The 101284-nt window shown below is 37.4% G+C and overlaps 1 protein-coding gene, 1 non-coding gene and 1 pseudogene across 10 annotated transcripts; 2 read left to right on the top strand and 1 right to left on the bottom strand.

Moving 5' to 3' along the window:
• The window catches only part of LOC102992851 (thiamine transporter 2-like), a 50316-nt pseudogene extending 45770 nt beyond the window's left edge, over positions 1 to 4546 (top strand).
• On the top strand, positions 995 to 1098 carry LOC112065143 (U6 spliceosomal RNA). The gene has a single exon (XR_002891868.1). It is a non-coding gene; the product is annotated as a U6 spliceosomal RNA (small nuclear RNA).
• Positions 4547 to 29778: 25232 nt separating the features above from the next.
• Positions 29779 to 98712, bottom strand: AGFG1 (ArfGAP with FG repeats 1). 9 transcript variants are annotated; one of them, XM_028482330.2, is made up of 15 exons: positions 98337 to 98588; positions 80924 to 81017; positions 56677 to 56792; positions 53162 to 53324; positions 51970 to 52123; positions 45826 to 45945; positions 45094 to 45165; positions 43556 to 43765; positions 42410 to 42590; positions 39906 to 39985; positions 39597 to 39689; positions 34497 to 34544; positions 32182 to 32340; positions 31211 to 31302; positions 29779 to 30466 (listed from the first exon to the last, which is right to left on the bottom strand). In XM_028482330.2, the coding sequence occupies exons 1-15, from the start codon at positions 98501 to 98503 to the stop codon at positions 30407 to 30409; spliced, it is 1809 nt and encodes a 602-aa protein (XP_028338131.1). In that variant the 5' UTR covers positions 98504 to 98588; the 3' UTR covers positions 29779 to 30406. The 9 variants fall into 9 exon arrangements, with proteins under 9 accessions (XP_028338131.1, XP_028338133.1, XP_023980435.1 ...); XM_028482332.2 differs by lacking the exon at positions 34497 to 34544; XM_024124667.3 differs by lacking the exon at positions 45094 to 45165.
• Between the last annotated feature and the right edge of the window lie 2572 nt (positions 98713 to 101284).

The following is a 101284-nucleotide window of genomic DNA, read 5'->3' as shown; positions in this document are numbered from 1 at the left end:
GCAAGAGGGAAGAGATATGGGAACATATGTATATGTATAACTGATTCACTTTGTTATAAAGCAGAAACTAACACACTATTGTAAAGCAATTATACTCCAATAAAGATGTTAAAAAAAAAAAGACATTGTCAGTTCTATAAAGTCAATTTCATCTGAAATGAATTCACGTCCTAAGTTTTATTTCATTGTTCTTTCTCAACATTAGATGTTTTCAAATGTGCATTAGTTATTTATTACTGCATATAGCAAATTACTACAACACTTTACGACTTAAAAAGCACACGTTGGTTATCTCACCGTTTCTGAGTCAGGAATCTGGGTACAGCTTAACTGGGTCCTCTGCTTCAGAGTCCCTTACAGGCTGCAGTCGAGGTATTGACTGGGCTGTGGTCCTCTCAAGGCTTGCCTGGGGCAGGATCCACTGCAAGTTCATGTGGCTGTTGGCATAATTCAGTTCTTTGTGGGCCATTGAGCCGAGGCCTTCAAGTCTTTGCTGGCTGTTGACTGAAGACCATCCTCAATTCTGTGCCATGTGGGTCTCTGCAACACGGCAGCTTGCTTCATCACAGTGTACAAGCCAAGGAATCAAGAGTCAGCTTGAAGATGGAAGTTACAGACTTTATGACCTAATCAAGGAAGTGACATCCTACGATTTGTGTGGCATTGTGGTCATTAGCCATTAGATCCAACCAATACTCAAGAGAAGGTGATTTCACAAGTGTGTCAACACCAGGAGGCAAGGATCACTGGGCGCCATCTTAGAGGCTCCTACTACAGAGTGTTTGAAACTTGTTTGCAGACTTACTTAAAGTGAGAGGTGTTTTGGTTTTGTTTTCATTTCTTTCTCTTCTCACCCCAACTCCCCATGCCCTGCTTCTTCCTGTCTAGAAGTTTTGCAGTTATCTTTCCTGCCCCACCCCCAGGCCCCATCCCATAGTAGTCATGGGATATCACAGATTATCCTCAAACCACAGATGATTTAAGTCAATCTGTGGTCTCAGATGTGGCATATATACTAAAACTAGAATGATACAGAGATGATTGGCATGGCCCCTGTGCAAGGGTGACAAGCAAAGTCATGGAACATTTCATATTTAAAAGAATAAGAAAGAGGGGGAAGGGGAGGGGAGAGGAAGAGGAGGAGGAGAAGCAGGAGGAAAAGATTTGTGGTCTCAGGACTGTGTCCGTCCCCCAGTCTCTCTGGTGGACAATAGTTTAGAAGCCATAGCCCCAGGCAGCAAAGAGCAGTAGATATTTTTCAAGACCCAGGAGGACCCACCCTGGCACCTAACCTTGAAAGTGAGTGTGGCTCTGGTCTCCCATCTCATGTGGGATATCTAGTCTCTGCTATCATATCCCCAGTCTCTTAATAGCCCATTTTCAGGCCCAGAACCCAGCAGGGCCACGGCTACAGCCTTGCATTCTGCATTCTCATTCTGTGTCTTCTCCATGGGGATATTTATCTTGATTTTGAGTCCAGCTATACTATTAACTTTTTTAATTTGTTATCCACACTAGATCTTTTTTCGCTTTTTTGAACACAGAGGTTGCATCCATGTGAAAATACTGAACCATTGCTATCCAAAATCTCCTCAGCCTACGATCTCTACTCCTTATAAAACAGCAAAATCTCCACAACTGGAGAAAGTTGTAGAGAATAACCAGAAAAAGAAAAAAGGAAAGGAAAAGGAGGGGAAAGAAGAGGAGAGGGAAAGAAGGGAATAGAAAGGTAAGGAAAAAGAAAAGAAGAGGTTACCCTGTTGCTTTTAATTAAATTGAAAGAGTGGAGAAAAGACTTCCTCCTGGAAAAAAATGCATTGAAAACCCCCTTTCCCCTTGGCTTCCTTTCATCAGGCCTTCATTTCACTTATTACTTTTGCTAAAGATAGCTGAGAAGACAGAGGCATTGGGAGAGTTTGTGGCAATCTAATGTGTTTTATTTTAAAATGTTTCAATATCTTTTATTGAATGTTGCAGTGTACTGAAAAAATTGAAAAGAAAACTTCATACACAAAGAACAGGAAGAGGTGAAGAAAAAGATTGACTATGTCAGTAAAAGAAACCCGTCAAAAGCCCAAGTGGTCTTAGTCCCACCACTGAATTCTGTATTTGGGTCCTGAAGGGAATGGCCTTGTTTGGCTTGCGGACCAGCTGCTGATGGGCCATGTCATGCTGCATCAATGATACAGGGAAGAGGCTACAAGCGTGGGTATAAGGGAGGGAGGAGTCACTGAGGCGAAGTGCTGCTTCACTGGGAGGAGAGATTAGTGCCCCCTGACCTGGCAGAGCTTCCTATCCGACCTTTGCTTGTGATGCTGCCACTGTGAGCGTTTTAAAGGCTTTGTTCAAAGATAAATTCCCTCTTAAGTTTCAGAACAGACAAACCAGGATTCAGTGTGCTCAAATACAACGAAGACAAAAAGAATGTTTTCTTATGGGCATCTAGTTTTTATTTTATTAGGAAATTTGGACAATATTCTGTGATAACTAAGAACACAAAAGGAGAAAAAGAAAAGAAAACCATGCATGAGGACGGGCAAAAACGGAGCAAAGATGGAGCTGAATGGCAGTCAGTTGGATGTATTCATATCCATAAAACCAAACATGAGGAATCATGATTTTGTTCAGCTGAGTTTACTGATTTGCACAGTTACTCAGGTGCTGGGCTGCATACATACTTTTTCCATTAGATGTTTCCTATTAGTTTGGAAACTTTGCAGATGGGAAGACCTGAGGTACAAAAGAAAGCCAGGAAGAGAGGCCAGGACCATGGAACGGAGGGAAAACAAGCAGAATTGGGAAGGAGGGAAGTCTTACCAACAGAATGGGTACCAGCAGCGCCTGCAGACCAGCCCATCTGGCAGCAGCATTGCTTCCGGCAGCAGCTCTTCTGCTTGGCAGCAGCCCTTCCACCGCCACAGCTGCCTGCGGTGTCGGTAGAGAGGACTCGGGAGAGGTGAGGAGGGAGACTCAGGAGGGGAGGGAGGTCTGATGCCGCCTTCTACGAAGCCCTTATATACCATCTTGGGAGAAGGGAGAGGGAGCAACCCAGGACTCCTGACCAGTGGCCACTCCCTCGTTGCTGCCATTGCAGTTTCCAAATGGGGTTGTCTGGGGTTATTCCTTGTTTACATTCTTATGGACTATATTTGACCCAATACATTTGCTAATTTTAGCTTTTCTCTTTAAAGTCATTTTAGAAACAAACCAAGAGATGCTAACATGTTGGAAGGGATCTTCATTTTCACAGAAACACAGCTGAATCGTTGAGATTTTGAATCAAGAAGGCACTTGATTACTACCAGCTCCTGTTCCGCTTCTCTTCAATGGTTGTCTCTCCAAATATTCAGTTGAAATCACCCTGCTTTAACAGAAACTTCAAGATGCAGATGAGTAAATATGAATATACAAATTGGAGAAGCCATTCTCTTTCAAAATTTTCCCATTTGTTACTATTGTGTGCCTTCCACCTCATTAAATTGGCCATTTTAGTTCTTGTGAAGTTACATGTTCACGGCTATATTTCCAAAATTTTTGGAATGAAATGAAAATAAAATTTTTAAATGAAATGACCCTCTTTTCTTTTTTAACCTCAAAAGTTGTCTATTAAAAGCCTGGATCCAATGCTCTCCTCTCTCACTCTGCAATCTCTCCCTTAGTGCTCACATCCACACCCATGGTTTCCACTTCCACATGTATATGCCTGGACTTGTTCCTTCAGTGTGCACGTCCAGCTTGGAATCTTCTCCAGACTCCAAACTTAGCCAACTTACAGTCCACCTTCTCCCTGCGGGTAGCTCAGAGGCACTTCCAGTGTCAATTGCCCCAGACTCAAGTCCTAATCTTCCCTGCCCCCACTCCAACAAAAAGTAAATGTCTCCACTGTTCCTTACCCACCAAATTGGCAATCTATTAAAAAAGTCATCTTTGAATCCTTCCTTTCTCTCAACCCGTATCTAGTCTTTTGCCAAATTCTGTTGATTCTGCCTCTTTAAAAGCTCTCACACCTATTCACATATCTCTGCTCCCCTGTGCTGCTCACCCCTGTACAAGCACCCCCTGAGCAGCTGAAATGCTCTTTGGTCCACATACCACAGAAATGGTTTGGGATCATTGATAACACCACAATCAGCCCTGGGGACGACACAGCATTTCCTCTCACTCAAATTCCTGCAGAACAATCTTACCAGGTTGGCAAAATGGGTTCTGAACAGCAAGCCTGCTGCAAATGAAGCTTGGGGGAAAGTCAGCCACCAAACATCCCCACCAAGGTCTCTGAACCCTCAGCGACGGTCAGAGATGCTCCTACACCAGCTTGTGTGATGAATAGCCCACCTGCACTTTCATTTTTCCTACCTTATATTTTTACAGCCTCAGTGTTGGTCACCAACCCTCAAATCTCACCAGGATCCACAACTGCATGCTTTACCTCATAGCCACAGACTCCTTTTTCCCAACTTCCCCTACATCTCTGGCCTCTGCCCCTGCGCTCCTCGGGGTACCTGCCCTGCTCTCAGAATCACCTAAGTCGGGCTACTTAGCATAGTGTTTCTCTCAGACATCAACTGATGTCGTATGATCAAAGACAAAATGAGTTCCTCATCCAAAGCTAAACATACCAAGAACTACATCATCAAAATTCAGACTCGTCGGAGGATGTATTTCTGTTTTTAAAATAATCATTACAGCCTGGGTGTGAGAAGACAAGAAATCACAATGGTATGCTTCAGATGAAGCGGTAAGGAAGAAAAGCTTCTAGCCTCAGCAGTTCCTACTGGTCACAAAGCATAATCATGGCATCTGGCCTTGGCGGTGGACTTTGACTCTGTTGCCATTTTCACATCCCCATCTCCCCTCCTGGGTCTCCCTCCTCATCTCCCTCGCGTCCTCCCTACTTGACACCGTGGGCAGCTGTGGCTGTGGAAGGTGTGGTGGCTGCCTCGGCTGGGGTGGCGGCAGCTGCGCCCCGTGCAGACGCTCCCGGGTCAGCTGCTGCCCCTGCTGCCCCGGCTGCTCTGGGGGCTGCTGCAGCGTCCCCGCGGTCTGCCGCCATCGCCGCACCCGGAGCTGCAGCCCCGGTGGCCGCGGCTGCGGAAGGGCTGCTGCCAGCACGAGAGCCGCTGCCGGAAGCAGCGCTGCTGCCGCGTGGGCCAGCTCAGCGGCCGGAGGCGTTTGCTGGGATTGCGTTTGTCTGTTGGCAAGTCTTTCCTCCAGCCCTCCCCGTCTCTCCTTCCGTGACCCGGAAGTCACTCCTGTGCACTCAAGGGTTGTAATCTCTGCCACATCACAAACTGATAATTTCAAAAGACCCTGCTATTGAGGTGAACAATAAGAACTGTGCAAACAAGACAGCCCAGCCGCTGGAGACAATTCACATACTGAACAAACATTAAAATCGAATCACAGTTACTTTTTTGCTTTTCTGAAATTCTTTTACACAACTTCAATGCCCGCACTTGTTTTCACTGTGCCCGTACATTACATGCCATTTCTTCTGTATTCTGCCCAGCAGTGCTGTACTGCTAAAAATGAAATCTTAAATAGAATAATGCACCATACATTGATGGCTAAAGATCTCTGTTGGGGTTTTTTTTGTGTGTTTTTTTTTTTTACTTTTATTAATCGTCTTGCTATGAAAAGACCTTCTGTGGTCTCAAAATTCAGGAAAGCTAAATAAAGAAACCCTTGCTGGGAAGGATTCCCCAGTTGTAAGATTCTTTTCTTTTACGATCATAGTTGCACTGACGCGTTATGGAACAATCACAAGCAGGTCTCAGAGCAGCCTGATTTACCCACATTCCGTCTCCTTATCTCATCGTGACACTCATTTCTTTGAAGTCAATGGGAATGTTATTATTCTTTCCAAAAATTCCTACATCTCACCTTGGTTTGAAAGGACATGAACCCAGCTTGAGTTGTTGCCACTCCAGAATAACAGCTGGCGTTTCACCCCAAATCAGCCTACCCCATCCCTGAAAAGGATATTCTTAAGACAAATGTAATACATTTCCAAATCTGCCTTAAATCTTTTCTTTTCAAATCTCAGTTGGAAGTATATGGCCTCTGACACAAAACGCTTATCACAGAGAGTGATTTTTTTTTAAGAGGCCATGACCATGGATGGCCCCTGGCTCCTACATAGCAATGGCTGGGTGCCAGGATGTGTTGCGATGGATAGGGAACAGGTGTATGCAGGTGCTATCAAAGTTCACTGACCCAAGGTTAGGCCTTCATCTGAAGATTTAGGTCCTAATTTCTTTGTTTTTACTCTGGTACTACTCTTAGAAATGGTGAAAATGTTTTAATACTGCATTTGCCAGTTTCTGAGAGTGATTCTCCATCCTATTCTTATGAGAAGAACAAATAAATGAGCAAGACAGATCTAAGATGTTGATCAAGCCCCCCCCCCACTCTATTTATGCACATTAATGTGCAAGAGGATGAAGATTTTTGAAATTTCTGTGTGATATGGGGATAAGGATTACAGTGACTCTTAGCCGAGCAATGCCAGGAATATACCATGAGTACCTGACGGTCAGGACCAGGAAAATTCTCCTTGCGTGTAACTAAGGGAATGCAAGTCTAACATAGAGAGAAAACGTCTACAAAATTGAAGGATTCAATTACTATACTTGGTAGTTTTAGAAACTGGCAAGAATTCATCTACACTGACTTGTGCCATCTCCTACATTTTTAGAAACTTAATCATTTACCTTTAAACAAGAGACTTTCTCAACAATTCAGAGCAAAGGATGGCCTCCGGCCTATTTTCTTTAGAAGGACTCCAGGTATAGAAAATCCGTGTCCGCCACTGCTGGCCTATCCCAATGCACCCTCACCCCGGTACTTCACATCTTCCAGATGTACAACTGGCATCTTCCCTGCTTTCATGTTTCCCCTGGTCCACTGTAGACCTAGACGAGAGTCTGCTCATCAAAACTCTTTATAGACCTGAGGACAGTCTTCAGTCTTTTTTTTTTCCCCAGTAAGCAAGGACCTCAAATTTTTAACCTTCAGTAGAGTTAGAATATATTAGTCTATCTCAAAGTGTAGCCCCTGGAGCCAGCAGCACTGGCATTACCTGGGAACTTGTTAGAAATGCAAATTCTCAGAGAGTCTGGAGGTGAAGCCAGTAATCTGTGTTCTAACAAGTCCTCCAGGTGATTCTGAGGCATGCTTGCATTTCAGACCTTTGGACTGTATCAGTATAGAAGAAGCTTTTTTCCATTTAGATTTAGAGAACCATCTCATTATAATGGGCAACTAGTTAACTATTTCTATCTCATTTTTCCAGTGAAGTTTTTTTTTAATAGAGAAGATGATCTTTGGAAACTAAGGCTAGATGAAGAGTTCTTAGATTTGACACCAAAAACACAAACAGTAAAATAAAAAATTGACAAATTGGACTGCATCAAAATTAAAAATGTTTGCTCTGTTAAAGACCTTGTTGAGAGGATGAGAAGACAAGCTATAGACTTGGAGAAAATATTTATAAACCACATATCCCGCAAAGGACTTACATCTAGAATACATGAATAACTCTCAAACCCCCACAGTTAGAAAGCAAGCAACCAATTAGAAAATGGGTGAAAGACGTAAACAGACAATTCACTGAAGAGGATATACCGATGAAAAATAAGCACATGGAAAGGTGTTCTACATCATTAGCCATTAAAGAATGCAAATTAAAACCACAATGAGATATCACTATATACCTACCAGAATGACCAAAATAAAAAATAGTGACAACCCAAAAGCTGGCAAGGATGCAGAGAAACTGAGTCACTCATATGCTGTTAGCAAGAATAAAAAATGGTGTAGGCATTCTGGAAAAGTATATGGCAATTTCTTACAAAACCAAATATGTCTTTACAATACAATTTAGCAATTGTACTCTCATTTATCCCAGAGAAATGAAAACTTAATGTTCACAAAAAACCTATACATAAATGCTTATGGCAGCTTTATTCATAATAGCCCCAAACTGGAAACAGCTCCGAAGTCTTTCAACAGGTGAAGGGTTAAACAAACTATGGTATATCCATCCCCGGAATACCGCTCAGTCATAAAAAAAGGAACAAACTACTGCTACATGCAAAACGTGGATGACCTCGATGGAATGATGCTGAGGGAAAAGCCCAGCTCAACGGGATACATAGTGTATAATTCCATGTGTATAACATTCTTGCCATAACAAAAGTACTGAGATGCAGAACAGGTTAGTGGTTACTACGGGTTAGAGAGGAAGAGAGGGAAGGGAGTGAATGTGACTGGAAAAGGGTGACGGGAGGGGTCCTGGTGACAGAACAGTTGTGTCTTCACTGCGGTGGTCATACACGTCTACACATGCAATAAAATTGCACAGAGGTTAAGTACATGCAAACGAGTGCCTGTAAAACTGGTGAAATCCGAACGCAATGTAATGTCAGTTTCTCAGCTGTGATTCTCTACTACAGCTCTGCAGGATGTTACTACTGGGGGAAACTGAGTGAAGGGTGTGCAGGACCTCTCTGCATTCTTTCTTACAAGTGCATGTGAATCTACAACTATCACCAAATAAAAAGCTTAAAAAAAAAAAAGCTGCAAAGAACACGTCTAGATCAAAAAGGCACCTAGGCTGACTGAGACCCCCAAGGCCTCCTTTCCAGCTCTTCTCTGGCGACTCCATTTGCTCATTCTGTCTAGACTGTGAAGATTATGATCCTCCCACACTTCTTCCTGTGTCTGGATTGTCCCACCTTCACCATGTATACTGGGTGAATTCCTCTTTCAACAACATCCAATTCTTTCTCCAGTACCATCAACCCCGCTACTAGCCACTGTCTCTTTTCTGAACTACAGGTGTAATCTCCAAATTACTCTCCACGCTTCACCCTTATCCCCAATACATTCCCTTTTCCACACAGCAGCTAGAGTTTGGACCACATCATGCCCGAGCTGACAACCCACCAATGGCTTCCCTTCATGCTCTGGGTTTGTCTTAATCCCTTACCCCAGCCCACAAGGCTCTACATGATTGACCCCTCCCCTTCCCTTCATCAGCCCCACCCGCCAGCCACACTTGCTTTCTTTCCATTTCTCAAATACATAAAACATGTTCCAACTTGCACACTTTTGCCCTAGCTGCTTTCTAGGCCTGGAAAAAAGTTTTCCAAATCTTTGCACAACTGATTCCTGCTTAACTTTCAGGTTGAACATTAAATCTCACCTCTGTAGAGTGATCTTTTCTGATCACTCACTCTGAAGTAGCCCTTAGGGTGTGGTGTTTGTAAACACCAGAATTTTGCTTCTCCGTTGGCCCTTATTTATTGTTTTTCTCTCTCCCTCCTTGAGAGTTGAGTCCTACCTGCCTATCAGTGCTGTGTGCCAGGCACACCCTCAGTAAACACCCACTCAAAGAAAGGGAGCTCTGGAGGCTGTCTCTGACCAGCTGTTTTCCTCCCCATCATTCACAGTCAATTACTCCCTTGCCTGTGCAAGCAGCTGCCTTTTACATGATCTCACTGGTACATCAACACAATCACGCACGTGCTTGTTTACAAGACCTTGCAGTTCTAGAGGGCAGGAGCCACATGTTTTGGTTTTGAATTCCCAGGTCCTTTCACAGTATGAGGCATCAATTAATATTTGATGAATGAAGGACCATCCTCTTTCCAGGGGATGACACCAGGTGGTCACGTCCCCAGGAATCCATTTAAAGCCATTTACAAGGCCAGCGAGGATGGGTATTGAACAGTGTCTCACGTGAAGTATAAGGGTCACACACCAACGACCTGACACTTCCCTTCTCATTAATGTATGCAATTCAGCCGTGTCCTTAAGCTTCTGGCCAAAGACATTCTTCACAGAAAACTCACAAAATAAAGGAGCAAAGCTGAAAACCAAGAGCACAATTGCATCTTCTAGAAAGATTTTAAACTGGAATGCTTTTTAAAAAGGTACCTCATCTAAAACAGTAGGGAAAGGAAAGCCCCATAATAGTCATACAACAAATTTCATTCAAAATTAAATCAGTGATTTTCATAAGGGATGCCCAAGTGACCTCGATTCTGGGAGGTCACCAGAGCAGATGATGGAAACTCAGAGAATAAAGTCATCTTAAAAGATGACTTTTAAACCCACGCTAACGTAAGATCATGCTAATGCCCTTTAAAAAAGACATTAAGATGATCTCCCAATTCATCTAGAGTTTTTGTTTTTATTGTGGTTTTTGTTGCTTGTTACAAAAAAGTGTAGTAATTAGATACAAGCAAAACTGAGCTACCAAAATATATATATATATAGGCCCCATAGTTGGACAATAAAAAGAAAACCTTTGGAATGCGGTACCTAAGATGTCTAATCTATGTGGATACTTCTTAACACCCTCCATCTAAGTGTCTCAACAGGCCAGAAACTCAGCTTCCAAAGAGAAGACTTACCCCCGGTGCTTCCCACCAGCTCCACACTTGCAGACCGAGCTTCACCCAGCCCCACCTAGCCCCAGGGGCAGGGCTGCCGCTCAGTTCCATCACCAGCCTCTTCATCCTGGGGTAAAAAGACTTACCAGCAGAACCAAGGCAAGACCAAAGAGATATGCCTAATTCCCTGGGACCCAAGATCTTCAAAATGACTTTTGACTATTTTTCAAGGAGAGTATTCGTGGATATTCTTTTCCCTTTGAGCTATTCTGACGCAGGACAGAATAAAGAAATTAGAAACTAAGAGCCACTGAAAGGAACAAAAAAGGGGTGTCTAGGACACATCACTAACCCACCAGGAGCCAGCAGGTAGGACCAAAATCTTCATCAAACACTTCTCAACGAGACCATAGGATATGGGGCTGAGTACTTCTACCCAGAAATCACCAGCTCTGTAATTGTTCGTAAGACTCTGGGAACAGAGGGTGGGAGGCCATAATTACCACTGGTGGCTCTACGATGCCTTTTAAACTTGAGGTCAGAAAAGAACCTGAGTGTTGTAAGACTGATGGGCTAGGAAGGGTCAGGAGGCTGTGAGAGATGGAAGATGTACATTGATTGGGGAGTTCAAACAGATAATTGAAGGGCTAACATAAAGTAAGACCTTAAGGGCAAGTGACCAGTATCACTATTTGTCTTTTTCTTAATACAGGAATTGGTGCCTTGGAACAAGTGCTGAGTGGGCACGGCAGGCAGAGCCATCTGGTTTTGTCCATATCACAGTGCAGCTGTCTGCCTGTCAATAAGTCACTAAACTTCTCTAAACAGCCATTTCTTCCCTTGGAAACATTGGGCTCAGGCTCTCCCAAGGATCCATCCAGCTCTTAATTCTTCAGTGAGTTTAATGATAATACAGAATGATCCAATTTAACTAAAAATTATTCTCTAGATATATGCTCATAAAGGGAATTACTGATTTATCTAAAGAGGGCAGAAGTTACTTTTATTTGATCTGGATTGATGGTTTCATTTTTTTTAACTTAATGTATACAACTATGTAATTGTGAAATGATTTCAGGCAAATTTACTTATGAGAGGTTAAGCAGATGATGCTAGAATTGTAATTTAATATAAGCATATAGACCCAAATTTTATTCATAAAAGTTAGACCAGACCTAAAAGAAATTTAGACTCTGAACAAGTAAAAACTTGAAAACAAAACCCACGATGATAATAATGAAGGTATAATAATAGTCACCACTTACGGAGGGCATACATACATCAATCTAACTTAATTCCGATGATAATCCTGAAAGATCAATATCATGATCTACATTTTACAAAGGGAAAAACTAATGTTCAGGGACATTAAATAAGCTGCCAAAGGTGCAAGGCTTTCTGAGGTGTGGAGCTGGAATTTTGATCCAGATTTGAGAGTTTTCATAGCCCATGTTCTCAGTTACTGCACTGCCAACACCAGCAGGGTCACAGAAACAGTGGGTTGCTGGATAAACTAGGGCAAATGGTGGGGTAGGGGTGACCAGATGCCTCCATAGATTTTAGCAGTAACTACCAGCACTGTTCATTCTCTCTGGATAAGAACAATCAATTTATCAGGAAATACTTGAGGCCAGCTAAATTCTTTCTTGATTTGAGCTGTGTCAGTGCTCTATCACATTAAAAGCAGCAAAGAAACATACAGATATCAGGTTCTTTCCAAGCCGAGGACAGGACGATTTTCCCTTTGTACCTTAGCTAGTCCATCCCTTGCTTTTCTCACTGCCACGTGTAGCTTCTCTTTCGCGTCCCATGCCACCTCAACCCAAACGTGACCCAGTATAAGTCGTGAGATCCTTTCATCACAGACACAACCCACCTGGTGTCTTCATCCATGTTATCAGAGCATCTTATATGAAGTCTGAGAATACTCGTCAATAAAGTGCTGAAACAATCGATTATGACCAGACTGCTCATAACATCACTTGAGCAAGTGGATAATATTTGGTAAGTGGCTGATGGCAAAAGCCATTCCAGGAAGGGAAGCAGTGGAACCACCAGCCACATCATCACTGGGAAATGAGTCACAGGAATTCAATTTAGGATGATATATGTATTTAGTTCACTTGGTGAATTGCTCCAAAAAAAAAAAGAATGAGTGCCTACTACTTGCTAGCACTGGTTTGGTGCTAGGGATACAGAGGGAGTCCCTATAGTCTAGTTAGGGGAGATTAAACATTTGAATGACTTACCTATGCAAACAGTTATTTTATTTTATTTTTGCATTCTTAATTGTGATATCATTCACATACCATACATTTTTCCTTTTTAAAGTGTACAATTCAGGACTTCCTTAGTGGAGCATTGGTTAAGAATCCACCTGCCTATACAGGGGACACAGGTTCGAGCCCTGGTCTGCGAAGATCCCACATGCCGCAGAGCAACCAAGTCTGTGCGCCACAACTACTGAGCCTGTGCTCTAGAGCCCGCGAGCCACAACTACCGAGCCTGTGCACAACTACTGAAGCCCGCGCGCCTAGAGCCCATGCTCCACAAGAGAAGCCACTGCAATGAGAAGCCCGCGCACCGCAACGAAGAGCAGCCCCCGCTCGCCACAACTAGAGAAAGCCCATGCACAGCAACAAAGACCCGACGCAGCCAAAAAAATTAAAGAACTTTTAAAAAAGTGTACAAATCAATGGTTTTTAGGATATTCACAATATTCACTATTTTAGAACATTTTTATCACTCCTGAAACACTGTGCCCATTATCAGTCATTTGCTATTCCTCCATCCCCACAAGCCCTGGAAACCACTCTTCTACTTTCTGTCTCAATGGATTTGCCTGTTTTGAACATTCCATATAAATGGAATCATACATATGTGGTCTTTTGTATCTGGCTTATTTCACTTAGCATGTTTTCAAGGTTCATCCACGTTACAGAATGAATCAGTACTTCATTCCTTTCTATGGCTGAAAATTGTTCCATTGTACGGTCATACCATATTTTATTTATCCATTTACCAGCTGATGGACATTTGGGTTGTTTCCACTTTTTGTCTATTATGAATAACGCTGCAATGGACATTCGTGTACAAGTTTTTGTGTAGACATGTTTTTATTTCTCTTGGGTATATACCTAGAAGTGGAATTGCTGAAACATATGGTAACTCTATGCTGAACTTCTTGAGGAACTGCCAAACTGTTTTCCAAAGCAACTGCATCATTTTAAATTCACACCAGCAATGTATGAGGGTTCCAACTACATCCTCATTAACGCTCGCTATTGTCTTTTTTATAATAGCCATCCCAATAGGTGTAAAGTGATATCTCACTGTGGTTTTGATTTGTATATTGCTAATGACTAATGATGTTGAACATTTTTTATGTGCTTATTGGCCCTTTGTATATATTTTTTTGAATAGAAAAATGTCTATTCAGATCCTTTGTGCATTTTTCAATTAGGTCATTTGTCTTTTTATTGTTAAGAGTTGCTCCAAACAGTTAAAAGTACAGAAAGGAATGTATTACACTTAGGTTACACCGAGTTTGAAATACATGTTTAAAACTCATTATTCACACACACACACACACAAAAAACAGCCTTGGGCTTCCCTGGTGGCGCAGTGGTTGCGCGTCCGCCCGCCGATGCAGGGGAACCGGGTCCGCGCCCCGGTCTGGGAGGATCCCACATGCCGCGGAGCGGCTGGGCCCGTGAGCCATGGCCGCTGAGCCTGCGCGTCCGGAGCCTGTGCTCCGCAAGGGGAAGGGCCACAGCAGAGACAGGCCCGCATTACCACACACACACAAAAAAAAAACCTCATTATTATGTGGGCATAATATTTTGTCTTGCAATTTAAATAATTTTTATGAATTAATATTTAGAAAATTAAGTTCTATCCAGTTATAATAAAAAAGGAAAATATAATATAGAAGTGCTAAAAGCTCTACCAACTCTTAAACAGACAGCAATAAAAATGTGCCAAATAGGGTGGGAGGGAAGTGCAAGAGGGAGGGGATATGGGGATATATGTATACGTATAGCTGATTCACTTTGCTATACAACAGAAACTTAACACAACATTGTAAAGCAATTATACTCCAGTAAAGGTGTTAAAAAAAACGAAAAAAATGTGCCAAATAAATTTAATTTTATTATACAAAAATAATTTCTCTATTTTATATACTATTAAGTCACTATTAATCTCTTCATTTGTAGACTGGCCACATGACTTTTTCCAGTGGTAAGAAAAATTATCAATGGTTGCAAGACGTCCAGCAATAATTGATTACTCTCTTCATCTAATTTGAACCACAAACTGTTGTGCAAAGTCAAATTCAGTAACACTTTATCTCAAGATTCCAAGACAAATGTCATCTGTATCTATTATATTTCATACCATTAAAATGCCTCATCAGGAATATGCCAATTCCTTTCTAAGAAGATAGAACATCTTCCTCCCATATAATTTTCAACCTTCTAATACTTGAGATATTGTCCTATCTTGGAATCTTAGCAGAAATAATTTCAAAGTTTTAAGATGGTACTTTTTTCTCAATCATCTCAAATAGGGTTTTTAAATACCTGTATTTTAGTCTATAGATAATTCTTAATTACCCAAAATAGTTGCGTTTTTCTGCATCATATCTGCTACCCACCTCCTGGTTCCCAAGTGAGTCCAGATAAGATATAAGGCAGGGGCTGCCCACTGGGGTGAACAGGGAGATTCTTTTCAGGGTCCAGTCAGATGGGAGAGGGGTGGCCCCAAGATTTCTTAGAGATGCACTAAACCTGGATGGAAGCCAAGAAAGAATGTATCGTGTGCCCAACTAAAAGGGCCAGGTGAGGATGGACAGTGGGGGCTTCCCTGGTGGCGCAGCGGTTGAGAATCCGCCTGCCGATGCAGGGGACGCGGGTTCGTGCCCCGGTCCGGGAAGATCCCATATGCCGCGGAGCGGCTAGGCCCGCGTGAGCCATGGCCGCTGAGCCTGCGCGTCCGGAGCCTGTGCTCCACAACTGGAGAGGCCACAGCAGTGAGAGGCCCTCATACCGGAAAAAAAGAAAAAAAAAAAAAAAAAAAAAAAAAAGATGGAGAGTGGACAGAAAGCCCCTCTCTCACTAGAATAAGCTCCAGGAAGACCGGGGTCTTACTTTTCGTCTACTTCCGTGTGTAGCACAATGTAGGCACATTTTGGATAATCAGTACTTGCTAAATGAATGAATGAACGTCAAGTTAGGAGCCTGCAGTTTGGGGGCGGAGGGTGGGCTGAGAGAACAGACATTTCTCCCGTGTGCACTGAGGGTCCAGGGGAGAAGTGGCCAAGAGCCCAGTCCGCGTGTGCTGACATCTGTGGAAGTAGAAACTCCACAATGAGTGGGGCATCGACAGTTCACCACTGAACACAAGTCTACATTTGAAAGAACCGCCAGTTCTCCTGCTGTCGACATGTCGTCAACATTGAGTACGGATCAAATTTCCCTACTTCTTTATATATTTCAGGGGTTGGCAAGCTATGAGCTGCTGGCCAAATCCGGGATGCAGCCTTTTTTCATAAATAAAGTTGTACAGGAATACAGCTAGGTGCATTGTTTACATATTGTCTACGGCTGCTTTTATGCTACAGGGCAGAGTTGGGCTGCTTGTTGTCAGCCTTTTGTGTACATAATTCAATCAGATGTTTAAGTACTTTTAAAAATAAGTTTGAGCTGCTTCACATGAAGTCAACTAGAGCCTGTGCTCAGGCCAGGAGCTATAAAAGCAGGAAATTCAGGGTTCCCTTCTTCCAACTGTCAGTTCCTCTCAGCAGGCAGCAGTTTCTACCTGCTACTGGTTGTTCTCCACTGCCTTCAGATAACTGTTTTCAGCAGTTTTCCAGAATTCATAGTTATTTATTTGTGAGAGGGTTGGTTACACAGGAATTACTGAAAGATGGAAGTTCTCTCATACATTTAATTTACTTCTAAATGCTATGAGTGTCCAGACTCAAGTGCATATCTCCAGGTGAGACCTTTCACTTGAATCTCTGTAACAACCTATTGGTTATGTCTGCATATAAGACCCTCAGGAACAAATCTAAAACTGAACTCAACATCTTTTCATCCAACTGTGTCTCTAAATCAACAGATGTCACTCCCATTCATCCAACTACCTGAGCCAGAAGTCGGGGAGTCATGTGTGATTGTTCTCCCTTAACCCCTAAATCGTACTCCATCTCCCTATTATGCTGGCTCAAGTCACCATCATTTGTCACATAAATTACTAAAAACCTCGTCTCCCTGCTTCCACTTTTCGTCTCTTCAGTAAATCATTCTCCATGCTGCCGCCTAAGCCATACTTCTTCTTTTTTTAGCATGGGCAACTCACTTTTACTAAGCTATATTTCTAAGCAAGTCTGATCATATCATTCATCTGCTTAAACCTCTTAATGCTTAATCACTCTTGTCACTAACTTCTACCCTAAAACAAGTCAAAGCCCCTCAAATGGCATAAGCAGCCCTTCAAGACCTGGCTTCTATTCAATCTGATCTCTCACCATTTTGCCCCCGGTCTCTGTACTCCTTATATTCTGAGATTCTCGAGTTTCCCGTAGCCCCAGATTTTTGCACTCAGTGATATCAGTGCCTGCATTTCTCTAGGCACTAAACTAGATAACTCTTCCTCACTCTTCAAGTCTCAGCTGGATGTTTATTTTTATAGAAAGCCTTTCTCAAGGCTCTAATTTGAGTTAGGTGTATCTCCTACCTGTATCCATTGCACCTTAGACTTTATCCTAGTTCTTATTTCATTGAGCACTTGTGTCTATATCCCCCACTACACTGTAATTTATATCACACTGTAATTCCAAGTTTCCCTCTAATTTTCAGGACAGGCACTATATGTTATTTACTGTTAATTCCCAGTAGCTAACGTGGTTCCTGGCTTATACTCCATACTTGATATATGTATTGATGAAGATAACAAAATTTTTCAAAAGGTATGGAGAGGTATCTTTCTAAAGGATTGTTATCTTAACCAGTGCCAACTCTTATTTTCCCAGAAGTTGATCCAATAAACCCTCATTTATTCAAGCAACATTTACTGAATTGTTTAGCATGTGCCCAGCCCAGTGCTGGTTATAGTTATCCAGAGGTAACTGAGACAGAGCTACTGCTAGGGAAGAATTCACTGCCTAGTGGGGAAGCAAGTGAATAAATGAATTATAAATATCATGCTAAAGCAGAAGCATTCATAAGGTGCATTAGAAACACTGCTGACAGTAATAAAGTGACATCTGGAATGAGCTTTGGAGGATGAATGGTTTCCAAGCAGGAAAAATGTTGCATTTACTAAGCAATTAAGAAACAGGCTAAGGACATGAACAGGCAATCAAAATTTAAAAAAGGAAGCAGAACAAGCAAATAGCACTTGGGGAAATAGCTTCTCTGGCAACTTAACTACAATTTACAAAATGAGATATAGTCTTTTGCTTACAATAATGCCTAGTTCCTAAAAGTCCCACATCAGTAAGGATTGGTGGGAGTATAAACTTGGTAAAATCTCTTTGGAAGGCAATTTGGCAATATGAAATACTTTGTAAAGATCAATCCCCAAAAACCTACTTCTGGAAATATATCTTTCAAATAGTAACATTATATATACACACAGATTTATGTATAAGAATTTTTAAAAAATTATTTGTAGTAATGCAAATAGGAAACAAACTACATGGGGTAATGTTTAATAAATTACTGCATATCTATGTTACAGAATACTACATAGATATTAAAAATCTTGTTTTCACAGTATTTAATGACGTGATTATATAACATTGGTTTGGTTAAGGATTTGAGTAAGAATTCAGAATTAGAAATTACAGAAAATATCGACTTGACTTTACAAAAACATAAAACTTAGGAGAAATATTTGCAAAATACCTAAGTGACTTTACTTAATATCAATACACAAAAAGGTCTAACAAAACAATTTTTAAAAGATGCGCCTACTAGAATAGAGGGATAAGTCTCATGAAACAGTAATTTACAAAGCATGAAAAGATGATCAACCTCACTAGCAATCCATGAAACATTAGATAACATCTCTGGCTTATCAAGTTGACAGGTTTTTAAAGATAACCAGTGTTATCAATGTTCCAGAGGAATAAACACTAGAAAACTTGTGGGAACTCTAAACTGGAGAACTATAACATGACAAGTTAAAGTTTTGCATACCCTTTGGTTCAGAAATACCCATTTCAGGGATTAACTGATGGAACTACAATTGTGCAAAGATGCTGAAAGTACGGTTCATGATTACAGAGAACGCAAACAACCTACAGCCTGCAAGCCTGGTTTTGCAGTTTCACTGGGACAGAACAGCCTGCTCATTTACATATCCCTTAGGGCTGCTTTGGTTCTACCAAGGTGGTGTCCAGTAATTGGGACAGAGACCACATGGCTTGCAAGGTCTTAAATAAATACTATCTGCCATTTAAAGAAAAAGCTTACAAACTCCTAATCCATAGAACTAGTGAAGAAATATACGATCTGTCCAAAAAGAGATACGTATCAGTTACAGCCATTAAAAATGACTTTACACGCCATTTAAAAGGCACTTAGTCAATTGTTATTTAAAAGCAGACAATATACTATTTGCATGAATTGTATACAAAAAGAATTACAGCTAGGAAAAATTCTACACCAAAATTTTGATATTGGTGATCTGAGATAATTTGGGAAGGGGGGGGCTGTCTTTAAAAGTTTTCTTCAGTAGAAGAACAAGTTTTCTTCAGTAAACGCATCTTTTGTAAAAATGCAAGAGAACGAGTTGTGAAGTAACTGCTTTCAAAGTGGTTAGGGTGTAAGAAAAACAATTTTAAACACCAGTTCTTTAAAATCACCATACACTGGCCCTCTTTGGCCAGCTTCCTGCGCCTGGGCCATACCTTGGCCAGCAGGGGATGTGACACGCATGTATCTTCGTCCTCTGAGCCAACCACTCCAAGGTGGACCGGCATGGTTCAACTACTGCCACCAAGAGATACTTCGGGTGTCCCTGGGTGCTTCTGTTCTGTCTGCAGAGCCTCCTCCCCTTTTCCAGTGACTGGTTTCATGGTGACAGTGAAACCTGTGCTCTGAATTCATCTCTTCACACAAACCTTCTAAGGCCTTTATGTGCTATGAGGTCAGTACTGGTATGTTTCTTTACTAATCCTTTTAAATAAATAAAATGGCCTCTGCGCTGACTCCTAATTCCTAGAAACACTTAAACTGAACATTCTTAAAAGGGAACTTAATTCAAATGTGCTTCTACATAGTATCTTTTGATGAGTTTTTCTTAACCTACCTTTTAAAATTCTCTAGAGCAATTTTTGCATAATAAACTGACATTATAAAGATTTAAACAGCTAAATACAAAAATGATTTATGTAATACAGATAGTACCTAAATCAGTGCTTCTTGATCTTGAATATGCATACAAGTCACCTAAGATTTATGAAAATGCCGATTTTTTTAAAAAAATAAGGTGTTTTTTAAAAATTGACAGTTGATTTCCAATGTTGTTAATTTCTCCTGTACAGCAGAATGATTGTTATACATATTTTTAATATTCTTTTTCCATTATGGTTTATCACGGATAGTGAATATAGTTCCCTGTTACACAGCAGGACCTTGCTGTTTATCCATTCTATACAGACTAGCTTGCATAAAATGCAGATTCTGATTACTATCCTGGGATGGGAATTTACGTGGCTAACAAGCTCCCAGGCAACGTCCAGGCTGTAGGTCCTCAGATCACACACTGAGTAACCAAGTGGCCACGATCACCCTTAACGCAATAGGTGCAATATATATGCTTTAGAGCAGCGGTCCCCAACCTTTTTGGCACCAGACACGGGTTTTGTGGAAGACAATGTTTCCACAGACGGGGCTGGGGATGGTTCAGGCGGTAAATGCGAGCGATGGGGAGCGGTGCGGAGCGGCAGGTGAAGCTTCGCTTGCTTGTCCGCCACTCACCTCCTGCCGTGCGGCCCGGTTCTGGTCCACTGCCTGGGGGCTGGGGACCCCTGCTTTAGAGAATTCCAAACTAATACTATTTTACACTAACTTTAAATAGTTATTATTATTGACTCTTACATTGCTTTCCATGTTCTTCATGCCCTAGGAACCCGGAAGTGTTTGCAACGAGTACTCCTACACACATACGCCATCCTTTATTCAAATGCTGGGAGGACAGACTTGTCCAAGGTGCCGCAAATAGCAGCTTCTCCATCGATACGGAGCTCCCACAGCATAAACTACTCTTTCTTGCTTCCTTCAGCTTCTGCTCAGCCTTAGCCCTCAGTCTTACGTTCTACTATTCTTTCAAGGCGGCTACGCCTTTGTATGTCTGCCTTAGGCTGGACTGAGATCCCTCCTACTCTCCAGAGCCCCTTTCCCTGCCCTTGGCTTGCGTGTTTGTATACATCAGCCTTCCCCCATCTAGACGATCAGTTCTTCTGGGGCACTGTGGTGGAGAGGTTCTGAACATCTGCTTGGAGAGTTCTGCCACTTACTTTCCTTGAGCAAGTAAACCACCATATTAGCCTGTTTCGTCTGGTAAAACAGAAGTCATACAAGGTTGTGAATTATAGAAAATAATGTTTAAAAAACATTTAGCAAAGTGGCACCAAATTAACACCGACTAAATGGAAGCTACTACGACAATGACATACAGAATTCAGTATAATCTTTCACATGAGAAATTCTCAAACGTTACTTAAAAAGTCAAAATTGTTCTGCATTTTAAAAGGTATTATTTCTGAATAGGGGAAACTGAAAATATTGGAAGTCTCAGCATGGCGCACTAGGATTTGCAAGGTCCTCTAATCTAAAATTCCCAGTTTAGGATGCTGGACATCTTATCTGGAAAGCCTGGTAATTCCCCTCTTCTCTGAGGGAGCTACCCAAATACGTTTAGTAACTGAAAAGAATAAGGCTTGAAAGGAACTGCACGGTTCTAAAATCGTTAACTACTGTATTCTATAAGTTTACAGTATTCTTTGGTGATAACCTTATGGAAATTTAGTCTGAATTGTTATTTATAACCATAAGCATTTAAATGTTTGAAATTCTATGATTCCAAAAAATTTTATTTAGTTCCCTCATCAAAAATTCTCTCTCTTAAAAACCTTTAAGGTTTTTAAGAAGAGCATACTGCAGAGATACCATTTGAAGATAGAAGTCAAGAAACTTGCAGAACTGGTAAAAAGAGCGATCCAGACTCAAGAAGCACATCAAATTCCAAGCACAAAATAAAAATAAACACCCACATCCAGACACATCGGAGTGAAACTAATACCCTGCCCGCCCCCGGACAATAGCCATTTCTAGGTTGCTATGTGTCGCAAATACAGGGTAGGGAGAAAAGATGAGCTTCTGTGCCTGAATAATGATCAGTTCAACTAGAGTATCTGAATACATTCATCCTTCTCTAACTGGTTTAAAGGGGAAAAAACTTACAGAACTAAAAGGAAATTTCTAGATTTGAAATTCCATTACAGATGATGTTATTCAGCCTGAAAGTTAAATGACATTATTAACAATAGAAAAGTCCTTGATTGTGCCTCTGTAATTTCAAAACAATATAGAATGTAATAAATAAAAATACAGATTTAGGTGATCCAATTAATATTTCCAAGTTAACTTTTAGAACAATTCATAAATGAGAAAATGCAACTAGTAAACTATGGTAAAATCAACCCCACCAATAAATAAAGATAAGGCATTATTTCATAAGCCTTAAATTAGCAATCATTAAAAGGAATCCCCTCTGACAACTGGAGATTGAAGAAAGAATAGCCCACGTCTTTTTCATATTTGTAAACATTAAAATAATCCCTTTAAAACAGTAATTTAGTTGAGAGGATAAAATGTTAATCCTTATAAGCTATCAGTGTGAATTTTTTTCAGAATTTATTCCAAGAAATAACACAAATGAAAGGTTATATACAGCAAGGTACTCAATTAACATTAAACTATGAAAAATGTTAAATGACCATGAAGACTACATAGCAATACAGAAAATATCTGAGACGTACCCAAGTTCTTAAGATGTACACTCTTCACTCAGCAATTCCATGTCTAAGAAGCACGACGCCAAACCCCAAGTGTGCAGAAGTACAGGTAAAATTTCTGATGTTGAAAAATTGGAAACAATCTAAATGTTTATCATAGGGATGAAACATCACTGTAAGAGAATACAGATCTATATTTGAAATTGAAAGAAACCCATGATATATTGAGGAAAATGTTACAAAGTAGTAAGCACAGCATGATCCCATTCTGGAAGAAGTCTTTATATTCACTTACACATGGAACAAAATCCAGAAGTACTTATGATACACCTGCACAGGATTACAGTTTGTAAAAAAATAATTTTCTGTATTTTCAGATTCTTTACAGTGAGCATATATTATTTTTACAATCAGGAAAAATAATAAATGTAGTTCCAATCTGGAAGAAAATTATCTGGGAAAAGTACAATATTAAAAATTAACCAGCTATGATCACAATGCAAAATTTCATATGGGCAAAAAGCAAATACGGAGAGAAAAAAAACCAAAATTAGATCACTGGGGATAAGAATGCTGAGTCTGAGTTCCATTAAATGTTTGTGAAAGTTTTTGTGTTTTTTTTTAAAACTCACACTCTTCTTATTAAAACTGCTGGAACTAAGAGCTTCAAGGGAGGAATACAATGTGAGAGGAGGAATCTTAAAGTCAGGTAGACTTCTAGTCCTGCCACTTACTAAACAGCTGTATAATCTCGGCGAAGGAGACACCTAAATGCCAATTTTCTTGTGACAAATACTGCCTGGAAGTTGTTTTGGCCATTAAATGATATCAATTATATGAGGTGCACCTCACAAAGTCGGTAATTAACAAATAGTGGCCATAACATTAAACTATATGATGTTGTTGATACCTGGTACTTTCAACCTACAAAAACACAAGTTTCTTATGTTCAACCTAACAGCTGTTACTCTGAAATGTTTCATTCCAATTTCCAAAGCTTAACTGTTCTCTAAACATGTATACCAAACGACTGACGTTCTACCATGTTTTACCATTTGAAAGAGATCTCACTTTAAAGCTGGGGAACTGGCATCTAACTTACCTGCTTGAATGCCAGTTAATGGCAGAATTTAAGACTGAAACACAGGAAACGTGACTCTGGGTTAGTACTTTTCAGAGTCCCGATCCTAAAGTCCAGTTAAAAAAAAAAACACCATTAGCATACTACTTAAGAAAAAAGTAAGAATTTGAATCTTTCCTCATTAAATAAGTGAGACTAAAATAAATATTAGTTCCCCCCTAGGGGGAGGGGAGGGAAGAGTGATGGTGGAATTACTGATTCTAAGGAAAGTAAAATTTCTTCTGGGTTCTGGTGATGATTAACGAAAATAACTTAAACAACAAAAATGATAGAGTAACTGAGACGGATATACAAAAAATAATGGTGACTACTACCAGGAAATAAGATTAGGGGTGTGAAGAACTAAAAATAGTTCGCTATTTTCGTTTTAAATTTCAATAGGTAGTAGAGTAACTAAAATCCAATTACAAAAAATACTGTCTTAAAACTAAGCTAGACCAACATGGATTTCGAGAACATCGAAATATACGGAAAAATAACCCAGTTAAACAAAGAGAACCAAGTTATAAAACCACACATTTAAAATAAGGGAGGACAGTGAGAGGCATTTAGAGAAAGAGGTATATAAAATAAATGTTAACGTTTCTGAAAGACTATACCAAAACACAAGAAACTGTATTTCTCTGGGATGTGGGAATCAAGTCCCAGGAAGGAGACATACTTTTTCACTTTGTATATTGTATACTTTTTAAACATCATAAACATGTATTATTCTATGGTAACATAAAAAAACCTTTAAAGTCTTTAAAAAACCTGATTATACCCACAGCATTCTATGAAACACTGTATAACATCAATTCACACTCCTCTGCTGCCTTTTACTTAATGGTCATTTAGTCAAAATTAGAAGGCTCCTTGGGGTGTTTACTTTCTCTGTCCCTCCACTCAAGATTGGGGGAAATGTTGAGGATTTAGTTTAAGTTTTAACTCTCACTGCCTGAACTGTAATTTAAAAATTAATCAATGGACAGCTGAATCACCAATTAAAATATTTTATCTAGGATCACTTTTCCTTGTTACAAAAGCCTGAATCACTGCACACTCTGTTTTCGTTAAACTCTATAGCCCTGTGAGTTGGACAAGCACAGATTTCAAAAATATAGTTAAATATATATTGAATTTTTATCCATTGGCATAAAATAAGCAAAATACACAGGTTATCGGGTTTGAAAGGAAATAATTTTTGGCAAGAGTCTTCACGAGAAAATATCATCATAAATTCAAATCCTACAGGACTGACTCCAAAATTAGAACAGTTAAGAGGTGGCATAAGAAGAGCCCTTTTATGTCTACTCAGGATTTGCCAATTCAAAGGCCTTAAAACATGTTTGAACGTTTGAGGCTCAGAACACTGTGAGAGGTAGGCTAGTGGCCACCTTGAGAGTATGAATACCCTTCAAACTACATAAAATCGGAGTTTTTAAAACACTGTGATGGTCAAACAAAACACAACTGCAGACAGAATTCAGAGTATATGCCATGAATGTGCAACCTCTACATTAGCACAATAACTGGACTTTTTAAAACCAGAATTCACAATACTTGGGTCTTTCCAGATTAAATACTTCAGTGCCTAGTACACTTCTAGAAGTAAACTAGCGTTCAAATGTTTTCTGGATTAACAACATAAAACAAAAGGTTCTTCAAATATTGGACACAATCACCAAATAACCAGTATATTTAATGAACTGGGTTGTAGGATTACACATCAGTGCTGTGTGCTGGAGCTGGCCTGCAAAGACGACCGGTGTGTGTCTCTTTCTAACGCCAAATTTAATGATATCAGATTGGTAGGTGAAATCAGCCATGGTGAGAGTATTTATAACCACAAATGTCAGTAAACACTACAAAACAGGGCACTTTTTCTTAAGAGAAAAGCATTCACCAGCACAATATATGACCAGTACATCTTGGTCATATGTTCATTTGTTCAAATATACCACATAAAAATTTTAACGAATGACGTTTTAAAATATACAAAGAAAAAATTTTAACTAATGAAGATAAATTCAATACAACAGGCTAATGTAACACAAATGTTAGTAACAGCATCCTTTCAAAAGTAAGTTTTACTACTGTCTAGGGCACAGACTTTATCAATAAAGTTGAAATGTTTCACAAAATAGGAGTCCCTGTGATACTTCAGATGTCTCTTTAGTTTAAAACCTGATCCACTAATTATCCCATTAATTTACTTGTAAAGTTTAAAGAAAACCCTAGAGAATAAACCGTACTGATCTCAGCAAATTATGAAGAGAACCCAAATTAAAAATGATTAAGTTTAATTAGGTATATAGGATATAGAAAGCAATTCCCTCAGAATTTCCTAAGATTTTATAAAAAAATCTACTTACACATAAATGTAGACAGCATTTTAATCCAACAATAAAATATTTGCTCCCCAGAGCAAAAGCTCTGTCATTAGCCTGTGCCTTGCTTCTTTCATCCTTAAGGTATGAGTCCACTTTAAGGACTGTATGAGATAATACATGAAAAGCATTTAGCAAGTTTCTGATACATTGAAAGAGCTTAATAAGCCACACTCTGTGATACCACCACCAGGTTCTTTTCAAGTCATTATTTTTGAAGAAATATATCTTTATAAACTCCCCTAGAGATTAATTTTCAGATATAAGTCTGAGACTACAAGTGGAGGCTAAACATGAGGTGAGTCATTCTGAACATGAGTTTAGGAGAGGAGCACAAATATATGGACAAAGAGGCCCCAGAAGGAAGGCACAGGCCGGCCTGGGGATGGCAGCGTGTTCCGCGGTGTGCCAACAGCAACAGCAACAGAGCCAGAGCTTTCTGTGGTGACTGTGTACCGTAAGTTACCTTTTACGAAGTCACTCCGTCTTCAAAAGAATTTTGAAACATTCTGTTTAAATGAGAAGCAACAAGTGCTCTCTCTAAAAATGGACAAGGTATAAAAAAAACACTGGGGGAGAAAACCATAGCAAACCTCCTTCTTAAGAAGTAAACACATTCCTTTAATTGTAGCCGAGAAATCCAATTTTCATTTTATATACATATATAAAATATATATATATACACACACACACACACACATACACAAACAAAGCTAAAATTCTTTGTTAACGATAAGCATAGGAGAGAGAAGAAATTATTCTTTGTTTTGAACTTCCTTTAGCAAGGTGTTTTAATTTTTAAATAGCTATTTGATACTCCCCCAAACAATTAAACAATTTCAAAGTGGTCAGAATAGTAAATAATTCCCAAATGAACACTCATAACCAGGAATCAGAACTTGTAATATCCCTTTTAAAAAGGAGCTATTCACTAATTTCATCATTATTGAAATACAGTCAAATAAAAATAAAACCCAGAAAACAGTGTTTAAAAAGTTTACAATTTCAAATGAAATTTCAATTCTTCCCACCGAGCCAACAAAAACACTTAGAAGTTCAGGGAGTAGTATATTTACCCTGAAACTAAACACGGTTGTTCTAGAAAATACAAACGTAAAGTGTAGTGTGGTCTCAGGACCCTTGAGGGTCCCCCCAAAACGCAAGGTCAAAACTATTTTCATAATACTAAACTGTTATATGTCTGCTTCACTCATGGTTTCACAAGTGCACAGTGGAGTTTTCCAGTGCCCACATGCCATGTCACATAAAAAGAACTGTCATGCAGAAGTAGTATGAGAATCCCACTGCTTCTATTAGGCCAGATATTAAAGAGATGTGCAAAATGTAAAACAATGGTTTTCTAAATAACTGTGGAAAACAGTAATTTGTCACCAAAAAGGGTATTTATGTTAACATGTAACGGGTTTATTATCGTTATATTTAAATGAATAAACGTTTTTAAAATATCTCAGTATTAATTTCTAATACAACAAATTCTGAGCGATATAAGTTACATAAACAAAAGCTCTTTGGGGATCTTCAATAACTTAAGACTTAATAATAGTCCTGAGACCAAACTGTTTCAGAACTCTTGGTACTGTGACAGGAAAGCAGCCAGTTAGTTACTGCTTCCATTTTACCAACTGACAGGAACTGTACCAACGAGGATGTATACTGGGAGCAGGGGCAACTCACAAGTGAAGAAAGCACTGATAACGCTTCTTCCAATTTACAGAAAGAATTATTCTACAGAAGAAAGTGATTACCTAATCTCTATTTTCACAAAAATGAGAGTAAAATATGCCTTTAAACTTATCAATAAAGTTTGTCACCCCAGAAGAAAAGAAAAGTTTCTTTCCTCAGCATACACAGGAGAGAAGACCTGATTCAACTAGTAAGTCGGGAAACGCGAGTCTTCATCCTTGCCACCTCCGAGTATTTTCTCCTCTTCAGGGCTCAACACAATTCTGACGGTCTGTGTAAAACCAGAAGCAAATCTGAATATGAAAGTCTAACTGAAGATTTTAATCCACATCAAATCTGGATCACTTCTTACACTAAGCATTTCAATTTCACAAGTTTTCATTTAAAGTCAACAAGAGTTCCCACTTAATTACAAACCTCAAGATTTACCCAGAAAAAAATAGTCTTTAAAATTATTTTATTAACAACTGTTTAATTTACTTGTTTCTTAGATGGAAAGCCTGGTAGGTTAATTGAATAATGGCCCACAATTTTATTACATAACTTTGTACATGAGCTGATTGGGACCCAATACAATCTAAAACATAGGAATTCAAAGACATTTCTTAAGAATTCCCTCCATGAGAAGGGGTCTGGAAGGACACCCCAAAAATGCAGACATTTCAAGTATACACCAAGACACACCCAGACCTTTGCAGCATTCATTTAATTCTAAGAGGCATACTGCTCACAAAAGGGGCAGAGATTTCCCAATTTTCTTGCTTATCAAAATAGTTCAGATAACCATACATTCAGCTAGATATGCACTGGACAGCAATGTCTCAAGAAGTCTGGAACTCTACACAGATTTTAATATAGTATGAAAACAACTCCTGTAGTCACCATTCGAAAAGGTATTCAACATGAATAAATAATGTTTGAGGAAACTGATGTTCACCTCTTTTAATACCAAGCTTTAAAAACAATTTAAATCATCATAAGAAAATTTTTCAAACATGTATCACATATTTATATACGTAACCTCACCTTTTCTTGATGACACAGAGTCACAGTAACAGACAATTATCAGAAGAAGATGTAATATACTGATGCCCTCTAAGCTGGGCTGGCTGTCCCTAAACTAACTGGTCTTTGACAATACATGCTCTTTTGGTCTGGGAAATCTATTCATCAAAACTTAACATAAAGACAAATGCATGAGCTCTAACGTATAGATATTGTGACTTATATGGGCTGCTCAAAGCATTTTTTTAAAAAACTATTACAAGTTTCTCAGTTGTGTTCTGTTTTGATGGGATTGCCAGATTATCACTGGATGAATGAGGCATTATATAAATATTTAAACAAGTTCATTTGAATATTAACATAAAGCTATAACTAAACATTAGTATTGTTGCCTTCTTAAACAAAGTATTCTATAACTTTAAGGTAACACTGGGTTCCAGTTTCTTTCCCCCCAGAAATGAACATAAACAAATGTCCTATTAATATCAGTTTGTCCAAACAAAGAAAAAAAAACTGAGGTGCAATCATGTCACAGTTAATGCATGTCTGCTTCCAATACATTCAAAGACAGTATTAAAAAAAAAAAAAAAATCAATAGTTAAAATAAGCCTTTTGCAGTCTGAGAATTCCAGATACTTTAAAAAATTTGTAAATACACATACATGCAAATTCTTCATATATACAAATTTTCACAACAGTTAATGCATGTCTGCTTCCAATACATTCAAAGGACAGTATTAAAAAAAAAAAAAAATCAATAGTTAAAATAAGCCTTTTGCAGTCTGAGAATTCCAGATACTTTAAAAAATCTGTAAATACACATACATGCAAATTCTTCATATATACAAATTTTCACAAAATTAAGAAGTTGCAAAGAAATCAGAAGGATTACGGTGAATCTAACAAGCTACATTTAAATGCTTTACCACTGACATATTCCTGAACATAGCAGTTTTAATAAATTTTCTACATGGCCTTTTTATAAAATTTTCTCTTTTAGACATAAAAGTTAGTCACTAGAAGTCTTCTGAAATTCTAATTTAAGAATTCAAGATGTTCTCAATTCACTACTGATATTTAAGGCCACTTTGGTAAAGGCATTGCAGCAAGAACACAAAAACAATAGCATATTTTCTAGTATTTATTTTTTTCCACCTGCAAACTGTAGCAAAACATGATCAGCTTTATTATGCAGACAGGTATCCCTCTACATTTTTAAAGAATTTAGGCATGTATAAATAGAAGAGCTCTTTAGAAAGGAAAAATTCAAGAATGAATAAAACCTTCCAATTTTGACTCTGTAACTTTCCAGAAGCAATGGTTAAAGTGATTTTAGGTCATTCATTCCAAGATATATGACAGCACCTTAAAAGTGGCTGATCCATTTCCCCAGTAACATTTCTCACATAACAATGTGTTAAAGTTACAAATACTGATATGCACAAATAGCTAATTTCTAAGAAAAATATGTACAGTACTGCAGCATAATGAATGTGGTATCTGCAATAACTTAATATTAGCCAATTTTTAATATACATGATACCGCTACTTTTTTTTGCCAATTCACAGGTTAAAAGTTGTTACTGGAGCCCTCTGTTTTGCTCATATTTCCTGGTGTTTAATACACAATGCAGGCTTTTTAAAGACTTCTCTTGTGTTTAAAGCTAAGATCAGTGAAACAAGACAACAGTGCAAGAGGCGGAGAGATGTAATGTGACCATGTAAAAGTTCGTTCCAGTAAAGTGTCTATATAAGGCTATAAGAAAGGATTGGTTGATGAGCTTCCTGTTGGAAATTGTCCTGTCGGTGCACCAGTCTAAAGGAAAACATAAGACAAAGTAAATAAACAAACGAATAAGAGTGTGTGGAGAAAATATGAAAATATTTAATGTTATTTAATTAAATAGTATTTAGATTAGGAATTATTTCATAATTATTGGCAATCATATTTATTCATTATTGTTATTAGCAATATACTGTAATAAAGCGATAGGTTATCAGGCACTGTGTTGTGCCTCTTATATCCATTATTTCATATAATTCTCATAATAGATGCTAAGAAGGGAACTGGCCCTAAAAAAATGCATTTATGATTCAAACCAAACCTGACTCCAGGATTCCTTTTTCACATTGTTCACTAAATCTACAGCCTCTCATAAAGCATTATTTTGACAAGAAAGCAGACAAGTTTCATGTCTAAAATAGCTTATTTACTGTCAGTGCTTTGATTTGCAACTGATTAATGTGTTTTCTGGGGGTTTTTTTTTTGAATTTTATTTTTTTATACAGCAGGTTCTTACTAGTTATCCATTTTATACATATTAGTGTGTACATGTCAATCCCAATCTCCCAACCAATTCATCACACCATGCCCCCAGCCCGCCACTTCCCCCCTTTAATGTGTTTTCTTAAATCAAAAAGGGATCATGCACAATGGCTGCCTCGATTTGTATAATCTTGCAGAATACCAAAGAGCATCTAGGAGGAATCACATCCTGCTTTTCCCAATTTGAAAACAATGCAACAACTTATAAAGTGCTTAAAATTGCATCTCACTTACCATAAAAGGATTACTAGATACTCCAGCAGCTGCAACTTGACCAAAAGGGGTTACCACTGGCTTTGTTTGTCCAAATGCTGCAAAACCCGCACCTTGTTTAAAAAAACCCACCAATTATAACCATACCTTTGAGACAATCGGATGCTTATAAAGCTTCATAATGAGTTTCAGAAAAATTCCTACCAGAGCAACAATAATAATAAAATCAATGTTAAACTGTTGAGTCTCATGCTCTTTCAAACAGCAGTTAAACTTCCACTGGCATGTCTTAAAGAGCTTACATTGACTCTCCAGAAATGGTTAATTCCAGTTTGTCTCAGCTACGTGAATTGCTGACAAAGGATTTAATCAAGAGATAAACTTGTGACTATTTGAGAGGGGCTGTGATCCAGGGATTTCAAACTTTAGCAAATGAGTGAAATGGGCTCCCACCCCCCAAAAAAAAAAACCAAACAAAAAAACCCCAAAAAACAAAAACTGGTCTCTAGTGAATCTTCCTGAAAACAAGTAACAAACTCCAACCACAACACAGTTATCTATTTAGAAAATGAGTTTATGTCACCAAAAAAACCCCAAAACAACAACAACAAAAAACGTACACAAAATGGAACAAAAACAGTTCTCCAATGCAAAACAAACAAAAACACTCTAGGTCTATAAAGTTTCCTTTTAAAATCAAGAGGCATATTAGAACACAGAAGATAATAAGAAAGACACTGGAGATTCTGAGAAAGAAGAGGTACTCTTTAGTCCCTGATTTCTCCTAAACCTATAACCTGGTCACAAAAACTTACTAAATCACTCAATTTTCTGTGGCCCAAATCACCAAAGGCTTCTATATTTGTGTAGTAAACATTCAGCAGATAATGCTACAGCATTCTCTAGATAAGTCTTTTTGTCCAAGCATTCATATTCTGATACATAAAGGATACCTGCAGTGGACCTACAGCTAGCCGAATATTAGATCTTACCGTTGGGCTGCTGAGAAAAAGCTGTCTGCGGAGGGAAAGCTGCCTGGGCTGGGAAGGCCGGCTGCTGGAAGCCGCCACTAAAGCTGGTGGGAAGACTGTACGGAGCGGGAGCCCCAAACCCCGCAGGCATGCTCAAGGATGCAGTGCCAAAGGTCGCCGCTGGCCGGAGAAAAGAAAGGCTGGTCACTCACAAACGAACGGTAGGGCCTCCTATGCTCACACTGAACATTATGAAACAGATATCATTTACCTTAAAAACAGTAAGATGCATTTTAAATTCCAAAACTCCCAACAAACTTAATAGTAAGTTTTAGCTCCAGTTTAACATAATCTATATTTGTTCTCCTGAAACCAATGACCAGAATGAAACTAATAAAGCTATCGTTTGAAATCACAAGAAAACTTCTCAGCGTATTTATATACAGTTTTTGAGTCTAAACAGCAGTCTACTTTTAAAGTCCATCATCATGCAATTCACATGTATACTAGAATATACATTTTTAAGTTTTGTTTTGCTATATGCAGTAAAAAAGTCAAACATTTAATTGTATCCAGTGAATTGTCTGCTATAATGTAATATATGGGCTCCTGGAAAAACATTTAAAATCTCTGCAAAATAGTTCACTATAAATAAAACTTACAGGAGAAATGGGGTCACAGGCAGGCCACTCAAAACCTATGCAGCTTTCTAACCCAAGGCAAAAAAAGGGGTGGGGGGCTTCCCTGGTGGCGCAGTGGCTGGGAGTCCGCCTGCCGATGCAGGGGACACGGGTTCATGCCCCGGTCCGGGAAGATCCCACAAGCCGCGGAGCGGCTGGGCCCGTGAGCCATGGCCGCTGAGCCTGCGCTCCGCAACGGGAGAGGCCACAACAGTGAGAGGCCCACGGGGGCCCGAACAGTGAGGGGCCCACGTACGGAAAAAAAAAAAAAAAAAAAAAAAAAAGGGGGTGGGGCGGGGGGCGGTCCTAATAAAAACACTAACACAATTAAACTGAAAACATACAGACTCCCATTCCTTTTTTGGAAAGTAAAGGAACACTGCTTTGGATAAGGGGTATAAGGAAGGTTAGGTTAGGACTGATGAGTTATAAAAACTGGGGCAGAGTACATAAAAATTGAACAGAAAGTGAAATAAGCATCCTTACAAGAGACCAAGAATGTAAGGTGAATGACACTGTGTCCAATAACTTCCCCATGGCTTGTCGTGTCCAGCCACTATAACTTGATGGAATAAAGCATTCGTTCACAAGTTGGGGAAATTCGTGTGTGAACTACAGCTATATATATACATGGTATGCTGCCATCATTCCCCCCATTTACAAATTACTTATGAACTAATTCACATTATTACATTATCATATTATTATATTATTTATATAAACACACATGGTAGCAGAACAGTATATTACTTTTTGCTAGTGAAGATTCAAAATAGAACCTTCCAACTATATGTTGTAGGAAAAGCCTAAGTGAAATAAGAGCCAATAATGGTGCTTTTAATACAGAACACTAGTAATTACATAGTGAAATATTTTCAGCACGATGCTATCAAAAAACATAATTCACTGAATTTCCTGATTTTAAGAAAAAATTACCAACTTGATTGCTGATTTAAGGCACAAGAAATTAATACTAAAAGTGCTACACAGAATTATCTTTTATTAAAAAAAAAAACTAAAAATCATGTTACGGATGTTGCCCAAAGTAATTCTCATAATCCTAATTTTTTCAACAGTGCAATTCTCCGCAATGAACCTAATTAGATTTTCCAATTTTAAGTATTACTTTTTATTATTGATAAGAAAAAAGGGGAACTAAGCCACTGGGAAGCAAGTGAATTAAAGAATAATAAGCACACTGCAAGGAAAACAGGAGGGTTTCAGAACAGACAACAATGCACTGACGTAACTTTGACAAATCACTTTTTAAGAAAGCGGTATAAAGCAAAAGTTGGATACAGTTAAGCAAAACCAAACTCCATGGAATAATGTGGTAAAATGGTTTGGTACATCGAAAAGGTGTGTCACTCAAAGTACTATGAATTCAAGCTTAAGAAAAATAATTGAGAAAGCTATTAACATTCTAATGTGACCATGGAGGTAAGCAATATGCTTTTCAGTATTAAAATGCCACAGAAGATTTTCATGTAACGTTAAATATAATGTATTCCCAATGCCACACATCCATGACCACTCCATTTTAAAACATGGAAAAAACTTAATTCCACATGCAGGGATCCAGAACACCAGCAGAAGCTTCCACAAGCAGGTAGACAAATTGCCACACAAATCTAGATATTAGTTGTGGCCACCTACCAAAATGAGCGTGAGGAAACACTTGAGAATGCATTGCTCCAGAAAGGCCTTATGGAAAGCCATAAAGAGACCAATGTCAATTAACTTATGAATAACTACTGGCAAAATAAAAGTAAATTTGTTTCATTAAAATGTTCTAAAATTAGAACATACTGTTACAAAGTAGGTAGCATAAGAATACATAATAAAGACACATCCAACAGAGTCTTTTTATTTCAATTATATTCATGACAGTAGTATTTACACTGTTTGAAATAAAGAGGAGATTAGAATAATACCAGAAAAACAAATATCAAATGAAGAAACATTTACGAAATCCATCTTTTAAACAAATAACATTTTTTTCATGTGAAGATACAATAATATCCATAAAAAGACTTTCTAGGCCTCACCACTTACACCCAAAAATGCTATTCATAGGATCATCTAAAATGATCTAGCATCTACCTTTAGCATCTAAAAAGTCAAACCTAAAAAAATAAAAATAGGGCTTCCCTGGTGGCGCAGTGGTTGAGAGTCCGCCTGCCGACGCAAGGGACGTGGGTTCGTGCCCCGGTCCGGGAAGATCCCACATGCCGAGGAGCGGCTGGGCCCGTGAGCCATGGCCGCTGGGCCTGCGCGTCCGGAGCCTGTGCTCCGCAACGGGAGAGGCCACGACAGTGAGAGGCCCGCGTACCGCAAAAAAATAAATAAATAAAATAAAATAAAAACTCAAATCTTGGAGAAAGCACTTGAATAATGTTTGATTGTTTTATTTATGACTCCATACATTAACTAGAAAAGCCTAATGATAACTCAAGTGAACTAATTAAACATTACGCAGGGAAAATTATTCAATGTAGTTCATTAGAAAGGCGACCAGCACTTTCAGTTGAAAATATGATGGCTAAAAAGCGAGAGAAAAGAAAAATACATCTTGTGCAGATCTTACCTGGCATGACTGAGGTCAGACAGGTTACATATAAATAAATGTAATTAACAGAAAACAAATTTAGGTTGTTAAGTACCAAAACCACTGTTTTAACCATCTGGAGTGGGGTTGTTTCTAAAATATATGGCCATGCATTTTAAATTAACATACTTAACACCACCTAAATTTGGTGAAACAAAGCAATTGAGAGATTAGAGCAGTTCTGTCTTGATTCTGTAGTTTTCTAATTACAGGATACCACAACTTCTTTAAGCCTCAGTTTCCTCATTTGCAAACAGGGGGTGGAGGGACAGGGATAGTATAATACTATCTACTTTACAAAGCTGCTGTGATTAAAAGTGCTACAGAGTAAATATCCAAGGAGTGTTATTTTTTCTTGCTAACTTAAAAAGATGTTTACAGTGTGTTCTAAATTCAACAAAAGGTTGATTGAGGGGGAAGGGTTCTGAAACAAGTTTGGTCACTTTACGTTTATCTCCCTTCTTAGAGCACTTTATAAGCTCTGAGAAATCCTGCATTAATAATACTGGTTAAATTCTGTTTAACTCAGCATTTCCCATAAATATTTGGGCCTAGAATCCCTTTCCATGAAGCACTGATAACACCATCTCAGGACACATGTTCTACAAAATAGGCTTTGGCAAAAACTGACATTTAGTCAACAGTGATTGTTAACCAGTATTAATTTCTGTACCTCAACCTGCAATAATGATGCCTAGTCTTGCCTGGGCTGCTATAAAAATATTTTAGGGGCTTCCCTGGTGGCGCAGTGGTTGAGAGTCCGCCTGCCGATGCCCCGGTCCGGGAAGATCCCACGTGCCGCAGAGCGGCTGGGCCCGTGAGCCACGGCTGCTGAGCCTGTGCGTCTGGAGCCTCTGTTCCGCAACGGGAGAGGCCACGACAGTGAGAGGCCCGCGTGCCGCAAAAAAAAAATTAAAATAAAAAAAATAAAATTTAGACTTGTTTTAACAAGCTTTTTGATATATAATTCACATATCATACAATTTGTCCACTTAAAGGGTAGAATTCAGTGTTCTTTTTTAACGTATTCACCAGGTGTACAACCATCATCACAATCTAATTTTAGAACATTTCATACCCCCCTCACTAAAAGAAATTCCATACCTATCAGCTCTTCATTTTGCCCCACCTACTTTCTATAGATTTGCCCATTCTGGACAGATTATAAATGGAATCATACATTATATGTCACTCTGTGACTAACTTCCTTTATTTAGCCTAATGTTTTCTAGGTTCATCCATGTTGTACCATGTATCAGTACACATCATTACTTTTTATTATCAAACAAATTCCACTGTACGGCTATACCACATTTGGTTTATTCATCCGTCAGTAGATGGACACCTGGGTTGTTTCCACTTTTTGGCTATTAGGAATAATGCTGCTGTGAACATTTGTATACAAGTTTTTGTGTGGATATAGGTTTCATTTACTTTCCTATGAGTGGAATGAGCGGAACCAGTGGAAACAGTGCTGGTTTAGAAGCACTCTGGGTACTACTACTCGATTAGTCATTGATTAATTTTGGACCCGTAAGGCGGGGGGGGATGAGAATCTTTTAAAATCATTTTTTCATTAAATGAAAGTTAGAAAATAAAGGTACTCATTCAGGGACAAAGGAGAGATTTAAGAGTTATAAGAGAATTTCCTAATAACTGAAAATTATATTAACTTTATTAATTAGATTTAAGGGCTCAAGTGCTCTGGAAAAAGAATGCTAAATATTATAGAATCCTAAAATAAAAAAGGTCTTAGCCCACACTGGCTAGTCTACTGAAGGTTTCTATATAACATGGTAAAAGAAAGCGCAAAAGCTTTGTAAATGCAGGAAAAAAGTTATTATTAAAATGTGCATTTTAAGAATGAAATACATCAGTAAAACTTTTTAAATAGTTCACATTGAACTATTATCAATACCCTCTTTCAAAAGCTACCTCAAATGGAATTTAACAATACTAATATATTTGTGAAGAACACAAAATATTTCCTAAAGAACTAATATTAATTTTGATGGTATAAAAACAACACTGGAAATACCTAAGCACAGTGTATTTGTCAAAGTGTTGTTTATATTTCAGCTTCAACAGAAACATGTTATATAGTTAACATTTACTTTGACTTAGTCAATTCAATAATAACCCAGTAAAGATGATCAATGGGATAAATCAAAATGGTTTATAAGGGGAAAAAATTTTTTACCTTGAAATAAAAATTTGTGGACACAGTACATTTACCTTTCAATAAATTTTGCTTAGGCTAATATTAAAATTACTTTATATCATCTGAACATACTTTGTACACTTTATATTATTTCACATCCCATGTAGAACCTTAACTTTAAAGGACTTTCATACTCCAAATAATTGGGGTGCGGGGGGGAGGCGGGGCCCTTAGCTCTAATAACAGAACCAGCCTGGAGGTACAGTCATGAAAGGAAAATAATAGAAATGATTTACCAAGTATACACAATAATGCAAAGACCATGCATGGTGATTTACATCATCTAATTCTCACAACATCCCTGCCAGAGAATAGTGTTCACATTTTACAGAAAAGGACAACAATAAGGTTCTGAGGAGTTACATCAACATAACCTTGGTCAAGATATAACTTGAGTTTCCATCCTTCAGTTGTCAAATGGGGTTATAATAGCTATAAACATCTCAACGGTATCTTGCAAATAATATATCTTCCTATCACTTTTCCTCCATTCATTAAAAAAATAATATACAGAAAGCATTTTTAGGATTACCTAGCAAGTAAATCTAAATCAGGATTTGAACACAAATCTGGCTGTACCCAAAGCATACGCACTTAACTTTTCTGAGCCTCAGTTACCTCAGCTGTCAAAGAGTGATTAAAACATTTATTTGATGAGAGTGAAGAGGATTAAATGAGAAAATGTAGAAAACCCTGTGTCATGAGACATTTTATAAATTCATTCCACGAAGCCAAAATAATATGCTTAGAAACAAATATTACATATATCACAAGTGATGTATAAATATTTTGTCCAAAACACAACAGAAATTTGAAACAATCACTGATTATGTATATTTGAATTAAAATAAACCATTTTTAAAAATCAAATTATGTGCAAAATTCAAATAGTTATTAAACATCTATTATGTGAGATATCAACAGATTATGACTGAAGACATTTATATGAAAAGGAAAGTTATGGTTCAAACTCCCAATATCACATATTCTCCACCTTGCCAATGACAAAAAGATATGCTAGTAATTACCAATTCTTAATGGTGCAAATTTATTATGATGTTACAAACACCTTAATCTCTCAAAATATCACATCAACAAAGGCTATAACTGAAGTTCAAAGCTTTAGTTCTAAAATTATCTAAATCTAAAAACAAAACCGACAAATTCAGTTTAATGGGTATTGGGCCATACCACATGCACTTGCTAATATTCCAAGGTACTGGCAAATAACTCTGGTGTTCAGGGTAATTAGACAAAAATCAAAGAGGTACAATATAAGAAATAATGTAGCTGGCTTACACTGTGAACCAGAAAGAAAAAAAGGGAGAGCGATAAAGAGGATTTTTTAAAAAATATCAGAAAAGAAAATATTTAAATGTTATACCACAAATTAAACCAGTTTCCCACAACCTAAAAAAATGTGAACACCTAAAAGAAATATGTACTAGAAAAAGACCTCATTATTAAGATCTCATGTAATAATACCCATCTCTTCCTTGCAATCCCATGAAAAGAAAAAAGCAAAAAAACTTACACATTTTTTCTATTAAGACTGAGTTATAACCAATAATTGTGAAACCAGACCAACAAATAAGTCAGAATTACAATGTTCAAGTACCATCTCTGTCATATATTGGCTGTGGGCTTTAAGGCTTTAACTCTCATCTCCATGCTTGGGCTTCTGCACCTGAAAAACGAAAGCTTTGAGTGGTGGGTGCTAGATAACTTCTCTGGTCCATTTTCAAATATTAAATTCAAGGATTTTATAAACTTTCAGCTACTATATGTCTTTAAGGACAAAACTAATCCACTTTACAGTCACTTCAGTAAGAAAGGAACCTTATTTTCTGATGTTCTTCACATGATGTCTTTGCAATATATACCTTTTCCAAAGCTTACTGTTCTATAATTTATATTTATTTCTTACCTGTTGCTCCTCTGGCATTGGTCTGAAATGGATTTGTAGAAGATGCCACAGAAGGACCAGCAGCAGCAACAAATGGATTTGTGGAAGGTGTAGCTTTAAAAAATTATAAAATACACTATAAAATCCTAATGCATTTGTATTCAATTATTTAAACTATTTGTTCATATATTTATGAAGATAGAAAACTAGAGCTTTCTGATAATAAACTGGTGCTTTGACTGTCTTCTGGTATCCCGAAGAAAATGTGATACTATATATTAGGGTTCTTTATAAAAACCAGTATATATAATATATACCAGAAACACGTACCTCCAAATGGAGCAGGCACACTTGAAGAAGCAGGCTGTGTCTGTGCAGAAGCACCCACTGGCACTGTTCCAAAAACATTACTGAAAACAAGTATTGAAAGAGTTCATGCTTTGAGGGGAAAAAAAAAGCAACGGTAATCTATCTACAAGGTTGCCATAAAATATGGAAACAAATAATACTGAACATATCATGTATCACATCAGTTCTCAAACTTTAAGTCTCAGAACTCATTCACATTCTAAAAAATTATTGAGAACCCCAAAGAACTTTAAGTTGCTATATTTACCAATATATATTGTACATCAATTAAAACAAATTTAAATAATTTTATTCATTTAAAAATAACAATAAAGCCATTACATGCTAACCTAAGTAGCATTTTCATAATTAACTATATTTTCTAAAACAAAAGGAACCTAATGAGAAGAGTAACACTGTTTGTTATTTTTACAAATCTCTTTAATGGCTGGCTTAATATCCGATCAATCTGTTGTGATGTTGTTTAGGTTGATGCATATGAAGAAAAACTGGCCTCACATGGTAACATAGTTGAACAAAACAGGAGAATTTTAACACCTTTTCCAGGTAACTGTGGATATTTTCCTTGACATCATACAAAAAACACCAGGGATAGTTTCCTAAAGGTTAGTTGCAATATGCAATTTGAAACCATTATCAATGGACTTTTATGTAAAGTAACATCCACTAGTCTATCTTACAAGTAACATCCACTAGTCTTACACTTTAAATGAACCTTTTACTAACTTTATATCATTTGGAAAATACTTGATGACAATCTTCAAAATGTCAACATATTTCCCTATGCAAAATAAAAAAATTACAATCATTAATATCACCATCCATCTCATCAGAAAAAGTAAAGCTTAATTTTAAGCCCACGGTGGCCCCTAAATTTTCCAAAATTCTACTATTTGTTTGAGAGTATGTATTTCAAGTAGTTATTTTCCTTAAAGTGACAGACTTAAAATTTCATTTTTGAGAAAATGTCTACCAAATATCCAAATCTGAATAACCATGGTTTGTCTATCAATCATACTTTCGAGGAAAAATGGTGTTCCATAAAACAAGTGGCTGGTTCATTCCACAACTCAAACAACCACACAAACTGATTTTACTCAAGACAGCTTTATACTTCAGTATATAGCAGAACTACGTGATGCATACCTTACTTCAACACACAGAAAATTAAGAAGACATATTTAAGGGTCAAGACTTAAATTCCTTTACTGCTTCATAAAGCATATTCATAATAAAAACTGCATCAAAAATATTCCTAAGTAAAACGGAATGTGTGGTGGTAAGGAATATGATGACTATTTGTACGGCTTGGTGCCAAAGCTGTAAATCAACGCTAAGGCACCAGCAAGTTTTACCTGTCACAGTTTTTGCACCATCAATACAAATGTCAATTACTGAAAACACAAGTAACCCCTCAGAATTATTATGAATTTAGGTTTTAACCTCACAGACCTTTTGAATGGGTCTCAGGTACTTCAAACATTCCATGGGTTACACTCTGGGGACCACTTATGATTATAATATAATACCAATAAGCCATTTCATTACATATACCCGTCTATGTTTCCAGACTTTACGACCACCTTGCTATAGTCCACTATTATATATGTGTAATGTAGACGACATTAATAAAGCAAAAAATATATAAATACTCTAAATTTTATTCTTTGGATTCAATTTCTCCCACCTGCCATACAGAAAATTTGTTACTGGAGAGTGAGCCAAACGAGTTAATGTTACAATCCTACCATTTCTCTCTGGAAAAGGTGCTAAAGGGAAATAAAAAGCTACTCGGGATAACAAAAAAGAAGAGACAATCTGCAGGAATGGAAAACTAAGAGATGTTAGGTAAGACCCTGTACAGGTAAGTCACCTGTACTTCTAGGTCTGCTTCCTTGACCCAAAGATGAAAAAGTCAAAACTAGAAGAGTTTTTAAAGACCGAACACTGTTAAAATGCAGACTTTCTGCTGCCAAGAATTTCTTACACCAGATATATCTGAACACAGTAACAGATATGTCTATTTATAAATACCAGTATGACAAAAGAGGTAACAGAATTGGTCTTGGGTTCTGGTACAAACATTTCTAAAACTGCTTATTTACAACTAAGGCTGTAACATGCTACTTTCAGTGTTTAATCTTCATGACTGAGAACTGTACATTAAAAGCAAATAATTCTGTAAATGGATTCTCTGAGTACAATTAAATTTGTATATGACTATCCATTTCAAGATGTGTATATACTCTAAATTACATTTTAGTGTTCAAGGGAAAAAAGTAACAAAGCCTTCGATTAAATAAAACTATGGCACTTAACTCAAGGGTTATATTTTAATTAGAAAATTTAAACACAGTTTCCTCATAAGCCCCAAATGGTCATTACTTAACAGCATTATTATTCAGAGTTGAAAAAAAGTTTAAAAGATAAAACACAAAGCAGGAACACAGACTAAGACAAGCTACCTGCTAGCATTACTTGTGGAAGAATATGCGTTACTGGAGGTGGCCGCGGAGCTGAAAACGCTGTCCAGTTCTGCCAGGGCTGCATACTTGTCTGAAGATGCACTTGACTGACTGGGAACTGAAACCACAGAACCAACAGGAGCTTTACCTGTGGTCCCAAAACCACTACCCTGATCACCACCTGTGAATAAACAAAAACATATGACATCAAAAATTTTAACTTATGCTTAACTTACGCTTTCAACTTACAGCCACATTTGCCATGAAACACATGTAAATTTAAAACCGATCTGGAGCTTAGCAAATAAATGGACATGATTCTAGAGTCTTATCCAATAAATAATCCAGAAAATATTGGACAAGATTAGTGCTATACATACCACTCTGATAAAGACAACATACTGTTTCTGTAACAAAAACTAAGACCCACTACCAATAACATGTCTAGATTACACATAAAGAAGAAATTCTCAAAGTGCTATATTAAATCTGCAAGATGGGGACATCTCATTCATGTGAACATATACACTCATAAAATGCTTGAACTATGTGAAGAGTCTATTAATAATATCATTTTCCCAGGGTTGTTCATGAAAAAATTAGAGATAGTAGTAAGAGAAAACATTCACAGAGCACTTACGATATACCAGGCACTGTTCCAAATGCCTCCCATGCAACAACACATATAATACAACTTTTTAAGTTCAATGCTATTACTATTGCCCTCGTTTCGGAGGGGAGATGAGAAATCAGGCTGAGATCAGGATGCAGAATCCAGTCTGAAAGTAGACCCCTGCTGTTCCCCCACTACACTACGCACTCTGAGAGGCAAAAATACTAGCCTTAAGACCAAAACTAGGTATAAAAATACACTGTAAATATCTTGTTTTTTTAAATAAATACAAAAATATTAATAGAACATAGTTCAAAACAAATATATCACAGAAACTACCAAATAATCCTCTAGTCATCTCTATTAATAGGATTTCTTGGCCCTTTATGGCCTTAGAACAATAAAGCATGCTTTCTAAGACAAAATTAAATTTTTGTCAATTATTTTCTTTTAAATTTCTTTTAATAAATACAACCAAATTTAGAGGACTGTTTAATATACAAATTTGTATTTGTTTGTTTAAAGCTTGATACCTTGCCCGGCACTGAAGATATTGTCTAAATTAGCAAGTGCCGCATATTTGTCTGTAGTCTGTAGACCAGCTTTGTTCGCTGAAACTTTACTAACAGCTGATGCTGTTTGATGACTCTGGGAAGTACTGAAGGTTCCAAAATCAGCACTGGAGGATTTGGGGAAGTTATCAAAATGAGCAAAATTAGCATTTACTGATCCAGCACTTCCACCTGTAATAGAATAGACAGAAAACTTGAAATTGCTAGACTTTTCCCAATATCCTTTGATAAAGATTATATGATCATTTCTTCCTAAATTAAGTGTTCTATAAGCAATCCTAAATTCTTAAAATTAAAAACTGGCAAATGGCATTCAACTTTAATTATCTACACGTGACTTTTCATAATTTACAAAACTAGATTTTCAAAGGCCCTGGTAACATATAGGGCAACAAGTTTCTGTGTGTAATTTTCTACCCTAGAATGAAGAAAGTAATTCACAGGAGAGTGTCTCCATGCTACCTAATTTGAAACTCAGTTACTTCATAGAACATTCAGCTATGTATACTATGACCTTTTACCAATTCTCCCTAAACATACTCTGCAGGCAAGATGCAAAATATCTTACACTACAGAAGTTTCTGTAGTTCCAATGGAGACCTGGTTGAAACAAATCCCAGGGTAGAGATTTAAAATGTTTACAATGTACTATTTTGATCCAAATTTCTTAAAAGGTGGTTTTTGAGCTTTAGACTTATTTTACTTGAAGAGCTATTACTTAATTCCACATAATAATTTAATGTACACACAACACCACAATGTCTTCAGTAAAATTATGCCCTAATATATAGTTCAAGGAAAAAATTATAGCACATAATGTATAAATAATATAAATATTACATCAACTTTATCCTGCTAAGATTTTAAAGACTGTTCTGTATTCTACAGTACTCCCTAAGGTACTACTAAAATACTAAAACCAGTAATATATTCATTCTACACTTTTGGTGCTACACTTTTGATGTTGGTTCTTTATGCCTGAACATTAGTCTCAGCAATCAAGATAGCAGATATAGATATTTATATATTAAAGTGAGGGCAAAGCACACTTATAGGTATTTCAGAAACAGAAAGGTTACACCCTATTTTTTAAAAAACCACAAACACGTTCCATCAATCAGTTTTTTATGCATTCTAAAACAAATATATTTCTTTCAGGAATTAAACTCTAGTTGTTTTCGACTAAAACTAAGTAATGCTGTATTTAAAAGACTGTGATCTCTTACAAGGAGCTGATGAACAAAGTACATACTGAGCTTTCAAAATCTGTATGAAGAAATTTATTTCAAATTAATAAAAACTGAATTATTATACCAACTAACTCTGTTATGGTATACTACTGTGTTCTCTGAGTTTAGCAATAGTGGAGAGAGTAAAAGTGAGAATTTCTGAAGGATTATCATTAAAAGATGATTAACATTCTATAATTGAAAAACCTATAAAATATAGCACAAAACATACAAATTAGTAAAAGATGCCTACTTGACAACAGAACTTACTGTTGGAAGCCTGGAGAGGAAAAGCTGAAGTAAATTCACCAAAACTGGAGCTAGATGAAAGCATTCTAAATGCTGGACAGCCAGATATTATGTAAATGATGAAATTTAAAGAAAAAGAAAAAAAAAGAAAATTGAAAGAAAAGGCTTTAAGACAATACAGAGTTAAAAGTTGAATGAAAAATAATCAGCCAAAGATCTAAGCAAAGGTTCAATGAGTTTCTGAAAACAACACAGTTTATGGGAGAGTACTCAATGTTTAAAGACCAATTCCTGCACAGAAAACTACTTAAAGTTTATTAAAGTGATTGTTATATAATCTACTCAACTAATATTTATTTTCTGAAGCTTGTTGCCCTGAAAATTACTTAACATTTTTAGTTCTATGGAAGCAATCAACTAGCTTCCTTTATTCAGAGCCTAAATCGTAATGTGTTTTGTGAACCTAAAAAACTTTTAGTACTTTAATACCTCTGTGCCTAAGAAATTTAAGGAAGATTCATGTGCAGGAAAAGGAGAATAGATGTGAATTAAGACAAAATACTAGCGTTCAGAAAAACAAACGAACAAAAAAATATATAAAGATTTCAGGTTTCCCCAGAGCTTTGTAAGACAGAACTATTTTAGAACCAGATAATCACAGAATTTAAGTTTAGAGTAATTTTCCAAAACTACCTCTAGAGAGTTTTTTATTTTTTGAAGTAAACATTTAAGCATAATGCTGGAGAGCTCTACCTGTAGATTGGGGCTGAAAAGAAGAGTGGCTTGCTGTGGGGAAACCTCCAAAATTACTCGAACCACTAGACTGTCCAAATGCATCAAAGTTTGCAAAATCTGCATTTGCAGAATTCTGAGCTGTAAATGGTAAGGAACAGTATATGTTAATGAATATGAAAATTATAAATGAAAAATATGATAAATGAATTTAAGAATTTTATGAAAGTTTCTATGTCTCACAACTTACTTTAAAGAAAATTCATTTAGAAATCAGATTTTAAAATCTACCACTGTTTATTTCACCCAACTTCAAGCAATTTATTAAAGGGTATCCAGGAATTTCCAAAAATGCTTTGTACAATGATAAATTTGTACACAATAGCCTTTGAGTGACCTCAGGAATAGTACTGTAAAGTGCCTCTGTTAAAGGAAACTGAATTAAGAGCACTAAATATTTAGTTACAGTAAAGCAGAGATAGAGATGCAGGATACAGGATACATTTGGAAAATTCAGATTTAAAATAGTGGTAAGTGATTCATCAGTTATGTGAATCTAAAATAATGATACAAAGATGGCTTAATTACATTGTCTTTTGGTTGCTTTTTGAGTTTACAACGATGTCACACCATAGCATATTTTAAAAAAAGAAAACTCGAGTGTATAAAAAAAAGGACATGATCACCAAATACATTGAAGATACTCATATTTTATTAGGAGGCTGCCATTTTAAAAAACATATTAAAACTTAAGAAACGATAAAAACGTAAAAATCATAGCATAAATGCACCTCCTACGCAGTGAAAAAGACCAACTGGTATTTCCCAACTGGTCACCAACCTCAGAGCAAAATTCTAGGCTTCCCTAAAGTTAAAATATGTAAGTAAAATGAAATAACTCAAAAGACTTTTTTTAAGGCCAAAACAGATGCTGGATAAGATTTTTATAGAGGATAAGATAAGAATAAGAAGTGGTTGGTATGCAGGAAAGGGAATGCTAAGTGGTAAGAACGAAAAGCATGTCCAAAAGATGGAGAAAGGTTATATGTCACCAACAAAGTGAGTGAGCCACTTAAACCCTTCGCAGGCCAATTCTACTTCTAGGTAGTTTCTGTAAAGAGATAATATTGCAAATGAGCATGGCTGAATCTAACAGCTAAACAATGTGTTTTTTATAATAATGAAAAACTTAGAAACTCAAATGGCCAACGAGAGATCACTTAAATATATTATGGAACATCATACAATGGAATATAATGCAGCCATTTAAAAAATTCATGTAAAAGAATATTTAGCCCTATACAAAAATACTTACAGCAAAGTAAATAAGATAAATAGGTTAATAAATTCCAGATACATTTTCATCTGCTAATTTCGTTAAACATGGCATCATGTGCATAGAAAATCTGCATTTTAGTTAAATCGAAGTAGTGAGACTTCAGGTAGGTATCATTTCCTTCTTTGTTTGCCTGAGTTCGCCAAGCTTTTTCAATGAATATGTACTCTACTTGTAAACAAACCAAAAGAAGTCACTAAGCAAAAAATTTTTCCATTAACGAGGTAAAACATTATTCTAGGAAGAAAATCAAGAAAACTTAACAGTATTTCATGTTAATTGCTGTTTTACCTATCTAAATGGATATGACGGGGGCGGGGAAGGAAGGTACCTAGAGTAACCCCCTTTCCTACACACCTGTGCCACTTCTCTTCTAGGGTCTTCGCACCTACCACTTCTGACGAGTGGAGTGCTATCCCCACATATCACTGCTCACACTGTGTTCTTGAAAACCTTTTTGAAACACATGTGACCTGGCCCTTAAGCACTACACAGAAGAACCTAAATTAAAAGACTGCTTACTGGGCTTCCCTGGTGGCGCAGTGGTTGAGAATCTGCCTGCCAATGCAGGGGACACGGGTTCGAGCCCTGGTCTCGGAAGATCCCACATGCTGCGGAGCAACTAAGCCTGTGCGCCAAAACTACTGAGCCTGTGCGTCTGGAGCTTGTGCTCCGCAACAAGACAGGCCGCGACAGTGAGAGGCCCGTGCACCGTGATGAAGAGTGGCCCGTGCTCGCCGCAACTAAAGAAAGCCCTCGCACAGAAACGAAGACCCAACACAGGCAAAAATAAACAAACAAACAAATAAATAAATAAATTTTTTTTTAAAAAAAGGCTGCTTACTGCTTAACGATATAAATTCTGTATTCTGGACTCCCTACAATATTTTGTCTGTTTTTACTTAATATGATAAAATTCAACTTCTTTACAAGCTGAAATTTTACTTTCCCCAAAGAAATATAATGGAAGAAATACTAATAGATAAATAATAAATTTAAAAAATTAATTTCCTAAAAAATATTTTGAAAAGGACTATCTATACCAGTTTAAATATAAGTTTAAATACAGTTACCATTTAGCATTGCTGAGAACACCAGTAAGCAAGTACAGCTTAGTGAAAAGGGAATCTAAGAATCAGGGAACTCCATTCTAACATAAGTAACTGTAAACCATTGGACAAGTCCCTCAATTGTTCTGGCTCTACCAGTATTCTCACTAACAAAATGAGAAGATTTGCTAGATGGTCTCTACTAGCAAAAGCAACAAACACTATGATTCTACAACTTATGAAACAACAGAAATAAATTTCTTAAGAGTTCTGAAATACTAAGCCAAAGAGAAGGAAATTCTACTAAAAGACAAAATAAGTTTATTAAGGCCAAAATAGATAATAAATAGATAATATAACTATAAACCAAATGAATAGAGAACACGATATAGGAAATTCTCAAATTTAGAGTGGATTATAGTCCAAAATGCAAGCTTCCAAGTTTTTTGAACACTTAGCTTGTACAGTTGAGAACAACAAATGAAACATCTGTCCCTTGTAGAAACAAGAACTGGGTCCCTAAGCTGGTTTGTGGCTTATAACCTCGAACATATATGTAGCCTATAATAATACATATTCTACATTTAACTTATATTTAGAACATCATATGGGAAAATTTTACATTTAACATGTTTCAAACATCATCAAGGGAAAAAAATCAGTTCAATGCAATCCATTTTGTTGGGCAAGTCTATTTTATCACATTTATATTTTCCCAATGTTTTCCAACCAGAGCACCAAACACACTCATCAAATACCTATTCACAACAGCAAGACAGGGTTTTGTAATACTTCTATCCGTTTTTATTTGTAGACACTGAATCTACTGTCTTCAACAACTGATTATAGTAACTTTTTAAATTTGTAAAGTGTTGCGGAATGAAACTGATAAACACAACTTTGGAAATTAAACACTAATAAATTCAATAAACAAAAATTACTATCTGAAACCTCAAACAATCTCTACACAAAGAAATCTAAACTAAAAAGAATGTGACAAAATAATAAAGATGGTTTTTACATAGTCTTATTCAAAAAGTACAAAGGAGTTAACTCAGAATTTAGAATTTAGGGCATCAAGTTAATTAGCCTGAGTCTTGCCAAGAGTTGTCTTTACTCTTCGGTGAGCAACAGATACTCATGAGAAGGGGAAAAAAAAAATGTAGAGACCAGAAGATGGAAAACAGGCAACCCTCATCAAATTCAGCTAACAAACAGACTTTGTTTCACTTATATGATAGTTTATTTTCATTAATTCCTAACATTTAAAAAGAGAGCATTTCTGGGCTTCCCTGGTGGCGCAGTGGTTGCGCGTCCGCCTGCCGATGCAGGGGAACCGGGTTCGCGCCCCGGTCTGGGAGGATCCCACATGCCGCGGAGCGGCTGGGCCTGTGAGCCATGGTCGCTGAGCCTGCGCGTCCGGAGCCTGTGCTCCGCAACGGGAGAGGCCACGGCAGAGGGAGGCCCGCATACCACAAAAAAAAAAAAAAAAAAAAAAAAAAAAAAAAAAAAAGAGAGAGCATTTCACATTACATAACAAGTTTTCATACTTCTCTTGAAAGAAAATCGGTGTATTTAGTATCCTGAGCCTGTATTTTCATGTGGCAACAGGAGATTATAGACCATCCCCCTTTGAAAGGGGCACTACATTATATTATTCATTTGTGTTAACTGGGTGGCAAGGCAATTGAGTTTGACATCCCTCGTATAAGGTGTGGCCAAAATCAATTACAGTTTAGAGTTCACAGGTTTTGTGATACGTTTATTACCAGGCAAAATAACTATTACATGCTGTAGTAAACTATGTTTCTAACTGCACGCCTATTTCTGTAGAAGATGACTTTTCCTGAACATAATACTGACCCTACCACTGACACATATCCACACACACACCAACTCAGCCAGAATGTTCAAATAAAGAAGGGTAAAGACTTCTGGCTTTTAACCCATTGAACTATCTCCAAAAGAACAGTTTTCCCTTTAAAACAATGCCGGCCAGACTGGCGTATCTGAATAATTACTGTTTGCTATTAAAAGTTCCATTTATCACATCAATGTGTTCAGGAGAAAATTTTCACCTAATGTTTTGTGTTTTTTTTTTAATGATAATTTCAGGGCAAAAACTCAGCTATCAATGACTTTGTATCTATGAACCATGTATGGAAAAGTAAAAATTCAGAGTGCTTGCAAAGGCTCTGGAAAAAGTCATTTCAGATTGAACCGTGACACTGATTTAAAACTTACTTAAGGTAAAATGTGAAAGACGGCATCAACTATGCTAGAAGGGAAAATAAATGAGTAATTTTATTAGCTTGTTCTTGTAATATCCATATATATTTTATGCTCCTGGGATAAATCAAATGAAGTAAGAAAAGAGTGATCTGAGTAGTCATCTGTAAATACAAAAGAACTTCAGGCTAAAAAACTATTACTCTCAGGCAACCTGACCGAATCTACACGGTTATTCAACTACTTCCTCACAGACACATCTGTCCTACCCCTTCTGCCATATGTGGAAAAGAGACAAAATAGTTAAGATTTATTACCTTCTATCAATCTGATAAAATCATACATTTATCTCTCTTTTAACATTTTCTACAATTAAATAATGACAATTATTTTCAAAAAGCATTTTAAGGGAGTTATTAAAAGTGTGAGGGTAATCATGGTACAAATTAGTCTATGGAGCTGCACTGTCTTGTCTATTTTTGGCTAATATGATTACACAGAAAAGTGTAACATCAATTCCCTGACTTGCAAATTGCGTTTAGAGACAAAAACACAAAATAAAAACACACATACACACACACAAGGGAAACATGAAATAAGTTATGAAATAAGCTGAAAATTTACAAAAGAGTTTGGCAGTTACTTTTCCATCATTTCAAATTACATTTCCATAAACCTAAAACTGAGATAAATGCAGAATACTCATAAATTACAGAAGGTTCACTCTCTATTCACTGAGTCTTCCACCAACTCTTTTGGCCACCATTCGAAAAGCAAGAGGGGGAACAGAGAGCTAGCGCTCCTGTCTGCTCAGAGAGGGAAATGGCTTCCCACCTACAGTATGAAGGGAAAAGAGTCTCCTCAGTCTCATTCTGGACTTCTGGGCTCAGCTAATGTAAAGCAGATGGAAACCTACCACAGCCCTAACAGTGTGAGCCTCCCGATTTCTTACCCTTCTCAGTACAATCTCTCCTGAAAGAAATTCTCATCCTAGAATCCCTTTTGAAAAGCAAACACACACACACACACACACACACAAACATACATAAATCGCACCACAAATTCCTTCTGTAGCATATTCTTAGAAAATGTTTCCACTGGTATTTAAAACAAAAAATTCCTTCAATGCTTGATAGAAAGAAATGTGGCTGAAGAGCAGGTTTTCTATAATTTTCCAAACTATCTCAAAAGGCACATTTCTGGATGCATATATACATGATATACTTTGTATCATTATTATCCAACTATAAGCCAGGACATGAAATTGAAAGGAAAAAAAAAAAAAATTGGGATAGCATCACAATTTCATAGGTGAATATAAGAAAGTAAAATAAATCCCGAAGTACAAATAGGAAATCAATTCAGTAAGCACTGGCTTCTGTTATGCTTAAAAAACAGTGAAATATATACACGCAAAAAACATAAAGCAAAGTTTCAAGTTATCAAATAAAACTGCTTCAAAATGACCAAATCAATTCTTAAATTAGTGTACAACATTTAATTTGATGATTATTCAATCACTCTGGCAAAAGCTGCTGGGAAAAAACTTACCTGCATGACTGTTGAAATGTGCAAAGTTTGCAAAATTGGCTGTAGCTGTTGACTGAGGTGCTGGAGCAGCAAAGATGTCTGAGCCAAGATCACTTAAAAGGTCAAACTGCTTCTTTTCCTGCTGCTGCCCTTGAGAGCGACCTACAACAGGAGACTATAAACCACATATTAACTATAAAGAGCTTCCAGTCAGATCTGCTGAATTTTTATACCACTACTTCCAATTCACCAAGCTTAAAACACAGTTTAAAGATTACATAATCTTCTATTTGTAGAGTTTTGAGTTCTTTGATGTTTTTTGAAAAGCACAAATTTTCAACATCTATTCCTATATTATCTTTCAAGGTTAAGTACAGAGTCAAAAGCAATGAAATATAAGTAGAACAGTTGTTACACCTCATGACACGAGACAGACTTACTGCTAAGACAGTATGATGATAAGGCTTTCGTAGAACAAATCTTTTATCCATGGGAAGAGTTACAATATACTGACTTTACCCTTCTCTTCATTTTCTACTCAAACCTTTGATGAAAGTGGAGCAACTTATCTAGATGCCCTAGTATATGCATTATTTAAAAAGGTGGAAGTTAATTCAAATAGTACCATGCCTCAGAAACATTCTTGTGTAGGACAGACATTATAATGCCACACAGTAACAGATCTGTCACAACTCGCTGACTATCATGAAGTACAGAAGCATAAACTCTAGACACCAACTGCTGAAAAGACTTCAGCTTTTTAGAATACGCTATGTAATGCAAAGCCACCTGCGTTTCAACGATAAACATGCTTCACAATCAGAATGGGGAAAAAATTCTATGCTTGAGAAATCCCTTCCTGTAAAAGAATATCACAGAGGCCATACTGTTCTAACTCTGATGGTCACCACAGATTCATGTTTTACCACTGTATGTTATATGATACGTATGATACATATGTTGATAGATAGCTATAACAATGTTCCTGTACAGCTTTACAAACTCGTATTCGCAATAGCATTCGCAATAGCAAAAAGAACAAACACAAACACATTCCAACCACTTAACCAAGTATCTTTTAATGTATTATAAACCATTAGGACATAATGCTACTGGTATACAAGGTTATGCAACTGTCTTAACGAATTCCCAAATTCATGGTACTCAATCCTCCTTAAGTAGAAGCCTCTACAAAGACTTGAAAACTACTCACCTGACTAGGTGTGCCCTTATTTAAATGCAGTGCTGGTGCTGAATCTCCCAAAAGAGATTTCAGTGGTTTGACCTCAGGTGTGCTGCTTGTGCTACTGGCAGAGGACCCTGAAATAGATGCATGAACTGATGCCACCACTTTGGCTTGTTCTGGTGGGACATACCTAAAACATATGAAAAGTTGAACAGGCAGTTAACTAAGGAAGATGTAAGGAACACTAAGCTCAAAATGATAAGCTTAATTCTAATTCTGTACAAGACTGTTTTGATATTAATCTTATTTCAAAACCGTCTTAGAATTGATAGCTTAAGACTACACTTAATTAAAATATTCAGAGAAAGGGTAATAAAGACTAACCACAAAACTTGTTTCGATTATTTACTTAGTTTTTCTAATAAATACAATATATTAAATAACTGCCTTTTTAGAAAAAGAGGACTCGTAGTTAATCATGATGACAGTTAATAATTCTAATTTTTAAAAACCAAAGTATCGCACACTCATAAATGACGTTTGAAAACAGAGCAGAAGGAAAGGAGAAACATTTATTTATTACAGCTAGTAGCCCAAAATATAAAGGCCTATCACAAATCTGTAAGATTAACAACACAATTTTTAAATGGACAAAAGCAATTCACCAAGGGAGACAAAGAAATGAAAATACTTGTAACTGAATAAAAATGTAAATTAAAATGACATTCGCATTTGATCTGAGTATAAACTTTACAAACTGTGTTACTCTCTATTAAAATACATAAATAGGTATGCTCTGTGCCCCAGAAGTACCATTTCTAGTAACTTACCCTTAGGAAATAATTGACTAACTGTACACAAATAAATGTATATGTAGGTTATCACAGCACTCTTTAAAATTTCAAAAAATTGGACAATAAACCAAAATCCACCAGGAGAAAAATGCTTAAAAGGATTATACTAACATCTATATAATAGAATAATACATAGCTACTCTGTCTTGACATGCAAAGATGTCCGTAAGACTTTACAGGTCTTTCACGTTTGATCTCAGTCATGTAAGAATTCACGGGATCAAGGGAGTAAAGGAAGGAAAGAGAAGTAGTAAGAATATAATGCCCAAATATTGGCAACGCTAATCTCCAGAGCTGGGATTATGTGAGAGCTTTTGCTCTCTGTATTTCTGGGGTTTGTTCTACCTACACTCCTTCCCATATCACACAGGTGGGAGAAGTAGAAAAACAGAGCTTTTCTACTCTGTTCTAGAATCTGAGTTCAAATCCCAACTCCATCACTTGACAGCTATGAAACGTAGGGCAAACTACTTCAACTCTCTGTGCATCCAAATTTTCTTCTAAAACACTGACATATGGCTGCTATGAGGTATAAACAAGTTAACATTTATGAAGTACTTAGAACAGTTTTCTGGTCCAGGTGTTAGCTACACAAGTGTTGGCTATTATCAAATTATATAATAATCATGAACAATAAAACTGCTTTGTTTTTTCCAGTATATGGGAGAAAACAGGAAGTCACACTTTCCCATAATTTAGCCTATCAGTGATAATGCCAATTTCTGAGTATAGCCAAGTCTTATTCAAGGATAAAATCAGATAATAGTCTTTGGCCCAAAGGCTTGCTTAACTAAAAGTAAAACAGCTAAGCACGTATAGCACAGGAATTGAGTCTGAAAACTGGTTAAAAGAACAATTTCAAAATCCCTTTAGATGACAGCAACAGCCTCAATGTTTTAAGTGTAATTGCCCATAGTAAAGACTGCATTTGGATAGTGCTTATGTCCTATTAAAAACCCACTGCACCACTCCAGTTACATGTCACAGGTATGCAGGTATGCAGGAGCGTGAGTTTAAAATGCACACAGGTCCCAGCCTAGCTGAATGTTGGTCACTCCCTCTCCCCTACCTACCAACTGAAGTTTGTATTTGTATTACTCTTATTTACTATCCTGTTTCTCAGGAGAGAAAAGATAAAACAAACTATCATTATTGGAGGTTTACAATTATTTGAGGTTTATAATTATTTGCTTACTGTTTGAATGAATAATTTTTATTATTATTTTTATTTTGTTGTTATTATTATTAATGTGGGGGTGGGTTCCTGGTTTTAATTCTATAAACCTTATTCACACACACTTTTCTCTTACTAGTTGAAGCTAAACTATCTGAAATCCCAGCTAAGTCCCATTCAAACTCTGAGCTGGTAAAAGTAAAACTGCTGGGAAAAATCAAAAATTAGGCCAAGGCTATCAAGCAGAAATGTCTTAACTACAGGAAAGGGTCTCGGAAAAGGCCTAGGAAATTAAGAACTAAAATGATAAAAAGATAATTATACACTTCATTTTAAGAGAATCATTTATGACACCATGTTTTTACTATCACCGCATCTTCTAAGTTTTTTCTTTCCTGAACTAAAATCTTACTGATATGTTTTCTTCTATGTTCGTACTTAATGTTTCTAGTAATGCTGAATATATAGCCCTGGCAAAAATTAGTCTCCTCTAGGGAACAGTAAGAATACAAAGTTCACAAAACATACAAATCAGAGCTACTTCTTTTTACTATGCTCACCTAATGAAGGTAGAGATATCTCACTCATAACCATGGCAAGTATTCCCTCAACCAAAACAAGCTCTTGAAGATATTCTCTGGGTTCAAATACAGCTCCTCAGGGACACAAGAGGCCATGTACTTCCTCATTACCTATTCCTTCTATTTGTGACTCTCTCTCTCTCATCTTCTTAACGTCCCAAGAAGGAAAACATACACTACTGAATATTGATAAAGAAACAACCAAGAATTCATCATTAATGAGTCTCAGTAAACTGACTTAAATTGTACTCATACAGGTAAAAGTGAAGAGCTCAAAGTAATTGAACACTACTAGTTCTACGAATATACCCCCTGCTCTGCTTTAAAAAAAGGCTTACTAGCCAATATATAACTGCTTTAATTCCTTTTTAAAAATTAACATCTGACAGATTTAGTTAAAAAGGTATAAAATCTTCCTTCTTAAATAGGTAGAGTAAAATGACTTCTTGGTTGGGCAGTGAGTGATATTTTGAGCAAAGAATTACTACAACATGCAATTAAGTGAATGAATACATTGCTTCATGAGTGCTTTAGCATAGTGCCTAGTATATAAAAGATACTAAATAAACACTTGCTAAATGAAGGAAGATTTTAAGAAAGGAGGCTTTATAAGACTAAAATGTCTAGAGAAGCTAACAGGGATAGAGAAGGTTTAGAAGGAAGAATCCCTAACTTCCCAAAAAAGGGCAGGAGGTCTGGTGATAAGAAACAGGCTACTGCTAGGCACAGATGAGTTAAGATAAAGCAGAAGTAAAGGTCTGTGGAAACCAAATTCAATAAAAAGCCAAAGTATAATGAGTATCTACCTATTTCCTCATTCCCTATCTAGCTACCTACCTACTTATTTCCTTCCTTCCTTCCTGTTATACTAATCTTACCCATAATTAATGCGATTTGGGGAGGCTTTGCTCTAAATACAAACTATTCACTCACCATCTTTTCTTTTCATATTTTTCTTGTAGGAACTCTTTCACTTTTTGTGGATCCCTGAAGTCTGGAATTGCTGAAGATCTATCATCAAATAATCCTAGCCAAATCTGTTTACAGACCTTTGGAAAGAATTAAAAAAACAAAAGTGTTAAATTCGACATCTTAACTTAATGAAATTTTAAGAGATAATTAAGATTCTCTCAGAAAGGTAACCTACTTAATTTTAATAATATTGCTTTCAATGAGGATATTTATCACAATGAGCAATGAAGAAGAAACAAATGAAGGAACTAAATTTATTGTAATGTTACAGCATGCAGTAAAATCTTATCAACAGTATCACAAAGAACAGCTCCTCACAGGGAAACAAACAGTGAAACGGCATTTAAGAGGACCTCAGACTGTTTGGTCTTGAAATAATCATACACTGTAAACAATCAGCAAAGTCATATAACCTTTATGAACCTCAGTTCCTTCACCCCATAAAACAAAGGAATTAGACCAGTGAGCGGCAATTTCCTGAATCCTTGACAAGTTTAAAAATCAACCAAAAAGAACAAATAAAAAGTACTAGAATCATAAGTAATTTGCTATTAAAGTATAACATAACACAAATACAAGGCAGATACAACTCTAGCTTTATAATTACCTCTTATGCTTTTTTTCCCTAATGGCTAAAAAATGAGAATCTGAGATTATTTAAGTTTTCAGTAAAATCAAAGAAATGAAATGATGCAGAACTCAAATAAGACACAAAGCATAAAGAGAACTAAAGAGAAAATTTATAAGGTGGGCTTCATCAAATTTACAACTGTTGCTCTTCAAAAAAATTAAATAAAAAGGCAAGCCACCAACTGAAAAAAGGCAGTTACAAAATGTATAAAACCTTGAATTCTTAAAACTCAGTGATAAAACAGACCCCAAATCAGTATTTTTTTTAAAGAGTGGGCAGAAAAGTTGGCCACTGCACCAAAGAAGATACACAAATGGCAAATAAGCATCCCAACTTCCTTAGTCATGTAGAAAATGCAAATTTAAAAAACACTGAGACCCCACTACACAGACACCCGTACATACCACTAGAATGGCCAAAAACAAAAAGACTAAAGGAAGGCAAAGCAAGGCTTTTTTCACGAACTATGTTAATCAAAAATGCAATGGAGAAAATGCTTCATTAGAATTTCCCCTAGAATACTTTTCCTTCTCTCCTCTATAGACCATTAAACTCTCTTGTGCCATTTGTAAGTTTTTTTGATACATAAGAACTTTTGGAAGTTCTTATGAATGAAGTAAGTGTATGATTATTGAGATACTTGGTGTTTTGACAAATAATTATTACAGAAATAGCTATTCTAACCACCTCAAGTTACATTGGATGGTTATTTCTGAAATAATAACGGTTCTAGCCAGGAAAAGAAAAAAAGACTGACCATATCACATGTTGGTGAGAATGTGGAACAACTAGAACTCTCAAGAATGTAAAAATGGTACAACCAGTTTGGAAGACAGTTGGTAGTTTCTTAAAAGTTAAACATATACCTACGATATGACCCAGCCATCCTACTTCTAAGTATTTACTCACGAAATATAAAGGTACATGTCCATACTCAGATTTGTACACAAATATTCACAGCAGCTTTACTGCTAGTAACTCCAAACGGAAAACAACCCAAATGTCTATCAACAGGTAAATGGATTAATTGTGGAATATCCAAGTAAGATACTATCCAGCAATAAAAATGAACAAATTATTGACACAAGAAACTACGTGCATAAACCTCAAGACAATTATGCTGATTGACAGACCTCAGAACCACCCCCTACAAAGTACATACTATGTAATTCCATTCATTTGAAATCTTAGAAAATGTAAACTTATCTATGGTGATGGAAAGCAGATCAGGAGAAGCATTACAAAGGGGCACAAAAAACTCTTGGGGATGATGAAAATGTATGTTATCTTGTTACTGTAATGATGGTTTAACATATGTCAAAACTCAAATTGTACACTTTAAATATACACAATTTATTATAATTATTCCTCAGTAATGCTATAAAAACACATCCACAAGTTTCCAAAATTGTATTACTTTAAAGAATAACCAGTTGTAACACTGTGAAAAGAAGGCCGTATCTAACTTCAAAAGCCTGACAAAGATTTGAGAAATCAGAGACAGAAAGGTAGCACCCTTCTCAAGCTTACCTCCTCACTGAAGTGGGTAAGAGAGAAATAAAGACAGGAAAAAAGGATTCACCCTTTTCCTCTCTTATTATGTACCCCAAGCATGTTTCAAAACAGCATTTCTTGTGGTTCCTTCCTAATCCAGGCTCAGTACAGACCCTACAAAGTCATTAAGACAGTACAACTGACAGAAATGAGGCCTAGGTGAAGGCAATCTCATTATAAAAACATTTCAGTGGCAAAGCCCAAGAAGTTCAGATATCCAGGAATAGTAATGCAACTTACGCTAGAAATACTACATAAACCCTGTAGAGGGCCAGTTTCTCCAATAAATATTTAGCTACTTTTAAAAAACCACATGATCCAAAAGGATACATGCACCCCAATGTTCACTGCAGCACTATTTTACAATAGCCAAGACATGGAAGCAACCTAAATGTCCATCAACAGAGGAATGGATCAAGAAGATGTGGTATATATATACAATGGAATACTATTCAGCCATAACAAAAGAATGAAATAATGCCATTTGCAGCAACATGGATGGACCTAGAGATTATCATACTAAGTGAAGTCAGACAGAGAAAGACAAATATCATATGCTATCACTCATATGTGCAATCTAATTTTTTAATATGCAAATGAAGTTATTTACAAAACAGAAACAGACTTACAAATATTGAAAACAAACTAATGGTTAAAGGGGAGGGGGGGATAAATCAGGAGCTTGGCATAAACAGACACACACTACTATATGTAAGATAGATAACCAACAAGGACTTACTGTATAGCACAGGGAACTCTACTCAATATTCTATGATAACCTATATGAGAAAAGAATCTAAAAAAGAATGAATATACGCATATGTATAACTGAATCACTGTGCTGTACAACTGAAACTAACACAACATTGTAAAACAACTATACTCCAATAAAATTAAAATATTAAAAAAAAAAACAAACCCACATGAGACTCTCCTCAGGAAAAGATTCTGTGGCTTTACAATTACATTCATAAAGTGAGAACTGGTAGTTTCTAATTCTTTTACTTTAAAAATTCCCAAGTGAGGAAACAAGAGAAATTGCTCAAAGACTTATTAACTGTAATTGACAGAATTAGTTTAGGACACTTCATGACATTTAGTCTTTGCATTCCCAAACCCCTATTAACTAACATATACAATTTTTTAACTAAAAACAATTAATGAATAGTAAATAATAAACATATTGATACAAACAAATAAAAAGGAGATGGGTTAAAGACAGATCATAAAGTTACTGTCTTGGCACTCATCATGGGAATACAAAGCAAAGATGGAGTGCTTGATGATAAACTGTATAGATATCTGACATGAGCAGCCTGTAGGAGTCACTCAAAATTCTGTACTAACTGCTGGTGGTTCTCATCCTTCTCTGACAGGTCAAACTGCTAGAGAAGAAAATCATTAAAACTCACTGCCTGGGTCCACTACAAACTCCTGCTATCTTACTACCAAAGTTCCATGATGTTGTTAGTCTGCTCTTATTTCTTCTGACTATGCTATCCCACAATAGCTATTTGCTATATTGCTCAAAATCCTAACTATACCTGCCACTCTTGGCAGCTGAATTCTTACTCAAGTGAAGTGACTCTCAAAATGGGATTCCCCAATTTCCTGGACTGGCAGCATCAGTGTCACCTAAAAACCTGTTGTAAATGCGAATTTTTAGGAGCCACCCAAGACCTGTGAAATCAGAACCTCTGGAGGTGCTACCCAGCAATCAAGCCCTTCAGGTGACTGTGAAAGAGACCAAAGCTTGAAAACCAATGCTTTAGTAAAATCTAGGCCAGCAAATGGAAACTTCCTTTCCATATCAATACTATATATAGTTTTCAGCACTTCTCAAATTTACTTAGCCACTAAACCTCTTCTTGAGCAAGATTCATTAAATAAAGACAGTGTTCCAAAGATACATCTGGGAAAATGTCACAGTCTATCTCTTTTGATCCATATTCACATTTTAGTCCCTGAAAAGTTGGCTTCTGCTCCTACCATTCTCCTGAAACTACTCTTTCAGGTTTGTACATCTGCTGATAGGAAAGTATAAAGCTCTTCTTTCTCCATGTTCGTTTTGGTTTTTTTTTTCTTTTAAAGTAAAATAATAAACACCATCAACTGAAAAGGGAGGGTTTTTCAGAGCTGAAGAAAAATGGGAGAGTGAACCAACTAAATAAAACTCCAGGCAGCACTAAGGTTTTGAGGTCACAAGTATTTAAAGTGAAACTAGTCAAGACAGTGGTGTGTTTTCCACCAGTCTCATCTGGTTGTTTAGGTACAAAGTAGGTAGAGTATTGGCTCTAATCGGGTAAAATACAACAGGAGTTAAAGTGAGTGCTTATAACAAAAGACCACAGAATCAAAGCTAGGTTAAGAAAAATGAAAACACAGTAAGGATGATACACAACAAAGAAATTTAGCGTCAGTGGACTGAAGGTCTCTTATGGTTGTCCCAGAACTGTTGGAGTAAGAAATTAGAGAGAATGGGCTGGGAAGAGAGAAGCAGTGATGGTCAGAGAACAGGATGCTTACACTTGAAATCTGAGAAGTAATACAGTTACTGATAAATAAAGTCTAAAACAGAAGGAAGGATTACTGGACCTAAGAAGTCAAAGAATTCCAGAGGCTGAGTTATCTGTGTAGACACTGGGATTGGCAGAAATGATTAACTCTAGTGGAAGAAAGACATTCACTACATGAAGTGCTGAAATCTATATTGAATGAGGGGGGCTAACAGGTATGACTGCAACAGGATGACAGAGCAAGTGATAAGTTCTACTGGCAAGAGGAACACAGGGCTGAGGGCCTTGAAACATCACTGAGGAGCAACAAGGATACCTGAAGGCCATCATTTGAAAGGGCTGCATATATGATGGATGTTTTGATGATCTCTCTGGAGAGGTGGATAATTAGTTTTAATTAGAGAATAATATTGTAGGTATGGTAGTTATGAGCCTAGACTAGGAAATCAGACTGCCTTAATGTGAATTCCAACTCGGGTAAGAGAGCCTGTTTCATTGACATGTTGGAAGGGTTAAATGAGTTAATATGTTGTCTACTCAGAACAGGTATATATAAGTGAATTTTAAATAGTATTAGTTATTCTTACTTTGGGGCCTGGTATCTTATGTGGTTTGCATTGATGTGTTATGGGGTGATGAAGTAAGCAAGGACTGGGAAATACAGGCCTTACCAGAAACACAGGAAACTGTAGGTCTCTCTTCAGTCCTGCTGCAGATGGAATCAAAGTGGTCTTAATGGAACAATCACCCTCTCTGAACTACTATAGCACTTTGTAATTCTCACATGAAACTTACCACAAACTGCTTTTTATTAGAATTACTGAGCATGTGTCTCACCTACTTCTGAATTCCCCACAATGCTTAAAACAATGGGTTGTGCCATATTAAGTGTTCAGTAACTAGGCTGACACTACCTAAAACCAGATCTTATGGAGGAATTAAAAATAAAATCACACATCAACCAACAGAATAAGTTCATGAAACTGTCAGAATAATTTTTTCCCTTATTCTAGTGCTAATCCACTTTAGAATTGCAATCACAATAACCACTGACAGAATCTAAAATACTTTAAAGTATATTTGTCAGGGTTGCCTTAGGAAACGGCACACTCAATTTGGGTAATTTGAGAAGTTTAATAAAGACTGTTTAAAGCATACGTAGGCTGTAAGGAAATCATGAGTGAGAGTATAGTGTCCCAGGGTTAACAACAGAAGGACCTACCACCACCGGTTCATTGGCAGTGAAGGTAGAAGGAGAGGAAGTGGTTGGCAACCTTAAAACTAAGAGGGCTACTTGATGGGAGTTTTGACCTTCAATGAAAGGAGGCAGCCAGGCTACAGAAATCCCACATGAAAGAAGTTAAGAAAGTAAATATCTTAACCTTTCCCTCCTTCCTTTCTTTGGTCTGCTTGCTGACAACGTTCTCCATCAGCTGAACCGCCCCCCTGCCCCGCCCCGCCCCCGGCCAGAGCCAGGAGGCAAGAAAGCCCATTTGCGAATCCAGACAAACCAGGTGTTTGGAGACAGAGCTAGAAGGGAAGCTGAAAGCTATGCAGCACTGAATCTAAATCATGATAGTAAATACATGCAGTGCAAGCAGTTTAACAAACTCAATTATGAACACCAAAAATAGGGAACATCCATACTAATTCTCAATTACTCACATATAAAAGGAAGAGTAACTGTGCTTTGTGACCATGAGAGGGGTGGGATAGGGAGGGTGGGAGGGAGGGAGACACAAGAGGGAAGAGATATGGGAACATATGTATATGTATAACTGATTCACTTTGTTGTAAAGGAGAAACTAACACACTACTGTAAAACAGTTATACTCCAATAAAGATGTTAAAATAAATAAATAAATAAATAAAAGGAAGAGTAAGAAAACAGTGCTGCATCAGACAAATAGATATGAATAGAGATAACATGTTACAGTTTTATAATCCTCTCAGGGACAACAAAATAGAGTGGAAACTTGCTGGAATGGATACTTACTTTTAAGATTCAGACAACCCCTTATTTTCATAAAAGAGATACAAAGAATAAACAATGTGACATGACCCTGCTTGCAACCTCTAGGTCCAAAGATATAAAAATAAGGAAAGGACAGAAAGATTCTTTGGAAGTAGAGAAACGTTTTTCATTAAGCCAACCTATACATATCAACTAGAGTTCAGATTCCTTTCTGTCCTTTCTCTCCTCAGTAGAGAGATGGAGAGTGTCTTCTTCTGTAAGATATAATTACAGCAGTTAACAGTACTGCCCATAAAATATAGGAACAAACAGCAGACTTAAAGACCTGAAAAATTCATGAGCAAGTAACTAACATCCACTTTTTGGAAGCAGAAAGAAAAATTTAACAGAAATATATATTAATATTAGAAGCTCTCTGGAGAGTTACGATAGACCTACACAAATTCTATCAGCAACATAACATTTTTCCCTAAAAGGGAAAACAAGGGGCGCTTTTTTTTGCCTTATTTTGTCCTAAAAACTAACAATCAGAAATAATATCTCATATATATGTCATGATTTAAGTTAAATACTGAAACAACAAGTACATTATTAAAATTTTCTACACTCACCCAAGTCTACATGAGCATGACTATGCTAGTATTTCTAGGTCAACAGCTGACAGGTACTTCTCAGTGATGACCTATCTATAAAGGATTTATACTCATTAATAGTGCTTAAAGAAATAACACTATCCATATGCCTTATGCAAAGAAACAGATAGTCCTGCAATTATTTACACCTTTTTAGGACTGTATGGTATATTCCATCTTAAAATTTGGTTTTAAAAAATGTTTTAGCAGGAATTAGAACATATGCAACTGAGTCATTGAAAACAGGCATGCACAAGCTGTTATGTGCAGACCACTGAGACACCAGAGCCTTTGTGAACCAGACAGATAATTTGGGTATGTGAGGGAGTATCAGATTTATGAGACATCAAATCCAATTTATTTAATCCTAGTTTGTTGTTGTTGTTGTTTAATTTAAGCACGAACTACCTTATAATGGCTTCCTTAGCCTAAGAATCAAATTCTTCATCACGACCTGTTTAGGGCCCATAGGATCTCACGCCTGATTAACTCTCCAAACTCATCTTACATCATCGCTCTTTCCAGCCACAAAGGCCCCCTCATAAAGTCTTCCCTGACCACCCATTCCAAAGGGATAACACTCTCCACACCAAAACTCATATACACGTTATCACAATGTATTATTTATTTTCACAGACCTTTATCTCACAACTTCTAAATGTAAATTTCACGTGGCAGGAACCTTCTCTCCGATTCGCCACTATCTGTATTCTCAGTGCCTGCCAAACATAGAGCAGACACTCAATAAATATCTGGTGCATGAGTGGAAGCAACTTCCTAACAGCCCTGAAATATATGTACAGTAGAAATTATCTTTTTTTCCCCTTCGTTCCATCTAAAATATACATGCTGACCTAGAATATTCAGCTTACCAACTTACGCAGAAGTAATAAATTCACTGATCCAAATTCTCAAATCAAATTTAGGCCAAAGGTTAGCAAATTACACCTCCCAGGCTAAATCTGGCCTACAGCCTGTGTTTATAGCTGAAGTTTCACTGGAACACAGCCATGTCCGCTTGTTTATCTATTGTCTAGGGCTGCTTTGCTAGGTAGTTGCAACAGAGACTGTATGATACAAAAGCCTAATATTTACTATCTGGCTCTTTATAGAAAAAGCTTGCCAATGCCTGAATTATGTGCAACGTGGACTTACTATGATACCATCCCAGCATCCAAGAATAATAATGATTTAAATAGTATAATAAATAAAAGCCTGTTTTTGAGGTACGTGTTATAATGCGCATGGGGAATAACAACAGAGAGATGAACATAAAATGAAAGAAGCCTTTCCCTGAAGGAAGAAGAACTTTCCAAGAGTGAGGACTATCTAAGGGCCAATTTATTATACATACCCATTCACTTGAGAATAAAGGAGAAAAGTACCAGAGTTTAAGTTTCAGGGAGAGAGTAACACTTTACAAAATAACTGATAATTACAAAGAAACAGAAAAGATAAAAGAAGAAAATATTTAGGATACTAGAGAGAAATTAAATGAAGTGGAAATAGCAATAAACCTTAATTGCAAGTGTTTGTGAGTTGTGAAGGAGACCAGCAGATCTAATTCAGACACCTACGGTAAATGTCAGTATATACAACTCACAGCACACTCCCATGCCTTGTTTCATTTAATATCTCTAATGTCAGAATTGCATTCCAGGTAGGTTGCAAAGAACCAAAACTCAGCCACATTTGATCAGATAAAACAAGTCTATGCAAAGTCAACAGTAACACAAAACATGGGAACCTGTGCTGCAAACAGGAAGCCATCTGGGACCTAGGCAGTCTGATTACCTGTTTCCAAAGCCCTTGTCCACACCCCGGCCCCTGCAAACACATAGTTTATCGCTTTTGCTTCTCATACTATGTCTAATCCCTGCTCTTGCTTATCTTAGTACAATTTTATTTTTCCTGTTTACTTGTTAAGACTGCACATGGCCCAACTATAAACTGCCTTTTCGGTTAAGTGATTCATCTTTTCAGTCCAGCCTCTGTGAACCTTAATTCAATTTCGTAAAAGAGAGAGGATCTGATTAGTCCCTGGCCCCTAGGGTCAGGCATCCATTCTTAGTCCAAACAGCTGGTGTTTTGTGTGTTGTGTGTGTGTTTTGTGGTTTTCCCAGGAGAGGGAGCCTTCCCCCTTTTCCTCAGTAAGGAGCATGAGCTTGGAAAGCTGCCCCCCACCTCCTAAACACACGTTTATTCATGAATGTGCTTTATGAATTATAAACAGCTTTATAAATGTAAGATTTAGTATATTAGCAAAGGGACAAGTAGTTTGGAGAAGGATTATCAATTGCCCTATTTTATCAAACTAAGATGACATATGTAAATTACCCTGTACCCTGTATTGCTCTTTCAATTTTGTCTACTATGTCTTTAGTAAGTTTCCATGTTTTAGTTTAATTTGCCAATTTTTACTTTTGTGATTTCTTCCATTGCTTTTAGTCTATAAAGTCTCCACACATTTAAATGTTAAATATGTAGTCAGCTAACCTTAAACACTACCATTTAGTTGTGCCTGCCTTTTAGTTATGAAATACTCTGTTTTACAGAAAAGTTGCAATTGTAGTGGAAAGAAGTCCCATGTACTGTTTACCTAGAGTCTCTAAGATTAACATTTGCTTTATCATTCTCTCTCCAAAAAAAGTTTTGGAACCATTTAAATTACAGACATGAAGCTTTTACCTCTAAATGTGTATCTCCTAAAAATGAGGACATTCTTTCCTATAACCGTAACACAATTATCAAAATCAGGAAATTAACACTTTATACTATTACTATCTAATCCACAGACTAACCATTATCTTAACAGTATCCTTAACAGCAAATGGAAAAAGTTCTCCTGGTACAGTATCCATAACTGTCTTGTCTCCTTCAATCAGGAACCGCTCCTTAGTCTGTTTTTGTCTTTAATGACCTTGACATCTCTGAAGAGTACAAGTCAATTATTTTATAGTACGTTCCTTAATTTAGGTTTCCTCATAATTAAATTTATGTTATGCATTTTGGGAAGGAATACCACATAAGTGATGTTGTATCCTTCCCAGTGCATCATATCAGGAAGCACATGTCAGTCTGCCCCATTCCTGGTGATGTTAACTTTAATCACTTGGTTAAAACAATATAGGCCAGATTTCTCCACAGTAAAGTCACTATTTTTCCCCTTAAGATTAATAAGTATCTTGTCGGGAAATACTTTGAGACTAATTTTCTATATTTTTATGGCTTCCTAACTCTAAAATTTTTCTGAAATTTATTTTGGCATACCATGTCAGTGAACATTCTAACTGATTCTCCATTTACTGAATAACAAATTCCTTCCACAGCAGACTGCTGAACTTATTTTATAATAACTTCATATACATATTTAATATACATAAGGATTATAGCATATCTCAGGATCTATTCTACAGATCTAGTCTACTAGGCCCTGCACTAGCTTCAGATTACTGTGATTAATTACTTCAAGTTTACATTGCAAATTACTGCCTATAAACATAGAGACACATTTAGTATCTACTAGAGCCAATCCTATTTACTCCTTGCTTTATAAATTCTTTCCAGCTAGTTTTACTTTTTTTGAGCTTTTGGATAAACTTTAGAACCATTTTCTAAAATGGTATTAAAAAAAAAATTCCCACCAACGTTTTGGTTCCATTTGTTCTAAACTTAATTTGTGAAGTCTCTTAAAGCAAAGCATTCTCATTCCCTAAGACAGTATGAATCTGATATGCAAGCTTGCCAGGAAGGAAAAATTACCAAAGGTTTATGTTTCTCTCCCTACAGGGCAAGTTTCACATTTTTTACATTTTTCAGAATATAACAAGAATAAACACAGAGGTGAGCAAGGGAAGAGAATGGGCAAGTTGGTCTGATACTTCATTTAGAACTGAATATTAAGAAGTTTTATTTACTTGTCTTGATATGAAGTAAGAACTGTTCGTGGATTATCAATGGTTTAGGGATAGCATCAATACCAGAGCACCACCTCTAACATGAACACTACTCATCCACTGTTTAGCTTCATCTAAGGCTCAATAATAGTGATTATTTGGACTGACACTCTATTGTCTGGTTGTCCTGGTGACTGAAGGCATGCATTTGCCAGGCAGTTGACTAAGGTTGGGAATGTAGCCCTTGGCAAAGGAACAGAGAGATTAACTGGCCCAAATGCAAAACAAGTCTCTGAAGTAAACGTGATCTGTACCATATTCTACATAAATCAATCATGAGAAGAAGAAACATTTAGTTTTCTTTGAATATTTGCAAATAGACAGATGGCTCACAGGTTAATATAAAAAGAGGAAAAGGAAAATTTAGGGAAAGCTCTTCTAAGTAAAAATGAGATTTGCAGAAGTGGTAAGTTATAGTAGGTTTCCAAAACAGATTATCTAACTGTCCAAAGGGGACAACTGAACATCAACAAGAATAACTGCTACCGACTGAAATAAATCAAATAAACAATTTCACAATGATATATATATGACCAATTTATTGTATACACACACACACACCCCCCCTGATTGGTCACTGTGGGAGATGCTACAGAACTAACTCATTTTGAAAACAGTTAAATGTTGAGGACCATAAATGGCTTTGTTTATGTGCACTCTATCTACTGATATTTATGAGAAACAGTTTTAATGTACTTTTTTTTACTTTTTAGAAGCTTTATTGAGATATAATTTGTATAACATATAATTCACCTATTTAAAGTACAATTTAATGTTTTTAGTATATTCAAGAGTTGTGCCACCAGCACAGCTCAATTTTAGAACATTTTTATTATCGTCTAAAGAAATCCCATATCCATTAGCAGTCGCTCTACGTTACCCCTACTCCCACATCCTAGGCAATATTAATGTACTTTTAACAGCAATAAAACTATTGTATGTTAATGTAACTAACTTTTAATCATAAAAATAGCTATATTTTCTCAAGCAAAAATTAGTGAGAAGAGTGGCACTGCTTTACATTTTTGCAAATTTCATTAATACCTGTTTAAATAGAAGACAGCTGATTTCTGATCAACTTCTGCATTGTTATGTTATGTAGCTTCTGGAAAACTCCACTGTGTACTCATGAGACTGGGAGTAAATACCGCAAATCAAGTCTTAGAATTACTATTAAAAAATTTTTTGACCTCAGAGAACCCCTGTAAAGGTCTCAAGGATCCCCTTACAGGTTCCCAGACTAAGTTATCACCATTTTACAATCCCTACTAAGGATGTAGGCATAGAGTATTAGCCACCCCCTCTCAACACAGACAAAAACACGAAAATGTGTTTCTCCACAAAAGAACACGCCACCTAACCTATGAAACACTGAGTCTTCCCTCTTCCCTCAATTAAATGTGAATCTTAGGAAGCTACTAGATCCAACTATCAATTTATAGGGAACTGAGATGACAGAGGAACACTAACACTGCATGGATGGAATCAGCAAAATCGTGATAGTGGGACACTACTGAAAAATGACGGAGCTGAGAGAGGGAAAAAGGGAGGGGGAGAGAGAATAGGAGCAAATAACTGAAGGGGAAACTTACAGAATAAAAAAAAAACTTAAAAGACAAGCAGAGCAGGTTCCACTTCCAGTAATGTCAGTGTAGCTCAAATTAAAACCCAGCTCCCATAAATTAACAACTATAAACTCAGCACACATTATAAGAATTATCAGAAGACACTAGAAAGCAACCACAAGGTAAACAGATTCTGGAGAAGAGTCAACACCTGTAAGAAAGAAACAGCACTAAGTATCTACTCTTTTTTTAAGGATCATCATTTGAAAGCAGACATCTGCCAAGCAGAGCTGCCAAAACTCAAGGAGAAATCCACAAATCTAAAAGCTTAAAGACAGAATTCACAACCACAGAAACTGGAAAGTGAAGGGTATGCCCAAGAAGGGAGAGCTGCAAAACTTGCATAACAACTTGGCACAAATCTCTGGCTCACCCTTGATCGAGGCATGTACAGGGACAATTCAAAGCAGTTCAATTAAGGACTAAAAGAACTGAACAGAGATTTCAACTGGCTCCCACCAGGAGAGGCAGAGTTTGCTAAAGTAAAAAGTGAACAAAACAAACAAACAAAACCAATACTTTCTGGACAAACAAAACAGAACCCAGGGCTTCCCTGGTGGCGCAGCGGTTGCACGTCCGCCTGCCGATGCAGGGGAACCGGGTTCGCAACCCGGTCTGGGAGGAGCCCACGTCCCGCGGAGCGGCTGGGCCCATGAGCCATGGCCGCTGGGCCTGCGCGTCCGGAGCCTGTGCTCCGCAACGGGAGAGGCCACAACAGAGGGAGGCCCGCATACCACAAAAAAAACAGAGGGAGGCCCACATAACAAAAAAAAAAAAAAAAAAAAAAAAAAAAAACAGAACCCAGAGGCTCTACAACCTACCATTTGCCGATGCTCTAGATATAATCCAAAATCACTAGATACACAAAAAGAAACAAGAGAGTGTGATCCATAATCAAAAGAAAAGGCAATCAGTAGGTCCTTGTTGATTATCTATTTTATATATTGCAGTGTGTATATGTTAATCCCAAGCTCCTAATTTATCCTTCCCCTTCACCTTTCCCCTTTGGTAACCAGAAGTTTGCTTTCTAAGTCTGTTTCTGCTTTGTAAGTAAATTCATTTGTAACATTTTTTTAGATTCTACATATACTTGATATTATATGATAAGTCTTCTGACTTACTTCACATAGTACAATAATCTCTAGGTCCCCTATGTTTGCTGTAAATGGCATTATTTCATTCCTTTTTATGGGTGAGTAGTATTCCATTGTGTATATGTACCACATCTTTATTCATTCATCTGCGGATGGACACATGTTGTTTTCATGTCTTGGCTATTGTGAACAGTGCTTCTATGAACACAGGGATGCATCTATCTTTCTGAATTATAGTTTTGTCTAGATATATGTCAAGGAGAGGAATTGCTGGATCATAGGGCAACTCTATTTTTAGTTTTTTGAGGAACCTCCATACTGTTTTCCATAGTAGCTGCACCAATCTACCTTTCCACCAAGAGTGTAGGAGGGATCCCTTTTCTCCATACCCTTTCTAGTATTTGTTATTTGTAGAACAAAAAAAGCACATTCTTAATTATTTTCTTTATATGAGTATGAATAAAAATCAAAACAGTGGTTGCCTCAGGAAAGGGGAGGGATCGAACAGGAAGAGATGTTAGGGGAACTCTGGGGGAATGATGGTCATGTTCTATATCTTTATAGGACTTTGGGTTACCAAACTGGATACATTTATCAAAACTCTTCCAAAGGTACACTTAAGACTTTTACATTCACTGTGCATAAATTATACCTCAAAAAAGTCTTAACAAATATCGAATTCTAATTAATGATATACAAAAGATTTTAGGGGTGATATGAACTAATGTTTGCAAATTACTTTGAAATGCAAGAAAAATATAAGGTGGATGACCAAATGGAGACACATACAGATATTTGATAGTGCAAATACAGCACCGTGTTTAATGTGCCTGCATAATTCTTATTAAAGTTTTATGTATTTCTCATAATAAAATGTTGAGAGGTGGGGGGGGGGGGGCAGAAGACAGCCAAATATGGCCATTGTGCTGTGGCTTTGAGCAGCCTCGGCCGATGGTGGAGAGGTGGGGGGGGGGGGCAGAAGACAGCCAAATATGGCCATTGTGCTGTGGCTTTGAGCAGCCTCTGCCGGGGACAAGATCTTGCTATGGCCATCCGTGAGAGGGGGGTATGAGAGACAACTTAGCAGATAACCCAACCAGGCCCCCCTCAAGCAGAGCAGCTACAGCACTCACACTACCAGGAGACCTTGCTCACCTTCAGTAAGACTTATGGCACCATACTGCAGTTAGGTGGCACAAAGCAGGACAGGTTCTGGTGCCAGAAGATGACTGCTCACAGCCACCCCATCCTTGGAAAAATCCTAGCATCACAGGCCAGTAAGAGATCATCCCTGGGGAACTGGTGGAGCCCATGGTCTAGGAGAAAACTGACAAAAGATACCATCTAAATCTCTTAAGAAGTTCCTGCCGGGCATGGCCTATGGCTACTACTACCCAAAGATGATCTTGCCTGTGCACGATGGCTTGAATTTCATGAAACAGAGCCAAAAAACCTTCGATGTCATCACCAATTCCTCAAAAATCTATGGCCCCAAAGCTTGTCTTAAGTTCCTTCTTACCAGCTCATAAAGCACCCTGCATCCAGATGGCATCTTCTGTTGCCAAGATGAATGCCAGCTGTTGGTTGTTGGCTGGTCCTAGCAACCAACTAGCATTCCTGCTCTATAATAAGAACCCAACATTGATTTTCAGCAGCCTGGTAGCAGGTGATGCTGGAGCAATGGAAGACACATGTGAAAGACTACAACTCAGATATGTACCGGGGGAACTTGTACTATGAGTTTGACTGCAAAGCTTGGAATTCACCTCAACTGCTATGTTTCCCAGGGACTTGAGCTGGCAGGGCCCGCCGTTACAGGGTACCCAGCCCCAGAGTAACCACCTGGTCGGAGGCCCCCACTGTCCTGGCACAAACCTTTCTCTATCCCACAGACCAAGTGGTACAGGCCCCAGGAAGTTGCCTGGTCCCAGCCAGGCGTAGGCAGGCCAAAGTCTGACCCATCTAGCCTCCAATCCTTTGTCAGAGTTTCAAAACCCATATTAACCACTCATAACATGTGAGCCTTACTTGCATCTCTATTCAAACATATGCTTACGGGAAGAGAAAAAAGGAAATTTATGAAATAAAAGGAAACTTGAACACTGGCTATGTAATTAGATTACTATTAATTTCTATGGATATGAAAACGATATGGAGTTATATATTCTTTGAAAGTCCTTTTTTAGAGATAACATCTAGTTCCTGAATTTACAGAGGAAAATTGTATGTCTCAGATCTGCTAAACATAATAAAAAAGGGACAGGAGTTTGGTACATTATTCTGTCTACTGTGTAGATATATGAGCAGCTCCAGAATAAAAAGTTTAAAAAAGAACAAAAAGAATGAATAATTTTATTTTTAATTCGATTCAAGTAAGATATTTTTTTTTTAAAAAGATAACATACTTAATGGCAAGAAAGAAAGAAACAAAAGCTGAGAGATGAGAGGAAGCTAGAATGGCTGAAGCAAAGAGTTAGAAGGAAATAAATAATGTGACCTGGGACACAAATGCAATAAAAAGTTAAATAAATGCTCAGAGTAGTTACAAACTACCGTCCAGCTCCTTCTACAATACTCTTGAGCTTTCAGTCATCATTCAGAAAGATCCACATGCTACAATATGTACAAAACAAAGATAACATTTCCAACATTCTTTTTGCTAATTAGTATCAGTATTTCTCCGAAAGCCAACAACTAATATCAAAGAATACACTCTGAATATTTTAAAGATTACTATGTCATTACTGATTTGATTCAGCAGAATTTTTAGAAACTCTTAACACCTCGCCTTTCTTTCAAAATAGAGGCCAGACTTTAAAATATGTGCTTCTTCATAAATATGCAGAAGTTAAACAAATAGCCTCTTTAATACAGAACATGCTTCGATATTTTAGCTAGATGTTTTTAAACCTCAAATATCTCATTAGGAAGCTAGTCTCTCAAATAATTACATATTTTTAGTTAAAATTTTTTGGAATGTTACTATTATTATTGAATTAACTTTTCATACTGATTAATACCATCATATTGACTGTAATTCTGCAAATATCTCCCTAAACTAAACTAAATTCAGTTCAAAGCACACCATTTTCCTATATGATACTTTTTTTCCCCTGAGCTTAGAAGTCAATGAAAAAGTACATTTGCACTTAAAACTGACATCTTACATCTACATAATACATCAGTTTTCAAAACGTTTTCACATGTTCTACCTTCAAATCAACCTCATCAAATAGGCAGGACAGGTACTTCCCATAGTGTACAAAGGAAAATGAAGCTCAGGGAAAAGTAGTTTCCCCAAGGTAACAAGGCTTATCAATTAGTGGTGCCGAAACTAGACCATAGATTATTTTGAGTCTAGACTGGATGGAGCCTTTAGTTACTATACTAGTTCTCTCAAAAGGTGGTCTGTAGCCATCAGCAACAGAATCACATGGGGCTTCTGGCTGAAAATGCAGACAGACACTCCTCTGCCTCACCCCACACCCAGGGTCAGAATCTCTAAGGAGTAAAGCCCAGGAGTTTTTACAAATATAATAAAATAAAATAAAATAAAAATAATAAAATATAATAAAATAATAAAATTAAAATAAAATTAAAAATAAAATATACACACATTTACATACACATATATGTACACACACGCACAAACACACATTCATACATTCTCACTGCTCTAGGTATAATGAAGAAGTATATAAATTATGCCATGGAAATGTCTATAATGTTTTGAGGGTAATAAGACCAATACAGAAGAAACTATGAGAGCAATAAAAAAAAATCTGTGTAAAATCTTAGAGTCAATGCTATATTAAAAAAAAAAAAAAGCTTAAAGTATGGGGGCGGGGGGTGTTAGGCCCTGTGGGCTAAAATACTCCTGAAATGGGCTTCTCTGGTGGCGCAGAGGTTGAGCATCCGCCTGCCGATGCAGGGGACAGGGGTTCGTGACCCGGTCTGGGAACATGCCACGGAGCGGCTGGGCCCGTGAGCCACGGCCGCTGAGCCTACGCGTCCGGAGCCTGTGCTCCGCAACGGGAGAAGCCACAACAGTGAGGCCTGCGTACCGCAAAAAAACAAAAAACAAACAAAATACTCCTGAAAGACTTGATGGAAGGGTAAAAACTTTGATAGGTCTTGAAAAAAAGATTCAGGATAAATGATTCAGCTTGAGCAAAATGGCAAGGAAAGTGGGATACAGACAGCATATATAGAAAACAAACCAGAAACCATTGGCGTTCAAACATTTCTATTGGTAATGAAGCAAGAAAAAGATTAACTAGGAAAAGAAGCAAGGTTATAAAAGAATTTATATTGAGAACTGAAAACTCTGGAATTCCATAGACCAGGAGTCTAAAATCAACTACCTGCAGATCAAATTTGGGTCACTGACCTATTTTTGTACTGCCCCTGATCATTTGGTTTATGCATATTTAAAGGGTAACTTTTTTGTGTGTGTGTGTGGTACGCGGGCCTCACACTTGTGGCCTCTCCCGTTGCGGAGCACAAGCTCCAGACGCGCAGGCTCAGCGGCCATGGCTCACGGGCCCAGCCGCTCCGCGGCATGTGGGATCCTCCCAAACCGGGGCGCGAACCCGGTTCCCCTGCATCGGCAGGCGGACGCGCAACCACTGCGCCACCAGGGAAGCCCATAAAGGGTAACTTTTTAAAAGATTTTTTCTAACAAGAATATACAACAGAGACTGTATGTAGGTGGCCTTCAATATTTACCATCTGGCCATTTACAGACAGTTTTGCCAACCTCTGTACAGACAGCAAGGTAATTGTAGACCCTGGAGTAATGAGTATGTAACTTAACTCTGCCACTCAATGACATTTAATATGCTGTTACTAAAATAACTGCCAAATTTTACTAATATTATTTAAGCTCAGCATATAATTAAAATGCTCCAAGAGTTTAAATACATAACCTAAAATTAATGTAAATGATGCTACTGTATTCTAAGAAAACTGAAAAATTCCCCTAATGAAACCACTGAGCAAAAAGTCAAAAAAAAATTGATAATCCTTCTATACCTTCTACTATCTTAGATTCTGATTCAACAAACATCTGAATATCTATATTATTCTATAAGAAATATGTTGGGAACTTTCACAGGTTGCTTGAGCTCAAATTATTCTAGCCTTTCTATATTAAGAGACTGTTATTATTTTACACTTGTAGAAATTGAGGCTCAGAGGCATCTTGTCCGTCGTTCTCAACCTTCCAAGTCCAAATCCAATCCTTTCTGCACAAGACCACTGCACTTCAAGTACTCTTTTAATAGGCCCAGCCCAAATTTTACCAATTTCCCTACAGAGCTGCAGTTTGGGTTAGATTGTTTAGTTTCTAATCAAACTTAAAAGAAATGAATACAACACTTTGAAACTACCTGACAGTTCCATGCCCTGATTCAGGATTAATTCAAAAGCTCATTGTCTTTACTATGATAATGGCCTACGGGCTCTTTCTGATATTGGCCTTCTACTTTACAGAGTCCACTGTTCTGTACTGAGAATGACCATCACTTATTATAAGTTTATAAGACAGGATGATTTAGGAAATAACCACTAGTGTCCTGTTTAATAGCATAATAGATTGAGTATAACATATCATGAAATGATACCTGAATATTCCAACAAAACTGTCACAGCATGTGAACTTGGAATTTTAAATTTTTTAGATATCAAAATATTTTCTTTGTGGCAATGCTTGTTTCTGATTATAAAATAGCTCCAATCTTCCCAAAGATGCAATTTAACTACACAAAAGGCCTAAAGAGCTGTCTCATAAAATAAAGCCTATTTAAGCCGTAAGTATAACTTCTTGAAAAAAACTGTCTGCATAATCTCAAGCATTTACAACTCTAAACTGAAGCCCTTTCTCACTCTTATACCAAAATGGAACTGAAAAAAATGATTTTTACTGTCTCTCTCCCCTACTAGACTGTAAGCTTGACTGAGGGCACGAATCATGGACCGTATCCCTAGCACCCAAGGACAATCCCTGGCACACGGTAGATGATTAATAAATCTCTGCTTCAAGAATGAAGAATGAATCACTCATGAATGTTAACCAGGGAAAAGCACACCTTACCTTATGGGTCTACTGTTTAAGAAGGATTTTTTTAAAGTTTTAGCTTCTGGGTTGGGGGGTTACTTTTTTTAATCTAGCATAAAGATGATCAAATACTGTCAATCAATGCACGATTTTATTTCTACATGTAGATTTTATGCCTGTGGAACATCAGCAGTAACCCTTTTACTCTGTCCTAAAACATAATTAGGAAGATTTATTACTAGAAAAGAAAAACTGTATGGTTCAAAATAAAATTACTTCTACATTTTCCTTTTACTGAATTATCTATAGCACTGTTAGCCAGCCTTCCTTCCATTAAGTTTGATAATCAGAAGTTAACCCAATAGAGAAATTCCTTCAACTAGAGGACCATGGTTGACCCACAACATCATAAAAGAGGACATATGGAGCAAACCACTAAAGATTTTTTTTAAGTAACATCATGATACAAAAGAAAGCATTACAAAATACACATGTGGAAATTTTTTGTGAAATATTTGACTTTTGGAAAAAATGTCAACACCAATAAACACGAAGTGCTTTGCTATAAAATATTTTACTAACATCTGGCAAGTATGTTCTATAACCTGATAATGTAACATTTCTCCTCCAATGAACACACTGCAGGAGTCTAAGAATTCTAAAGTAATATTCAAGTAAGTTGTAAACTTTATCTATAGATACTAATGATATGTTATAAACATCAAGGGTGTCCGTGATACATATTTATAAATACTAATAACATCATCTGCTTACCACAGCTACCAACTCAGACCAATTCAGATGTACTTTATTAATGACTCAAATGCCGTGAGAAGTGCTGCCATCAGTTTTGTGACTTGCCAAAAACAGTGAACAATTCTTAGTGAAGTTCTCAATGAAAAGTGAAATCTTTCCCAGATATACAAAAGTGTCAAGTCACTGCATCGACGGTCTCAATTAATGGCTTCCTGTATCCAAGCCCTCTGCCCTGTAATTTGGTAGTCCCCTCCCACACTTGATTCTGGACTTGGCAGCATGATTTCTGGCAATAAGTTGTTCATGACTATTAATGAAAGCATATAAAACAGATTTAAGTTATACATGCAGACCGACTGTAAAAAGGTTTTTCCCGCTTATAAAGGTCTGGAGGAACATCCAAATCATGTGGAATATAGGTTAACTCTATTCAACACTGAATCATCCAGCCACCATGGTGCTTGCCTGCTTAAGCCAGCAACATTCCCTAATCGTGACAACCAAACATGCCCCTCAGAACGTTAAAACTTCCTCACAGGGGTAGAAGATCCAAGACTTCTGCCAGTTAATATACTTTTTGATCTTTTAACTTCAGGCATGAACCCATTCGTGCACAAGACGTATGACAGTACCTTCTTTTTAATCCAAAATTTATATGATTGAGTATGCCCTTTCCAGACTACTGAGAGATAACACACAGTGCAAATATGGCAACATAATTTGAAACAAAAAATAAAGATCTGTATTTTTTCTCTATGCATGTTATAACTTAAGATTTAAATGTTTAAATAAGATAAACTGATAATAAAGCACTTGCACTTCAAGTCTATAGTTTTTTATTAAGTTGTACCAATCATCCTGCATTTCATGATATCAATCCTCACCTTTTATACATCTCTTGAAATTTTAGGAACACAGATATTGCTAATATTGTAAAGAATCAAATATACCTAGTCCAATATTTTGGTTCTAAGGTGTCCTTAGGGACACAAGAAAGCATGTTTTTCTCCCTTAACAAGTAATTAAATGGTTGGTACACTTTCTAGCTGTAAGAACCATTGCAAATTTCTTTTTCTTTGTGCACTGTGTTTGCTCTGCCTGCAATATCTTTTCCTGCCAGCCTAAGTCCTAGTCACCCTCAAAAGCCAGCAAATATTCAGCCCCCTCTGTGAGATATTCCCAATCCTCTCCTTTTCACCAACAGACTGAGTCCCTCCTTCCACATTACTTCTGAAACTTCTTATTCTTTATCATTAATTATCTAACACACTGTTGTAATTATCTGTTACATACCTGTCTCCCTAACTAGACCATGAGCTCTATGCCAGCTAAGCCTATGTGACATTTCTATAACTGTATCCAAGTACCTAGTACAGTGACTGCCATGGTGAGGGCTTTAAATAGCTTATTAATTTGCATGACTCTTTTTAGGATTTAAGATTCATAAATCCATTCCAGTCATCTAATTGTATTTTGTTTCTACTATTTGATATAACAAGTTACCTAAAATTTCTTTTCATATATTCTAAATTTATTTTGATATTAGTCTTAATAACTGTTCCTTCACAAACCCTGTCATATGCAACAGCATGGCTGAACCTTGAGAACATTATGCCAAGTGAAATAAGCCAGTGACAGAAGAACAGTACTACGTGACTCCACTTAAATGAGGCATCTAAAACAGTCAAACTCACAGAAGCAGAAAATAGAATGGTGGTTGCTAGTCAATGGGTATAAAGTTCAGTTATGCAAGATGAGTAAGTTCTAAAGATCCATTTACAACACTTTGCCTATAGTTAACAGTACTACATTTTACACTTAAAATTTTTTTAAGAGAGTACATCTCATGTCAAGTGTACTTACCACAATTTCAGGAAAAAAAAGGTTCTTCAATCGTAGTATTTTGGAACCAGTCTCCACCTAATCTTATCTACTGACAGGTTTGAATGTTTTTTACTTCTCCAATGCATTGTTTGTTACCTTTCCAGTTCTACTACCCTGACTTTATCTACTGTCAGTTGATTTTTAATCTAAGAACAGATAATATTTTTTCATTTCTGACTCCATTCTGATGTCCAAAATTTTGTATAGAAGGCCAAAATTCTAAGAAAGTAATTTAAAATATGCACTGCTAGGCTAATCCCAAACTTTATACAAATAGTTCAAATTGTCTTTTAATCCAAAAATACATTTCTACACTTACTGTCATTACACACCTTCTGCCCTTTCATCTTGCTTTAGATTTTCCTGTACTGTACCTACAATCAGTCTGGAACTTGATTACTCAAGATAATTTTTTATCGGCAAAATCTGGAAACTTTAAAGTGTGTGCTCAATTCTCCAAATCACGTACTTAAAAATATTTCATAATCTTAAATTTACACTTCTTTACTACTTTAGAACCATATACACACATGAATCACAAGTAGACAAGCAAGTTTAAGATGCTACTATCAAAGTGTTAGGGAAAAAAAGAGGCAGAGTACAAAACGCTTGCATATATCTTCTGAGGGTGAAAAAGAAGATTGAAATAAATAAAATCTTAAGACTTAAATTCTTTTCTGTGTCGTATCAAAAACATGCAAAAAAAAAAAAACCCCAAAAACATGCAACCACTGTAGTACAACTAAAGTAATATTTCCTTTCTAGGAAGTGATTAAAGTGTCTACTAAATAATAATGGCTATTACTGATCAATTGGGTTGACTGGCTCATCCTTGCCCCAAGATTATAAAACATGCTTGCTTTTGCAGTTAATTTTATAGTTTTTTTTTTAAAAAATAGTAGACCACCACTTTTACTAATAGAAAAACATGGAACTAAAACAAGAAAGCAAAAAACAGAATGGAATTCCTGAAAGCCCATTAAAGCGGAGTAGAAAGAAAAGGCTCCCCTGCAAATCTTTACTGAGTTCCTCATGACACTAGGCTGCCCCCTCAGAACTACTAACCTCCTCCCTACTGAGCACCTGCTCAATATTAAACATCACACATACATCTAAATTTAAAAACGTAAAAAGGAAAGAGGGGTCCTCAAGTGAAAGCTGATCACACAACAGCCTAACAAAAGTTTACTACAATACCATAATGTTAATTCCCTTTCTCCTTCTCTTATTTTGTCTTTTAAAGCAAAAACTAACAGTTACTCCAATACTAGATGTCCTCCAAAAATGCCTTTTACATTCAATACTGACGAAGTTTACACACAGGTTTCATCTCAGGTTTAAGGTAAAGTATTTATGTAGTAGACATTAATTCTAAACACATTATTAAATGAGTACTTTCTACAACATCTAAATATAGAGTACAAAAATAACTTTTTAGACAGTGAAAATTCACCATTCTAAACAACTTATTAAATCTTATTAAAATGACTACCAACAAAAAAGTTGAAAATTGTAAAAAACACTTACTTCATTTCCATGTTTTTGAAGGAATTCAATTTCCTGTTGTGTGAATGTTGTCATGGAGATGGATTTCACCCTGTGTGGTGGATTTAATCCTCGCCTGAAAGATAAAATATTTTACAGATTTACTATTACAAACTATAGTATTTTAAAAATTATGTATCAGATAATTCAAAACATTTTTAATTAGCACATTTAAACTTGGAACAGTGTTTTCATTCCATAAACCACAAATATTTAAAAATTATCTTAAACTATTAATCCCCACAATAGATATGTCAATGTAAATTTAGTCAGACCCACACTAAATAATATATTTAAAGATAAATTCAAGTAACCACCTAGTTAGAAGCAAACAGTACCTGTAACACATGAGCTTCTTGGAAACACAAACATTGCTTTAGTGTATGTCTGATGGAAGGAGAATAATATATATATGATGGGCTCGATGGTAAAGAATTCAAAGTTATTATTTAAATATTTTCATATTTCCTAAGAAAGTGACAATGATATGTCAGGTTTGGACGTTATCTGTTTCACATTTCGAAGTGGAGAAACGTTAAGTTAGGTTTTGTTGTTTTGCTTTAAGTTTTAAACTAATAAATTACTTTCCTTCCAGCTCTTGGTAAGTCATAAAATACAGAAATGAAGATTGCACAGTAGGAGAAACTGAACACAGCAATTTCATCCTAGTAAAACTTCCAAACTTAACTATGAAGAAACAACTACCATATGAATTACTTTCAAGTACCTTTACAACTAGCAATCACAAATTAAGGCTTTAACGATAGCATCTAAATTTCCAAAAGTGAAAATTTAGCAAAGTCATTATTATTCCTTTAAAGCAGGACATTTTGTTTTCCAATTCATCTGTATTATGAGAATAAAACTAAATTCATCATATTCACAGCTTATTCATTTATGATATTTATCCTAACAAGTCCCATCTTGTTCCCAAACAATTTAAAAAGGAATTAACTTATTATTGTTCTCTCAAATTCCTCTGCTCCCTCCCTCACATTTAGCATCTTTGTCTCTCCTTATTCCCTAATACTGCCTCCTTGTTCCAGCCAACCCTCTACCCTTCCATCTCCCTTATAGTATCCTTTCAATTAAAAAAGCAAAGGAATAACTTTCTAACAAGGAAATGTCAAACACTGCTACAAGGGTGTGTTTGAATAAGAAAGTTTGGAGCAATGAATTATATCCCTGTACTTCTCAAATCATCAAATGAGGGAACCCCCTGACTCTTAAAGTTACATACAGATGTAATCTCATGAAAGCACTGCACTGTATAGCTTACTCTCTCATACATCTCAAGGCCCTACCATACCACAATGTCCATTTTTGCATAAAGAAGGTATTCATATTACTTAAATAAGTGAACAAAATTTCTCACTTATGAAACAAACAAAACCATAACATACTCATAACCAAAATATGACAGGACATTTTCCCACTTAAGAAGACCTATTACAGAGCTTCTTTAAATGCGCTCTCTCAATGCACTTAAAATAAGATTCAATTTACAAAACTGGTAGACACAATTTTGCAAGGCCACATTACTTACATAAATTGAGTAACTCCAAGGAAATTTTACATTTGTTTATATTGGTTTCTCTAATTACTCTTTTATATTCCATTAATTCTGGCAGATTAACTGTATTTTCAGTGCAAAAATTTTTCCTTTGTTAGCTTCCAAAAGCTTTGTATGTGGATATAACATGACTATAAAATAGTTTGGTAAAAAAATAGAAGGCTGACTCTATCAATTTCTTAAGAAGAATGCAGACTGATGAGGCTGTAGTAAAAAATGTAGTCTCATACACTGATGACAGTAGGATAAACTCACCAACCTGTGAATAATCTTATTCATGCATTTTGACCCAGTAATAACCTTTTACGAATCTATTCTAAAGAAGGAATCTGAAACTTAACTACGTACAAGATGTTCATCAAACATCACTCATACTAAAAAAAATAATAATAACATAAACACTTCATTGTCAAAGGGGAAGTGGCTAAGTAACAATAAAACTGTACAACTATGCATATTTATGCTTGGTTTTTTTTAAGATGAAAATTATATAGTATTCTCAAAGCTATATTAAAAATGTCTGCAAAGAAAACAGACAAACTAAATACCCCAAAATGTTAACAGTCTTTGCTTAGATTATGGAACCGAATGATTTTTTTTTCTATTTATAATTTTCTATTCTCTCCAAGTTTTCCACAATGAAAACTTGTTACTTATTCTGTAACAGAAAAAAAAAATTGCAAGAAATAATAAACAATTCAATTAACTAGTAGTAGTCAAAAAATTTGGACTGTGCTGAAGAATTACAGAAAGAAAAGGAAAGAACAGTTCTTAAGGCTTTCTTTCAGTTTTTCTAAAAAACCTGGAAAACTTTCCTCCCAAATATAGCCACCAGCATCAACAATTTATCTTTACCTCATTTCTCTAAATCAGGCACTACCGACACATTGGGCCAGAGAATTCTTTACCATGAGGGGGCTGTCCTGTGCACTGTAGGAGGTAGGGCAGCATCCCTGGCCTCTACCCACTAAATGCCAGAAGCATGCCCAACCCAGTAGGAATAATGAAAAATGTTTCAAGATACTGATAAATGTCCCTCAGGGGTGTGGGGTGGGACAGCAGAGTCCTTCTACTTGAGAACCACTGCTCTAAATATACCAAATATGTTAACTACCAAGTGAAGAAAGAAGCAGAATTCCTTCGGAACACTACTGAGATATAAATTCTACCTAGGTTCAATCTTCTACAGAACATTTTACACATTTACCTCATATACAACAAAAAACTTAAATTTTCCCATAAATTTACTATTTCCAGAATAACAGAAAATAGAAACCCTTAGAAGAGATTAAGGAAAGTATCCACAAAAAGTAACCATATGATGTCAAGCACACTTATACAAATTGATAGGCAAAATATAATTTAGTAAGACAGAAGGAAATTAATATTTTTAAAGTAACCTAGACTGGCACTTTGCGTATCTAATCTCATTAATTTCTACTTACAATAGTATAGCAGACTAGATATTTTGAAAGGTTCCTCTGCTAAAATGATACCCCATAAATTATTTAAAGAAAGAAAAAAACCCTAATTGTTAACATTTCTAGAAAGTAAGGGGGCTCTCAAAGAATTCCCCCTTCCCAAAAGAAAAAAAAAGAGCAAAAAAAAAAAAGAGTGAGCTGAAACCAGAAGAGTGGCCCATGTCATACAAAAAAATTCAGTGTTGCTCAGAAGGCAAATACCAACAATAACTAAGACAAGATGAGAGGTAAACCTGAGATATCCCTGTTAAACCCAAGACCCTGGATGGGGAATTAAGTAGCTTCAGGGTGGTAGTATCCCTAGATCGCAGGAGAAGAATATACAAATTCTCTCAAGAGAAATGCATTTCTAATTTATAAATTATGCTATCAGGATTTGGAAATATTAATTTCAATAAAAAATGAGATTATAATAAAAATCATCACACAACAACAAAGCAAATCACTGAGCTTGAGTCAGTAGAAACAAAAGTTTTATGCCACCTCTTCCCAAGACTTTAGCCATTGGATTTATCAAATACAAAATACAAAGTAAATATAGCATGTAGGAAATGTTAAAACAAACAAAAGATGGAATAAAAACAAACAGGAAATGTGTAATTATCAGAATAACAGTTAGATTTAAAAGTCAGAACTTTCAGAAATGAAAAATTATAAATGTGGAAATTAAAAATTCAACAAATTAAAGAGCAGATAAGACACACCAAAAGAGAGATATGGTGAATTAGAAAACAGAAATAAGAAATAACCCAGAAGGCAGCACAGACACTTAAGGAGACAGAAAAAAGCAAGTGTTTTTAGAAAAGGAAAAAAAACCGGGGTGGGGAGGCTATTCTTGCTTTTGAGAGACAGAATTGAAAGAATGAAGGAGAGGCAATATTTGAAGAGCTAACGGCTGAGATTTTTTTAAATCCAATGAAAGTCATGCGTCTACAGATATAGGAAGCACAGCTTATCAAAATCAGGACAAATAAAATTCACACTTAGAAACATTTGGGTGAAACTTCAAAGATAAAGAGAATATCTTAAAAGCACTCAGAAAGAAAAGACAAAGGAAACAAAATCTGACTGAAAGACTTTTCAATGGAAACCAGAAAATAGTGGAATATTATCTTTAAGTAGTAAAAAAAAAGTTGTGAACTCAGCAAAAATATCTTTGAAGTCTAAGATCAAAATGACATTTCCAGATAAACAAAAACGAGAGTTTACCCCCAGGAGATCTTCACTAAAGAAACATACAGTTGGCTCTCTGTGTCCCTGGGTTCTACATCCAGGATTTCAACCAACTGCAGATCAGAAACACTGGGGGAAAAAAATTCCAGAAAGTTCCAAAAAGCAAAATTGGAATTTGCCATGTGCCCAGCAACTATTTACACAGCATTCACATTGTATTTACACCTATTTACATAGCATTTACATTGTACTTATGACCATTTACAGAGCATTTACATTTTATTAGGTATTATAAGTAATTAGAGATGATTCAAAGTAAACAGGAGGATGTGTATAGGTCATATGCATCTTATATAAGGGACTTGAGCGTCGTCAGATTTTGGTATCTGTGGGGCATCCTGGAACCAATCCCCCATGTATACTAAGGGATGACTGTATACACTTTAAGAAGAAAAATAACCCCAAGAAGGTCGTGCGATGCAAAGGGGTGAGCAAAAAAACTGGGAAACACATTGGCAAATCTAAACAAATAGCATCTGATTTCAAAATGTCCTATGTATGGTGGAGGAGAGGGGGCAAATTTAACATTTTACCAAAAATAGCACTTAAGTGAGAGTACTTTGTATTTTTAAAGACTTTGTATTATTAGGGGAAGGTTAAAATACTGATTAACTCTAGAGTGTTAGGATGGATAATAAAATTTCAACAGTGACCATAAAATAACATAGAATTCACAGCTTCCTAACCAGTATAAAGGGGAAATCAAATCAAAACAACCAAAAACACTGTCTTTAAAAAAAAAAAAATTAAACATACACTTACCATAAGCCCTAACAATTCCACTCCTAGGTATTTACCCAGGTGAAATGAAAACTTGTGTTCACCAAAAAATCTATATAAATAACTGTATGAAACAACTGGGTTGTTTCATATGTATCAAAAACTGGAAACAACCCAAGTGTCCTTCAAATGAGGAATGCGTAAACTCCCAAGCAATGAAACACTACTCAGCAATAAGGAGAAATGGACTACTAGAATATGTATTGGGTGGGCCAAAAAGTGCCTTTGGTTTTTTAAGTAAAACTAAAAGACACATTTTTCATTTTCACCAAGAACTTTATTGATCAACGTATTCACCCTTTTGTTCCACTACCTTCTGCCATTTTTCAGGCAACTTCCTAATTCCATCTTCCCAAAACTTTTTATCTTTTTGAGCAAAGAACTGTTCCAGGTGCCTTTTACAGTCTTCCAGAAAATGGAAATTTTTTCCCTTAAAAGAATTTTGTAAAGACCAAAATAAATGGAAATCCAAAGGTGCAATGTCTAGTGAATGTCTGCTGAATACGATGGATGAATCAGAACTTCCCAGCCAAGCTGTAACAGTTTTTGCCTGGTCATCAAAGAAACATGCAGTCTTGTGTTATCCTGATGAAAGATTATGCATTTTCTGTTGACTAATTCTGGACGCCTTTTGTCGAGTGCCACTTTCAGGTGGTCTAACTGGGAGCAGTACTTGTTGGAATTAACCGTTTGGTTTTCCAGAAGGAGCTCATAATAGAGGACTCCCTTCCAATCCCACCATATACACAACGTCACCTTCTCTGGAATGAAGACCGGCCTTTGGTGTGGTTGGTGGTGGTTCATTTCGCTTGCCCCATGATCTCTTCCATTCCACATTGTTGTACAGTATCCAATTTTCATCACCAGTCACGATGTGTTTTAAAAACTGAATGTTTTCATTACGTTTCAGTAGAGAATCGCAAGCGGAAATATGGTCAAGAAGGTTTTTTTCACTGAACTTATGTGCAACCAAAACATCAAAGTGATTCACGTAACCAAGCTGGTGCATATGATTTTCAATGCTTGATGTGGATATTTTGAGTATGTCAGCCATCTCCTGCGTGGTATAACGTCGACTGTTCTCAATTATTGTGTTGATTTGATCACTATCAACTTCAACTGGTCTACCTGGCCATGGAGCATTGTCCAACGGAGAAATCTCCAGCACGAAACTTTGCAAACCACTTCTGACACGTTCAATCAGTCACAGCACCTTCTCCATACACCGCACAAATCTTTTTGTGTGTTTCAGTTGCATTTTTACCATTCTTGAAATAATAAAGCATAATATACCGAAAATGTTGCTTTTTTTCTTCCATCTTCAATATTAAAATGGCCAATTTTGATAAGTCTTTTTAAATGTATGCTGATATGACAGCTGCCACATACAATCTAACAAAATTGTTTCAAATGAAGTTAAAGACAACTAAGTTCTACTAGAGCCATCTCACAGAAAAAAACGGAACAAACCTTTTGGCCCATCCAATAACAACTAACCTGAATTAATCTTAAAGGTATTATGCTCAGTGAAGAAGGCAATCTAAAAAGGTTATATACTGTATAAATGACATTCTCAGAAAGAAAAACTATAGTTGTTGGGGAATAGATCAGTAGAGGCCAGGGGTTAAGGAAAGACAAGGGTTAGAGTCTTGAGGGGTAACCAAACAGGTCCATTCCATGTTCTGATTGTGGTGGTAGTTACATGAATCTATACAGATGTTAAGACTCCTAAAATTACACAACAAAAAAGTTGGTTTTAATGTATGTCAACTTAAGAGTCCATGTTACTATCTATAGAAACCACAATTTTTACACAACTAAATTTTTTTCATTGGCAGACTATGTTCTCCATCCACCAAATTTGATCACTTAAATGAATGAAATCCTCAACTGAAACTGAATTATTCATTTATCTAGTTATTTTCAAGATATATTCCTGGAAGCTGGTGCCACTTCCCCTTTTTTGCTAAGCCAAGTTTAGCTATCATGTGAATCCAGTGTTTATAAAACACTTTACTGTCATGACATTAGTCATAACTATTGGATGAAAGTGTTAGGCAAGTAAACCACATCATTCTTACAGTGCCAATACTGAAGTACCACCCCGTTCTGGATCCTAAAAGACACGTTTTAAGTCTCCAGTTTAGTGCAAAAGAAATTTCTTTAATGACTCATTTAATAACAGCAGTATTGATATTTTGAAAGCATGTTTGTCACTTAATTGGTTTCAAGAAGTTCCAAAGTCATCTACTGGTGGAGCCCAATATGCTTCTGCAGTATAATTAAGTCATATGCAGATTCCCAGGAGTTTTAGTTTTAACGACCACCACCCAGGTAGGACTGCAACCAGATGGTGTGACTCATTCCATATGTCCACCAGTATGCTACTCTTAACTACGCCTCAAACAATCTTCCAAATAGCCAGCCATTTGTTCAACTCAAATTACAATGTGTGCTAGATGAATAAGTAAGAAAGCTTATTTAGCTAGTTTTATTAATTATTTTTCTGCTGCTGGGGGAAAAGCTGGTTAAAATATTTTACCAGGCTGTGGAAATTTAGGTGGTTGTTAATGTTGGCATAAAGTAATAAAGCTAATCTGGCATTTAAATCTATTCCAATCTTAGTATTTAGTAAAAATATTATATACAATGTTTCATATTATAAAAATTATACATTTAAAATCTACAACAAATGAAAAATACCTTTAACAGGTTATCAAAAATAAAAATCTACAGACTTTTGATACCAAGGTATGTACGTATTATAGTCCAGAATATTAGTTTATCCAGAACACAACTTTAAAACACTGAAAATACATACACACACACACACACACACACACACACGCATGGTGCAAACTATAACTGTTATTTTGGGTTTTCGTTTTTGAAAGCCAGAAACACTACACTGTAAGGTCCTTGTAACATTTAGGGCAAGCACCTAAAAAATAATACCCAAGTAACAATTTAAACCTAATTAAGGTATTCTTGCTAAAAGTGGACAAAACCCAAAAATGTCTTTACTACCTCTCTAAACTCTACTGAAATGATAGCAAAGGAATAAAAAAGCATTAACCCACAAAGAGAAGAACAGAGGACAAAGAAGGAACCCAAAGGCATACCAAAATCTAGAAAATTACCAGCAGTAACTGACTGTGCAGACTAAAGAAAGCCAAAACAGATGCTCCTGTAGAGGTGGGGGAAGCCAATTAAAGATGATTCCCACCAAAGAACCCCTGGAAGATACATGAAAGGAATCAAGCCACAAGTTGGGGGATTTACATGGGGTCAAAAATAGATTCCCAGTTTCCCTACTTCCATAAGATTACCCCTAAGAAGTCCTAGGCAGAAGTCTGAAGGAAAATCTGATCTGGAGACACTATACCAAATAGACTCTGGACTCCGGCACAGCTGAGGATCGCTACTGGGTACTATGCTAAGAAATGGAGGTTTATCTGAGACTCTACACACGGAATGATAATAGGTTCTATGCTCCCAGTTCCCTCCCTCAACTTGCGCCTAGAAGAATGACAGTCAGGTTTTTTTTATTCCCCAGTAAGAAGACTGGAGAAAAAATATCTATAAACTAGCCAAGCGTAAGTTTCCAATCCAACAAGTCCAAAATAAAGCCTAAAACACTGAACAAAAAGACCTATACCAAAATACTTCAATATAGGTTCAGAATAGTAGGGATAAAAAGATCATTGGGCTTCCCTGGTGGCGCAGTGGTTGCGCGTCCGCCTGCCGATACAGGGGAACCGGGTTCGCGCCCCGGTCTGGGAGGATCCCACATGCCGCGGAGCGGCTGGGCCCGTGAGCCATGGCCGCTGAGCCTGCGCGTCCAGAGCCTGTGCTCCGCAACGGGAGAGGCCACAACAGAGGTATAAACTAGCCAAGCGTAAGTTTCCAATCCAACAAGTCCAAAATAAAGCCTAAAACACTGAACAAAAAGACCTATACCAAAATACTTCAATATAGGTTCAGAATAGTAGGGATAAAAAGATCATATATACTCCCAAAGAGGGAGTGGAAAAGAGGGCACAAAGAATGAGTAATAAGAATAGAATCAAACTTCTCAATAGCAGTACTGAAGGATTAAAGACAATTAAGCTGGACTTCCCTGGTAAGAGCAGTGGTTAAGAATCCGCCTGCCAATGCACGGGACACAGGTTCGAGCCCTGGTCCGGGAAGATCCCTCATGCCGCGGATCAACTAAGCCCGTGAGCCACAACTACTGAGCCTGCGCTCTAGAACCCATGCTCCGCAACAAGAGAAGCCACTGCAGTGAGAAGTCTGCGCATCGCAACAAAGACCCAACGCAGCCAAAAATTAATTAATTAATTAATTAAAGACAATTAAGCAATGCCTTAAAACAAGGGTAAAGTATTTTCACCTTTGTGAATGTAAGGGCAGAATAAGACACTTTCAGCCATGTAGCTCTCAAAAATGCTCTCCCATTAACCTTGAATCAGGCTAATGGAAATGTGGGGGTCCTGGAAAAAGAGGTTGCAACACAGGTTAGGCATGAAGGGAATTTCCACAATGAAGGCAGGAGAAAGTGCCAGGATGACAGCTGCGGAGCAGGCCTAGAGAGCAGCATTTCCAGACCAGAGGATGACAGAAGTACCCAGGAAAAAAAGAAAAAGTACCTGACATATCTGGTCATATTGAAAAGTTATATACCTCAGCCAGAGATAATTTATCTGGGGATATATTAATGATACACACATGGAAAACAATGCAAGTGAAGAAACCTAGACAATTACAAACTTCAGGGAGAAAAGGTTGTACAAGAAAGAAAATGTAGTAGTAATATACTGTATGACTTAGCTGAGAAGAGTATGTACATAATGCAATAAGGTAAATACTAAATAGTGATTTAACCAAAAATTGTGATGTTATATTGAAGGAGTAGATGCAGAGTATAGGTGGAGAGTGAGAGGAGTGTTACGAGGGCCAAAGCCTTATCTTCCCTCTTGTACAGTAGAGAAGTCAATAGATAAAAGCAAAAATTGAAAAATCAAAAAAACAGCTGTAAGCATGCTAGCTAGAAATACGTAATCAGAAACAGAGAAAGGGAAGAGACGACTGCTGCTGCTGTTATAAGTCTTGGCCTTTTTAAACTATGTGCATATATTCTTCTAATAAAAATTAAAATTCAATTAAAAACTAAACATAAAAGAATGGAAAATAAATGGTTCTTTCCCTTCAAAATCAAATTTAACTGACATACACGTAGGCTGGTTTCTTTGATAAAAAAAATTCCTAGAAAACATGAGGAATTTTTAAAATTTTAAATCCCTCCTATTTCAAAAATACCAAGTCTCTTTACTAGACACTAGCAATCTTTTTATAGAAGTACCTACTGAACACAATTGTTCCAAGCCAGAGCCACCAAGATTCACAGAGTAAGAGATAAAGGTTAGAAGAGAGAAATGAGGACGTTTTCGCATCTTCCCACATTATTAGTTCTGCTGATTTTCATACTTCCCCCATCAAAGATCTTGCAAAATTTAACCAAAAAGTGGGGGAAGAAAAGAATTTTTAGAATCTGACACTACGAGGAAAATTCCTCTTCCTTTCCTAAACATGTATGTTTCTCTGTAACTTCCATACCTGGTCTTGTATCTCCCCCTACAGAATAAACCTATTACCTCTTCCACATAAAGACCTTAATTTACCCAAAGACAGGGACTACATGAACAGCTCCCCACCCTCACTCTCTAGTTTTTTCTTCTTTAAGCTAATAACACTTCTGGTCTCTGCAAATATTCCTCTCATACAGAATTTCAAATCTCCTTATTCTAATCAACTTCCTTGCACCATGCTCCAGTTTGTTAATTCACCTCTTAAAATAAGCAACTAGAATAAAAGCAAAGTGTAACTATGACTTCCCTCCCTCTAAAGAGCAGTTATGGTACCAATCAAAAAGAGACCATGTCTTACTCAGGAGTCTTTGGAAAAATATGTTCTAACTTAAAAACAAACAAAAACTCACTCCCCATACATAGACCAATTCAAATAAGGTTCCTATCCCTCCTATAAGTTAATAAATTTCATTCTAATCATGTCCAATCAGGTGTCTTTAGGGCAACAGCTCTAATGTGTGAGGCTATAAAGGATGTCACAAGGAACCTATTAACAAAGTACCCAAAGTTATGAATGATTTACTTTTTTAATATACATTAGAAGAACCCAAGGTTTATATTCCTAGATAATCATCGATTTGACCATGTGGATTGGGAAATGCATTACTGAGTGGAGGAAAAAACAGGAAGGGTAATGGCACCTAGTCCTGAATATCTCCACAGAAGCTTCTCAAGAATGTAAGCATTATGCATGTTGCATAGAGAAGACTGAAAATTATCAGTCTGGGGATTTGCTTATTTTCCAAAGAGTGTACTGAAATTAGATAAAGAGGTTTCTAAAGAGGCAATAAATTTTAAATTGAGGTCCAGAGATCAGCAAGTTCCTTAAAAGAATGTTTTAATTCTTTTTATTTGCAATCCAACTCACAAAATTTTAATATAGATTTAATCTAGATAAATTGTACAACCACTACTTTGAAACTGACTAAACGTCAAAGTGTTTATAATCACACTGATCCAAATTCACAGACAAGTGAAAGAAGAGATATGAACTTGATATAAAAATGCCTTGGTAGCAAGTTAAAAATGCCTTGGTACCTATGTGCCAAACTAAAAAAAATCAGTATCAGAACCAGTCAGCACCATATCCCATTACACTCACAATACACAACAACAGTTTCTAAATAAGTCAATGAACAGACATTTGAAGCTAACTAAAACTATTGAAAGAAAAGCATCACATAACTATAAAACAAAAATGCATGATACATCCATAAACTACCTGTCCTGCCTTTTAAAATCCAATGAAGTAAAATCCACCATTTAAATCCCTCAAATATAGAATTCACAACAATTTACAGCAAGCATTAAGAGTGTAAGCTACATTTTACAATTTAAAGTTGTGGAGGGTAACAGTACTTTCCTTATATGATTGTTACTAGAATACTGCCTGACACAGAGTGAGCACTCAAGTAATTCTAACTAGTAGTTATTATTATCTTATTTTTCATTTCTTTAATTTTTGTATCCCCAACACATATACTGGTGCCTGGACTTAATGAATATTTGTTTAAAAAAGAAAAAAAAAAAAACTCTGCCCTTCACAATTGAAAAAGTATCAGTTTTCCCACTCACACTAAATTGAAGTTGTACTACACTGTCAAAATATCTCACTGAATGCAGCCATGTTAGAGTACTAAAAAAAGTGAAAAGGGAATTAAGGATATAAATCACCGCCAACTGTGAGCTCATGTGGTACTGAATATTATAAACAGAGTTCCAAAAGGGTATTTGATTGCAATCCACTCAAATGCTAATGAGAGTATAAAAACAAATGCCTCTTTTCATCTGTCCAACTTTAAAGTCAAAATTCTTATAAGATTCACCAAAAGACTCAAAATGCACACAAAATTAATAGAATATAAGTTACTATCTGTCTACATTTATCCTCCAGTGAAATTCCAAGTTTAAATGCACTGTTCACATAAAAGAGCTGTTATTAAGTGGGACACGGTGTTTCTCAAATGTTATTTTTTATTTTTATCTAAACTCTCTGAAAAGTTTATGAATCATTTTTAAAGGATAGAACAATTCTCATATTATTTACTGATTACACAAATGCTAAAACTCTCCACAAAATAAATAATTTGGTCTAAACCTAGCCTTTAAATCAACTGTAAGTTCTTTAACATGAAGATAATAGTTTATGTTGGCTGTAATAGAATGCCATTCATAATTCTAAATATTTCTGGAGACAGAAGCAGAAAGAGTGACAAATCAATCAGTTAGAACAACCCCATTCTACCTCAGTGACAAACACTTTAATACATCTATCTCAAGTCTATTTTAAAGTTTCACAATCGGAATTCAGTTACATATTCTAAATAAGCATCATACAAGCACAGAGTGCAGTCATCTGAAAAAAAAACAGGAAATAAAAGATCAGCTCTGAGTCTAGTAATATTAACAGTAAGATACTTGTTCGATTTACTTAAACAAAGATACTGCTAGGGCTTCCCTGGTGGCGCAGTGGTTGAGAGTCCGCCTGCCGATGCCCCGGTCCGGGAAGATCCCACGTGCCGCAGAGCGGCTGGGCCCGGGAGCCATGGCCGCTGAGCCTGCGTGTCCGGAGCCTGTGCTCCGCAACGGGAAAGGCCACAACAGTGAGAGGCCCGCGTACCGCAAAAAAAAAAAAAAAAAAAAAAAAGATACTGCTAAATATACGATAAAAGTCATGTGACTATCCTAAAATTTTAAATTCATGATAGTAGATACCCTTTACTGTGTTTCAGCATTTTTTAGGCACATCAAGGTTTCTGACCAGCAGCTAACATGACTCAGTTCATATATGTACATCCACTGCTTAGTCCCATACTCAAAAATAATATATGTTCAATAAATATTCAATGAATTGTACCATTTAATCCTCAGAACCACCTTAAGCTATATATTATCATCTTTTATCACAAATAAAGAAACTGAGGCGGAGGGGATGGGTCCAGGCCAACCTACACATAGTGGCCTTAATACTTTGCCCTAAGTCACAAAGCTAGTGGCAGTGTCAAAATCTGACTTCAAAATTCATATTCTTTCAATTATACCATGGCATCTAAATAGCAAAGACATTATTATTATTAAACTCAATAGTTATATTATTCTTAAAGTATTTTCCTATATTATTGATTTCCAAAGAAAAAAATCCTCAGGAATTACTGTCCTTTCAATATTTCTGCAGCAGACATTTGATCCAGGATCCATTCTTTCCTTCACAAGGATCCCAGATTTCTGATTTGGGAACTCTATTTTGGAGATCCTTGTTGTTCCAATAAGGTCATCACAGAAGGCATCCAATGAGGGCACTGGTTCTACTTAGCCATATGACCTAAGCTAACCCAGACTGAATCACAACTTCTGGAAAAGTTGTAACAATGATACAAATTAAGGCAGTATGTAGCCCCAGGAGCTGGGAGCAGCCAGCCATCTTTGGATGAGGGAAATCGAGGCAACATCATTAACCACTGGATAAAGTCTTATTTAAAAACACACAATAAATTCCTCTCATATTTTCAACGACTTTTGATGTGGACCATTTTTTAAAGTCTTTATTGAATTTGTTACAATATTGCTTCCACTTTATGTCTTGGTTTTTTGGCCTGGAGGCATGTGGGATCTTAGCTCCCTGAGCAGCAATCGAACCTGCACCCCCTACACCGGAAGGCGAGTCTTAACCACTGGACCGCCAGGGAAGTCCCTCCGCTCATATTTTTAAACCAACTTGAGTCAGGTTTTGAGTTACATCTAAAGAATCCAAACTGATAGATTTTTTTATAAAGCTGCTTCTCTTTTCAGCATCTTTCACATATTGTTCCCTGCTCATGGAATACCCTGTCCCCCTTATTAATAATGCCCCTCATATATTGGGGAGCTATTGATATTATATATCCCAGGCATCATGTGAGATGTCAAACATACAATATCTCTAATATTGAAAACTAATCTACATCCCAAATGTATAAGGTAAACCTTATCCTCACCTTTTCATAGATGAGAAACTTCAAACTCAAAGAGACTGACATTCTCAGTACCACACAGTTAATAAGTGGAGCCAGGATTCAAAACCAGGTTTATCTAGCTCATAAGTATTTGTTCTTTCAACTACATGAAGCCACCTGCCATGTGGATCTTGCCTGTAAAGGTCTTTGCTCACGCATCAAATCTTCTGTGAAGCTTTCCCTATTCATTTACATATGTCAGGGATAGCTGAAAGATATGAAATATTACAGTGTATCATAACTATGTTTACATACTTAGAATGCAAGCTCCTTAAGGATAGTGGGATCCAAGTAGGACCAGTGCCTCCCACAGTACATGACACAGGCCAAGTGAGCAATAAATATTTGTTAGAATCACCACTAAACAGAGATATGGAGTCCTATCTGTTACAGATTAAATTCCAATAAAATAAACAATTGTCATGTATAATGAGATATCCTTTCATATATAATGTTTTGGAAACGTGACCTCTAGGAAGAAATTTGTAAATATTTTTCATATTACACATTTGCTGCAATAAAGTAAATTTATACTTGCAAATGGCTACACAGAAATGTCAGAAATCCAGAAGAGTAAATATATACATACTTTTCAAACTAAGTACTTCAAATGTATCAAAGGACTTTACTAGTGTTTAGTAAAAACACTGGCATACTTGTTATGCACATAATGAAAGTATACTCAAAACAAACTGGACTACTGGCTTCATTTTAAAACCAAAAGTTGCCCACAAACTAAGTCTTTATTTGTAAATGAAAAGAATGAACCAGACTATCTCCTAAATACCACCTAGCTCTAGGATTGTGTTGTACTTCAATAACATCACTAATTATCAACTTCTCAGGGTGCTTTCCTGACTCTACAATCTAAAAGTAACCTCCCCGGCTTCCCTGGTGGCGCCGTGGTTAAGAATCCGCCTGCCAATGCAGGAGACACAGGTTCAAGCCCTGGCCTGGGAAGATCCCACATGCCGCGGAGCAACTAAGCCCGTGCGCCACAACTACTGAGCCTGCTCTCTAGAGCCTGTGCTCCGTAACAAGAGAAGCCACCGCAATGAGAAGCCCACGAGCTGCAACGAAGAGTAGACCCCGCTCGCCGCAACTAAAGAAGGCCCGCGCGCAGCAATGAGGACCCAATGCAGCCAAAAATAAAATGAAATAAATAAATTTAAAAAATATATATATATATAATAAAAGTGACCTCTCAGAGAAGGTCTCCCCTATCATACTATTTTAGTGCATACTTGCCCCTGACATTTTTCTCATTTGATTACTTATTATGTGTTCCCATCTCCTCCACTAGAATGTAAGCACCAAGAGAACAAGGATTTTGCTCTAATCATCAGCACAGGCCCAAGGCTTTACAAAGAACCTAGTAGGCACCCAATAAATGTCTGTTGAAGAAATAATAGTCATGGAAGAGTAATAATGCTTCTTTGCCCAACTTAAGAAGAAAACAAAACATAAACAAATAGTACTCTACTCGGCATACCTTGTATTTTCCAAGAATGAGTTTTCTCATGTATCCATTGCCTCAGTATTACTCTTATAAAGTTTTTTTGGGGAGAAGTGGGGTACCAAAGTACTTTATTTCAAAGAATGGTACAAGTGAAAGAGCTTAAGTAGATGTTTGGTAGACCAAAGGTTTTACGAATATTTAGTAACTACCACTTCGTCAATAACTTACTGAATACAAAATAATTTAGCATATAAAAGCAACTTATTCGGTTCCAAAATCATCTGCAAACTCTCCAAAAGAAACCTTCAATCACAGCAACAAAAGTCTTATGAAAACGCAGCTTAATGGAGCAAAGAGGAAGAAATGCAAACCATCCCAGTAATTCAAGACGGTGGTCTCCCTTTATCTGAAACAATGCTGTCTTTCCATCTCTCCTCATTTCTGTACAGAGCCAAGACACTTAACTACTGACAGAGAAATCCTACAGATACCACCACCGTATTTACAATGACACAGCTCCGAGTCAATACCTTATTTCCACTAAAACTTCCCCAAACTCCTCAAGACTCTCTTTGGACCATAGAGCTAAAGCCCCGCAACCTCACGTCTGCTTTCTCTGCCTCCCTCTCCCGCAATTAATCTTCTCTAACTTTTCCCTTGGGAATCACATCTCTGCCATCAAGACTTTATAATCCCGCTACTATTCCTAAGTGCCGGCTTCCTCGCACTGACCTAGGTACTCTCGACCAGAGAGAAAAAAGCCCAAGCTAAGCGTCCCTGCTCTCTCCCACCCCAGCTTCTCCCCCACCCCCCAACGGCGCCCGGCAGGTGTATTGCTCGGGACCGCCGCGCCCCGGCGGAGAGGCGGGGCACACAAAGGACCCGCACGGCCCTCCCCAGCCTCCTCCCGTCTTTCCCCCTGCAATCCCATCGGGTCTGCGCCCGGGAGAGCCGAGGCCCGAGGGAGGCGGCGCCGGCTCCACGGGGACCAGAGATGCTCACGCCGGGCGCCCCCTCCGGACCCCAACACCGCCCACGCCCCACCCACAAAGGCTGCCCCGGGCCTGGACCCTCGCCCGGCGAAATCGAAAGCGCATCGCCAGCCCGGCGGCCCGGGCCCAGCGCATCCCGGCCCCAACCACCGCCGCCGGCCGGACCCCCGCAGGCCCTCTACCCAGCCGCCCGCTCCCCACGCCCGGGGAAGGGCCCCCCGCCCGCCCCGCACTCACAGGCTGCCGGAACAGGAGGTACAGACGAAGGAGCCGACCGTCATGTTCACGTAGGTGGGGCCGCGCTGGTCGCAGTCGAAGCACTTTCGGTTGTGCGGGAGGCCGGTCATGTCCCGCAGCATCTTCAGGTGCTTCTCCTCCTGCTTCCGCTTCGCGCTGGCCGCCATGGTTGCGGCGCCGAGAGAGGAGGCCGGCAGGGCCGGGAGCCGGGCGGCGCTGCGCCGGGGACCCGCGGTCCCACCGGCCGCCCTGGCCGCGGCCGCCGCCCTCCGTCAGCGCGCGCCGCCCGCGCCGGACCCGGCCGCCGCGGCGGGACTCGACTGGGCTGGGCGCGGCGCGGACGCTGCGGAGCGCGGGCTGACGGGCCACACCAACCGGCCCAGCCGGGACAACCGCCGCCGCCGCCACCTTCCCGACTTCTCCTGAGGGGAAAAGACGAGGAAGGAGGACGGCAAGAGGAAGCCCGCTCCGGGCGGCCGGAGGCCAAGTGTCAGCCGGCGCCCTCTGCTGGCCAGGAGGAGTTACTGCGGCCACGCTTATAGCGCTAAGCGCATTACTTGGGTTACCTTCCCCCGCTGCCTAAAGCTCTCCAAGGGCTGGCTGCCCACTGCTTTGGGGATAATTCCAAGTTCCTCACCGTGTGCCCTAAACAGCGCTCCATCATCTAGCCCAGCCTGCCTCTCTCACTTCATCTTGGTTTATTCAGCCACAGTGGATTTCCATTTGTATCCCGAACACAGCAAGCTCCCTCCTGACTCAGGACCCTTGCCCATGCTGTTCTCTCTATAGCGGGGTTTCTCAACCATGCCACTGTTGACGTTTTGGGCTAGTTAATTTTTTGGTGTGGAGGTTATCCTGTGCGGTGTTAGGATGTTGAGCATCAACCCTGGCCTTTATCCGCTAGATGCCAGAACGACCTCCCCACCCCTCCCACAGCTGTGGCAACCAAAAATCCCCTGACATTGCCGTATGTGGAGCGATGATAGACGGAAGTGAAATCAACGGGGCTGAGGACCATTGCTACACGTGGAAGGCCACGGCCTCCATGCATCCATGCAGCCTGGAAAGTGCAGTATTTCCATGTGAATATTTCCACGTTCCTGGAAAGTCACTCTCCATGAAATGGCTGTGTTGTATTGTGTTCATAGTTCTAGCTGCTTACAATCCTACTCCTTCTTTAGTGTTTACTGTGTTTTATCTGGGATCTCCCTTTAAGCTCCAAAAACAGCCTACACCCCAGTGTTTTCTTCACTGCTCCACCCTCTGCCCCTCCCAGAGCTGGAGGCTAGGTGCTCAGTATTTATGGAATGAATGCATTAAGTATCTCATTTAATCTTAACAAGATCTCTTCGAGGTAAGCATTATTGTTCTTTCCATTTTACAAATCTGGAAGCCAAAGCTCTGGAGGATTAAGTAAATTTACCCTAGGATACATGTGGGTTGGCCCAGACAGTCAGACTGCCGGACTCAAATCTCTTAATCACTCCAAGAATCCACAACCAGCAGGACGTTAAAAATCATCCCTGCGGGCTTCCCTGTTGGCGCAGCGGTTGAGAGTCCGCCTGCCGATGCAGGGGACATGGGTTCGTGCCCCGGTCCGGGAGGTTCCCACATGCCGCAGGGCGGCTGGGCCCGTGAGCCTTGGCCGCTGAGCCTGCGCGTCCGGAGCCTGTGCTCCACGATGGGAGAGGCCACAACAGTGAGAGGCCCGCGTACCGCCAAAAAAAAAAAAAATCATCCCTGCCCCTCATTTCCCAAAAGAATACAGGGAGACCCAGTGAGTCCAAAGTCATTCAGCCGGTGAATGACTGAAAGTAAGATTAGAATCCAGGTTTCCTAATCGCCAAGGCCAGCCTCCAGATCTCCCATGAAAGTGACTGGATAAATCAACCAAATGAGACTTCATATTAATATAATACTGAGAAATGGAATATTTTCTGCCATATCAGTAAACAAAGGATGTCACTGTCATCAGTGATTGCAGCCACAGCCGATGGTGGGCTGGTGAACCCTGAGGAAACTCAGGAAGGAAAGAATACCTGCCATCTAGCAGCCATCAGACTGCAGCCACTCCCTGCAGTGAGCCCTGAGGAAACTCAGGATGTGACAACATGGGATATCGGCCCCAGAAAGCTGAGGTGCCTATCAAAGGAATGATTTCAGTGAGCCCAGACTCTTGCATCTTCCCATACATAGAAAAGCACTAAATTCCTTAACTTGAGATGTCTGGTTTTCTTTAACAATGATCTTTTGATGTTCTGACTACCTGCCCTTTGTTGCAAAACTCCTATATAACCTGGCTTCCCCCCTCACCTCCTTGGAGCAGTTCTCTCAGGGTTACCTGAGATGCTGCCTCCCAGGCTTGAAGTCCTAAAAATTCCCACCGAATAAAACATAACTCTCAATTTTTAGGTTGTGAATTTTTTTAAGTCAACAATACTAATAATAATAGTCTTTTTAATATTAAAAGAAAGGGATCAACAGATTTTGGATTGGCCAATGGATTTTTAACTTAACCACAATACCATTAACACACCTAAAAAGTTAACAATAATTCCTTAAAACCATCAAATATCCCATCAGAGTTGAAGTTTCCAATTATCAATGTTTAAAAAAGGTTTTTACTCTTTGTTTGAGTCCCCACCTTGCAACTGGGTAATCTGTCTCTTAAAATCTCTTTTAGTCTATGGTTGCCCCTCTGTCTCCTTTTTCCTTGCAATTCATTTTTTTTTTTTTTTTTAGGAACTGGACCCTTCGTCATGTCATTTCCCACAGTCTATGTCATTTAACATTTTTCTCTGTCCTCTCTGTTTCCTAAGAATATGTTGTTGGATCCAGCCCACTTGTATCCAGTTCGATTTTTTTGCTGTTGTTTTTTGGCCAGATTTTATCTTTGCGTTCTTCCATCAGGAGTCGCACAACGGGGCGGGGGGGGGGTGGTGGTGGGT

The sequence above is a fragment of the Physeter macrocephalus genome, chromosome 2 (assembly GCF_002837175.3).
Source record: "Physeter macrocephalus isolate SW-GA chromosome 2, ASM283717v5, whole genome shotgun sequence".
Lineage (NCBI taxonomy): Eukaryota > Metazoa > Chordata > Mammalia > Artiodactyla > Physeteridae > Physeter > Physeter macrocephalus.
This window is presented reverse-complemented; position numbering and strand designations above follow the sequence as displayed.

What these genes read in the sequence shown, in the direction of transcription:
- AGFG1 (XM_028482330.2), bottom strand. Translation starts at nt 98,503, where the DNA reads ATGGCGGCCAGCGCGAAGCGGAAGCAGGAGGAGAAGCACCTGAAGATG. An exon ending in TTTTCAGCCCCAATCTACAG is followed by an intron (nt 45,166 to 45,825) that starts GTAGAGCTCTCC and finishes CTGGCTGTCCAG; the next exon opens with CATTTAGAATGCTTTCATCT. An exon ending in TGTGCCTGCTCCATTTGGAG is followed by an intron (nt 39,690 to 39,905) that starts GTACGTGTTTCT and finishes AATTTTTTAAAG; the next exon opens with CTACACCTTCCACAAATCCA.